Source organism: Nycticebus coucang, chromosome 10 (assembly GCF_027406575.1).
Source record: "Nycticebus coucang isolate mNycCou1 chromosome 10, mNycCou1.pri, whole genome shotgun sequence".
Lineage (NCBI taxonomy): Eukaryota > Metazoa > Chordata > Mammalia > Primates > Lorisidae > Nycticebus > Nycticebus coucang.
This window is the reverse complement of record NC_069789.1, coordinates 114,888,456-115,027,005: the sequence shown is the minus strand read 5'-3', so window position 1 is coordinate 115,027,005 and position 138,550 is coordinate 114,888,456. Positions and strand designations below refer to the sequence as shown.

Here is a 138,550-nt window from a genome sequence, read left to right as displayed (position 1 = left end):
CCCCAGGTTCGAGCCCTGCCTGGGGCTAAGCAACAATGACAATTGCAACAAAAAAATAGCCAGGTTTTGTGGTGGGTGCTTATAATCTCAGTTACTTGGGAGGCTGAGGCAGAGAATCGCTTAAAGCCCAAGAGTTGGAGGTTGCTGTGAGCTGTGACACCACTGCACTCTACCAAGGGGGACATAGTGACAATCTGTGTCAAAAAAAAAAAAACATTATCCAGGCATGCTGCTGCTGCTTTCTTGTAGTCCCAGCTACTTGGAGGACTGACGAGAGAGGATGCCTTGAGCCTAGGAGTTTGAGGCCACTGCACTCCAGCCTGGGTGACAGAGGAAGACCCCATCTCTAAAAATCACAACAATTAAAAAAAAAACATATTCCTCTTGTCTAACTGAAACTTTGTAGCATTTGACCAACCTCTCCATTTTTCCCACCATGGTCTGCCCTGTCCCAGCCTCTAGTAACCACCATTGTATTCACACACTTTTTTAAAAATGTTGAAACAAAATCAAGACAGGTTAAGAGAGTGTTTATGAAAGAAAGGAAAAGAGTTTTCCCATTTTTAATATAAGGCACAGTAGGTTTTTGTTTTGTACTGAGCCCTGAAAATTATTTTCCTGCCTCTGGTGAGAAGCTTCCAGTCTCAGGGAGGGTGAGACCTGCCCTGACTGGAGATTGTGAATAACACTGCCCAGAAGATGCAGGCACTGGGCTGAGGGAGGTCCCTTCGCCTACATGGCAGGACAACATAGGAGTGAGAGAGGGGGCTCGGCGCCTGTAGCTCAAGTGGCTAAGGTGCCAGCCACATACACCAGAGCTGGCAGGTTTGAATCCAGCCCAGGCCTGCCAAACAACAATGACAACTACAACCAAAAAAATAGCCAGGCACTGTGGCAGACACCTGTAGTCCCAGCTACTTGGGAGGCAAAGGCAGAAGAATCACTTAAGCCCAGGAGTTGGAGGTTGCTGTGAGCTGTGATGCCCTGGCACTCTACCCAGGGCGACAGCTTGAGGCTCTGTCTCAAAAAAAAAAAAAGGAGTGAGGGAGGGGACACATCTCAGGATGTTCTGCTGAGGTCCCCAACTCACTAGCTGCAAGTGGTATGAATCAGCTTCACCCAAACACAGGCCTGTCCTGTGCCTTTCTCCTGGGAGGTGACCCATAGGCCCTGGGAATGTCCTGATAAAAGTGGCTTTGTTTACCTGGGGCCTTGGGCCACTGGAAGAGTCTTTACTAATACTGTGATTTATTGGGGGGAGGGGCCTTGGATCGAGTGGTATCTGTTCTACCTCGAAGTGGGGTTAGGCACACAGGTGATCAGCCACAGGTAGGTGACCACCCCCAACAAAACTCCTGAGCACCAAGGCTCAGATAAGCTGGCCTGGTTGGCAATGGTTTGTGCATGTTGTCTTAGATGATTGCTGGCAGAAATAAGGGTTGCCACCAGAAGACAGCCGCTGAGAATTCCATGCTTGGAATTCCCCTGGATACTGCCTGTGGGCCCTGGGCTTGGCTGACGTTCATCTGTGGCCTTTCTCTGTAACCAGCTGTGACTGTGAGCACAACAGCTCTCAGTGGGTCTGCGTGTCCTTCCAGCGAATTATCCAACTTGAGAATGGTCTTGGGGACCCCTAACTGTGCACTGTGAAACTTCAGATAATTGAGTTACCATCTGTGTGCCTCAGTTTTTTCAACTGGAAAATGGGGGTAATGATGCTAGAACCAAGCTTAGAGGTTTCTTCAAAGATAAAAATATAATAATATAGGTAGCATGCTCAGCAAAGTGGCAGAGATTAGGACAAACTCCAGCCCTGACTGTAGGGCAGGCTCTTATGAGGGGAGAGATAGAGGGACGGAAGATCTGGAAGCAAGAGTGACTCCATTGGGTGGCGTCTGTGGCTCAGTGGGTAGGGCACTGACTCCATATACCAAGGGTGGCGGGTTCAAACCCAGCCCTGACCAAACTGCAACAAAAAATAGCCGGGCATTGTGGTGGGTGCCTGTAGTCCCAGCTACTCGGGAGGCTGAGGCAAGAGAATCACCTAAGCCCAGGAGTTGGAGGTTGCTGTGAGCTGTGACGCCACGGCACTCTACCGAGGATGATAAAGAGAGACTCTGTCTCTACAAAAAAAAAAAAAGAATGACTTCATCAGCCTCCAGGACTAACAGCTGCTTGGCAGTCACCTGGCCCTCTGACATTTGCCTGGCTGCTGGGGTCTCTGCAGGGAAAGTCCCCACCCAATTCTACATCAAGTCCTTTCCCCTATTGGGACTCAGCACAGGTTTCAGGGCCAATGAGCTAAACATCAAGGACCCGCCCCCTCCCAAGTCAGGTCAGACCAGGGGCAACAGCAGCAGAGGGAAGGGCAGGACTGAGGGAGCCCTGAAGCCGGAGTGAAGACCCCTCCCACAGGAACTGCTGGGGGAGACACGGAGACCCCAGAGAAGACCACAGAGCCACAGACAGGGTTTGTAAGTACCATCTCCAAGGCTGGAGGGCAAGAGAGAGGGGGAGAGAGAGAGAGAGGGGAGGAGAACAAAAGAGATGGAGAGACTGGGAGGGAGAGAGGCACAGACAGAGAATAAAAAGAGGAAAGAGAGGAAAAGAGAAGAATAGAGAAAGAAAAAGGAGGGAGAGACAGACAGATGAGATAGACAGATAGATGATAGAAATGGAGAAAGTAAAATGAGAGAATGTACCCGTGAAGAAAGAGCTGAGGTCCACAGTAAGTATGTCATGGAAGAGAGAAAATAAGAGAAGCAGAACTGGGGAAGAGAAAGGGAAGGGGAGAGAGGTAGAGGGACACACAGAGGAAGAGAGAGATATACAGAGAAGTATGTTTAGAGAGAGACAAAAGGTAAAGACACAGAAGCTCACGGGGAGGACAGGGGCCTGGTCCTGAACTGGGCACAGGGCTTCCCTGCCAGGGCTGTCCTGGCCGCTGACTGCTGCTCAGGCGTGGCCGATGCTGCCTGTGTGCCCACCATGCAGGATGCAGGATGCCACTAGCCCTGCTAGCTCCAGCTCGTCCCTTCCCCACCCCAACCCCTGGGTATTTGGTCTTCCAGGGGGCAAACCAACCCTAGAGACAACCATGGGCCGTTTCTTGCCACAAGCTGCTCCTCAGAGAATTTCCTGGAGACACCAAAAATGATTCCCAGAGAAAAGTGTCTAAGGCAGAGGTCCCTGAATTCCCCCAGGATCTCACCCACATAATACACAAGTTGCCCCCCCATAAATAGCATCCTGGCCTAGGTATTTCTTTGAGCCCCTTCTTTGGGAAGAAGGGAATATCCTGCACCTCAGTGGTCAGAGCCCCAACTTGCTTTGCCTCCCTCTGGTTTATCCTCTCACTCATCTGAGAGAGGTTGGGGCCTCACACCCTCCAGGTCTTGTTGGACATCACTTTCCACAGAGGCCCAAATTATAATCTTTCAGGGGAGAAGAGACAAACCTCCTACGGGACGATTTCCAAATAAGTTATGTAAGCAGCCTACCCCCAGGGACGTGGAGCCTGACTCCCCACCCTTACATGTGGACTGTGCACAGCAATGTCTTCCCAAGGAGCCCAGCATGCCACCAAGGAATCAGAGGTAGTCTGCGGTGGAGTAATCTGATGAAGGTCACCGTCAGCAATGGTTCAGTCGCTTATGCTGTGATAACCTCAAACTCTTGGGCTTGATCAATCCTCTTGTCTCAGCCTCCCAAGTAGCTGGAACTATAGGCACCCAGCACAATGCCAGATAATTTTTCTATTTTTAGTAGACATTTGGTCTTGCTCTTGCTCAGTTGGAGGCTGGTCTCCAACTCCTGAGCTCAAGCAATCAACCCACTCTGGCCTCCCAGAGTGCTAGGGTTATAGCTGTGAGCCACAGTGCCCATCCAGGTTTTTGAAAATTAAGTCACCTTAAGGAGGTGGTCAGCTATGGAGGATCTACTATATACAGATGACCCTTGTACAGTGCTGGGATCAAAAATATGACTGACTAGAAGAATCTGGCACTTGCCTCCTCCCCAAAGAAGAACCAAAATAGTAAGTGGATACTGAGACTCAGAATAGAGCCTCTGAGAGAGGACAGTGGAGTTCAACAGAGAAGTGACAAGAAACAACTGCGGCAGCTTGGCGCCTGTGGCTCAAGCAGCTAAGGCGCCAGCCACATACACCTAAGCTGGTGGGTTTGAATCCAGCCCGGGCCCGCCAAACAACAATGACAGCTGCAACAAAAAAAAAAAGCCGGGCGTTGTGGCAAGTACCTGTGGTCCCAGCTACTTGGGAAGTGGAGGCAGGAGAATTGTTTGAGTCCAGGACTTGGAGGTTGCTGTGAGCTGTGATGTCACGGTACTCTACCCAGGGTGACAGCTTGAGTCTCTGTCTCAAAAAAAAAAGAAAAACAGCTGAGGCTCAGAAGGAGAGCCCAGGATGGGCTGGGCCAGGATGGGCCGGGAGCCCAAAGAGGCACTCCAGTGCAGGGAAGAGGTAAGAGAGAGTCCCCAGTGGTGCATGTCCCCACCCCAGACTCCTGCAACCCTAGGCATGGGAGAGACCCTTAACCTTCACAAACTCTGGTGGAAAGGGAGCTCACACTGGGCCCTACATACCCTAGAGACCCAAGCAGCTGCAACATAGTGCCATTTTGAGAGCCCAGTCCCCAGCAGACTACCTCCTGCCCTGGGGCCCAACAGCCCCTGCATCCCCACACCCTTAGGCCTCATTGACATTTCCCCATGTCCATGCGAGGGCTGCAGTGGTGTGATGCCAGGTGAACACAGCACAAATGTCCCCAGCACTTTATAACACACAATGTCCTGCACCACAGGGACAAGGCAGTATAGTGGCTGAGGAAGGCTGTTCCCAGTCCAAAGGTAGTCAAAGCACATACTCCCCAGAGCCTGATACTTGCATGCAGAGGCCACGGTTGCTGACAGCAATCCCCCACTCACCGGCATCCGGGCCACAGCACTTTTGTACATGACAAGGATGGTCTTTTCTTGCCATTCACTGGCACCACTCCTGCCACAGCCAGGAGCTAAAGTCCACACCGCTGGCAATGACCCCACTCCTCCGGCATCATGGCTGCTGTGCGCTTGCACACGCCCTGAGGACTGGCTGCCCCCAACGTGGTCCTTGACACTGAGTATTGTAATACTCAACATCTACCAACAACGTTTGTTACCTCAGATGTTGTATCTTGTATCTTTTGTAATTACAGAAGTCAAACTTGACTTGAGTATTACAATTTTAATACAGCTTTTTCCTTTCTTAAAATATGTATACATTTTTTGACACAATGGAATACTATTCGGCCATAAAAAGAATGAAATCCTGTCATTTGCAGCAACACAGAAGAGACTGGAGGTCATTAAGTTAATTAAAACAAGCCACGCATGTCTTAATTAAGCCCGGCCAAGACAAAAAGTGCATATTCTTGTTCATATGTGGAATCTAGAGAAATTTGTGTTGGAGGTAGAGAGTAGAACATAGTTACCAGAGGCTGGGAAAGGTGTGGGGTGAGGACGAAGACTGCAGTTTGGTTAATGGGTGCAAACATACCTTTAGAAAGAAAGAGTAAGGGGCGGCGCCTGTGGCTCAGTCGGTAGGGCGCCGGCCCCATATACCGAGGGTGGCGGGTTCAAACCCGGCCCCGGCTGAACTGCAACCAAAAAATAGCCGGGCGTTGTGGCGGGCGCCTGTAGTCCCAGCTGCTCGGGAGGCTGAGGCAGGAGAATCGCTTAAGCCCAGGAGTTGGAGGTTGCTGTGAGCTGTGTGATGCCATGGCACTCTACCGAGGGCCATAAAGTAAGACTCTGTCTCTACAAAAAAAAAAAAAAAAAGAAAGAGTAAGAGGAATCGGTTCTTTTTTTTTTTTTTTTTTCTTAGTCAGAGAGTCTCATTCTGTCATCTGGGTAGAGTACTGCAGCATCATAGCTCCAGCAACCTCAAATTCTTGGACTCAAGTGATCTTCTTGCCTCAGCCTCCCAAGTAGCTGGGACTACAGATGCCCGATACAACATCTGGCTATTTTTTTTGTTGCAGTTGTCATTGCTCTTTAGCGGGCCCAGGTCGGGTTCGAACCCACCAGCCTAGGTGTATGTGGCTGGCTCCCTACCTCTGAGCTACGTGCGCCGCCCTGATTTTTCTAGTTTTAGTAAAGACAGGGTCTCACTCTTGCTCAGACTGGTCTCCAACCGCTGAGCTCAAGCAATCCACCTGCCTCAGCCTCCGAGTAGCTGGGAGTACAGGCTCCTGACACAATGCCTGCTGTTTTTTCTATTTTTAGTACAGATGGGGTCTTGCTCTTGCTCAGGCTGGTCTTGAACTCCTGAGCTCAAGCAATCCACCTACGTCAGCCTCCTAGAGTGCTTGGGATTACAGGCATGCGCCACCATACCCGGCCCAAGAAGGAGTAAGTTCTAATGTTTGATAGCAGAGTAGGATGACTATAGTTAACAACGATATATTGTTTATTTAAAAATAGCTAGAAGATAGGATATAAAATGTTCCTAACACATAGAGATGACAAATGCTTGACAGGACAGATATCCAAATACATGGACTTGATCAATCCACATGCTACACAAGTAACAAAATATCACATGGTCCCCATAAGTAAGTACAAACATTATATATCAATAAAAACAAATTTTAAAAATCAAAAAAAGAAAAAGGTGCCTAGGGCAGGGTCCAGGACATCACTATGTTGACCTTCCAGCTGTTGTCTCCTGGTGGAGTTGGGTAGACAACCCTTATTTCCGCCAGCGATGATCTGTGACAACATGCACGGAGCATTGCCAATCAGACAAGCTCACCTGAGCCTTCATGTTGAGGGGTTTGGTTGGGGGTAGTCACCTACCTGTGGTTGATCACCTCTGTGCCTGACCCCGCCTTGGAGGTAGAACCACATGACCCAAGCCCCCCCCCCCCCCCATATCACAGTATTAGCATAGGCTCTCCAGTGGCCCAAGGCCCCAGGTAAACAAAGACACTTTTATCAGGACACTCCCAGGGCCTATGGGTCACCTCCCGGGAGTTGAAGCCACAGGCCAGGCCTGTGTTTCAATGAAGCTGATTCATTACCACTCAACAGCTAGTGAGCTGGGACCTCAGCAGAATATCCCAAGATGTGCCCCCTTCCTCACACCTATGTTGTCCTGCCATGCAGGTGAAGGGACCTCCCTCAGCCCGGTGACTGTGTCCCCTGAGCAGTGTTGTCCACAATCTCCCATCAGGGTAGGTCTCACCCTCCCTGAGACTAGAGGCAGGAAAATAATTTTCGGGGTCAGAACAAAACAAAAACCTACTGCACTTTGTACTAAAAATAGAAAACTCTTTTCCTTTCTTCCATAACACTCTTAGCCTGTCTTGGTTTTGTTTTAACATTTTTAAAAAGTGTGTGAATACAATGGTGGTTACTAGAGGCTGGGACAGGGTAGACCATGGTGGAAAAAATGGAGAGATTTGTCAAATGCTACAAAGTTTCAGTTAGACAGGAGGAATATGGCTGTTGTTTTTGTTGTTGTTGTTATTGTTGTTTTTATCTGGGGTATTTCTCTGTCACCCAGGCTGGAGTACAGCCTCAAATTCCTGGGCTCCTCTCTCCTCAGTCCTCCATGTAGCTGGGACTATAAGCATGCCTGGCTAATCTTTTTTTTTGAGACAGATTGTCACTATGTCCCCCTTGGTAGAGTGCCGTGGTGTCACAGCTCACAGCAACCTCAAACTCTCGGGCTTTAAGCGATTCTCTGCCTCAGCCTCCCAAGTAGCTGGTACTACAGGCACCCACCACAAAGTCCACCTATTTTTTTGTTGCAGTTGTCATTGCTGTTTAGCTGGCCCAGGCAGGGCTTGAACCACCAGCCTTGATGTATGTGGCTGACACCCTAACCCGCTGAGCCATACCTAATCTTTTTTTAAGAGACAGGGTCTTGCTATGTTGTTCCACCTGGTCTCAAGTGATCCTCCTGCCTCAACCTATCTGGTTGCTGGAATTACAGGCCTATGCCACTGTGCCCAGCTAGTGTTTGGCCTCTGAGACACAGCATGGTGGCAGTTAATAATAATATGTATTTCAAAATTGCTGAAAGAATAAATTTAAAATATTCTCACCACAATAATATAATTACACATGTGCAGTGATAGATATGTTAATTAGCTTGATTAGATCATATTATAATGTATACCTATATCAAAATGTACTCCATAAATATCAATAATTTGTACTTATCAATTAAAATGAAATGAAAAAGTTGAGTAAAATATACATAAAATAAAATATACCATTTTAACTTTTTTTCCTTTTCTTTTTTTTTTTTCGACAGGGTCTCACTCTGTTGTGGGTAGAGTGCTATGGCATCACAGCTCACAGCAACCTCAAACGCTTGAGCTCCAGAGATTTTCTTGCCTCAAACTCCCGAGTAGCTGGGGAGAGATTGCCCAGATTTTTTTTTTTTTTTTTTTTTTAGAGACACAGTCTTACTTTATTGCCTTCGGTAGAATGCTGTGCTGTCACAGCTCACAGCAACCTCCAACTCCTGGGCTTAGGCGATTCTCTTGCCTCAGCCTCCCAAGTGGTTGGGACTACAGGCACCGGCCACAACGCCCGGCTATTTTTTTGCTGCAGTTTGGTGGGGCTGGGTTCGAACCTGCCACCCTCGGTATATGGGGCCGGCGCCCTACTCACTGAGCCATAGGCCCCGCCCCTGCCCTTTTAGAGACAGGGTCTCCTTGCTCAGGCTGGTCTGGAACTCCTGAGCTCAAGCAATCCACCCACCTGGGCCTCTCAGAATGCTAAGATTACAGGCTTGAGTCATCCCGCCCTGCCTGTTTTAACCATTTTATTTATTTTTTTATTTTATTTTTTTGTAGAGACAGAGTTTCACTTTATGGCCCTTGGTAGAGTGCCATGGCATCACACAGCTCACAGCAACCTCCAACTCCTGGGCTTAAGCAATTCTCTTGCCTCAGCCTCCCGAGTAGCTGGGACTACAGGCGCCCGCCACGACACCCGGCTATTTTTTTTGTTGCAGTTCGGCCAGGGCCAGGTTTGAACCTGCCACCATCTGTACATGGGGCCGGCGCCTTACGGACTGAGCCACAGGTGCCGCCCGTTTTAACCATTTTAAAGTGTAGGATTCATCAGCACCATGGACATTTACATCGTTGTGCAACCACACCCTCCCTCCAGCTCCAGAACTTTCATGGAAATCATTAAACAGTCACTTCCGCCCCCAGCTCTTCCTACCCTGGGAACCACTGATCTATGGGGTGTCCCAGAGGTCCCCCATAAGGTCGCCACATGTAGGGGAAAATGGGAAATTGTAGCTAAAGTCACCTTTATGTATAAAATATTCATTCCAAAATGTTACAAAATATTCTTCAGGTGTTGGCCACCTCTCTGTTAAATTTTATAATGAACATTTTGTAAATAAAGGTACACTTAGCTACAATTTCCCTTTTTTCCTATATATGACGAATTTATGGGCGACCTTTGGGACATTCTGTACTTCTCTATTTTTTTGTTTTTGGGGTTTTTTTGAGACAGAGTCTTACTATGTGGCCCTCGGTAGACTTCTATGGCATCACAGCTCACAGCAACCTCCAACTTTTGGGCTTAAGCTATTCTCTTGCTTCAGCCTCTCGAGCTGGGACTACAGGCGCCTGCCACAATGCCCGGCTATTTTTTGGTTGCAGTTGTCATTATTGTTTAGCAGGCCCAAGCCAGGCTTGAACCCGCCAGCCTTCATGTATGTGACCGACACCCTACCCAATGAGCTATGGGCGCTGCCCTGTACTTCTCTATTAATTAACCTCTTCTGGTCATCTCATGTGAAGGGATCCTACAATATTGTCTGGCTTTTGACATGTAGTAAGATGTTTCCAGGTCCACCATGCTGTAGCAGGTATCAGTGCTATGTTCCTTTCTGTATCTGAACACTATTCAATCATACGGACAGACCCCTTTGTCTCCATGGTGAGTTTCATTGGCTTGTTATTATCCAATCCCCAAGCCTTGGGGAACCTGGGGCTGGGCAGTGCAGACCCTCAAGTTTCCTGGGGCCCCTTCCCCTCAACTCAGCACGACCCCGACCCTCTCAGGGCCCAAGAAGGGGGAATGAGAGTGGGCTGGGAAGACACTGTCTGGGGGATGAAGTGGGTAGGGACAAGTCCAGATTGTGTGATACACACTGCCCCCCACCCAGTGCAGGTACCATGATCCCCTTAGACCTCACATACAAAACCCAATGCAAAGCCAACATTGTTGAGAAATTCAAGATGCCAAACTCGGCACCTTAAACCCGAAGGGTGAGGCTTTCTGAGTGCTGGGACCTCTGCTATGGCCCCACTTCCCGTGGAGCTGAGAGCCTGAGGGGGGCCTCAGAGGTGGCCCCAAGGTAGGCAGAACAGCTCAGCACCCTTGGGGAGCCTGGAGGGGTCCCTGGGTTGGGGGTCACTCAAAGGTCCAGTCCTCATGGAGTAGGTATTTGCTGGAGGATGAATGAATGCCCCTGCCCTGCTGCTTCCCTCTCAGAAGTCAGGAGAGGGGAACTTGCAGGACATGGGCACTCCCTGAGGTTCCTCTTCTGTGAGTGGGCACTGTCCCTCCCCCAGGCCTGCTGTAAAAGCTTCCTCCCCACATGGGGCCACCCAGGAGTCAGTTGCAGCCACTGGGAGTTGAGGATGCTGCTTCAGTTCCTGCTGCTGCCCATGCTGGGGGCAGGTGAGTGAGTCAGGGGCCGGGGCTCCCAGGATGGGGCTGGGGCAGCAACTGAGCCTCTGTGTCCCCACAGGGTCTCTGAAGAAGGCTCCTGATTACCACGTTCAAGTTAAGGAGGTGGTGAGGGTGCAGGAGGACCTGTGTGTCTTTATCCCCTGCACCTTCTCCTACCCCCAGGATCGCTGGATGGGGTCTACCCCAACTGACGGCTACTGGTTCAAAGAAGGGACCAACCATAACGCTGATGCTCTAGTGGCCACAAGCAAACCAAATCAAGAGGTGCAAAGGAGGGTGCGTGGCCGATTTGAGTTCCATGGGAGGCCCCAGAACAAGGACTGCTCCCTGGTGATCAGAAACATCCGGAAGGAAGACACAGGATCATACTTCTTTCGGGTGGAGAGAGGGAGCTACATATGTTATAACTTTAGGCACGCATTCTCTCTGGAAGTGACAGGTATGAGGGACCCTGAGGGACAGGGGTGGGGCTGAGCACTGGTCCCCTGGAGCACTAGGACACCTCTCTCAGCCCAGCCCTGACTCAGGAACCAGATATCTACAACCTGGAGACGCTGGAGCCCGGGTAGCCAATGATGGTCATCTGTGTGTTTAACTGGGCTTTCAAGGAATGTCCAACCCCTTCTTTCTCCTGGATAGGGGCTGCTGTCTCCTCCCGAGGAACCGGGCCCCACCCATTCCCTGTCTCCACGCTCAACCTCGTGCTGAGACCCCAGGACCGTGACACCGACCTCACCTGCCAGGTGTCCTTCTCCACAGGGGGTGTGAGCACACAGACCACTGGTCTCAGCGTGGCCTGTGAGTGTGGTGTGGGATCATGGGGGATGACAACAGGCCTGGTGGCCCAATGGTAACAGAAGCCCACTGGGGCAGAGAGCAGTGGCAAGCTCAGCAGGGTCCATGGAGAGGAGGCCAGGGGATCCTTGGGAGGGGGAGGGGGCCGGCCTCGTCTTTCTGCCCCAAACACATGTGCTCTGGCACTGGCCTGTCACTTGTCCATCTGAGATAGTCACACTTGCTTTTCTCTGGAGAAGTTATTAGCACTATGGGAGGAAGAAAAAGGCCCTCCTTAAAACCCACTTACCATCTCACTGCAGATGCCCCCAGAGACCTGGATGTCAGCATTTCTTGGGACAATGGGACAGGTACTGAGGGTCCTCTGGGCTGGGGCTTGCCCTGTCTTCTCTGGGGGTAACAAGGCTTCAGGGAGAGAGTGAAGCTGCTCCCTGCACACTCAAATCTCTCTGTCTCTGTCTCTCTCTATGTCTCTGTCTCTCTTTCTGTGTCTCCAGCCCTGAAGCCCCAGGACACCCTTCCACATCTGCAAGCCCAGAAAGGCCAGTTCCTGCAGCTCCTCTGTGCTGCTGACAGCCAGCCCCCCGCCACCCTGCGCTGGGTCCTGGGGGACAGAGTCCTGTCTTCGTCCCATCCCTGCGGCCCTAAAACCCTGAGGCTGGAGCTGCCCAGGGTGAAAGCTGGGGATTCAGGGCGCTACACCTGCCTGGCAGAGAACAGGCTGGGTTCCCAGCACCGCAGCCTGGAGCTCTCTGTGCAGTGTGAGTGGGACCTGCAGGGCCTGGTGTCCTGGGGGAGGGGAAAGGGGGGAGGGACAGGGTCAATTCAGGCCCAGGCCTTCTTACCTGGTGTTGAGACTCAGCGGCTGTCCGAGCCTCAGTGGATGACTCAGCTCCTGCCACCTCCCCCCTTAGCTCCCAGGACCTTCCCTTTGCCCAGAGGGAAGCCCCTGGCCTGTCCTGAGCTGGTGCCCTGTGTCCATGCAGATCCTCCAGAGAACCTGACAGTGATGGTTTCCCAAGCAAACAGGACAAGTAAGAAGTGGGGACATATGAGCCCAGGCCTCTCAGATCCAAATGGTGGGCCCAGTGTCTGAAGGGGGCCCAGACAGGAGTGTCCCTGTGCCCTCAGCTGGGCATCGATTCTGCCTCTTCCCTTCCCTAGTCCTGGAAATCCTCAAGAATGACACGTCCCTCCCGGTCCTGGAGGGCCAGAGCCTGCGCCTGGTCTGTGTCTCCCTCAGCAACCCCCCAGCCAGGCTGAACTGGGCCTGGGGGAGTCGGATCCTGAGCCCACCCCAGCTCTCAGACCCGGGGGTCCTGGAGCTGCCTCGGGTACAAATGGAGCACGAAGGAGAGTTCACCTGCCACGCTCAGCACCCTCTGGGCTCCCAGAGCATCTCTCTGAGCCTCTCTGTGTACTGTGAGTTTAGGGGCACCTGGGACCAGAACCCCAAGGTTTGAAGGAGGGGAGGATCCCCTGCTGAGCCCTGTCCTCCCTCCACAGACCCCCCACAGCTACTGGGCTCTTCCTGCTCCTGGGAGGCCCAGGGGCTGCGCTGCAGCTGCTGCTCCCACGCCAGCTGGCCCCCTCTCTGAGCTGGTGACTTGGGGAGGGGCTGCAGGAGGGACCTAACCTATGTCACTCTCAGCAATCCCCCAGCCAAGCTTTGCTAGGCCTGGGGAAGCCAGACACTGAGCCTGCCCCAGCCCTTGGACCCTGGGGTCCTGGAGCTGCCTATGGTACTAATGGAGCAGAAGGAGAATTTGCCTGCCACGTACAGCACCCTCTGGGCTCCCAGGGCATGTCTCTGGGCCTGTCTGTACACTGGAGGGGTATGCGGACACTTTGTTCTAGGAAGGGGGCCAAGCTAAGTCAAATCTCCCTCTTCAGTCTCTCACAGCTGCTGGGCTCCTTCTGTCCTGGGAGGTTGAGGGGCTGCGCAGCAGCTGCTGCTCCGAGCCTAGCCTGCCCCTTCTCTGTGCTGGCAGCTCAGGGAGGGACTGTGGGAGAGGACCAGCAGCCAGGGTCACCTGCAGCTCAGCCAGATCCTGGGGCAACAGTTCCCTGAGCCTCAGTGTGAGGCTGGGCTCCAGCTTCAGGCTCAGCTGTGTGGCCTGGAATGTCCAGGGGGCCGGAAGCCCTGTGTTTACTGCTGGACAGTCAGGGTGTGGGGTGGCGGAGGCCTGGACTCATGTGGTCACACGTCCAGGGACACAGAAAGGGTCTGGAGAACCCATATCTAAGTCCTATTGGACAGGTAGGACATAGGATTTTGGTTTCACAGGCAAATCAGCCTCATCCCACTTTTTCACGGGGAAATCGGAGCCTGTGACAGAGGTAGCTCTGGTGGCCATGGGGGAATCTGCTGTGAAGATCCTGCTTCTCTGCCTCTGTCTCATCCTCCTCAGGTCAGCATGACCCCTGGGACCAAGGGGAGGGGTGGGAGGGCAGGGGACATGACCCTGAATCCCACATCCCCATGCTGCAAGGACCAGAAAGGGGCAGATAGGAGGTGAGCTGGTGGGGAGAATCCCACATGGGCCATGGTTCTCTGTCCCCAACTCTGGCTGAGTATCCAGGGTGGGGAGGTTCCTGACCTCCTCAAGGAGGCCTTGGGGACTATTTGGGGGCTAGACCTGCTCCCTGCTTCTCAGTCCCCTGCTGCCCCTTCCAGGGCACAGGGAGTTGAGGCTGCTGCCCTCTGCACCACTACCTGGCCCCACTGATAAGCCCTGGTCTGTTCCCTCAGGGTGAGGTCCCACAGGAGGCAGGTGGCTCAGACAGCACTGGGTGTGGAGGACGCAGACACTGCCATACCCTAATCCCTCAGGTGAGTGATGTGGGTGTCTCACCCTCCAACATCCCACCTGATACCCCTCTGGTGATGGCCTCCAGGGTTGCTCCACTCAGTATGACCAAGGCTGAGCTGCCTGTCTCCTCCCTAAGTAGCCCCCTTGTCCTACTGGGAACCCCATCCCGCTGATACTCAGTGGCTAAGTTTTCATAGGTAGAAACAGGGTGAGGCTTTTTTCTTGATCGCCTCCCTCTGCCACAGCCCATGAATCACTCACTCTTGTCCTCCCCTCTCCTAAGCACGGCTCAACTCCATGCCCTTTTCTCCACCCTGACTCTGCTCATTCCTGTCACCTCACCTCTCCCCTGATCCCTGAATCCATCTCCCCTCCTGTGTCTCTTTTCCAGATGCTTCCTCCTCTGGTTCCTACATGGTGTGAAGGGCCACATTTCCCTCCATTGTTGGGGAAGGAGGTGCCAACCCCACAGCTGGACAGGAGGCCTGGCAGGGTCTCTCCCCTGCTGGACTCTGCTTGCAAGTTATACAGAAATGGCACAAACAAACAAACAAAAACCCCATAAAAAACAGTAGAAAAGATTCTCAACATCATTGTCATTAAGTCACTAAGAAAATACAAATCAAGACTGTGAGATACAACTTCACATTCATTTGGAGAGTTCTTTTTTTTAGGGACAGAGTCTCACTTTGTCACCCTCCATAGAGTGCTGTGGCACCACAGCTCAAAGCAACCTCCAGCTCTTGGGCTTAGCAGATTCTCTTGCCTCAGCCTCCCAGGTAGCTGGGACTACAGATGCCCGCCACAACGCCCAGCTATTTTTTTGTTGCAGTTTGGCCGGGGCTGGGTTTGAACCCACCACCCTCGGTATATGGGGCTGGCGCCCTACTCATTGAGCCACAGGTGCCACCCCATTTGGAGAGTTCTTAAAAGCAAATCAAAACTAAACAAGAACAAAACAGGAATGCTGGCTGGGCATGGTGGCTCATGTCTGTAATCCCAACACTCTGGATTGCTTGAGCTCAGGAGTTCGAGACCAGCCTGAGCAAGAGTGAGACCCCATCTCTAAAAAAATAGCCAGGTGTTGTGGTGGGCGCCTGTAGTCCCAGCTACTAAGGAGGCTATGGCAAGAGAATCACATGAGAATCACGTTAGCCCAAGAGTTTGAGGTTGCTGTGAGTTATAACTCCATGGCAGAGTGAGACTGTCTTAAAAACAAAACAAAACAAATAAGCAGCCCCCCTCTCCAAATGGGGGATGCTGATTGGTTCTGAGGATAAGCAGAAATCAGAGCCCTTTTGCACTACATATGAGATAGTGCAACCAGGTGAAAGCCTTCGGTGTTTCCTCCAATGTAGAATTACCATGTGACCCAGCTACTCTATGCCTAGATATTTCCCTAAGGAATGGGAAGGAAGGGCTTCCACAGGTCGGTGTGAAGCAGTGCTGGCAGCAGCATTACTTGCCATAGCCAAGAGGTGGGGACAGCCCAAGTGTCCCTTGACAGATGGATGGGGACATAAAAAGTGCTACATCCATAAACTGTGCTATTCTGAAGTCTTAAAAAGGAATGGATGGAATTCATTCGCAGCCCAGATGGGCCTTGCAACAATGTGCTAAGGGAAAGAAGCTGGACACAAAGAGACAAAGAGCCTTATCGTTCTGCTTACGTGTCCTACCTAGAGTGGGCAGATCCATAGAGACGGACAGCAGAGTAGTGGACCAGAGGCTGGGGACAGGGCAGGCATGGGCAGGGATTGGGCAACTGGCAGAGAGTTTCTGTTTGGAATGACAAGAAAGTTCTGGAAAGAGAGTAGCGATGATTGCACAACATCAGGAATGTGCTTAATGGCTCTGAATCGTACTTTATAAAATGTGAAAAATGTCAAATTATATGTTGTGTATTTTACCAAAATAAAAAAGAAAGCCAAAAAAATCTGTCATCAAGGTGCTGTCATTCTGAAGGCAAAAAGGGAAAAAATACGTAACAAATGATAAATAAAATGAGAGCCAGTAGGACAGTGACTTGTGTTTGCAGAAACATCAGGCAGGCAAAGGAGCTTGTGTCATTTTGGGGACACGTTCTGTATCTGCCAGTGTGAGGAGGTGATGTGTGGGCAAAGACATGAAGGTGGTAAGGACTCAGGCTCTGAGTCTGAGTGAGAGAACTGTGTTCCAGGAGGAGGGAAGGGGGACCAGTGAGTTCAGAGCTCAGAGGCAGCAGCAGGACAGGTGCTGTGGATGCTCCAAGAGCCTATACCTGAGAGCAGATGGTGGCAGGAGGAGGGAGAAGACACCTAGAGACCTGGAGCCTTTGGGGACAGGAGACACACAACTGCACTTGCTCTGTGATAGGCCCCTGGGCTGCCCTGGTCAGGGAGACTGAGAAGGCACCATTGGGAGAAGGATGGTGGCTGAATTAGGGAGGCAAGGGGGTTGAGGACATACTGGAGGGTGTGTTGAAAGTCAGGCTGACAGAGTTTTCTATTTATTTATTTGTTAAATCATAGCTGTGTACATTAATGCAGTCATGGGGCACCATGCACTGGTTTTATATACAATTTGAAATATTTTCATCAAACTGGTTAACATAGCCTTCATGGCTGACAGGGTTTTCTAATCAGTGTGGTCAGCAACATGATGGGATGACAAAGATGATGCCAGAATGTTCCCTGAGGACCCGGAAGGAAGAAGCTGCATCCACGGAAGACTGCAGAGGGGAGGGTTTGTGGGGTAGGTAAATCCTAAGAATCTCTCTGGCATCTGAATGGGGACATCAGGGAGACAGCTGGACCAGAATGTCTGGATCTCAGCAGACATTCTGTCTGTCCAAGCTGCAGACATTAGGCCATAACATGGGCATAGATGAGGCAAATAAAAAGGATAATGTGAGGACAGAAATTCCTCATAAAGTACACAGAGCATCAACATAATTCAGCAATTGCACTTCTGGGTATGATTGAAAGTAATTGAAAGCAGGGACCTTATCAGATACTGGCCAACCCATGTTCACAGCAGATTTCTTCACAAGGGCCAAGAGGTGGAAGTGACCCAAGCATCCAGTGACAGATGATGGATAACCAAAAAGAGATCTGTCTCTGTAGGAAATACTACTCTTCCTTTTACAAAAGGAATTTCTGACACGTGCTACCAAATGGAAGGACACTGTGCTAAGTGAAATACGCCAGTCCCCAAAATACCAGTGCTATATGATTCCTCTTATTTGAGGCATCTACAGTATTCAGTGTCCTCAAAACAGGAAGTAGAATGGTGGAGACCAGGAAGTAGGAGATGGGGAAGACAGAGGCAGCTGTAGTTGAGGGGTGTAGTTTTGGTTGTGCAAGATAGAAAGCTCTGGGACCTGCTGCACTGCATTCTGAATATACTTAACATTATAGAACTGTGTGCTTAAAATAGTTAGGGTGGAAATTTCATATTATATGTTCTTCCACAATTAAAATTTATAAAAAATCAAATTATGGGGCAGAGCCCCTAGGTCAGTGAATAGGGCACCGGCCACATACAATGGAGGTTGACGGGTTCGAGCCTGGCCTGGGCCTGCTAAACAATAATGACAAACAACTTCAACCAAAAAATAACTGGGCATTGTGGCAGGTGTCTGTAGTCCCAGCTACTTGGGAGGCTGAAGCAAGAGAATTGCTTGAGCCCAGGAGTTTGAGGTTGCTGTGAGCTGTGATGCCATGGCACTCTACCGAGGGCAACATAGTGAGACTCTGTCTCAAAAAAAAAAAAAATCAAATTATGTATTTTATTCTTTTAATAGGGCAAAGGAGGAAAACCACAAATAAAATCATTTGACAAAATTTAATAATAATTTGTGATTAAAATTACTGGTGATCTGGAAATACAAGGGCACATCTAGAATGTGATAGTAGTATCTGTAATAACCCCACTTTCATTCTTTTTTTTTTTGTAGAGACAGAGTCTCACTTTATGGCCCTCGGTAGAGTGCCGTGGCCTCACACAGCTCACAGCAACCTCCAACTCCTGGGCTTAAGCGATTCTCTTGCCTCAGCCTCCCGAGTAGCTGGGACTACAGGTGCCCGCCATAACGCCCGGCTATTTTTTGGTTGCAGTTTGGCCGGGGCCGGGTTTGAACCCGCCACCCTCGGTATATGGGGCCGGCGCCTTACCGACTGAGCCACAGGCGCTGCCCCCCCACTTTGATTCTTAAAGTCTGAGAACTTTCTCCCCCAGGACTGGCAACAAGGCAGGAATGGCTGCTGTTGCCATTTCTATGGAATGTGTTGTTCTCCTTCCCAGGACAGTAAAATCAGACAGAAATAAAAGCTACTCAGATGAGAGAGGAGGCAGTAACCCTGTTTTATTCACAGATGACATAACTGAGTACAGATAAAATCTAAAGTTATCCACAAAGAAGCTACTAAACCAGTAAGTGACTTCTTGTGGTAGAATATTGGTTCAAACGACAAAATTCTTCTGTATATCCATATGTTTGCCAAGGAAAATTAGAAATAAAAAATTTTGGCCAGGTGTGATGGTTCACACCTGTAATCCTAGCACTCTGGAAAGCTGAGGTGGGTGGATTGCTTGAGCTCAGAAGTTGGAGACCAGCCTGAGCAAGAGACTCTGTCTCAAAAACAAACAAACACACAAACAGACAAACAAACAAAAAAATATTTGTTTAAAGTGCAATTTACAGGCTCAGCACCTGTATGTAGCTCAGGGGCTAGGGTGCCAGCCACATACACCAGGGCTGGCAGGTTTGAACCCGGCCCTGGCCTGCCAAATAACAACAACAACAACAAATAACCAGGTGTTGTGGCGGGTGCCTGTAGTCCCAGCTACTTGGGAGGCTGAGGGAAGAGAATTGCTTAAGCCCAAAGAGTTTGAGGTTTCTGTGAGCTGTGACGCCACAGCACTCTACCGAGGGTGACATAGTAAGACTCCATCTCAAAAAAAAAAGTATAATTTACAGTAGCATCATAAATATGAAATAAATAACAAATGTATGCAAGACCGGCATTTGAAAAATACAAAATATTACTGAGACAAATAAGAGAAGACATAAATAAAATGAATAACTCCTGAACAGGCGCATGTATATAGATACACAAAAATCAAAAAAATTAAAATTCGTGTGGATGGCAATAAACAAAGCCCTCCCAGCAACACTGATAAGTTGAGCAAGTTGAAATTTGCATGGTTGAATCAGAAAGGACACTGATTCAACTGTGTTTCTTGGAAGTGAAATAATAGACCACAACACCATCTGTCTCAAAACTTCCATAGTGACCTACAAATGTATATATGTTATATATATAAAATGTTGATGGAGGTGAAGACAATATTCTTAAGGTACCAGTTTTCTCCAAATTGATGCATAAATTCAATGCAGATTCAAACAAATTTTCAGTAGAACTTTTGTAGAAATTGACAAGCTGATTCTAAAATTTATATGGAAAATCAAAGAACTAGAATGTGAAAATTGCCACTAAATCCATGTAAGGAGACTCCCTGCATTTCCAGTCCCATTTCCCAGGACTCCCACCACTTCCCCCACAGTCCCCACCCACAGAGCAGGCGCATGGTCTCCAAACTCAGGGGCAAGAGTTGTTTCCCAGCAAAGCCTGATGGTCCCAGGGGTGGGTGACTCCCAGCCTGGCAGTCCTCATTCCATGTCCCCTGAAGCACAGAACTCCCAGCATCCAGGAGAGAGATCTCCAAGAGCAAAGGGCAGAGGTGGGGCAGTAGCAAGTCTGGGTGGAGATGGGGAACCTCTAGGGAAGGGCTGTCACCTCAGGGCTTTTTCTTGAAGGAGCTGAGAGGTGCAGGATTAAGAGCAGGTGCCATAGGAAGACTGGGGTGAGGTCAGGTCTTCCTTCCCTTCCACAAGAAAATGAGGGGAAGAAGGGCTGGGATTGGGGCAACTGTTTGGAGATCAGTATGTGAATCCAGGGGCAGTTGTGGGCAAGGGGGCCCTGGTCCCCCCTCTCCTCCCACAGCCACAGTGCTCTGACTGTCTCAGCACCTCTGCTGAGCCCTCCCACTGCTCTGTGTGGTCTGTGCCATCTCACTCACTCCCCACCCCACCCCGACCCTGCGGGTCCTGACCATACCCTCTCCTATTGCTCCCCAAGAGCTCAAATTCAGCCCTGGGGAGAGCTCCCCACCCTCTGCCTGTGCAGGCCCCATCACAACGGGTCCCTCCTGGTGCCTTGTGTTGCCCCCTGCAGGACTTGGAGGGCAGCATCCAGGGTTGTCACATGCTTTCTCTCTTCTCCTTCTCTCTTCTGTCCAGAGACAGTGGAACTCATCCCCATGTGTCTGGAGGAATGAATGACAATTAAGTCAGCAGTTTTCAATCTGTGAGTTTGACCCCTTTGAGGTGGAATGACCCTTTCACAGGGTCGCCTAAGACCATCCTGCATATCAGATATTTAAGTTATGATTCATAACAGTAGCAAAATTAAATCACAGTTATGAAGTAGCAGCAAAGGAGGCTGAGGCAGGAGATTCGTGGAAGCCCAAGAGCTGGAGGTTGCTGTGAGTCCTGTGACATCACGGCACTCTACCAAGGGCGGTAAAGTGAGACTCTGTCTCTACAAAAAAAAAAAAAAAAAAGAAGCTAAAAAAATAATTTTATGGTTGGGAGTCTGTCCTCCCTCTGCCGGGCAGCCTGGGCAGGGCTAGGGAAGTGGCCTGTGCTCCCCAAGGCCTGAGGCCCAGACTCTCCGAGGACCCTCCTTAGATCTACTGTGGACACCCCTGGAATAGAGGGACATCAGCCCCTGTCCACATCCCCATCCTTCTCTCTCTGGACTCCTCTTTCTAAAGCCCTGAAGATCCTGCAAAACTTTCTGGTGGAGAGAGGGTAATGGGTGGGGCCACATCTATGGTGCATCTCAGAATGGGTACAGGCGATTGCACTAATGTACACAGCTATGATTTAACAATAAATTAAAAAAAATAAAAAAATAAAAAAGATCCTGCAAAACAACTTGTCCCTTCCTGTCCTGGAGGGCCAGCCTCTGCAGCTGTTCTATGTCACTGACAGCAAGCCCCCTGAACACCTTAGCTGGTTCCAGGGGTCCCCACCCTTGAACAATACCCCCATCTCCAATACCGGGGTCCTGGAACTTCCCCAAGGAGTGTCAGCGGGAGGAAGAGACTTCACCTGCCATGCTCAGTACCCCCTGGGCTCCCAGAACATCTCTCTGAGCCCTCTCTGTGCACTGTGAGTTTGGGGGAACCTGGAGCCAGAACTCCAAGATTTGAAGGAGGGAAGAGCCCCTGCTGAGCCCTATCCTCCCTCCACAGACCCCCCCACAGCTGCTGGGCCCCTTCATGCCCAGCTGGCCTTCTCTGTGCACTGGCAGCTCGGGGAGGGGCTGCAGGAGCAGACTGGCAGCCAGGGCTCCTTCACCACCACCAACAGCTCAGTGGGGCCCTGGGCCAACAGCTCCCTGATCCTCCATGGGGGGCTCAACTCCAGCCTCAGGCTCAGCTGCGAGGCCCGGAATGTCTATGGGGCCCAGAGTGGCACCGTCCTGCTGCTGCCAAGTCAGAGGACACAGTGGAGCTGAGACTCAGGGAGAGGAGCCCGGACCCTGGGCAGATGGGGCTCAAGGTTGGGCAGTGCCAGGTCTCTTGGGAAGAGAGGGAAGAGGCCCTGTTCTGGGCCTGCTGGGGGAGGAAGGACCCCAGAGCCCAGGCTCTGTGGGAAAAAAGGGCACAAGGGTCCTGGGGCTCGGAGAGGCAGCACCCTGAACCCCTGATCTGCAGGGAAGCCAGAGCCGGGGCAGGATTTGCTCTGGGGCCGTGGTGGGGGCCAGTGTCGCCGTCTTGCTCTCTCTCTGCTCCTGCTTTGCCTTCCTCAGGTGAGTGTGGACTGCAGTGGGTGGGAGTGCCTGTTGTGGGAGGTGTGCAGATCTTTGAGTTTCAGACAGTCCCAGAGGCAGGTACCTGGACAGGGAAGGTCCCCTCCCAGACTCTGAGCCAGCAGGTACTAAAAGGTCCTGGTCCCTCCCTCAGGGTGAAGACCTGCAGGAAGGATATGCCCTCCACCCTGGGTCCTGCTTCCCTGGTGAATGAGGAGCCCTCTGTCCACAAGAGTCCCATCTGGTCCTCTCCCCAGATGGCCAAAGCCACAGTCCTCGTGGTGATTTCGTGACTCATCATGTGCCAAATAGGCTGTCTTGCCTGGCTCCTTATCAAAGCAGCCCCTAGTTCTGTGACCCACGAGCCCCTGCCCCACTGTTCCCCATATCTCCCACAGAGCCAGGGCCACCTGGTTGTCAGCTGTGCTCAGCTCCAGTGGACCCTTCCTAACCCGTCCCTCATTTCTCTCTGGATCCCTGATCCCTTTGCCCTCCTTCCTGGCTCTCCTCAATGCAGGATGCAGGAGAGATCTCCCCAAAATAATTAATGTCTACTACAAAGCTAAGGAGTCCCCAATCAAGAGCATGGTGAGGTTTATAATCAGTAGGGGAACTACAGCACCCTCTGGAAGTTGCTGAATCCTGAGAACAATTTGTAGATTATAAAGTGACAGGAAGAGGAGCATGGGGAGGGGTCTAGGAGAGACTACACCTGTAGCTTCTGGTTTTCCTCTTCCAGTGGGGTCACATAACAGCAATGACTTCTGCCAGAAGAAATGTGTGACAACACTCATAAAGGGGAGTTGCCAGTCCCCCAACACTAACCGGGGAACTTGCCAGTTAAGACCACTCTCACTTATGATACCAACTACATGTTTGGGGGTCCCCATGAACACTCTTAGCCTTGATCATTCACTTGAGGGACTCAGAGGGAACTCACTAAAGACTTTTATCCTCATGGTGATAGTTTAATCTATTTTTTTTTTTTTTTGGCCAGGGTTGGGTTTGAACCCACCATCTCCGGTATATGGGGCTGGTGCCCTACTCACTGAGCCACAGGCACCACCAGTTTAATCTATTTTTAATCAACAGGGTCTTGCTTTGTTGCCCAGGCTGGGGTGAAGTGCTATGATCATAGCTCACTGCAACTATGAACTAGTGGCCTCAAGGGGTTCTCCTGCCTCAGCCTCTCAAGCAGTTTGGACTATAGGGATGGGCCACCATGCTCACATACTTTTTCTTATTTTTTTTTTTTAAGAGATTCAGTCTCACTATGTTTCCCAGGATGGTCTTGAACTCCTGGGCTCAAGCAATCCTTTTACCTCTGCCTCCCCAAATGCCAGGATTACAGGCGTGAGCCACCGTACCTGGTCTTGTAGTTTATATAGTGAATGGACACAGATGAACATAAGTGACAGGAGGAGGCTTATGGGACAGCGTCTAGGAGAGACCAGACCCAGAGTTTCCAGTTGTCCTTTCCTAGTGGAGTCACTCAGACAGCACTTATTTCTCTCAGCAATTTTGTGTGACAACACACATTCTAACCAGGGAAGCTCACCCAATGTCAGTGTCCAGGGTTTGGTTACATCAGCCACATAAGCATGGAGCCCTTGTGTGACTGACCTTAGTACCTCAGTCACCAGCACACCAGAGTCAAAGTGAGGTCACATGCCCCAAGGACCCCGCTGGAAATCATATTGTTGGTCTAGACTCTTTGGCATGGCCCGTGATTCTCAGGTGAATAGATACTTCTATCAGGCCTAAGGACACCGCAAGGGCTTTGGTCAGGGATTCACTCACAGGAGCTGGGCACGAAGGGTCAAACCTTTCTTTGGACAAGCAAATCCTTTACAACACTGTATCCTTTGTGTCTTGGGATCATAGTTCAGTTTAACAAGTGTATTTGAATAACTGACCCTCTGAGGTCCCTGAGGTCTGAGCAATCCCCTGTCCATCTCACACAACCCAACTCCTGTACATCGTATCACAATTTGCAGTTAGATGGTAACTTAATTGACTATTCCTTTATTGTCTGCTTCTCTCTCCACACTGCAAGCTGCATGAGGTCAGCGATGGGGTCTGCTTAGTTTCCCCTGAATATTCGGGGCTGGCACAGGGAGCTGCTCTGTAAGGCAGCAGGCACTGGAGTCAGACCTGGCCATGAATCTTGGCCTGACCACTAATAAGATGTGTGGTTTTGATGCAGGACAAGGCAGCACCATGACCTGCTGCCTTAGCCCTGGAGGTGTTGATGCTCCTGGGGACAGAGGAACAGGAACCAGCTTGCTGCACTGGCCGGACACCTGTTGGGGAGATGCTGCCACCATGCTGTCTCCTCCACTGTGCACTTCTGACTGGTAGATTTCCTGTTAGTTTCCAAGGCCTGAGAGTTCATTGGATAGCCGGCTGTAACTGACAGGACTCACACCCTAGAAGAACAACCTCCCTGCCACTATATAAACCCCTGAGCAGAGAGCCCAAAGGCAGACCTCCGGGAAGGAGCAGGAGAGCTTGTTCCCCTCCTGGGTTCTCTCTGCCAGGAGGTTTGGTTTTTGTAGTTGTTGTTTCTGTAAATAAATCCTGACTCAGCACTGATCCTGTGGTCCGTTGATTCATTCTTCCTATCCCTGAGACCAAGAACCTGAAATTCTGGTGTCAGTTTGAGGGTATTTACTCAGCCTCTGTTTCTCCATCTGATAAATGGGATAATGGTGTCTCCCCAGTGGGTTGTTGTGAAGATTGTATGAGACCAGCAGTCAACTACCAAGGGCTGGGTGTTACTAGTCTAAAAATGTTTGCTGAATGTACAAATAAATGAATGAATGAGGGCCCAGCCAGTTCTTACAGAATGAATAGATGAAAAGCTAGATGCTTGGTTTCCAGGTTCTCCTGTGGATCTTGCTTGCTCTCCCCTAATTAGGGTAGCATCATCCTAATTTGACCCCTTTGTCCCCTCCATTCAGGATGACCAGCATGAGTGCCCCAGACCTCCGCTGTTGCCACCCCCACCTCCGGGGAGGAGGAGGAGCTCCATTATACCTCCTTCAGCTTCCATAAGCTGAGGCACCGGGAGTGTCAGGACCAGGAGGCCACCAGCTCCACCGAGTACTCAGAGATCAAAATTCACAAGTGATGACCTTACTGCAGGGCCCAAGGCTTCTCTGGGGAGGGTGATGTCAGAGATAGTTGAACAGGATACCCAGCAATATGGGAGTCTCACTGGTGTGTAGAGGGCAGAACTGGGCTCATCTTTCAGCCACGCCCCGACATGAGAGCCTGTGTTTGAGTTTGCTTCATGCCTCTGTGTCTTCCCATGTACATTGGACAGGATAAGCCTAATTAAAGGACCTTGAAGGGCAGAAAAGGGATGATTAACATAAAGCACTCAGCACAGGCTTCTTTCTATGGATTTGTTTTTAAACATACCGCTTGGAGACGATCTATAGCTTGAGGGCCTTTTCTTCATCATTAAAGTATGATTTCAGTGCTTCAAATAAAGAAATTTAAGATTCTCTCAATTTCATTTGTTAAAGAGAGTCAGTGGGCTCGGCGCCTGTAGCTCAGTGGCTAGGGCACCAGCCATATACACCTGAGCTGGAGGGCTCGAATCCGGCCTGGGGCCTGCCAAGCAACAATGACAACTACAACCAAAAAAATAGCTGGGCATTGTGGCGGGTGCCTGTAGTCCCAGCTACTTGGGAGGCTGAGGCAAGAGTTGAAGCCCAAGAGTTTGAGGCTGCTGTGAGCTGTGACATCACTGCACTCTACAGAGGGTGACAAAGTGAGACTCTGTCCCCCCCCAAAAAAGAATCAGTGGGCTTGTGAACATAAGTGAATTGAAGAATACCAAAGGGCAGCAAACTATAGAAATTTTTTTTTTTTTTTTTTGAGAAACAGTGTCAGTATGTCACCCTTGGTAGAGTGCTGTGGCGTCACAGCTCACAGCAACCTCAAACTCTTGGGCTTAAGCCATTCTCTTGCCTCAGCCTCCTGAGTAGCTGGGGCTACCGGCACCTGCCACAACACCTGGCTATTTTTTGTTGCGGTTGTCATTGTTGTTTAGCTGGCCTGGACAAGGTTCGAACCCGCCAGCCTCAGTGTATGTAGCTGGTGCTGGAACTACGGTGTTATGGGAGTTGAGCCAAATTATAGAAACCTTTTAATCACTCTGTTCAAACCGTGTAAAGGCCACTGTGACAATCACTTCAATGTCAACAGAAAGAAACTCAGATGCCATTCCAATGGCATTTTGGAGAAGATGTGCAGAGCTGCCCACGCCTTCCCTAGAATCACTCCATGCTGTGCTTCCACTCTGAATACACATTGTGTAAGCCTTTCCCAAACTCCCACCCAGATCTGTATTTGTACTTCACTCGTGCATTGCTTAACTAAAGGATACCTTCTAAGAAATGTGTCTTTAGGTGATGTGTTGTTGTGCCCCCGTCTTAGAGGGTATTTAACACAACCTAGACCCAGAGCCCACCACACATCTTTATGGTGCTGCTATTGCTTCCAGGCACAAAAGTCAACAGCACATTAGTGTACCCAATACGTAGGTAATTGCAACACAATGATAAGTATTTGTATATCTTAATATAAAAAAGATATGGTACAAAACAAGCATAAAAGATAAATAATTGTACATCTGTATAGGGCACGTCCTTATGAAACTTGCAGGACTGGAAGTATCTCTGGATGAGTCAGTGAGTGAGTGGTGAGTGAATGTGAAGGCCCAGGACATTACTGTACATTACTGTGGACATTATAAACAGTGGACACATCCGTTACACTAAACTTATTATTCATTTTTTTTGAGACATTGTTTCGCTCTGTCACCCCAAGCTAGAGTGCTGTGGTGTTAGAATAGTTCACAGCAACCTCAAACTCCTGGGCTCAAGTGATCCTCCTGCCTCAGCCTCCTGAGTAGCTGGGACTACTCAGTCACTATGCTTGGATAATTTTTTCTATTCTTAGTAGAGATAGGGTCTTGTTCTTGCTCAGGTTGGTCTTGAACTCCCGAGCTCAAGTGATCCTCTCACCTTGGCCTCCCAGAGTGATGATATTAAGGCGTGAGCCACCACACCCAGCCCACTGAACTTATTTAAAAACTTTTCCTTTCTTCAATAATAAATTAACCTTAGCTTACTGTATGTAACTGATGAACTTTATAAATTTTCTATTTATTTTTACTTTATTTTATTTTTGAGACAGCGTCTCACTTTGTAACCCCTGGTAGAATGCGTTGGCGTCATAGCTCAAAGTAACCTCTAACTCTTGGGCTTAAGTAATTCTCTCGCCTCACCCTCCCGAGTAGCTGGGACTACAGGCGCCGGCCACAAAGCCTGGCTATTTTTAGAGATGGGGTCTAGCTCTAGCTCAGGCTGGTCTCAAACTTGTGAGCTTAGGAGATCTGCCCACCTTGGCTTCCCAAGTGCTGGGATTACAGGTGTGAGCTACTGTGCCCAGCCTCAACTTTTTATTTTTAAACTTTTTGATTCTTTTGTAGTAATACTTAGCTTAAAACCCAGATTGTGTAGTTGTGCAAAAATATCTTCTTTATATTCTTATTCTGTAAGCTTTTTTCTAAAAAACACTAATTAAAAAAAAAAAAACACTTGGGCAGTGCCTCTGTGGCTCAGTGGGTAGGGTGCTGGCCCCATATACTGAGGGTGGCGGGTTCAAACCTGGCCCCGGCCAAACTGCAGAAAAAAAATATGTATATAGTCAGGTGTTGTGGTGGGCGCCTGTAGTCCCAGCTACCTGGGAGGCTGAGGCAAAAGAATCGCCTAAGCCCAGGAGTTGGAGGTTGCTGTGAGCTGTGACGTCACGGCACTCTACCAAGGGTGATAAAAGAGACTCTGTCTCTAAAAAAAACAACAAACAAAAAAACCCCACTTTATTTTTTTTACTTCTTAAACTGTTTTGTTAAGAACTAAGAGACAGGCTTGGCACCCATAGCACAGTGGTTATGGTGCCAGCCACGTGCACCGAGGCTGGTAGGTTAGAACCCAGCTTGGGCCAGCTAAACAACAATGACAACTGCAACAACAAAAAAAATAGCTGGGTGTTGTGGCGGGCCCCTGTAGTCCCAGCTACTTGGAAGGCTGAGGCAAGAGAATCGCTTAAGCTCAAGAGTTAGAGGTTGCTGTGAGCCGTGTGACCCAACGGCACTCTACCCGAGGGCGGTACAGTGAGACTCTGTCTCTACAAAAAAAAAAAAAAAGAATTGTTTGTATGACTCTTTGCTGCTGCTTTGTCCTGCCATTCAACTCATAATAAGGAGGAAATAATTAAGTCCATTAGTGAACAAAATTCTTGTTATAATCATGTGGTTAGTTTCAAATATTAATTTTTTTTATTAAATCATAGCTGTATACATTAATGCGATCATGGGGCACCATACACTGGTTTTATAGACCATTTGACATATTTTCATCACACTGGTTAACATAGCCTTCCTGGCATTTTCTTAGTTATTGTGTTAAGACATTTATATTCTACATTTACTAAGTTTCACATGTACCCTTGTAAGATGCACTATAGGTGTAATCCCACCAAATATTAATTTTTTTTTTTGTAGAGACAGAGTCTCACTTTATGGCCCTGGGTAGAGTGCTGTGGCATCACACAGCTCACAGCAACCTCCAACTCCTGGGCTTAAGCAATTCTCTTGCCTCAGCCTCCCGAGCAGCTGGGACTACAGGCGCCCGCCACAACGCCTGGCTATTTTTTTGTTGCAGTTCGGCTGGGGCCGGGTTTGAACCCGCCACCCTCGGTATATGGGGCCGGCGCCTTACCAACTGAGCCACAGGTGCCGCCCTCAAATATTAATTTTTGAGGGAAAGGTTTGAGAGGTATTATGGCCAAGAAATTTTAAGACTGAGTTTCATATTGTGGTGAGTTAATGGAGTTGTCTTTTAACTTCTAACAAGACTCATAGTTTAACAAAACTTTATGCACCTACATAAGCTTTTAATTTATCGATCTCTCTCTTTTTTTTAATGACAGAGTTTCACTTTATCACCCTTGGTAGAGTACCGTGGCATCACAACTCACAGCAACCTCTAACTCCTGGGCTTAGGTGATTCTCTTGCCTCAGCCTCCCGAGTAGCTGGGACTACAGGCGCCTGCCACAACGCCCGGCTATTTTGTTGTTGTTGTTGCAGTTTGGCCCGGGTGCCACACTTGGCATATGGGGCCGAGCCACAGGCGTTGCCCCTAATTTATCAATCTCTTTAAGAGAATTCAGCTTTATTACTATCAACATGTGATCAGATGTCTATATTTGTTCTGGGAATAAGGGACAAAGGGAAAGACTGTTAATTCATGAATAGTGACTTTGTAGAAAATTAGATGGTGTTTAATTTTTGAAAACATCCTTCCATGCTCAGTTGATACCAGCTACTGATGGTTACATATCCTAGGGAAACTCTAAAAGTAGGAAATATTGGTATCTCTGTCACATTCCGAATTTCTAAATCTTAAGAAGAAAAGCTTAGAGAGCTTCTGAGTGTAGAGAAGTTGCATGTAAGGAGTAGATGCCCCTTGTAGGTGTATCAAAATATTATAAATTCTAAACTGAGACTTAATCCTCAAATGTGTTTTACTTGTTCTAAAATAATTTGTCCACAAACATAATACTATACTATTAGTAACAGATTGTTATTTTCCCACCGTGGAACCCCAACTTGAAAATGTATCCTATGAAAAGAAATTTTTAAAAATGTTGTATAATAAAAATATATTCTACTCTTTTATGCGAAAAAACAAAAAAGAACTAAGAGACAGGCCAGGTTTGGTGGCTCATGACTGTAATCCCATCACTCTGGGAGGCCAACATGGGTGGATTGCTTGAGCTCAGGAGTTCCACTTACTCTTAGAAGAGTAAGACCTGGGCGGCGCCTGTGGCTCAGTGAGCAGGGCGCCGACCCCATATGCCGAGGGTGGCAGGTTCAAACCCAGCCCCGGCCAAACTGCAACAAGAAAATAGCCGGGTGTTGTGGCGGGCGCCTGTAGTCCCTGCTGCTTGGGAGGCTGAGGCAAGAGAATCGCGTAGGCCCAAGAGTTGGAGGTTGCTGTGAGCCGTGTGACGCCATGGCACTCTACCGAAGGCCATAAAGTGAAACTCTGTCTCTACAAAAAAAAAAAAAAAAAAAAAAAGAAGAGTAAGACCCTGTCTCTACTAAATATAGAAAAATTAGCTGCAGGTGCCTGTAGTCCCAGCGACTCAGGAAACTAGGCAAGAAAATCACTTGAGCCCAAGAATTTGAGGTTGCTGTGAGCTAGGATGATACCATGGCACTCTACTCAGGGATAAAAACAAACAAACAAACAAACAATAAAAAAATTCTCAGGCTGGTGCTGTTCCAAAAAAAAAAAAAAAAGAGAGAGAGAGAGAAAGAACTAAGAGACAGACAACACACATTAGCCTAGGCCTTCACAGGGTCGGGATCATCAATATCACTGTCTTCCAACTCCACATCTTGTCCCGCTGGAAGGTCTTCAGAGGTCATAACATGCATGGTGCTGTCCCCTCCTATAACAATGCCATCTTCTGGATACCTCCTCAAGCACCTGCCTGATGCTGTTTTATAGTTAACTACTTTTTTTTTTTTTTGAGACAGTCTCACGATGCTGCCCTTGGTAGAGTGCCGTGGCATCACAGCTCACAGCAACCTCCAACTCTTGGGCTTAAGCGATTCTCTTGCTTCAGCCTCCCAAGCAGCTGGGACTACATGCGTCCACAACAATACAGTTAACTACTTTTTATAAGTAGAAGAAATATGCTCTAAATGAACAAAAAGTATAGCACAGTAAATACATAAGGCAATAACAAGTTATCATGATCATGTACCATGCAGGGCACATAATTGTACATGCTATACAGTAGTTCACTTACCCCAGCATCACCACAAACGTGTAAATAATGCATTACAATGGCTACGATGTCAATAGGTGATAGGAATCTTTCACTTCCATTATAATCTTACAGGACCACCATCACGTATGTGGACAGTCATTGACAAAAATGTCGTTATGTGGCACACGACTGTATCTTCACCAAAAGCAATAACAATTTTCTCATTTACCTCCAATTTCCGTGACAATTTCTGCAAACATTTGTTATCATTTCTGAAGTCTCATCTGGAAGGGATTTTACTTGCAGAACTGTTAGAAGCAAGTCTTTTTGCCAGAAAAATACTTCATAAGCAAAGAGAAATTATCTTCTGCATTATAATAACTTGCACCCGTGGCTATAACATAAAAAAGGTGAGAGGCACGTAGGCCTTTGATGACCTCTGTAATAGGAAACAGAGATATTATATTTTTATTACTTTAATAGATTTCGTCGGCTCAGCACCTGTAGCTCAGTGGCTAGGGCGCCAGCCACATACACGGGAGCTGGTGGGTTGGGATCCAGCCCGGGGCCTGCCAAACAACAATGACAACTACAACCAAAAAATAGCTGGGCATTGTGGTGGGTGCCCGTAGTCCCAGCTACTTAGGAGGCTGAGGCAAGAGAATCGCTAAAGCCCAAGAGTTTGAGGTTAAGCTGTGAGCTATGATGCCACGACACTCTATCTAGGGCGACATAGTGAGACTCTGTCTCAAAAAAAAAAAAAAAAAAAAAAAAAGATTTTGTCCTCAGCCTTGAATGTTTGCTCACAATCCTGGAGTCAGAAAATCCTTCTGACAGTCGTACATTTGGACAGTCATTTGAGCTGAAGGAATCCTGGTGATACACGGTGTGGATGGCCATTACAAGTTATTTTGTCATCATTTTATCTTCTTTATCTGAATTTCCATTAATCAAAAAATTATTTTATCAGCTGGCTGTGGTGGTGTGAGTCTGTAGTCCCAGCTATTCAGGTGGCTGAGGCAGGAGGTTCACTTGAGCCCAGGAGTTGGAGGCTGCAGTGTGCTATGGTTGTGCCTGTGAATAGCCATTGCACTCCAGCTTGGACCACATAGTGAGATCCTATCTCAAAAAAAAAATTATTTTATTATTACTTTTTGGGACAGAATCTTGCTCTGTCACCATAGGTAGAGTGCCATGGCATCATAGCTCACAACAACCTCAAACTCTTGGGCTCAAGTGATCCTCTTGCCTCAGGCTCCCAAGTAGCTTGGACTACAGGTGCCCGCCACAACGCCCAGCTAGTTTTTATATTTTTAGTAGAGATGTAGTTTTGCTCTTGCTCATGCTGGTCTCGAAATCCTGTGCTCAAGTGATCCACATGCCTTGGCCTCCCAGAGTGCTAGGATTATAGGTGTGAGCCACCATGTCCGGCCAGAAAAAAGATTATTTTTATTTGCTTTGATACTATTCGAGGAGATCATACACGTCTTATGCTAAATGGTGAGTGTTTGCTAGTTTCTATATAACTTTTTACAGTATCTGAAATTGAGCATGGTGCACAAAGAACTTCTAAAGGACGTTTTCTTCATTTAGTAAGTGTCCACTCTTCAGAAAATGCATTATGAAGTTTATACTTACATTTTGGCATTTGGGGGTTTAAATATACACAAATTAAAAAAACAGATAATAGCAACCACCACATGAATGGAAAAGACCGGATTTGATAACCTAACAGCCTTGTCAGGATGTCTGTCACCCACAATTCCAAACTCATAACTAAGCATAAACTGAGGCCCAATGAAAGGGCTGCACACTTAAAAAGCAACAATATATTCAACTTGATATCCGCTAGAAAAAAAACAAAGGATAACTTCCCATTGGCCTGCAAGGCTGTCCTAATAAGGCACAGACTTCCAGATCAAAGCCTGAGTTGATTTATGGGAAGTTTGGGAAAGCCGGCACTCAGGGCTGGGTGTCAGAGTCAGGGTCTTGAGGCCACTGGCTTTCAGCTGTGGTTGATAAGTGGGGTGAGACTGCTATCGGTCTGCTAACATCAAAAAGCAGTTGTTGACTGGCTGTTGTCTATAAACATGGGGCTTTCACTGACCCGGTGACTTGAGAAGTTTCCCTGGAGTGAGGCTGTTCCTCATCATGGGCAGGTGTGGGAGTGCCTGAGTACTGACACACGTTCTCTCTTATTAGCGGTGACTTCTTTACAATTTGGGACTCTGGCCAAAGCAGAGTCTTTTCCTTTCTTGAATCTGAGAAATAGGTACCTTCAAACTCTCAGACTCCCCTTGTAGGACCTGCAGGAGGGACCATAGAGAATGGTCCAGATCTTTATATGCAGGAGTGTAATTCTCACTTACATTTAAGGATCACTTATTGTGGTGGAAGAATAGCTCAACTGGAAAAATTTTGTAGTAAGAAAATGAGTACATTAAATCATTTGTGAGTGTCTTGACAAACTCAATATAGGATGCGGGACACGATCATTACCTATAGGACATGTTCTGTATAGAGACGACACCTGGTAGTTTCTGCTTTTGTCCTTTTGGAGCTCAGACCCACCACCTAAGTCTAACTATGCTACTGGAAAGAAAAGTCCAACCAACCTCTTCCTCAACCAATTTAACTGAATGTAGCCACATGAGCCCCACTACCTTGTAAAGCAGAACTACCCAGCTGAGCCCAGACCACCCACAGAATCATGAACAAGAATAAATTGTTGCTTCAAGGATTTTCACATTTCAGGATTTGCTATGCAACAAATTTGAACAACCCTAGATTAGCAATTCCAATTGTCACCTCCCTCAGCCTCTTCCATTCTGTGTCCAAAGGAGCCCTTCCACCCCTGTGCACCTTACTCCCATCACAGCACGTCTGTTCTTCAGAAATTTGTCTCATTTAAATACCATCTTCTGGCTTGGTGCCCATAGCTGTGGTTAGGGCACCTGCCACATACACCAAGGCAGGTGGGTTTGAACCTGACCCAGGCCTGCTAAACAACAACTGCAACAACAAAATAGCCTGTAGTCCCAGCTACTTGGGAGGCTGAGGCAAGAGACTTGCTTAAGCCCAAGAGTTTGAGGTTGCTGTCAGCTGTGATGGCATCGCACTCTACTGAGGGCGACATAGTGAGACTGTCTCAAAAAAAAAAAAAAATATATCTATATATATATCTATATATATATCGACTCCTTTTACTGGGCTGTACACACCACAGGACAAGGACCCGGGGTTGTCTTGTCCACCTAGGACGGTCTTTACAACACAGTGGCTGTCATGGAGCACCCGTGCACAAGACATATTTGCCAGGAGCTTGCTGAGAGAAAGGAAAGATAAGTGTATGGAGAGGTGGAGGGGAAGGAAGAATGAGCAGTGTGTGTGTGGATAGAACGAGGGGTTTGATGGATGGATGAGAGGTTGAAGGGAAGGGTGGGTGGGTGGACACATGGAATAGTGGTGAATGAGTGGGTTTATGAGTTTTTTTTTTTTTTTTTGGTAGAGACAGAGTTTCACTTTATCGCCCTCGGTAGAGTGCCATGGCGACACACAGCTCACAGCAACCTCCAACTCCTGGGCTTAGGCGATTCTCCTGCCTCAGCCTCCTGAGTAGCTGGGACTACAGGCGCTCGCCACAACGCCTGGCTACTTTTTTGTTGCAGTTTGGCCGGGGCTGGGTTTGAACCCGTCACCCTCGGTATATGGGGCCAGTGCCCTACTCACTGAGCCACAGGCGCCGCCCGGGTTTATGAGTTTCAATAGAGGAATGCAAGGATGAATGCTCACATGAAATGCTGAAGGAACAGATGAATAGGGGAAAAAAGAGCTAAACTTTTCCAAAAATAACTTTTGAAGACATTGGACTCTTCAAATTCCACAAAAACAATTTATTACCAAAGCACAGGGGTGACAATCATAGGAGGGGACCCCTGGGGAGCTGGTGCAACCCCACATGGGAGTTGGAGTCCTCTCTGCCCACACCCCAGCAGCCAGCTGGGGACGATGGCTGAGAGGCCTGGCTGGTCCAAAAGAGGAACTTCACATTAGCTGCAGGTAACTACCTGTTTTCCCTGACACTAATCAGGACTGATGAATATTGCCTGAACAAATGGCAGAAATGCACATTCCAGGGATTATTCCAGAAGGTTATCTGTGATTAAACAGCAGGCCTCGAGTCACATTGCTTCATTTTTTTCTTCTATTTCAAACCGCACATCCAACTATCTAGAAAATAGTAAAATGGCTGTTAGTGTCTCATTCATTCAAGAAATAACCTGTACATTGTTACTACACGCCAGGCACCAGGACATCACCATGAGCAAGGACAAAGAGGCTGTGTGGGGCTTACAGTGGGGAAAGGGGAGGAGACTGCACAAGTTAAATGTGTGCTTCTCTCCAGATGAGAACAGCAGTGAGGAGCCACCTTACAGGATGACCTGGGAAGGCCCAGGATCTTGAGAAGGAGCCAGGTGCGTAAAGATGGGGATTGGGCAGGAGGTGTCCCATATCTCGGCATGGCAGGTGCAATGGTCCCAGGGTGGGATGCAGTTTGGCTGGGTCTAGAGCTGAGCAAAGATGGTGTGGCTGGCACGGTGGGGACTGGAGGCAAGGAGGTCAGCTGTGCAGACCAAGTCAAGGAGCTGCCCCAAAGCAGAGGCAAGACAATCTTTAAGTCACTCAAAGATCATTGGGCTTCTTAAATGGCATCTCCTAAGCTCCTAAACAAGGGACAGATCTGCTGAGGGAGTGGCCTCCAGGGAGCAAGCAGACCTGAAACGGTGGTGACCCTGGGAGGGACTGCTAGGTTTTGAGGTTTCAAAGACCACTGCACTAGGTAGATTGGAAGGCACTTAAGACCAGTGGCACTAACCAGAAGCTGGGACACTAGGAAAACAGAAATGACAGACAGACACCCTCATGGAGCTCACTGCCCAATGGTGATAATGACAAGTGGTTGCAGTGCCTCATCTGGAATTGGAGCCCTTGGAGCAGGCCACTGAGGGAACCCCAAGATGTATGGCTGGGACAACTGGGTAGCCAGAGGAGGAGCCATCTACTGAGCTGGATCAGTGGGGAGAAGCAAGGTGTGTGGAGAAGGGCGTGATGTGGTTCAGGCAGATGCCTACTCCCCTCCTTCAGAGAGAAATGCCCAAACCCGGCATTTCTGGAGTGCTCGGTGTGCAGGCGCTGTGCAAAGAGCTGTGTGTATGTGCAACCTCAGATTTTCAGACTTGGATGTTAGGAAAAACTGAAGACGTACTTGTAATCCAAGTGCCCACACAGGAAGACAGGCCCCAACAAGGAGATGCTGCTCAAGACACACTCGGACCAGGGCTTCCCAACAGTGGCACTGCTAACCTGGGGGTGGGTCTTTGCTGAGGGCCAGAGGTGGGGGCCGTGCTGGGTATCATCGGATGTTGAGCAGTGCCCATCAGATGCCAGTAAGACCTTCTCCCCAGTCGTGATAACCCAAAATATCTCTAGATACTGTCAATGTCCCCTAGGGGTGGGGATTGAGTCAGACAAAGCACTCTGGGCTTTTGGCGGCACCCGTAGCTCAGTGGGTAGGGTGCTAGCCACATACACCGAGGCTGGTGGGTTCAAACCCGGCTTGGGCCAGCTAAATAACAATGACAACTGCAACCAAAAAACAGCCAGGCATTGTGTTGGGTCCCTGTAGTCCCAGCTACTTGGGAGGCTGAGACAAGAGAATAGCTTAAGTCTACAAGTTTGAGTTTGTTGTGAGCTGTGATGCTACAGCACTCTACTGAGGGCGACGTAGTGAGATTCTGTCTCAAAAAAAAAAAAAAAAAAAAGGACTGGGCTTTGATTCTAGCTAACCACCATGAGAGGAATGACAACTCCACGGAGAGAGGAGAGGCTTGGGGAAGCTACTCCTTTAGGACACATCTCTGTACCATTGCCAAAATTAACCGTGAAGTTACTTTATTGCCATCCTTCCAAAAATTCCTGCACACTCTTCCACAGTGCTCTTGGGAGTACAGACGGGCACAGCCCTGACAGCAGCCAGCAGCCTTCTCATGGCTACTGGGCTGATAACCCCACCCAGAGACACGCGCACGCGAGCTAGGCTGTGCACACTTATGCTCCAGGCAGCACTGTCAGTGAAACAGAAACCTGGGAACCCAAGGGAGTGCCCAGGTGCGGGCTGTAAGGAGCGTCCTCCATCCTCATGATGGAGAACTCGGTACTGCACTGCTACCAGTGAGACTGCAGAGGTTCTGTGCCAGCAGAGGAGAGCTGCGAGAAATTCTGTGACACGAAAGCAGCGAGGTGCAGCACAAGGCACACAACAGTTAACTCCATGCATGGGGCGGGGACAAGGAGGGCAGCCCAAAGGAGACAGCGACTATAGGTGGATGGGTGAAAAGGGACAGGGAAGAAAGTGAGAGAGAAAACATGCTGATGCTCACTTACCTTGAGTTCCTAAATTCAGTTGCGTCTGAAGCTTCCCCCTTAGAATTTTTTGGCTACAACAGCCAAGCTTTTTTTTTTTTGCAGTTTTTTTTTTTTTTTTTTTGGCCAGGGCTGGGTTTGAACCCACCACCTCTGGCATATGGGGCCAGTGCCCTACCTCTTTGAGCCACAGGCGCTGCCCAGCCAAGCTTTCTTAAAGCCAAGCTGAGTCGGGTTTCTGTTATTCACTATTATTGGTGGTTGGAAAGTTCAAGAACCCTGTGGAGAAATCCAGTGTCCACCTGGGAAGCTGGGCTCTGGTGCGAATATGGAAGGGGCTGTGAGACACATCTGCTGACACCCTGGGCAGGGGAGGGGTAAGGACAACAGGTAGGGTGGGGGTTAAGACTCACAAACTCTTCCCACCTGGATTCCACCTATGGCACCATCCGGAGGTCAAGGGGGTCATAGGGTGATACTCGCAGATCCTGCAGTAGGGATGCTAGATTGCTCCTGAGTGTGACATATGGTGGCTTCTCGTCATACTTGAGGGCCATCACCACCTTGAGGTACTCCTGGAGGGTCCCTATGGAACAAGAAGAAGCCTGAGAGGTGCCCCCCAAACCTGAGCCTGGGAGGCTATGACCAGAGGGGTTCAGGCAGGGGCATGAAGGGGCAGGAAGGTCTCAGCAACGGCGCTGATTGCTCGGTGCTTCCTCTCTGCCCTGCATTGCCAGAGGACTTCAACTTTTTTTCTCAGTTTTGGAAAATATCAAACACAGGCACTGGCATAATGGTGTGAATACCCAAGGACCCATCACCTCATAGCCAATCTCGTCTCACTGAAACCTCTGCTGCTTCTTCCATCCTGCATGGTTTTAAAGCAAATCCCAGCCAGCAATGTTACTTACCTGTGTGTAAGTATCTAGTGTGTGTTTCCAAAATGGGGCCCAGAAAACTTACATACTAAAGTGGCAGACAGTGAATTTTTTGGCTTGGTGGGCCTTGTGGTCAACTCGGCTGATGTCCCACAAAAGCAGCCACAGACAACACTGAAGTGAATGGGCATGGCCAAATGCCCACAGGCTTTACTCAGGGACGCTGCAGCTGGAATTTCAAGTCAGTCCCAGGCTATGAAATGGTGTTGTTCTTTTGAAAAATTTCCAGCGGTTAAAAAATGTAAAGCAATTTTTAGTTCTCTAGCACTACTACTAAAACAGGTGGGTTGGCCCATAGGACACAGTTTCCTGAGACGTACCTTAATAGGTAGAGAGGCTCACGTCTGTAAGCCCAGCACTCTGGGAAGCTGAGACAGAAGGATTGATTTCATGACTAATGAGCCAATCACCGTTTAAAAAATACTGACATTAGGTTCGGCGTCCATAACACAGTGATTATGGCTCCAGCCACATACACTGAGGTTGGTGGGTTCGAACCCAGCCCAAGCCAGCTAAAACAATGATAACTATAACAAAAAATAGCTGGGTGTTGTGGCGGGTGCCTGTAGTCCCAGCTATTTGGGAGGCTGAGGCAAGAGAATTGCTTAAGCCCAAGAGTTGGAGGTTGCTGTGAGCTGTGATGCCATGGCACTCAACCAAGGGCAACATAGTGAGACTCTTGTCTCCACAAAAAAAAAAAAAAATACTGACATTACATGTATTTCATGACAATTTTTATTTTTAATTTTTTTAAGTCATATACACATAGATCATGAATACATTTATGCATATGTGGGGTACAATGTGTTGATTTATACAATTTGATGTGCTTACATCAAACTAATATAGCTTTCGCCTCATTTACGTGATTATTGTGTTAAGACATTTATGTTCTACACTTGACACAAGATGTGACTTGTACCCTTGTCATATGCTCCATAGGTGTGGTCCCGCTGTTTATCCTCCCTCTATCAAACCTCCCCCTTCTCCTCCCTTCCCCCTGCATTTCTCTCCTTCATCCTGGGCTATAGTTGTGTTCTATCTTCCATAAGAAAGTGTGAGTAAATATAAGTTGGTTTCACAGAAGTACTGAGTACATGGGATACTTTTTCCTCTATTCTTAAGATACTTTACTCAAGCGAGTATGTTCCAGGTCCCTCCATGTAAACCTAAAAGTAAAGTCTCCATCTTTTTTTAAGGCTGCACAGTATTCCATGGTATACATATACCACAATTAATCATGACAATTTTTACAAAGTGACAAAATTCTAAATATACATAGAAAATCTCCAAGATTATTTTTTATTGTTTTTTTAGGTACAAACCAAGATTACTTCTTAAATGAAAAAAGTTGTATTCCAATATGCATAATGTAATTCCATTAAAATATTAAGTGTATGTGGGTTTTGTTTGGTTATTATTGTTACTGTTTAGAGCAGCGGTTCTCAACCTGTGCATGACCCACAGGAACTGTATTAAAGGGCCAGGGCATTAGGAATGTTGAGAACCACTGTTTTAGAGACACTTAAGGGTTTTTTTGTTTTAAAGACTTTTGTTTTTATGCAATGGGTACTTATTACAAATGCAATTGGGAAAACTGGAAGAAAATAAAGGGGTGTAAACAGAGGCAACCCCAAGATGGCCCCAAGCCACCTTATCCTGCCCAAACTCCTGCTGCTTCCCACTCCCTTCAGGACCTACCTGAGGGTCTAATCCAATGACCACACGGTCCCACCAGGGTCTCTGGGTTGTCAAGAAACCTAAAGGGATGAAGCACATGTAAAACGTCTTTTAGGGAAAGGAGAATAAAAGGGAACACTTAATATCAACACATCGGGGTAGCGCCTGTGGCTTAGTGGGTATGGCGCCGGCCCCATATACCAAGGTGGTGGGTTTGAACACAGCCCCAGCCAAACTGCAATAAAAAATAGGCAGGTATTCTGGTGGGTGCCTGTAGTCCCAGCTACTTGGGAGGTTGAGGGAAGAGAATTGTCTAAGCCCAGGAGCTGGAGCTTGCTGTGAGGTGTGATGCCATGGCACTCTACTGAGGGCGATAAAGTGAGACTCTGTCTCTAAAAAAAAAAAAATCAACACATCGATTCTTATTATTCATAGTCATCATGTTCTACAGAGTCTCTGTGAATGCTGGATTAGCCAATCCAGAACCAACACACCTAGGGAAAGCAGAGCATTAGGTTCCTGTGAGCCCCTGGTCAGACACTTTCATCAGCTGATTAATATATGACCTTGTCTTAGGTGTGTTTCTGGTGAAAGAAATCTTATTTATTAAATATTTTTAATTCATTAGCATAAAACTGTTTTAATTTAGGATCCTTAAGATGGATAGTGCCCCTTCAATGATTAGGAGAGATACAAGATGGAAATAAAGACGTTATTACTTACAGTCTAGGGAGTACACAGCATACTCAGAGGCCACACACACATACACACAGAAATTAGAGAGTGTGTTGGGCCAACACCTTTACTGAGGCCCAAGGTATTGTCCAAGCAGGTTTCCTGTTGGGAGTTTTACTTGGTGGGTTTAAGCAAGCTGGCTTCCAGGCTTGAGTTCCAGGAGGTTACGCTGTGCCCGAGAGATGGTCATTGAGGCAGGACTCTCTACACAGTCCACGTGGGATATGGGTGCCAGTAGGGCTGTCAAGGTGGCTGAAACTAGGTGTCCCATAGGGAAGTGGTCATCAAGAGGCAACAGTATAAGGCAGATATCTAGATCAATCATGTCGAGGAACTGGGAGGAGGTGTGGAACTTGAAACTGTCAATGATGACTAAGCCCTTCGTAGGTGTGAGGAAGTCCTACTTACATTCAAATAGATGCTGTATAAAATTTTAAGAATTCATGGCCACTAGCACAACTACTCATGGCTGAACAGAGCTAATCTAACATGCATATTATCAGTCTCTCTGTGCTCTGGAACCTCAGAAAGCACCCTGCACTATGCTTGCACTAGCCATTTTATCTTATTTTATTTTTTTTGAGACAGAGTCTCACTTTGTCACCCTTGGTGGAGTGCCATGGAATCACAGCTCATAGCACTCTTGGGCTTAAGCAATTCTCTTGCCTCAGCCTCCCAAGTAGCTGGGACTATAGGTGGCTGCCACAATGCCTGGCTATTTTTAGAGACGAGGTCATGCTCTGGCTCAGGCTGGTCTCAAACTCATGAGCTCAGGCAATCCACCTGCCTGGGCCTCCCAGAGGATTACAGGGTGAGCCACCATGCCCAGCCTCTGGGCAGCCATTTTAACCAGCAAAAACACTGACATAAAGCATAAAAATGGAAAAAGCATAGCGTTAAATAGACAGTGAAAAGGACACTGTTTATAGTATAACAGCTAACAAGGAGGCAGAACGCTGCCTGGTGCCACCGTTAGCTGGGAACTTGTCTCTTACTGTATGTGCCTGCAAATGACTACAAAAGCACAGCCAGACTTGATTTTGGGGTTGCAAATGCTTTTAGGGAGTAGAATTCACAAATATGGAATCTGTGAATAATAAGGATCAACTCAACACATAGATATACAAGCACATATAACACACACACACCTATCTTGGACCACTCAGGAGAAATGGGACTTTCCCCACTGCCTTTGCTGCTTCGTGAGTCCCAGGCACACCATTTCTTCTCTGGCCTGGCCACCAGGCTGGCTCCCACTACCCTTCCAGTCACTAGGCACCGTCCTTTTTTGCCTTTGCTGTCCCCCAGCGCTAACCTCCTGCTTCCCAACTCTCTAAACCCCATCTTCCCCCATCCTATGGTGCAGCCCAGGCCTCATTTTTCTCCCTGGACCACACCCCATATCCGGTATGGCTCCAGAGCTGATCCTGCCCCTCCCAGTTTCCAGTGCCTTCAGGGTAAAGGGGGCACACCTTGCACCCAGCCACCCTCTGGCTTTGTCTTCCCCACTGCCTCCTCGCATCTTGTGCTCCAGCCACAACAAACTACTCCTAGTCCCAGCAGGCCACACGTCTACTCATGTCCTCCTGCCTCTGCATATCCTGCTCCCACTGGCTGGGATGGCCTTCCATACCCTGACCTCTGTCCCCCAGCAGGTGGCTGTTCTCTGTTCAAGATACAGCTTGAGGGCTTGGTCTCCTAGAAGTCTTCCCCAACCCCTCCAGGCAGAGGAAATCCATTGCTCCAGGTATACAGGGTGCCTGTGTACCTGCACATAGGTCTGATGACACCTTATGGTAATACTCAGCCCATGTGTACAGGAATGAACAGGTCAGACCCTCTCCTCTTAGTAGCTGCAGGCTGTGTGTGACAAGTAAATGAGCGAGCAAGTGACAGTACACCCATTCACTGGGACATCAACAAGAAGTTGCATGAACAATTCTGTGGCTGCAGCTGTCGGTGGGATCTCCTTGACCAGCCAGGCTGCTGGAGCAGGGACCAAATCTCCTATCTGTGATGTGCCCAGCAAGCCTTGGGGAAGCAAACTACTTCACCTCTCTTTTATTCATGACTTCCTTCATGAACTAGAATGCACAAAAAATGAATAAATACCTGCTGACTAAATGGAAAAAGGCCAAGTGCACCAATAAAACACCCTAGTGGGGATGCATTATGGTGCCAAGAAAAGTACATGTAGCTATTACCACCTGCTCACGATCCTTTTGGTTACTGCCTCCAGTCACTAACAGAGGCTGGGCTGGGGGTGGGGCAGGGCATCTTGGGCACAGTATCAACACCACCAACTGTCTGTGGAGCGTTTCCATGTGTCCAGTCTTCTACAGTGTGGTCAGGAGCTGGGGCTCTGCAATTACTGTTATCCACACTGATATCAATGGTATTAAAATTATCACCATGACTTAATTTACCCAGTACCACACTGGCAGTGCTCTTTGTGAAGCATATCACATTCAACCAATCTCTTTTTTTGGGAGAAATGTGAAAAGGGAGATATGACTGTCCTACCAAGATGTGAGCTTCCCGAGGACAAGGATTTTTGCCTTTTCTACTCCTGTACTCCCAGGGCCTAGAACAGAGCTTGGCATATAGTGAAGGCAGGCTATGTCCAGGCACCACCAATCCACCTCATGACAAGGCTCCCATGCTGGGAAATGGTATCAGAGTGAGATGGGCTATCTTTTGAGGTGAGTGGCCTGAGTTTGAGCCAGAATGCCCTAATTACTAGATGTGTGATCTGGGTCGATGACCTAAGCCCTCTGTGCCTCAGATCACAAGAGCACTCAGCTCGGGCATTCTGAGCATGACATGGGGAAGTACTGGGTGCAGTGTGCAATGCAGATAAGGTCACTATAAGCAGGCCAACGTGGTGGGAACACATCCCTTCTTCAGAGCACATACGAGCAGGGGATCTGCTGTGGGAAGGTGAGGGAAGGGCTCCCTGAGGGAATGACAGCTAACTTGAAACCCAAAGGAGGATGAAATCCCAGGCATGGGACCCTTTGAGCCAATCAAACACATACCCAACATCATCACATAGATACATCACAGGACACAGACACATCTAAACCAATTCAGGAGCTTCGGAACAAGTGAACAGCAATGCTGCTAAAGTTTAAAAACACAGCACTGAATGAAAGAAAGCAAGAGACAGCATGGGATTTAGGCAATAGTGCCATTTATGCAAATTAAACATCCAGCACCACAGATATTATTCAAAGACGCCACATCTACACCAACTGATGTAGGAGTCAGAAACAGAAAACTCAGTGCATGTGTAAAGATGTGGTTAAAGTTGAAAAGAGCCAGTAACTGATAAGATTCAGAGCAGAGCATCATTTATGCATATCGCACCTAGTACCATCATATAATTTTAAGGATACAAATATATCTAAGTGAACATATCAGCGGAAGGTACATTAAGTGTGTCTGAGTGGTTGTCCATGACTGAGAGAAGGGACAGGAAATATAAAGCGGGTAGAACAAAACGAGTGGCTCAATATGAACAGTGACACGGCATTAACAGTGACACAGCATGCTAAAAACTGGGAAATATGACTCAACAGTGTTCACTGGGAAGTTTACCCTCTTCCCACTCCATACATTTTTCCGGATAATCTCATCCTCTCCTGGGGCTTCAGCTGGCAACTCCTAAGATATCCCGAGGTGCGGCGTCCACTTAGACCTCAATCCTCCGGTTCAGAAATGCACAACCAACTGCCTCATGGGTAGCCCCTCCTGGAGGACTCTTAGGCAGATCTTCCAAGTCCACGTTAGATGCTGAATCCCAACCTCTAGACCTGCAGGGCTTCCCTGTGTCCTGTCTTTGGTGCTGACCATACCCTGTGTACTTCTGGAGGACTCCTGGAGGACTCTTAGGCAGATCTTCCAAGTCCACGTTAGATGCTGAATCCCAACCTCTAGACCTGCAGGGATTCCCTGTGTCAGCTGTCTTTGGTGCTGACCATACCCTGTGTACTTCCCCTTGTGGCCAGCTACCTGCTGTCCTTGGTGCTGAATCCTACACACTAGTATTCCCCCGTTCAGCTGCCAAATATACTTGGTGCTGAATGGTTAAAATGCAACAGGCAGGCCCTGTGGTTTCATAGGCAGAGGTAAAGGCACTGATCCTGTGGCCTGGACACGGGTTGGTATGTGGTGCCAGGTGCTGAGGCAGGGTCTAACCTGCTCAGGTGGTCTCCATGTTGGTGAATAAATGAACACATCATGACGTCTGGCACATGATGAGAGTTTTCTATGGCCCTTTGCTGAGTATCTGACTCCCCCAAAGCCTCCCAGATCCCTGGGAGGTGGGTGCTAATGGGATACCATCTCACGGAGGAGGAACTAGGGGAGTTCCTCACCCTACACTCACAGTGGTGGGACCAGAATCCAGCTGCAGGCAGCATGGCTCCAGAGCCTGAGAATCTTAAGGCCCCCGGCTCTATTGGATGCTTCCCCTGCTTCCTTCCTGCTCCCTAGTGGGCCCTGGGGCAGTGCTGGGTTCTGCTGACCCCCAGACTCACTTCTGCTTCTGCTTCATGATATCCTCAGTGTTGGGAAGGCAGTTTGTCCATGGCAGGAACCCGTAGAACCACTTCAGCATACAGTATCCCAGGGTCTGGAGGTCACTGCGGCGGGAGGGCCCTGGGGGCGGGGCAGGAAGAAGGGGCAGCTCAGTCTAGATGCTGCACTCACTGACAGGCCTACCCCTTTCTTTTTTTTCTTTTACTGACTCAACCATGCACTCAGCCATCCAGCCACATGGGCTGCCTCATCTGTTCATTCCCTTTTCTTTTTTTTGTAGAGACAGAGTCTCACTTTACCACCCTCAGTAGAGTGCCATGACATCACAGGACTCACAGCATCCTCCAGCTCTTGGGCTTACGTGATTCTCCTGCCTCAGCCTCCCGAGCAGCTGGGACTACAGGCGCCCGCCACAACGCCCGGCTATTTTTTTGTTGCAGTTTGGCCGGGGCTGGGTTTGAACCCGCCACCCTCGGTATATGGGGCTGGCGTCCTACTCACTGAGCCACAGGCGCTGCCTGTTCATTCCCTTTTCATTCGCCTACTTTCATTCTCCATCTCTTGCTTACTCACACTTCCTCGACCATGCCCTTACCTGGTCTCTCACCAGCTCACTCCTGCACCCACTCAACTTTCATTCATGTACTTATTCAATGAATCCTCAGTGCCTGTGTGCCAGACTCTATCTCAGATTTTGAAAACCCAGACAAGAGTTTGGTTGGGTCCCAGCCCTTGACACTCTTGGGGTGGGGGAAGATGATTACAGTGCAGGATTATCTGAGCTGCAAAGGAGACAGGACAGGGCCAAACCCAGCCTCAGCGGGGCAGGGTGAAGGAGACTGGGAGGCTTTATTTACCTCACATCTCCTAATCACAGGATTTAGACAACTCTTCATAAGCATTCAGCAAACCCTGGAGTGTTGACTGCGCTGACTTTCCGCTACCTGAAGGCAAAGGTATCATTCTGGCCTGTGGGAGCTCTGCCTGGTAGGTGGATATGGGCAGGCACATGGATGGCCATAATATAAAGGGGTTTGAGAAAGAGGGGCTTAAGGGATCTGCCCTGGGACTTCTCCCCACTTTGCACACATTTCATAGATAATCTCATCCTTTCCTAGGACTCCAGCTGGTAACTCCAGAGATATTGCCACACATCCAGTGTCCATGGCACCATGCTCCAGATGACAGACAACCTCTCCTCAGCAGTCCTTCCCTGGATTACTCTAAGGCAACTTTCATCTTTCAACTTTATACCAGATCCTGAATCCCAGCCTCTGGAACCCAGGGCTCTCAGTGCCCTGCTTCCCTGCTGTACTTGGTGCTGAACTGTTGCCCCATTGCTCCCTCAGTGGACAGGATGCTGTTTGTATTCCTGATTCCTTATCATCCTTAGTACCTCTCCCGCCTGGCCACCTGCTGTTTGTGCTTGTGAACTCCTAGAGCTGCCCTTACATGACAAGCATATCTGTGTGGCACTGAATCCCCCCTCTGGCCTCATACCGCATCCCTTGTGCAGGTCCATGCTAATGAACTCAAGATCCCCCTCATGTGGGCTCCTGCTGCCCTCCAAGTAGGCCACGTGTCTGCCACTTGGGCAATAGCGGAAGGTGAAGCCATAGCCTGCCAGGGTCACCTGTGGGGAAAAAAGGGAAAAAGCCACAGAGATTGCAGGTTACAGGTGGAGACTCTGGAGTCAGAGATTTCAATTGTGGGTGCAATTTGAAATAACCCATCCATTACAGATATTTTTCACTTATAAAACTTGAACTGTGCCCATAGTAAAAATGCCAAACACTACGAAAAGGTATGAAAAGAACCCAAACCATCCATATTTCTTCCCAGTATCTCCAACCCAGAAGTAACTATCAGGAAATAACCACTAGTAAGTTTTTTTACACAACATCCCACATTGTTTTCTTTAAATAATCAGATGAACATGTGATGGGGAAGGACAGAGAGGTCACACTGAACCTCCTGGTGGACACTTGTGTTTTTGCACTTTAATAGGGATTCAGGGCATTAACTCTGGAGCATACAAGCTTGTGGCCATACAAGCTGGGGTAAGCCATGAAAGTTATCTGTACTTTGATTTCTCTGTTTGTAAAATGACAATCGTAATAGTTTCCACCTCAAAGGGTTGTCATGAAGCTTAACTGAATGCTTTTGTTTGGACAGCTGAATCCTGTAAACCTCATGTTGAAATCTGATTCCCATGGCTGAAAGTACTTTTGTAATGGGGGGAATCCCTCATGAATAGATGAATGCCCTCCCTTGGGGTGAGTTTTCCCTCTATGACAATGGTTGCCAGGAAAGCTGTTAAAAATAATCTCCTACTGCCCCCACTCTCTTTTGCTCCCTCTCACTATGTGACTTCTGTGCATGTCGGCTTCCCTTCACCCTCTGGTGAGTAGAAGAAGCCTGAGGCTCTTGCCAGATGGCCAGTCTTGAACTTTCTAGCCATCAGAATCAGGAGTCAAGTAAGTATTTTTTTCTTTAAAAATTACCTAGCCTCAGGTGTTCACTATAGCAACACAAAACAGACTGAAACATTGAGTGTAAAAAACAAGTAAAGTTGCTTGTGTGCCAGATACACGAAGTCAACCACATCTTTATAATGGCTGCATCTTATTCTACCACATGGCTCATGGACAACTCTTGGTTTTGTCTATGCAAGACCTATATCCCCTCTTCTTGTAATAGTTTGTAATGGTTGATTTTATGTGGCAACTTGAATAGGCCATGAGGTACCCAGACATTTGGCTACCTCCTTCTCTGGTATATCTATAAGGGGGTTCTGGATGAGAGTAACAACTGAACTGGGAGACTGAGTAAGGCCATTTGCTCTTCTTTATGCTGGTGGGCCTCCCCCCGCCAAATGAAGATGTGAGTGGGAGGAAAAGTTGAGCAAGAGGGAACTTCTCCTGCCTGACTGCTTGAGCTAGGCATTGGTCTTTTCCTGCCTTTAGGCTTGAATCAAAACATCAGCTTTTCTTGGGCCCCAAACCTGCTGTCCTTTGGACAGGAACTTACAAGGTCAGCTCTTTTGGTCTCCAGTTTGCAAACTGAAGATCTTACAACTATTCAGCCTCTGTAATTATTTCAGCCAATTCTCTATAATAAATCTCTGTGCGCGCGCGCGCGCGCACATACACACACACACCCTGTTGGTTTTGTTTCCCTGAAGAACTCTAACTAATACACAGTTCTAAAATTTTCCTCTGAGGTTGTCTCTCTCTAGCTCAAAGTCCATATAGTTCAGCAGGGTTCACCTGATCTGTTTCTGCTGGTGTTGTTGAGCTTTGGTGATTTAAGTCTCATTTTTTGGTGGCAATTTTGTCACCATGACTGAAGAGTCTGCCTGACAATGAGTAATGCAGAAGAAGAGCCCAGAGAGGGAAAAGCCAGTGTCCCAATAACAGGGTTGAGTTTCTTTTCTTTTTTTTTTTTTTGACACAGAGTTTCAAGCTGTCACCCTGGGTAGAACACCATGGTGTCACAGCTCACAGCAACCTCAAACTTTTGGGTTTAAGTGATTCTCTTGCCTCAGCCTCTCAAGTAGCTGGGACTACAGGCACCTGCCACAATGCCCGGCTATTTTGTTCTTGTTGTCATTGTTGTTTTAGCTGGCCTGTGCTGGGTTTGAACGTGCCAGCCTTGGTGTACGTGATATCCTACCCAATGAGGTACGGGAGCTGCCCCAGGGCTGAGTTTCTGAGCCAGCTCGGCCTGAAGACAGTGAAGTCTTAGATTTCTCTATTCTGTGAACTTATAAATTGCATACACCTCCTTTTGTATTTTTGCTTAAGCCACAGTAAGTTGGGTTTCTGTCATTTGCAACTGAAAGAGTAATTAAAAGTTACTCTTTAATTAAAATACTATTTAATCAGAATCCTACTAGAACTAAATGTTTAAGTTGCTTCCCATTTTACTATTATAATCAATGTTTTCAGGAGTATCTCATACATATACCTTTGCATAAGTCCATGAATATATGGACAGTTCCTCTCAACGAGGAACTGATAGATCAAAAATAGATGCATTTAAAATTGTGATTTTTATCACCAAATTACCTTCCCAAATGGTTGCTCAATTCATACTTCCAACAGTGTATGAAGAATTTCTACTTCCTTACATCTTTACTAGCAATAGATAGTATCATCCTTCTTGATTCTGCCCATCCAAGGGCAAAAAATTGTACCTTGTTTTAACTAATTTCTATGATTATTAAGGAGTGTATCTTTTCATATAATTCGCTAGCCTGTGGATCTCACCTTCTATGAGCTGTTTTTCTTATCCTTTACCCATTTTTCCAGTAAGTTCTGTACCTTTTCTTGTTTATTTGAAGGAACTTGGTTTTTTTCTTTTTTTTTTGAGACAGAGTCTCACTTTGTCGCCTCAGTAAAGTGCCATGGTGTCATAGCTTACAGCAATCTCTAACTCTTGGGCATAAGTGATCCTCTTGCCTCGGCCTCCCAAATAGCTGGGACTACAGGTGCCTGCAACAATGCCCAGCTGATTTAGAGATGGGGTTTTGCTCTAGCTCAGGCAATCCACTCTCCTAGGTCATCCAGAGTACTAAGATTATAGGTGTGAGTCAAGGCACCTGGCTTGAAGGAACTTTTTTTTTTCTTTGTAGAGACACAGTCTCACTTTATGGCCCTCGGTAGAGTGCCGTGGCCTCACACAGCTCACAGCAACCTCCAACTCCTGGGCCCAAGCGATTCTCTTGCCTCAGCCTCCCGAGTAGCTGGGACTACAGGCGCCCGCCACAACGCCCGGCTAAGGAACTCTTTATATATATGATACACAGCAATCCTTTGTCCGCAATAAGCGCTATGAAATAAACAGATATGACCTGGAGACCGTCCAGAGCAGACAGGACCTGGCTTGCTCTTACCTGACTCAGATCCTCTGGATTCACAAAGATATTCTCAGCTGTCACATTGCCATGAACATACTCATTCTCATGGAGGAACTCCAGGGCATCCAGCTAGGGGAAGAAAAAGCAAGCATCTTCACCATAGCATAACACAAAGAGGCTCTGATGCAGGGCTGGGTGAGGAACCCCCAGGGTTGTCAGCACACTCTGTGACTGGGAGATTAAGCCTGACTGACTCTGGGCGTGGCATTAAGAAGCTCTCTGTTATAGCACCTAAGCATACCTCTAATTAGGCTTGGAGAGAATTCAGCAGTCAAGTTGACATGTGGCTTTCCATCTACCTCTTAGCTGACTGCAAACTCAGGAGCGGAAGAATGCCCCTCTGCAAAAATTACCTAGAACCCACGTACATCAAAGAATTCTTCTCATTTCTACTAGAAAGTAGAAATAAATTTAGTTAAGCAATTTATATCTTTATTTCCAGCTCCAATTATTCTACTGAGTACTATACTCCTATACTAACTACAGGATGTGAACTACATCCTGGTTATATCCCCAAGACCTTCCCTAACCTCAGGCTTTACTGTTCACCAAGTTCCTTTTGTTCTGCTTCTGGAAACTCCATCCTCATGGTGTGGAACCCTCCTCAAGCCTCACCCACTCCCATGATAAACCTCAGCTTACAGTCTCCCCACCTCCAGTCCATCTCCACATGAGCCCTGAAGTCTTTCTGTCCCAGGGCTGACCCTGTCCTTGCTCTTCTATCTTTCTGTGGCTTCCTTGCACACTCAGGACAGAGGTGTATGAGGCCCTGTGTGACACGGGTGATGCTTACCTCTCCACACTAACTTCATCTCATACCCTCTCCACCCCATGCCACGCAGCAGATGCTCTGAACATAAAGACCTCCCAGACTAACCTAACATGTCATGCCCATGGTACATCTATCCCTCCAGCAATTTAAACCGAGTCCTCTTATTCTCCATCAGAGCAGGAGGACATTTCTATTATGAATCCCTGTCACAATCTATGCAACTGTTTTACTCTCTCACTAGGCTGTGAGGTCCAAGACACAAAAACCAACACCTGTGCTGCTCCTTGCTCTACCCCCAGCCCCTGGGAGAGTGTGCTAATCAGCAGGTACCTGATAATACTTAATGGCAGGGTGAATGACTGAACAAATGAACAAATACCTTATACTCTTTCCCCTTAAAAGCCTTTCCCTCAGCTGTATCCTTGGCTTGGAATAGTCTTTCCTCACATGTCCCCACTCCTACTCAATCTAGTATGTTGCTGTTTTCCACCTGTCTTGCAAGTGTCAGCTTACAAAAAACCTCCCCCAGGAAGCACAATCTAAGTCTGAAATTTGAGGCTGGGGCCCCTTCCTCCATGCCCATGGCCTCTGAGAGCCCTCCATGGCAATGCTCAGCATCCTGGTCCTAACTGTCTATGCCAGCCAGTGTCCAGCCCCCAGTGTTCAGCAGAGGGAGGTGGGGGCTGGATGCCAATGAACAAGCAGCTTGATAAACTAGGATCTCATGTGCCCTCCCACATGTGGTGGCTGACACTTTTTAGGTACATACCAACCGGCAAGCCACCTGGAGCACAGACCTCTCCGACATCACATGCTTCGGGTTGTCATCCAGGGCTGACTGAAGGCTCCTCCCCAGACTGGGGAACACCAAGAACCTGAAGACATGAATATCCCAGCAGGTTGGAATGAATGGGGAAGGGTAACAGTCCACCAAGAATGGAGGGTGGTCTGATGAAAACATTTCAAATTGTATATAAAACCAGCACATTGTACCCCATGATTGCATTAATGTACACAACTATGATTTAATTAAAAAAAAATGAATGGAGGGTGGTGGTAGAGTTGCAAGGTCCTGGTCTCAGATGAGTTAAGGGTTGCAAGGTCCTGGTCTCAGACTGGTTGGGTACCAGCTTGGTTCAAAACTGGAGGTAAGAAGCAACTCACTGGCCACTGGCCCCAGGATCCCAGCCATGCCTGGGCACATGCCTGGAAAAGAAAGGAGCCGCTGAAGGGGGCAGCAAGTAAGGCAGCTTACCTGTACTTGTCCTGGTGAACACCAAAGCCAATGCAGGTGGGGATGGCCAGTAGGGGGGTTGAGTGGAGCTTCTTCCACTTGCTTACTGTAGGAGGCAGAGGCTTGAGGTCAGAGACTGCCTGGCCCCAGGCCCACGGCAACGAGAGCTCATTCTCAGACCACGGGGCAAGAGTCCCCAGAGCAGACCCCGAGTCTCCTTATAGGAGACATCTTTGTGGGTAGGTGATAGCGGACAGGACTGGTGAGAGGGTAGATATAGGTGACCCAAGAATGTCTGTGATCCATGTGTGCAGGTGATGGGGTGAACACAGGTGACTTCTGCGGGAGCATATGTAAATCTGGAGTGAGCAGGAGGGCTAAGAGTGACAGAATAACTTCTAAATTCACACATAAAGCTAGTGAGATCTATCAATGTCTAAACTGGCTACCCTGTCACTAGAATGTGCCTCTGTCTGTCTCCCAGATCTCAGTGGATGGAAAGGGACCAATGCTACTCAGGGAAAAGTCCTGATTGGCAGCATTTGTAATCTGTGTGCTGTAAATACCTCCTACCATGGCCAACTTCAAACCACCAACGTGACATGACCATGTGAGAAGCTGGGAGAGACACACAACAGATGCCATTACATAGTATTTTCACCAGGCAGGGGCAATACATGCAAATAACCTCTAGAGTACTGATAATAGAAAATGTAGAGAAAATAATTAGGAAATGATGAGTTTCTGGTGTTTATTACCTTTCTTTTGAATATAGTTTGGTTGTAAGTTTATATAATTTAATTTTAAATACTGCCTGTATGTAACAATCAGTTTATATTATTCCTTAATTCCTGAAAATTTAACACTTGACTCTGCAGAGTTGGTTAGACCCAGCCCCAGCACATGTCATCTTTCCTCTGAGGCCCAAAGGGTGACTGGAGTGAGGCTGTGGGCACTGATGGGATGCAAATCAGGGCCTTTGTCCCCTACCATCCCTACACCTGCAGGGAGAAGCCAGCCATGACCAAGGTGGCTGACTACCCTGGCCCATGTCCCTGTGGGATACCTTGCAGAGGTTTGGCGGCCCGCTGGAAGAAGTTCTGCTCGTTGAACAAGCGTCCATCCTTGGCATCCTGGTGGGGACAGGAAGACAGGAAGCCTGCCACACTGAACTCAACCTAGACAAGGGCCCCCAATCCCCAGGGGCCATTTGTTACCCCAGGATAATGGCAGTGATGACCAGATTCCTGAAGTCTCCCATACCAGAGCCAAATTCTGAGGGTGCTGCCTGTGACCACATGAGGGATTATGCACTGCCTCTCAGCATCCAAGATCCTTTCATATGTGTTATGACAGGATCCACAGGTGTCCCTAGAATGTGGCCTTAAGCTAAAAACTACATTTGTGTGTGGGGTGGCGCCTGTGGCTCAGTCGGTAGGGTGCCGGCCCCATATACCTGGTGGGTTCAAACCCAGCCCCAGGCAAACTGCAACCAAAAAATAGCCGGGTGTTGTGGCGGGCGCCTGTAGTCCCAGCTACTCGGGAGGCTGAGGCAAGAGAATCGCTTAAGCCCAGGAGTTGGAGGTTGCTGTGAGCTGTGTGAGGCCACGGCACTCTACCGAGGGCCATAGGGTGAGACTCTGTCTCTACAAAAAAAAAAAAAACAAAAAACTACATTTGTGTGACTCTTATCTGTAATCCTAGCACTCTGGGAGGCCAAGGCAGGACCAGCCTGAGCCAGAGGGAGGCCTCATCTCTAAAAATAGCTGGGTGTAGGGGTGGGCGCCTATAGTGCCAGCTACTCAGGAGGCTGAGGCAAGAGGATTGCTTAAGTCCAAGAGTTTGAGGAAGCCACAGCACTCTACCAAGTGTTAGTTAGACTCTGTCTAAAAAAAAAAAAAAAAAAAATCAGACAAAAAACTACATTTCCTAGCCTCCTCTGCAGTAAGGAATGGTCACATGACCAAGTCCTGGCCAAGGAGGTGTGAACAGAAGAAATGTGGGCAACTTCCAAGCCGTGCCCTTAACAGGAGGGAATAGGCTCTTTCCTTTTCTCCTGCTCCAGAACCCTCAGGTGACAGTGGCAGCTGAGGCAGCATCTCAGCCCAAGAGATAGAGGTTATGAGTTGAAGATGTAGCAATGAGAAAAGAAACTGGGCTCCTTGTTTATGAAACCACTTTATCAGTTCTGGACCACAGCCCCAGACTTTTAAGTGAAAAAGCAATAAAATATTATCTTGCTTAAGCTATTACTGATATTGGGTCTTTTTAAAAATGGCAGTCAAACCAAATATTTTAATTAAACACAACTTGTGCAGCAAGGTTCTTTTTTTTTTTTGAGACAGAGCCTCACTTTGTTGCCCTCAGTAGAGTGCCAGGGCATCATTAACTCACAGCAACCTCAAACTCTTGGGCTCAACCAATTCTCTTGCCTTAGCCTCCCAAGCAGCTGGGACTACAGGTGCCTGCCAAAATGCCCAGCTATTTTTAAAGACCAGGTCTCACTGTGGCTCAGGCTGCTCTCAAACTCATGAACTCAGGCAATCCACCCCTCGCCTTGGTCTCCCAGAGTGTTAGGATTACAGGCATCAGCCACCGTGCCTGGCCATTGCAGAAAGGTTCTTAAGAGCACAGGCCAAACAGAGGGAGAGACAAATCCCAGCTCTGTCACTTATTCATTCTTTCTACAAGGCCCTCCGTTAGGTACTGAGTATCGTCTGAACCTTATGGATATTAGTGTGAACTAAACAACTTGTATGTTGGTGCCCCTGAGCAAGTAAGTTTCCATTTTCTCAACTGTTAAATGGGAACACAATAGCCACCCTGCAGGCTTCATAGGCTTGTGAAACTCTCAGCCCAGGGTGTGTCACACAAGAGTCTCAACCAGCAGGTGCTACTAGTCATTAGTGAGCCTGTCCCCAGCCCCTGCCCATCCTCCTCCTGCCCCAGAGTCCTCTCTGTGATACAGGTGAAGCCACAGTGAGCTCTGGGTAAATTTTTAGCCGATGTGGGCATAGCTGCTCAGGCCCTGCTCAATCCATGTGGTACCTTCCTGCTTGTGCCCCACTCTCCTAGTGGGGCAGATCCTTAAAGTACTGCCGTCTCTGCAGAAGTTCCTAGCACTCAGTTCACAGGAAGTCACAGAAAAGGTTTGGTGAACAAATGAATAATGAATGGATGAACAACAACGGGCACATGCTCTTTTGTGGGAGATAGGTAGGCTGATCTCTCCATGGGCCCTCCAATTCAGGGTAAAGCATGCAGGCAGGTCATCCCTGTGGCTTCTCCCAGATCACAGAAGAATCTCACCAGACCACCTAAGAAGAGAGGGAGCCTGAAGGCAGCCCAGTCAGGGGAACGACCATCCCTGTGTGGGGGATCAGAAGAACAGGTGGGTTAAGACCTTTGGATTCCTTATCAGCAGTTTAGATTAGGGAAATTAAGATATTTGCATTGCAGGGACAAAAACTGCTTTCCCCTGTCCTTTTTTCTTGTTGCGGTTTCGCCGGGGCTGGGTTTGAACCCACCACCCTTGGTATATGGGGCCGGAAACATATTCACTAAGCCACAGGCACCGCCCCCACTTTCCCTTTTTCAAATATACATTATCAGACTGCTCCAGACATTCTTTTATCCTAAGTTTCAGATTACCCCACCTTCCTGGGAGCCAAGCTTTCTCTCTAGTCCTATTTTTTTGTCTTTCTTTTTTTGAGACAGAGTCTCATGTCACCCTCAGTAGAGTGCCATGGCGTTACAGCTCTACAGTAATCTCCACCTCTTGGGCTTAAGCAATTCTCTTGCCTCAGCCTCCCAAATAGCTGGGATTACAGGCACCCACCACAATGCCCAGCTTTTTTTTTTGTTGTTGTAGTTGTCGTTGTTTAGCTGGCCCGGGCCAGGTTCGAACCCGCCACCCTTGTGTATGTGGCCAGTGCCCTAATCACTGGCTAAGGGCGCTAAGCCTCTAATCCTATTTTTTGAGCACAATAAAAGACCCCTGAGAGATCGGATCAGTACTGCATTGCCTCAATTTGCCACTCAGTGCAAGAGACAATTTATGCCTTTCCAGACTTCTCAGACTTTAAGCATTAAGTTGGTGTTAAGTCTCCTTCCTTCAGTACCATCTCCCTTGTCAGCCTCCAGCTTGAGTTAGGGTACCCCAGGAACCCTGACACCTTTTAAAATACATCAGAATAGAATGGCCTTCTCCAGGGCATGGGGAGGCTCTGAATGTCCTCTGGTTGGCCTGTGCTCTAGGCTTCTTCTCTGGCATCATGGGACTGACTGACATGGTATCTGCCCCCAAGATTGGAAGCTCTTCCAGGCCTAGGCCTGAAGCTGGCTCATAGCTCAAAATCACCCACGGCCTTAGAACACGTTGATTAGATGGATGAACAGAGAGCAAGACTTTACTTGCTTGGTGAGGATGGTAGTAAAAATAACAATATATGGGGTGCTACTGTGCGAGGCCCCCCCTGAACCCTTCTGAAAGAGTTAAACAGGGGCATGGTAGCTACATTATTGAGAGGATTCAACAAAGCAATGCTTGTCAATGGCTTAGCCTGAGCCGGGAATGTGATGGGCTCTTAAAATAGCAGGTGTTGGATATAAAAAAAAATAGCAGGTGCTACCTGTTATCAGGGGGTCCGGCCTAGAGCCCACACTCTGACTTAGTCATGTGGCCTCTGTCTAGGACTGAGAAAGGGCACCCAACCTGGTTTTACTGGGGTGTGAGACAATTTGGATAAATGAAAAGAAAATAAGTCACCCATTATCTCAACACTCAGGGATGATGACGAGGCTATCAATAATACACAGAGGCAGGCAGTGACCCAATGTGGGTATTAACAGCTCTATTCCACAGATGAGGAAGCTAAGCTCTGAGAGGGGATGAGCTTGCCTAGATCACACGGTCAGGAAGCACCAGGGCTGGACTCAGGGCCAGATCTGAATATAGGCTTCAAACAGCCTTCTGTGATGAAGAACTGTGGCCTGCCCCAAGGTCTTACTGTTCCTCATAGGCCAGGGGGACCCTGACCCCCAGGCAGTGCTCTCCCAGCTTACAGAGGGGCACAGAGGTCAAAGCGTTGGGCCCTTCCCTTGGAGCTGCCACCCACCCTTCAGCTCACTTACCAATTTGAGTGAGAACTTTTGTTTCTGGGGACCTGACTCACAGGTGAGGACAGAGGCAGGCTCAGCTGTGGAGGGACAGAACAAGTAAGCAGGGTTATAACCTGCAAGGAAAGTCAGAACCTTTAAACTTCCCAGCAATGAGGTTCTTCTCACTCTTTTTCTGCCAGTCTCTGGCTGTGCAGGAAAGGGTTAATACAGCAGGCCTAACACTGCTCCCCTGGCAGGGTCTAGGAACTTCGATTTCAGGAGGGGTCCCCACATTCCCTGACTCATGAGAGGGGCTCACTGGGCCTAAATTATTTGTGCAAATGCTGTGGCTTATGCCAAATACCTGCTGTTCTTCTAGGAACTGGGATGTGGATACCTGCCAAGCAGAAGGGGCTACGTGACTAGCCTCAATAACAACCCTGGGCACCAAGCTTCTTCTTTTTTTTTTTTTGTAGAGACAGAGTCTCACTGTACCACCCTCGGGTAGAGTGCCGTGGCGTCACACAGCTCACAGCAACCTCTAACTCTTGGGCTTACGCGATTCTCTTGCCTCAGCCTCCTGAGCAGCTGGGACTACAGGCGCTCGCCACAACGCCAGGGTATTTTTCTGTTGCAGTTTGGCCGGGGCTGGGTTTGAACCCGCCACCCTCGGTATATGGGGCCGGCGCCCTGCTCACTGAGCCACAGGTGCCGCCCGGCACCAAGCTTCTGATGAGCTCCCCTGGTAGACAATTCCCATGAATTGTCACAACTTCTAGAAGAGGAATTAAGTGCATGCTGGGCACACAATATGATCCACTGAAGGAATGAGCGACTCAGGCAGGCTGGGTGCTTGGAAGGGGGTTGCTATTTTTATCAAACAACCTAAATCACAAAAGGTGAAGCCACCTGGCCCAGCCTTCCCTCTGTGGTCTCCTCCTTTTCAGGTGCCTCTGGTCCTGTGTGTGTCTTTTTTTCTCCCTCTTCATCTCTTCCCACCCCAGCTCCCTTGCCTCAACCTCTTTCTTGCGTTGGTTTTCATCCCTCTCCCTCCACGCTCTTCTCTGCCTCTCATTCTTTTTCATTCCGATTCCTTTTTCCCTTTCTCAGAAAAACCCAGACTGCGTGAATTCAGATCCCATCTCTGCTACTTGCAGGCTGTGTGCCCTTCAGCAAGTGGCTTTCCCTCTCTGTACCCCAGTTGTGAGATGGGTCATAAGGGGTGCCTATCTATAGGCAGAAAGCCTATAAATAAGCCTTTAAATGGTTCCATTTTGTGAAGGCAAGTTCGAAGTCTTTTGTGAGTTAGCAAGGAAAAAAACCTGGGTAGAACTGGCTTTGTGGGGGCAGGCCTGCAGGCAGGTATATGTATATCTCAGGAATTTCTAGATTACTCCCTAAAGATGAATGACTGCCTCCAGATGGTCTGTTAAAGGTTAGGCATTCAAACAGCTTATTCCCCCAGAACCTTGTTTTGTGGTTTTGTTTTTCATTACTTAGTATAACAATAACTTTAATAATGCTAGTGAAGTGATGATCATAGGCACCAGGCACTGAGAAGCCTGGGGCTAAGGTTTAAGTCATATGTTTATTGATTATTTGTATGTAGTATTGCCTATATAAGGCTTGGTGGAAGAAATAAAGTTGCTGCATGCCATGAGAGAGCTCCAGCCTTCCTTATTTGCCGTACTATTTCATGGCAGGTCTTACTCTCTGTGGCACCGCACCACACAACTTTCACACAACACTATTTCACAACATGGCTGGGACCATTCCAGAGAGTTCTGGGCGGCGCTGGGCATGGACTGAGTTCTTCCTAAGTGTTCTTCTCTCCCTTGTCACACTCCCCCATGTTCTCTCCCAACTTTTCCTGCCTCCTCTTTCTGTCCCTCCATGATTAACACTGCCTATCTCTTCCTGGGAAGAACCCTTTACAGTTTACCAAGCTCTGCCTCCAACCTGTCATCATTTGGAGTCAACAGCCTCAGGAGACAAGCAGATAAGGTAATCACCTTACTTTTCCAGTGGGGGACATTGAGGCCCACAGTGCTCGAGCTGTTTGCCTGGGCTCACTCCTCATGTTGGAGCCAAGCTAGCACTCAGCTCAGGCTCCGCAACAAGCTGCCTTGCCCTCCTACCCAGGCTCAAAGGCAGAGATACCCAATAGGAGGCTCAAAATTGTCCCGTACACTTGCCTGGCCAACCAGCACATCCCAATCAAAGGTATCCTATCAAAATCTAGGTTTCTGGCCGGACATGGTGGCTCATGCCTGTAATCTTAGCACTTTGGGAGGCCAAGGAGGGTGAATCACCTGAGCCCAGCAGTTCGAGACCAGCCTGGGCAAGAGCAAGACCCCGTCTCTACTAAGAATAGAAAAATTAACTGAGCGTGGTGGCGGGTGCCTGTAGTCCTAGCTACTGGGAAGGCTGAGGCAAAAGGATCATGTAAGCACAAGAGTTTAAGATTGCCGTGAGCTGTGATGTCATAGCACTCTACCCAAGGCAATGGAGTGAGCCTCTGTCTCAAAAAAAAAAAAAAAAAAAAATCTAGGTTTTTGGCTTTTCCCCCGGCTAGTTATTAATTATCTCTGGAATTCATTTTCCCCGTCTATAAAATGGGGATAATGGTAGTAATGATGTCCTAAGACTGCTATGAGAACTCAGAGAGTTAGGAAGAATAAAACAGATATATACCACTCTAAAAGCTTGTACATAGGCCAGGTGCAGTGGCTCGGGCCTGTAATCCTAGCACTCTGAGAAGCCAAGGGAAGAGGATTGTTTGATTTCATGAGTTTGAGATCAGCCTAAGCAAAAGTGAGATCCTGTCTCTACTAAAAAATAGAAAAACTAGCCAGGCATTGGGCAGGTGCCTATAGTCCCAGCAACTCAGGAGGCTGAGGCACAAGGATTGCCTAAGCCCAAGAATTTGAGGTTGTTGTAAGCTAGGCTGATGCCACAGCCCTCTACTCAGGGCAATAGAGTGAGCCTCTATCTCAAAAAAAACAAAAACAAACAAACAAACAAAAAAAAAAAACAAACTTGTACACACATATTCACAGCAGCTTTATTGATAACAGCCCAAAATGGAAATAATCAAGTGAGAGTCTGCTTTTTAAAAAAAAGAAATTTTATATAAAATGTTTAAAATAGGGCCTGGCCTTATGTAAACACTCAATAAATATTAGGTATTATTAACATCAATACTAATAGTACCACCAGTTGTTATTTTCCTCATTGTAAATAAAAAATCTGACTTTGTTGTTTTAACGTTTGACTGCTCACAACTTTCTTTTTTTTGCAGTTTTTGGTGGGGGCTGGGTTTGAATCCACCACATGGCGGGTGCCCTACTCCTTTGAGCCACAGGCACCACGCAACTGCTCACAACTTTTAAGCCTCGGCCCTCTCCTCCAGTCCATCCTATTTTGGCAAGCTGATAAGAGCCTGGGTGCTCCCAGCTTTGGTGCTGGTGGAAGACTCAAATCATGTGAGGCGTTAGCCCAGGCCCCCTCACCGAACCACACCTCCAACCACAATGAAGACCCCAGGCTAGTCTCCTCTCCTAGCTCTCTCAAGGCACTTTAGATCTACGCAGATGGCCCACCTGGCTCTCTGTAGAGACTCCAGTGATATAAGGAAGAAACCTCTCATATCCTCCTGGTATATGTATAACATCATCAGTTTCAACATTTGAACCAAAGTTAGGGTGAAGGTCCACTTATCTCTGCAGGCTGATCAGTCGTCCTGATCACATGACAGTGGGTGGAGGTGAGGAGGCACACTCTGCACAAGGCACTCGCTTTCCAGCTGCTGCACTCTTCCCTCCCCATTGCTGCACTCCAGCTACCTGAGCTTAGTTATACCACTTGCCTGGCCCCTGTAGGTGGATAGTTTACAGTCCTGAGTCTAAGAGAAAGGAGCCTAGAGGTCTGCAGCTATGGCTTCTATTCCCATTCTCAGGAAGGGGTGCTCTTTCCCGTTCTAGTGCTGAAATAGCCCATTCATGGCCAGAGTGTACCTTCATAGAGAATGCCCTGATCATCCCTGGTCTGGAGGGATCCCAGCTTCCATTGCTGCCCACTCTTGTCTGTCAGCACCATTCCTGTGGGCAAAGCCTCAAGCGAGGTGGTCACTCGGCTCCGCCTCAGTGTCTGAGGGCTTCGCCTAGTCGTTTGTGGGCTGCTTTTGGAAGTTGGGGGCTTGCTCCAGGACCCTGTAGGAAGATGTTCAGAATAAAGAAAAAGCAGAATCCAGTTAAGAAAAGTTGGATGGAGAATGGAATAATACCCATAATTATCCTCCCTTCAGCAAACACTTCCTGGGACCTTCATGGGTCAGGTCCTCTGTGTGATGATGCTGGAGAGCCATATGTAAGTCAGTCCTGCACTGGTACCTTGGGAGCCCTCAGTTTGGTGGGAAGTCTGACCTAGACACCATCAGTCAGAACTGAGTCTGAGACAGGGCAGTACAGAGGGATAAAGGGCGAGAAGAGAAGGAGATTGACTGGACCTGGAGAAGTCAGGGAGGCCTCCTGGAGAAGGGCACATTGGCATTGGATCTTGTTAAAAGTTTGCCAGGGGAAAAAGGATATTCCAGGCATTTACCCCCAAATAGGACTTGACCCTGTGCTGAGACTGAAGAGAGTGCATAAAATTTTAAGCCTGAAGCCCTGTTCTTAAAGGGATCCCAGATGGATAAAGAGTAGAGCGGGTAGATAGGAGACAGATTTGGATACAGGAACAGATAACATCCCCAACCTTGTTCCTGCCACCTTCTATCCTCCCAAGACACATACTGGCAAGAGGCCTCTGGGGCCGGAGGATAACAAGTGGCAAAGGGGAGGCCTCATACACTGATAAGCACACAGTGCTTTCAGGCCTCCCACATCCTGGGCACTGGTTTGGACTAAGCTGACAAAGAACTCTCAGTCCAGAGAGTGAGATCAAAAGGAACATGGAGTCTATTTGACCTATTTGCTCAAATGAGGGCAGAGCAATGGGCCAGATAAACAGGTTGAAGAGAGGCAATGGCAGCAATGAGAAGGCCTTGATGTGAGTCTACAGCATTTAGGATATACTTCTTAGAGATCAAACCCTCTGAGTGTTGGGAAAGAGGCAACATGCAAGGCCAAGGAGGAAGGTGGGAGTACCTTGACCCAAGCGAATAACTTAGCAAAGACCAGGGCCTTAAACATCTCCAAAAACGAGTTTTCTGTGAATAGAGCTGTGGTGAAAGCTAAGGCGGGAATCAGACCATGCAGATGTTGGGCTGAAGAGCTCAGATTGTGGGTGACAGTAGCAACAGGGGGCTATGAGCAGGGAGGGATCAGGGCAGCTGTAAGGTATAGAAAGACCTCTCTGGGGCCATTTAGAAATGGCCAGGAGGGAGAGACTAGAGGCTGCGTAAGATGCTGAAATGAGGGTCCAGGAGGGGTACATGAAGTTTGAGCTGGGGCTGCAGCAGCTTTCTTCCAAACTTTGTCAGATGACCTGCCTTTGCCCTATCTAGAGTCAGGCCAGACTGACACTAACTCTTTACCTCTGGATCGCTCGGAAGGAGTTGAGGCATCTTCAGACCCAGAACTATCACCATCTGAGAAGGATAATCGGGGAGAAGTGACAGTGCTGGACCATTTCACTTTCTTGGGAGAAGTTTCAGAACTGGAATTCAGCTCTCTCCTGGAGCCTGGGAAAAGGTAGATCAAATGCAGACTGGAATTACCATGGCCCTCTCCATACATCACAAAACCAGAAACGCTGAGGTCATATTCAGCTACACTCTTCCCTTTGGCCTTTGCAGCAAATTCTTGCTTCTGTCACCTGTGTATCTAAGCCAGGCGTCCTCAAACATTTTAAACGGGGGGCCAATTCACTGCCCCTCAGACCGTTGGAGGGCCAGACTATAGTTAAAAAAAAAACAAAAAAAACTATGATCAAATTCTTATGCACACTGCACATATCTTATTTTGAAGTAAAAAAACAAAACAGGAACAAATATAATCACACCGCCTCATGTGGCCCACGGGCCGCAGTTTGAGGACCCCTGATCTAAGCAAACTGCTCCTTTCTTTTAGTTATTCTCTCTTCCATAGATCTTGGCCTCTTTTAAATATTCCATTACTCTGTGTACATACAATGTATGTGTATACACTCATACACACACTGTATGTGTGTGTGTGTTTTTCTAGAGACAGGGTCTTACTCCGTCATCGAGACTGGAGTACTGGAGTACAGTGGCCTGGTAACAGTTCACTACAGCCTTTAATTCTTCTGGGTTCAAGTGATCCTTTAGCCTCAGCCTACTGAGTAGATGGGACTGAAGGTATAAGCCCACCACAGCTGGCTAATTTGTCTTACTTTTTTGTTGAGACAGGGTAGGGTCTCACAATATTGCCCAGGTTGGTCTCAAACTCCTAGACTCTAGAAATCCTTCTGGCTTGGCCTCCAAGTGCTGATATTAAAACCATGAGTGCACCCAGCCCATCCATTGACTTTCCAATTGCAAAGATGATGTGTTTATATCACTAGATGTGTTTTATTTGGTTCTTCCTAAAATCTGCCAGGTTAATTCTAACTAATTTCTGTTCCTTCATTATACTTTCAATTTATTCTTTTATTTCTTTAAATATATTAAACATACATTATAAATATTCTTTTTTTTTTCAGACAGAGTCTCACTTTGTTGCCCTTGGTAGAGTGTGTGGTGTCATAGCTCACAGCAACCTCAAACTCTTGGGCTCAAGTGATCTTCTTGCCTCAGCCTCCCGAATAGCTGGGACTATAAGCACCTGCCATGATGTCTGGCTAATTTTAGAGATGGGGTCTCACTCTTGCTCAGGCTGATCTTGAACTTCTGAGCTCAGACAATCCATCCACCGTGGCCTCCCTGAGTGCTAGGATTATAGGCATAAGCCACTCACTACGCCTGCCTCATTATAAATATTTTCATCTGTTAATTCTAAGATCTGTGCTCTTTGCTGGTCTGATTCTGTAGTTTGTTGTTTCTGTGGACTCTCATGATGGCTTATTTCCTGGTGTCTTCTTAAGACAACAAAGACTGGGACTCATGTGCCTTGGATATTTACCTACGGGAATTCTCTGAGGTCTGTTTTTAAAGAGTGTTTTTGAAAATAAAATAAAATTTATTTACATTAGATGGTGGGGGAAGGTGATACCATATCTCAATCATTTTTTAAAATTAAATGTTCAGCTTATATTTGGGGAGGCAACACAGATCAGTTTAAATTCTGGCCCCAACCTGGTGAGAATGTGAGTTCTTAGTTAGAATACTCGGAGAAGACATCCCTTCTTTTTTTACTCAAAACTAAGGCTGAGACAGACAAATGTCTCCCCCCAAGTTTCTCTGTTGAGCAACTGTTTTATTCTAGTTTACCATCTGCGGTATCCCAGATTCAAGAGGTGGGTTTCCAATCTCACCTGCACTGCTCAGTTTTGCCTTTTGTACCCCAGTGAAACCCAGGCTTGAGGCAACCATCAAATAGTCCCAGGACAAATAATATTACAACACTTAGTCCTATGGATCTGTGTTTTCTTACTGTTTCTCACTTCCATGGAACTCCCTTACTTTCCTACCACACAGCCCTATATTTTAAAAAGACATTTTTTGTATTTTATCTAACATATTTGGGTACACTGAACCAAGAGCAAGGGCTCAGAGGCCCATGTGTATCTGAGGTATTGAGGAACAGAGGTGAGGCCTGCATAACTAGACAGCATAAGGAACAGCAGGAGGGTTTGGAAGGTGAGGTCCAAGAGGAAACATGGACCCAATCACATGGGGGTTCATGTAAAAAGGTATGAGCAAAGGAATGACAGGTTCTGACTTCATATTAACAGTATCCCCTTTGGCTGCCACATGAAGAAGACTGTAACTACCCTATTTCCCCGAAAATAAGACATCCTCCGAAAATAAGATCTACTTACAGGAAAGATAAGATGTCCCCTGAAAATAAGACCTAGCGCATCTTTGGGAAGCACACCTTAAAATAAGACACTGTCTTATTTTCAGGGAAACAGGGTATATAGGTCAGAGGTGAGGGTAGGATGACCAGGGAGGTGGGATGGGAGCTGGAAGGAAATGGTGATACTGCATTGACTTTACAGGGAGAGCCAACAAGATTTGCTGAAAAGTTGGATGTATGTGAAGTAGAAGAGAAAGAGGACTCAAGGGTTGTGACCCCAAGGTTCTGGCCTGATAAACTAGATAAATGGACATGCTGTTTACTTTGATGGAGAAGCCTACAGAAGGGGGCAGATGGGGACAGCAGTAATAATACCAACAGCTCATTTCTAGGCATATTCAGATTGAGATGTATACTGGACATCCAATCAGGTTCAACATCTCAAATCTCAGACTCCAAAATGCTCCAAAATCTGAAATGTTTTCAGTGCCAACATGACACTCAGAGGAAATGCTTACTGGAGCATTTCAGATTTTTAATTTTCAGATTTGGAATGCTCAACCAGTAAGTATAATGCAAAATATTCCAAAATAATTAACAATCTAGAATCTGAATACTTCTGGTCCCAAACATTTAGGATAAGGGATAGTCAACCTGCAGACGTTAAGCAGGCAGCCTACTATTTATAAATTTCTTCCAAGCAGGGGAGGAGTCTAGGTTGGAGATAAAAATGTGTGAGTTGTCAATATGGAGACAGTATTTAAAGCTATGAACCAGTAAGATGCCCAAGGCTGAATGTAGATAAGAGTAGTTCCGGCCTGAGCCCTGGGCTTTTCCAGTGTAGGACAGTGTCAGACAAGCCATAAAGGTGTTCTCCCTTCCTCTATCCTACCCCTACATCCAAGAGTGTATCTCACCCCCACTGTAGGGTAAGTTCAAAACCTTGTTCTTAGGCTGGGTGTGGTGGCTCACATCTGTAATCCTAGCACTCTGAGAGACCGAGGCAAGTGGATCACTTAAGCTCAGAAGTTCGAGACTCTCTCTCTAAAAAATAGCCAGGTGTTATAGTAGGCACCTATAGTTCCAGCTACTAAGGAAGCTGAGGCAGGAGGATCACTTGAGTCCAAGAGTTTGAAGTTGCTGTGAGTTATGAGGCCACAGCACTCTACTGAGGGTGAGAAAGTGAGACTCTCTCAAACCAACAAAACAAAACAATACCTTGTTCTTACCTCGGAAGGATGACACACGTGGTTTGACAAAGGTCTGGGACCCTGTGCCCTCCTCTGTAGGCAAAAGTTTTCCACAGTAGGGGCAGAATTTGAATGCTGCTTCTATACTTCTGCCACAGTCTGGACAGAAGGAGATCATGCTACAAAACAGAATTGGGGATAGGAAGGACAGGAAGCTGAAGGAAAAACCTAATCCAGTACCCATGAGTACTCATCTGAGTTCTCTACAGTGATGCGGTTATAAAGGGAAGAAATATTATCACAACATGAATGTACTCCCTAAAGTAGCCACTATTAATGGGTACTCCAGAGTTCTTGCCCATTGAGTTGGGCCTCTATCCATCTGTCCCACTGTAATGGCCCAGAGGCTCAGAGCAAAACAAATACAAAGTGAAACTGCATGACTTGAGCAATCAGAGAACTGCTCCAATCACAGAAAAGGTGCTGAGGAGGCACCATCAGGGTCTTCAACAGTTGTTTGTGATGCTCGCTTAAAACTTATGATTGGAATGAGAGAGATGGTGAATGCCCCTCAAATATCCATACACTTCCCTGTACTTCCCAGCCTTCCTTGCACCCAAGTTGGGACCACATGACTAGATCTGGCCAATGGGGTATAAGTAGAAGTCATCTCTTGGATGAGGCAGTTAAAGGTCACAGCACATCCTCTGTGTACCCCTTCATCTGCAGGGATGTCCTGTGGACCGTATCTCCCAGGTAACAGAGCAACAAGATGAAGGAGGGCTGCCTGGTCCACACTGGAACCTCACGCCCAACATACATTTCTGTCGTATTAGTCCACCAAGATTTCAGGGCTTGTCATTGCAGCATAGCCTATCCTATCCTGACTTAGTGGGACAATGAGTGCCCACTACATTATCCTCTACATTTTGTGTATCTCAGAAATATTTCCTAATACTTAAAAAAAAAAAAAAAATCCAAGTCACAGAGCCTGTGACAAATTACTGGCAGTATTAGGACAGTTAAGTGAAGAAAATATCAACAAGGATACAATAAACACTCCATCTTCCAATAAACATCTTCTAAACAACAGCAACAAAAACAGATTTTGTCCTTATATTCTAAGACTTCCTGCAGAGTATCCCTTAAAAGCAGGAATATATATTTAAAAAAAGTCAAAATAAACATATGCTCATGACTTTAGTTCACCTTGGAGAGAAAGTGCTCATTACACCCTTTCCCGTCATTCACTGTGAAGGTCAGCCTCCCTTGCAACTTCAAATAGTGGAGTCCTTAATAACATCGGCTTAGTCCTAAGCTGCTGGATTTGAATTCTAGGTCTACTATGTTTTGGGCAAGTTACTTGACCTTTTGCCTCAGTCTTACCAATGGTAAAATGGGCCTTCACGTAGTACTTGTCTGATGGAATGGCTGTTGAAGACTAAACGAATACATTTATGTCAAGTGCTAAGAAAAGGACCTGGCCTACAGAGAGCCTTTCATGTTAATGGTTGCTATGTCATGCCCTGTATTCCAGCCATTCTATTCCAGTTATTAATATATTTATTCTTCCCTTTCTTCTTTCCACATCATAAGTTCTGAACTTCTTGGGCCTGTTTTCTCTTAGTGCTTACTTATGAACTCCAGCACTTGCCCTTGAAAATCACAGGCCATCCAAGCAGCTAGAAGAACTTTCAGCCAGAGGAGGAGAAAGGTGTTCTCTTTTCCCTTAGGCTGAAGAAGGGCAGAAACCACACTGTGCTATAAAGCTGCCATCTCTGTTCTTTCAAACAAAGGAGTTGTGCAAGATAGCTGAGCTGAGGCCAGGCGTGGTGGCTCACACCTGTAATCCTAGCACTCTGGGAGGCCAAGGCAGGTAGATAGCTTGAGTTCACTGGTTTCAGACCAGCCTGAGCAAAAAGCAAGACCCCATCTCTACAAAAAAAAATAGAAAAACTGAGGCAAAAGGCTCACTTGAGCCCAAGAGTTGGAGGTTGCTGTGAGCTATGATGCCATAGCACTCTACCCCAGGGCGACGGCTTGAGACTCTGCCAAAAAAAAAAAAAGATAGCTGGGCTGAAAAGTATCCTGTTGGCAAGTATCCTTTACGCTGTGGGAGGTCTGGAGGTCTGTCACTCTATCTTAGCGACCTGCTGTCTTAGTAATAACATATATGGGATGGGCACCTTTGTCTTCTCAAAGGTATAAATCCTGGTGAGCATTTTTGTTAAGCCAAAGGACTTACTGTCTCTTCTCCTTTCAGGCAGTGACAAACCTGAAGCCAGGTGTTGACACTGTAGCCATATGATCAAAACTGAGGATGGCTGCCCTGGAGAGTTACTTTGTATTAGTGAGAAAGAACAAGTGTTTGTGTTAAATCACTGAGATTTGGGGGTTGTTACTGTGGTCTAATCTAAAACACGGTATACTTAGACTCTGCTAAATTTCTTATGTAGACAAAAGGTCTGTTTGGAAATGCATGGAGGTTTTAAGTGGCTTCAAGTTAAGCAGAATTTCCCCAGGTGCCCATCACCTTTAGTTAAAGATGGTCTCCTGGATGGAACAAGTACCTAATCAGGTAAACTCTGCCAAGCTCACAATAAAATTCCTCCTGAGAGAGAAGTCTGCAGTCTCTATGAGCAGGAGCCAGATGTTGGAGGGGAATAGGCCTCACATGACATGTGCACGAGGGAATAATACCTTTTTATGGGGACACAGTCTGGTCTTTGGATTCACTGGGCTGTAAATTCCATCTTGACAGCAACCTGTAAGTGAACAAAGGTAGCCAAGCTAACTCATGCCTCTTTTTTTTCTTTTTTTGGTAGAGACAGAGTCCTCGGGTAGAGTGCCGTGGTGTCACACGGCTCACAGCAACCTCTATCTCTTGGGCTTACTCGATTCTCTTGCCTCAGCCTCCCGAGCAGCTGGGACTACAGGCGCCCGCCACAACGCCCAGCTATTTTTTTGTTGCAGTTTGGCAGGGGCTGGGTTTGAACCCGCCACCCTCGACATATGGGGCTGGCGCCCTACTCACTGAGCCACAGGCGCCGCCCTAACTCATGCCTCTTTCACATTTAAATGAAAGACAATAGCTAATGTTTGCTGAACATTGGCCACATGGCCAGCATGTGCTAAATCCATTCTTTACTCATTCATTCATTCATTGAGCTCCTAGTTTGTGCCAGCCACTGGGAAGATAGCAGCAAACAGCCCCTGATCCCAGGAAGATTACCTTCTGGTGGGGGAAGAATCTAATAAATAAATAACTGCTGAATGGGTCAGATGGAGATGGTGCTATAGAGAACAACAAAGTACCATAGAGAATGGAATGCCGAGGAAGTTGGCAGGTCACTATTTACAAAGGGTGGCCAAAGATGTCAAATGTCTCACCCAGGGGGAGACATTTGAGCAGAAATCCAAAGAGAACAAGGGAGTGTCATGATATCTGATATCTGGGGAGGAGTCCCCCAGGCAGAGAGCTTATTTTTACTTTTTTAGACAGAGTCTCATTTGTTGCCCTCGGTAGTGTGCCGTGGTGTCATACCTCGCAGCAGCCTCAAACTCTTGGGCTTAAGCAATTCTCTTGCCTCAGTCTCCAGAGTATCAGGACTACAGGTACCTGCCACAATGCCCGGCTATTTTTAGAGATGGGGTCTTGCTCCAAGGCTGGTCTCGAACTTGTGAGCTCAGGCAATCCGCCCACCTCAGTCTCCCAGAGTGCTGGAATTACAGGTGTGAGCCACCATGCCTGGCCAGAGATCTTTTTGTTGTTTTATGTATTATTACTTAATGTATTATTTTACTTAATCTACATGACAGGCCAAGATGTAGGTTCCAGAATTATCATCATTTAATAGGACAGTGTGGCATTTGCATTTACAAAGAGGGCCACAGCAATATTCCCAGTGTGCTCATGGAAACTTTGTAACTCCTTGTTGTTTTATGTATTATTACTTAATGTATTATTTTACTTAATCTACATGACAGGCCAAGATGTAGGTTCCAGAATTATCATCATTTAATAGGACAGTGTGGCATTTGCATTTACAAAGAGGGCCACAGCAATATTCCCAGTGTGCTCATGGAAACTTTGTAACTCCTTCTACTAAGAGCAGGGTCTCTGGTCCCTCCCTTTTGGACCTGAGTGAAGCTTGTGTTATTCCTACAAATAGAGAGGGCTGACAGAAGTGATGCCACGAGACTTCCAAGGCTAGATCATAAAAAGGTTACAATTTGCATGTTGCTGGCTCACTAAGGGTGCTCACCAGTGGAACCCACTTTCCATGTTGTGAGGCAGCCTAAAATAGCCCAGGCAGAGACCCCATGGGGAGTCCCAAGTGGAGAGGAAGTGAGGCCCTCTCTACCCCCAGCCAGCATCTGCTGCTATGTGAGTAAGCAAGTCTTCGGGTGACTCAAACACCAATCTTTGGATCTTCTTCCTGAGGCCCTAGCATCATGAAGCAGAAACTACCCATCCCTGCTCTACTCTCTCTGAATTCCTGACCCAATGAATCCATGAGCACTGACACATGGCTATTTTACAGCACTGAATTCTGGGATAATTTGTTCTGTAGATGTAGTAATGGAATGGGTAGTCCCCTGCAGCATGAAGAGGTTAAGTCACTTAACCACAGCTCCCATTTCAAGAGGGTTCAATACATGCAGATTGTGCTAAGTTCTTGGTAGGTATACTCTCTGGCAGCGATTTTCAAGTGGCGTGCTGTGAAAAAAAATTTTTTTTTTTTTTTTTGAGACACAGTCTATGTTGTCCTCAGTAGAGTGCCCTAGTGTCACAGCTCACAGCAACCTCAAACTCTTGGGCTTAAATGATTCTCTTGCCTCAGCCTCCCGAGTAGCTGGGACTATAGGTGCCTGCCACAATGCCCAGCTGTATTTTTGTTGCAGTTGTCATTGTTGTTTACCTGGCCTGGGCTGGGTTCGAACCTGCCAGCCTCAGTGTATGTGGCCAGTGCCATAACCATTGTGCTGTGGGCGCCGAGCCAGCTGTGAAAAATTTTAAAGGTTGTTAATTATTTTCAAAAGAAGTTCAAAGCACTAAACATATATTTTTTTACTCTTTTTTTTTTTGATCAACATAATTTAAGTATGCCACAGAAGTTTAACCACAAGTTCTAAGTGTGCCATGAAATAAAAAAGGTTGAAAAACACTCTGATCTATGGAATCTTCACAATGCCTTCAAGGTAAGAATGACTCTTCCATGTGGGGAGATGTGGAAGCAGATGCTCAGAAATGGAGATGACTTGCCCAAGGCCAAACAGCTCTCAGGTGGCAGCCCTTTGAGAGTTATTTAATCTTTACCCCAACCCTTATGAGGTAGCTTGAAATCTACAAACTGATGCTCAAATCTACAAACTGATGCTTATTCCCTACCCCAGACTAGACTCCACTTGTCTAGAATGTGGTAGGGAAAGAACTGCTACCAATTTATAAAATAAAAATGAAAACTACACTGGTTTCCTGGGGCCGCAGGTCAGAAGATTCTTGCAGATTTTAATCTGCAAGTTGATGTTGAGTGTGGAATCAGCCAAGAGACACCAATTGGTTTTAGCCGTGTATCCCCCAGCTCTGACACGCTGGCACAGACTGGTCCAGGCTATCAATGTTTCCCTTGTGCTACTGCAGCAGCATCCTAATTAGACTTCCTGCTTCTACCCTGGCCCCTATAGTCTATTCCCCTCTGTGTCAAGAGGGATCTATTTAAAATCTTGAAGTCAGCCCCTGTCCCTGGTCCACTCAAAACCATAGAGTGGATACCACTTCAGACAGAGTAAAAGCCAAATCTCTTACTGTGGCCCACAAGGCCCTCCATGATCTGCCAGTTCCCTGTTCTCCTCTGACCTCTCCCACCAACCCCCCTTCCTCACTCTGAGCCAGCCTTGCTTTTCCCCAAATGTGACAAGAATATTTCTGCCCAGGACCTTTTTGCTTGTTCTTTTTTTTTTATTTTGTATTTAGAGACAGAGTCTCACTTTATCAGCCTTGGTAGAGTGCCGTAGCATCACAGCTCACAGGAACCTCCAATTCCTGGGCTTAGGCGATGCTCTTGCCTCAGCCTCCCAAGTAGTTGGGACTACAGATGTCCGCCACAACACCCAGCTATTCTTTTTCATTGCAGTTTGAACACGGCCACCCTCAGTATATGGGGCTAGTACCCTACCCACTGAGCCACAGGCGCCGCCCCTTTGTGCTTGTTCTGCTCATGTCTGCCTGGAATGGTCTCCTCCCAGAGTGCTCACAGATCACTCATCACCTCCCTTATGTCTGTTCAAATGTCACCTTCTCAGAGAGACCTACTTGAAAACCATTTTATTAATAGTATACTCTATCTTCCTTACCCTGCTTTATTTTTCTTCATAGTGAGACAGTCTCACTATGTCACCCTCAGTAGACTACAGTGGCATCACAGCTCACAGCAAACTCCAACTTTTGGGCTTAAGCGATTCTCTTACCTCAGCCTCCCAAGTAGCTGGGACTGCAGGCGCCTGCCACAACACCTGCTTATTTTTTGGTTGCACTGTCATTGTTGTTTAGCAGGCCCAGGCAGAGCTCAAACCCACCAGCCCCAGTATATGTGGCTGGCGCCCTACTTACTGAGCTACAGGCGCCGAGCCAACCATCTGACATATTTTAACTTACTTGTTTACCACCGACTCCCTTGACTAGAATGTAATCTTCACGATGGCAGGGACTTTTGTCTACCTTGTTCACTACATTATGCACAGAGCCTTGAATAGGCTGGACACAGAGCAAATGCTTGATCTGTGTCTGTTGCAGGAATCAATGATTGTCTCCTCTGCAGAAAGAAACTTACCAAGAAGGCAGGAGAGTCCCCTAGCTGTGTTACCACATACTCATCCTACATGCAAACAGTGAGCCAGAGTGTCAAAGCTCAGGACAAGAATTATTTAGCTGGCTGATGTTTAGAAAAGGTCTGCCATTTAGAAGCAGAGCAGGCTGGGCGCAGTGGTTCATGCCTGTAATCCTAGCACTATGGGAGGTGGAGGCAGATGGAATGCCTGATCTCATGGGTTTGAAACCAGCCTGAGCAAGAACAAGTCTTGTCTCTAAAAATAGCTGGGCACTGTGTCAGGTGCCTATAGTCCCAGCTACTCAGGAGGCTGAGGCAAGAGAATCCCTTGAACCCAAGAGTTTGAGGTTGCTGTGAGCTATGATGCCAGGGCACTCTACCAAGGACAACAAAGAGAGACTGTCTCAAAAAAAGGCAGCAGAGCTGAATAGGGGTTAATAGACTTGGAATGTTATCTGCCTGGATTTGGATCCTGCTTCTGCCACTTACGTTTGAATGATGCTGAGCAAAATCCTTTTACCATGTCTGTAGTTGTTCCTCCATTTTTGAACTAAGAACAACAGAAGGTACCTGACACATATTGTATATTTGATATATTAGCTCTTCTATTAATTGTGTTTCACTAATTTCTAGCCACATAATCTTGAGGCCAATTCACTCCTACTGCAGAACCTTTCCATATACAGTTCCCTTTGCCAGTAATGCTCTTCTCACCATTTCCTGTGGTTGGTTCCTTTTTCATTCTTCAGGTCTCAGCCTAAGTTCTTTCCTGACCACCTTTTATAAATTGCATCCTGTGTCCTTCCCCCTTTCCTCTTTGATTCTTCTCCTTAGCACTTAATGCCTTTTAATATAGATTCACAATTTCTTATTCTAATCACCTGATGCCAAGTGTTTCAAAATCCAGAATTTTGAAAATTTTTAGATTTTAGAACATAGTACATATTGTACCACCAGCAGGATCTAGGAGTACCCCCCTATAATCAAGTATATGATTTCATCAGTAAAATCTTTGAAGATTATAAATAGCCACATATCAGTTCAGACTGGTTGTTCCCAGAAAACAAGTTCAAAGCCAAATCAGGTTGGGTGACCAAGTAAGTTGCAAAACAGAAGAAAAACTTTTCAGTTTTCACAACTTTTTGGCCTTTAAAAAATTGTTTTTATTTAGTTTGAGACAGTGTTACTTTCTTGCCCCTGTTAGAGTGCCATGGCATCACTGCTCATAGCAACCTCAAACTCTTGGGCTCAAGCAATTCTCTTGCATCAGTCTCCCAAGTAGCTGGGACTAGGCACTCCCCTCCCCACAACACTTAGGCTATTTTTTTAGAGACAAGGGGTCTCACTCTTGCTCAGGATGGTCTCGAACTCGTTAGCTCGAGAGATCCATCCACCTCAGCCTCCCAGAGGGTTGGGATCACAGGCATGAGCCATGCGACCAGCCTTTTTGGACTTTAGATCAGAGGCTGTGGACCTGTAAATATTGTACAATTCATTTTACTTGGTTAGTCACTGGCATCCCCAACCACCATTAAAATGTAAACTAATTGGGCAGGACTTTGTTTTAGATATCATTAGAACCTAAGCTTAGAATTCTGCCTATCAGAGTAGGCACTTCGACGTAGAATTAATAGCTGTGGCTGTTGCACAAAGCCTTACATGTAGTAAATACTCTAATAAACATGGATGGAAGCAAGAAGAGCATTTCAGAATGCTTAGGTCACCTATCTAAGGTCAGGTGGCTCGTTCAGGACTTCAAACCGAAGGCTCCAACCCTCAAGCTAGTCTTTGTTGTTTGTTCATCCATTTATTTTACTTATTCAGCAAATATTTACTGAACATCTGCCGTATGCCAACTTCTGTATTGAGCTTCTCCTAAAAGCTTCTGGAGATAACATCTCAGAGGCACTAGACCTCACCTTAGCGCAAGAGCGGCGGTTGCCTGGGCTACCGACTCTTTGACCCCTCCCCCTACAGAAACCAGGAACCACATAGCTGCCAAGGCGTAAACGCCCCCAAAGCTCTACATGCAGCGCCCAGCACACCTAGAGCCAAAAGTGTCTGGAGACACGCAAGGGTTGGCCGGTGATCCCACCAACCAGGAGACGCTCTCATCCAGACCCCAGCCCGTCTGGCCTCTGCCTCACACACAGAGTCGAACAGACGTCACAAGCTCCACGGACGAGCTGTGGCTAGGGAATTGGCAGACTTCCTACTGCTTCGCCTCGCCTTCCACTCACCTCTGTAATTGAGGAGGGGGAGGATTCTGGGTTTCTGGGGTGGAGAGCTGGGTTCCTGCGGTTAGACCCCTGAGTCTTCCGCAGTTAACAAGACTTACCTTCTCGGCAACCCCACGGAAACTTCCGCTGGGTGGAAAGCGCTGCGCGCGCATCCTGGCCTTGCGGCCGGACTCGCCCGCGCAGGCGCCGCTGACTTCCCGACGGTCCCTGTGCTGTGCCTACCTGAGAACTCCATTTCCCAGACGCCTTTGCGGCAGGCCTATTCTGTGGTTGGGATTATTTCCTCATTAAATCCTCCCATTACACCATAGTTAGAACGCTTCCTGGTTCTACCGGGACCAATTGGAATGAATGGCAGGGCATTTCTCCACCAATCAGAAGTTACATTATCACTTCTTCCTCAACTCCGCCCCTTCCGCTCGTCTTCTCAGGAATCCCAATGTCTTTCTAATCCCATTTCAATGGAAATTTGCGCCTTGGCTCCTCCGGAAATGGAAAAGCCTCCCAGTCTTCTAGAACGCAGGAGAAAGTTGATTAGATGGTCTTTTCATAGGTCCTTTCAAAGTTGGACTACAAAACACTGAAGTCACCTGGTCTTGGTTCTATTTCTACTCTATTTACCCCCTAGAGCGCTGCACTGGGGTCTCTAGGGATGAGGCGAGTGGAGATGAAAAGACAAGTCAACCGCACAGCCCTCTGGGAAATATAGCCTGGCGCTGGCGCGGAGGATCCTGGGTGGAGTAGCGCTGAGTAGAATCACATGACCCTGTAAGTTGCTGGGAAGAGGCGCGTGGGAGGGGAGTTGGATCTCCCGCTCCTTGGGGTGGGGAGGGGTCGCGTTTGTTAACACAATCTACGACAATCTCGAGGTAAGGAGTCCCTGGAGCTGGGGTGGCCGAGGACCCTGGAGGCTTTCGGGCTCGGCCCTACCTAGGGGATAACAGAAATGCGGTGATTTTGGCAAACGGCACGTCGCCTTGGGTGGTGGTGTGTTCAGTGAAGGCTTGAACCCTTGTTCACAACCACGTATGGAAACCAATAAAGTGGTTTCCAGTCCTCACAAGCAGTTTACTGAGAGCGGCGATTCAGCTTTATTTTTGGTTGAGGAAACTGAGGCTGGGGGGAGGGTAAGTTGCCCGAAGAGGGCCGATCTGGGATGATGAGTGGAAATGCTTCGTTCCCAGCATTTAGGCTATTTGAACGAGTCTGTGTGGCGGCACCCGGCTGTACGCACTTAGTGACTGTCCTCGATCTCTTTGATGTCCTTGGCGCCATCATTGTGTAGGGAATAGACATTTTTCAGATTTCAGAACGTTAATAGGATGCACATTGCGCAATTGGCAGCACCTAGCAGTAATCTGGGCCAACGCTTGATTATCAAATGTTTTTGCGGGGGAAGGTGTGTATAGCACACGGGGAATAAAAAGTACGCATAGCCTGAGGCGATTCAAGTTGTTTTGTTGTCAGTTTAAGAACAGAGTTCCAGGCGGCGCCTGTGGCTCAAAGGAGTAGGGCGCTGCTCCGATATACCAGAGGTGGCAGGTTCAAACCCAGCCCCGGCCAAAAAAAATAACAACTGCAAATAAAAAACAAAACAGTTCCGGTTTTCCAAGCCTTTTGGTTTGGGAGATTGTAGATAACGGACTGTGGACCTGCTCTGTTGTTTTTTGTTTTTTGTTTTGAGACAGTCTCAAGCTGTCGCTGTGGGTAGAGTACTGTGGCATCACAGCTCACAGCAACCTCAAACTCCTGGGCTTAAGCGGTTCTCTTGCCTCAGCCTCCCAAGTAGCTGGGACTACAGGCACCTGCCACAATACCCAGCTATTATGTGGTTGTAGTTGTCATTGTTGTTTGGCAAGCCTGGGCTGGATTCCAATGCGCCAGCTTTGGTGTATGTGACTGGTGCCTTAGCTGCTTGAGGTACAAGCGCCTAGCCATATTTGCCCTGTTTTGTATGTGTGGAAACTGAGGCTCGGAGAAGGTAAACGATCTGGCCTTGGTTCCAACAAACAAGCAGCAAGACTCCGATGCCCAAGGATTTCCAGCTCTATAATTGTTTGGTTTAAGTCACCCTCACAGGCTGGATGGCTTTGGGCTTCCCCAAATAGGGCCCCTGTTTCTTCCCTCCCAGGTCTGAGGGGAGTTGGAAACTTTAGACGGAGGCCTCAAATTGAGGCGTGAGGGCCAGGTGGATATAATAAAGGAGAGAACCTGCCAGGGTGAGGCTGCAGGGTGTTAGGGAGCCCTTTCCCTATCTAGAGGGGGGAGCTTTAAAAGGGCTGCAGTGAAATTAACTTTGTGGAAATGCTGACCCAGTGTCGTCAAATCCGGGGGGTTTTCAGAAGCTGGAAATCTAGTTTTTAGGTGAAATTTCCCAATTTTCAAGTTTAGGACTACTTAAAGAATTTTCTTGGAAAACATTATCTCACCAATGTGGGCCACATCAAACATCTGTCAACTGTGTCAGACTCACAAGTCAAGGCTTCACTAACTCTGTCACGTGGAGAAACTCATTGTTCAGGAAATGTTAGCGGTTGTTGTAGGTTTACCATATTTTCTTACCTGCAGCCACAAAATCTAGGAAGCTCCAAAAGGCTGTTTTGTTTTGTTTTTTTGAGATAGAGTCTCACTTTGTTGCTCTGGGTAGAGTGCTATGGCATCATAGCTCAGAGCAACCTCAAACTCTTGAGCTCATGCGAATCTCTTTCCTCAGCCTCCCGAGTAGCTGGAACTATAGGCACCTGCCATGATGCCTGGCTATGAAGAACAAATTTTTTTTTCATAAATTTGGTTGCTATCTGTAGCTGACCTGAACTGCTACAAAGCACTTAATTACCCTTACTTACTTAAACCTACAATGAATATTTATTTATTTATTTGAGACGAGGTCTCATTCTGTTGCCTGGGCTAGAGTGCAGTGGCATCATTATGGAGCACAGCAACCTCAAACCATCGCCTTGCCTTCGCCTCCCAGGAAGCTGAAACAATAGACATGTGTCATCATGCCTGGCTAATTTTTTAGTTGTGTAGAGACAGAATCTTGCTTTGTGGCCCAGACTGGTCTCAAACTCCTGGCCTCAAGCATTCCTCCTGCCTTAGACTCCCAAAATGTTGGGATTATAGGCATGAGCCCAGAATGAATATATCTTTCTCTATAAAATGTTAAAGTGTTTGATTAGGCAATGCTGCCTATACTATACCACACTGGAATTTTAATGAAATATGCTGAATATATTCTCCACCATCTTTTTAATATCTGAAAATTTCTTTTTTTTTTTTGTAGAGACAGAGTCTCGCTGTATCGCTCTCGGGTAGAGTGCCATGGTGTCACACTGCTCACAGCAACCTCTAACTCTTGGGCTTACGCGATTCTCTTGCCTCAGCCTCCCGAGCAGCTGGGACTACAGGCGCCCGCCACAACACCCGGCTATTTTTTTGTTGCAGTTTGGCTGGGGCTGGGTTTGAACCCGCCACCCTCGGCACATGGGGCCGGCGCCCCACTCACTGAGCCACAGGCACCGCCCAATATCTGAAAATTTCTAAATTTTAAAGTACATCTAGCCTAAGTTTTAAGGACTTGTGGGCCTGTGCCATTGTTAAGTCATTGTGCTGCTTTGTGACATGGAGTAAAAGCACTCCATCAGTTTATATATTATTTGGAAATACACGATGGATAATGTGTAAAAAACCCTATGTAATAATGTTTTGTGTATTATTGGTCATGAAAATAACTGAGTGGGCAGTGACCATAATTTTTTTTTTAATGAAATAGAATATGTGTGGCTTGGTGCCTATACTCAGTGGTTAGGGCGCCAGCCACATGCATTGGGGCTTGTGGGTTCGAACCCAGCCGGGCCTGCTAAACAACAGCAACAACAACAAAAAAAAAATAGCTGGGCATTGTGGTGGGCGCTGTTGTCCCAGCTACTTAGGAGGCTGAGGCAAAAGAATTGCTTAAGCTCAAGAGTTTGAGGGTGCTGTGTTGCCACAGCCCTCTACCGGAAGTGACATAGTGACACGCTGTCTCAAAAAAAAAATAATAATTAATTAAATAAAAATATAAAATAAAATGAAGTAGAATAAAAGAGACTAGAATAGAAAATATCCCAGTAATCCTGTTTAGTAGTATTGCTCATGAAGCTTTTGTTTAGTTACTATGTGTATGCATAGTCATGATATGTATTGTCTTCCTTACTGTGGATCGAGGTTAAAAGATTAAGAAATATTGTTATAGAAGTAACCACAGTTTTAGAGGCTGACTACCTGGCTTCAGATCCTAGAGATGATAATCAGAAATCTCAGAAGCACTGTCCCTTTTGTTAAGTTAGAGAGACAAATTCGTTCTGTCAACAAATATTTAAGAAGCATCCACCATATACTGCTAAGATAGCAGTGAGCAAGATGGAAGTTCCTGCTGAGGTGATAGCAAGTCATGACCAAGTCTCCCAAACATGCATTTATTGACTTGTGTTGAGTGAGAAGAATGGTATCAGAGTTACTTTGTAGATACTGAAGCACAGTGGAAATGTGTTGCTATGATTCTTGCAGGGAGAAGAAGAGGAGCTTAAAAGAGAGCCATTGGGACCCAGTCGCTATGGCTGAGGTGAGTTGAGGGTCCCTCCATCTTAATGGATTGCCCATAAAGGCAGGAAAACTGGCCTTTGTTTGGGTTTGCTGTCCCTTGGGTAGTCTTTGTAAAGTAAAGCTGTTATTCATGCAGTTGTTCTTTTTCTTGGTGCTTTTCCAGGAATCCCTGTTGTTTATGTGATAAATTCCAGGTTTCTCAGCTTGTTCCTATATACCAGGGGTCCTCAAACTACGGCCCACGGGCCACATGAGGCGGTGTGATTGTATTTGTTCCCGTTTTGTTTTTTTACTTCAAAATAAGATATGTGCAGTGTGCATAGGAATTTGTTCATGGTATTTTTTTTTTTTTAAGCTATGGTCTAGCCCTCCCTATGGTCTGAGGGACAGTGAACTGACCCCCTGTTTAAAAAGTTTGAGGACCCCTGCTGTATACCTCTACTGCATCTTCTACCATTTCCTCAGACAAGCAATAACTTCCTTTTGGCTTGGTGGTAAAATACTACACAGTAGTTTCTAGTTTCCTGGCCTTTGCTCATTCTGTGCCTTCTGTTAGAATACCCTTCACTTCTTTTCTGTCTGGTAATGTCTTACACGGTCTTCGAGACCCAGCTCAGTATCTCCCAAACCTGCCTTCATAGGCAGAGTCAGCTTTTCCCTGCTCTGGCACTTTGCTGTCCCATAGTGCCCCGGCTGCCTCTGCTGTAGCACAAATCCACCTAGATGTGGGTGTCTCTGCTTGTTTCTGTCAGACCCACCAGAGAAGCTCCTCAAGGACGGAAGTGATGGGGATTCATCTGTGGGTTCCAGAGCCCAGCATACAGGGCCCTACATACAGGAAGCTTCTTGAGGTGTTTGGTAAATGAATGAATGCATGAAACCATTTCTCTACCTAGTAAATATCTGCTCATCTTAATGGTCCAACTTGAAAGTTCTTTAGGCAGCTTCCCTTATCCTCAGGACAACATCCTCCTTCCCTCCCAGGCCCACAGAGCCTCTGATACCTCCATCACATCCCCATTGCCTCGTGGTCACTGACAGCATCCCTTAGGTCTCCATCAGAGTGGGTATTCCTTAGCATCAGAGACCAAGTCTGATACATGTCTTGTGTTCCCAGCACCCACACTGATCTGACATACAGGAGAAATGATCGTTGAGTACATGCTCTAACCTTGTCACTCTCCTGTATAAAACTCTTCTATGGTGGCTTGGTGCCTGTTCTCAGTGGTTAGGCAGATTCAAACCCAGTCCAGGCCTGCTAAACAACAATGACAACTACAACAAAAAAATACCCAGGCATTGTGGTAGGCGCCTGTAGTCCCAGCTACTTGGAAGGCTGAGGCAAGAGAATTGCTTAAACCCAAGAGTTTGAGGTGGCTGTAAGCTATGATGCCACGGCACTCTACCAAGGGTGACATAGTGAGAATCTGTCTCAAAAAAAAAAAAAAAAAAAAAAACCAAAACAACTCTTCTGTGGCACCACAGTGCCTGAGGGATCACGTCTGTGCTCCTGTCTTTCCACTCCATCACTGTGACCAGGGGCCATGTCCAGCACAGTCTGGGAGTCTGAGAGAAGGGAGCCAGCAAGACCCACTGTGATCTGGTTCCTGCTGAAAAAATGTCTTTGGCTCATCCTTCTAGACAGGGAGGACAGCAATAATTTCAGTTATAAATAACAGAAACCCTGACTCAAATCAACATAGACAGTCAGAAAACTATATATCACATCACCAAAAGTCCATAGGTTAGGCTGACTTATCTGCCAGTATGATTGGGACTCAGTTCATTGTCCCCATCTCCCAGTCCCAACTACTATTGATTCCATCCTTGATGAACTTCCCTTATCTCAAAACAACTCAGGACCACAGGCTTCCTTGCCTCATTCAGCAAGTATTATGTAACTACACTATATTAGTTTTGTTCTGGGTGCTGGACTAGGGAACTAACTTATGTGATCTCTGCCCTCATGAAGCACACATTACTAGGGCTACTGTAACAACATACCATGATATGGGTGGCTTGAACAACAAAAATTTATTGTTTTCACAGTTCTGGAGACCAGAAGCCTGATCAAGGTGTCAGCAAGGCTAGTGCCTTCTGAGTGCTGTGAAGGAGAATTTGTTACCTGCCTTCTGGTGGTTTGTTGGTGATTCCTAGTGTTCCTTGGCTTGTGGAAGCATCACCTTGATCTCTGCCTTTGCCTTAACATGGCATTCTTCCTGTATCTTTACATTGTCTTCCCTTCACATGTGTCTGTCTCTGTGTCAAATTTCCCCTTTTATAAGAGCATCAGTCATATGGGGTCCACACTAATGAGCTCATCCTAATTTATCACCTCTGTAAAGACTGTATTTCCAAATAAGGGCACTTTCTGGGATACAGGAGGTTAAGACTTCATATCTTTTTTTTTTTTTTGTAGAGATAGTCTCACTGTACCGCCCTCGGGTAGAGTGCCATGATGTCACACGGCTCACAGCAACCTCTAACTCTTGGGCTTACGCGATTCTCTTGCCTCAGCCTCCCGAGCAGCTGGGACTACAGGTGCCCGCCACAACGCCCAGCTATTTTATATTTTGTTGCAGTTTGGTCGGGGCTGGGTTTGAACCCGCCACCCTCGGCATATGGGGCCGGCGCCCTACTCACTGAGCCACAGACGCCGCCAAGACTTCATATCTTTTTTTTTTTTTTTTGTGGTTTTGGGCCGGGGCTGGGTTTGAACCCGCCACCTCCGGCATATGGGACCAGCGCCCTACTCCTTGAGCCACAGGCGCCACCCCAAGACTTCATATCTTTTTAAAGGGTTACAGTTCAACCCATGTTAGACAGTAAAATACGTAAGTGAATCACATAGAATGCAGGCAGTATTAAGAACTATGGAAAAATAAAGCAGGAAAGGAGATAAGAGACCTGGGGTAGGTTCAAGACAGGCAGTATAATCTGTCTGGAAGATTGGAACAAGCAGTATAATCTGGAATAGAATTGGTGTGTTCTCCAGCCCTTCCTGTATGCTAGGTACTGTTTGGTCACCTCCCAGCAGTGTCTCAGTTGCTTCTCAGGGGAACCTTGATGAGAAAGGGCTCATGAAGGGGTACGCAACTTACTTACCACTAGTCACCCACCTAGGAAGGTAGAGGGGTGAAGCCTCAAATCCAGACAAGAAAGTTGATTTCCATTCTTCCCTAAAACGTGTCTGTGTGTGTGCACACCAGTGTGTACTTATGTATACATTGCAGGGGGAGGGGAAGGCTAGAAGGGACATGCCTAGAAGCCAAAGTTTCACCTATAGATGGGGTGTATGTTTTATGTCATTATTTCATGAGTATTTGAATTTTTATTTTAAACACTTATTAGCTAGGAAGTTTTAAAATGAAAAAGATGGCATCAGTGAAAGTTGGGTAGGTGGATATGAGCTTTAGGTAGTTGTGTGGGCTGACGTGAACATCATATCACCTGTGAGGGGGTCTTGCCCCCCCAAACTGTACTAACTCAAATTAGGCCTCAGCATTAGAACTGCTAAGTAGTTAATGGAAAATGCAGGGGCCAGAGGAGCAGCCAGGTGACACCTTGAAGAAGCAATTTGTCACATTCAGAATCAGGAGCATGTAAGTGTATAGCGGCTACAAGAGTACAGCTGCAGATTAAAAATGTTCAGAGCCATATTAGCTGAATGCAGAATATAGGTCTCCTTGGGTTCTTTTTTTTTTCTTTTTTTTTTTTTTCTCCTTGGGTTCTGATTCAAATAAGCTAATTATTAAAAAGCAACATTGAGTTGTCATGAGATGTCAGACAAATCTGTATATAGACTTTGTGGTCTAGGTATTCAGTGATTGTAAGGAGTTACTCTTTATAATGAACTAGGTCACCAGTGAAATCAGATGACCCCTGGGTGATATGTTCATGGGAGTTAATTGCATGCATTTCTATATTTATATATATGTTTGAAAATTTCCATGATAAATAAAACTTAAAATCTTGAGTGAACACTAAAAAAACAAAAGCAAGAAACACATGGATTTTAGGATCAGGCATTTGTATGACTTTGAGTGTATGTCTTATTCCTTCTGTCCAAGACTTTGTTTCCTTGCCTACAAAGTATAGAAGTTTCTGTTCTCTTGCATCTCAGGGTTCTTGTGAGGCTGAGATTTTTGCCAAAAGCCTGGAAAATTGAGGGCTTGGGTTATCCTGAGTAAGTCCTCTGAGTTACCAACATGTGTTGTGTTTCAGGAATTTGTGACCCTCAAGGATGTGGCCATGGACTTCACTTTGGATGATTGGAAGGAGCTGGGCCTAGACCAAGGGGACCTGTTTTGGGACACAGCACTGGACAACTACCAGAATCTCTTCCTGCTGGGTGAGTGTCACCTATCCCAGGGCCCCAATCACTGCCCTGCTGGATGATCAATTATGCTTCCCATCACCCATAGGATGAAATCTCAGTTCCTGAGCTTCTCAGAATCAGTGTGACCTGGCCCAACAGCTCTAGCTGGCTGAGGGGATATTGGCAGTGTCTGGAGACATTATTGATTGTCACTGCCTGGGAAGAAAGTACATGGAATAAAGTTCAGGGAAGCCAGACAAGCTTCCAGATTTCTCTCTGTGGAGCCATGTGAACAAACATAATTTCTCTGGCAATGAGGTGTGACAACATGTATGAAATGCTGTCTACCAGGGAAGCTTGTTAAAGAGTTGGTGCCAGGGTTTTTACTGAAGGCTGGTCACATGGCCACCTTAGCCTGGCATGTACGTGTACCAAAATTCTGGACTCCCAGAAGGGAAGCAGGTACTCAGTGTAAACCACAGTGTTTGTACAGTTTAGGCCCAGTGAGCCCCTCTTACCAGTTCTGGTGATTCTAGGAACCTTCCTGAAATCAAGCCTTGCCAATAGGCCTGATTGGATAACAGTGCTGTTCTCTCCCTGCAGACCCCCTAAGACCCAACTTGACCACCCACTTGGATGGCAATGGAGAGCTGGAGGCCCTGGTGAGAAAAAGCCCAGAAGCGACAGGCCCTGGTGAGTAAGTGGGAAGGGGCTCACCAGCACTTGTTGTGGGACTAGGGACTGCTGTGTTTATCATTTGTCCTTAGGACCTCCATCCAGAGGCTGTGGCCAGTCCTTCAGGAGATCTACCCAGATGTTTCAATGCCTGGTTTTTGGGCTTCACTACCATTTGCCAAATTCCATTCCCTTGTCCCCATGGACTCAGTGTAGGTTGGGACATTTGGATGGTCCCTCACTCTGTCATGGCCTCTGCATCTCCATCTACTGGGGCATTCAACACAGGGCTGTCCTGTGTCTCCTTCCTTCTCAACTCAGCAAGGAGAGGCCTTCCACTCCCTAAGTTGGTCTGTCTACCTTCTTGCCTTGTGCTCCCTGAGCATATGAACACCCTGGTCTACTCCTTTTATGACCTTTTGTATAGGTCAGGGCATAGCATATAGCTATATCTGGTAGTAACTCAAGTCTGGGCCTGAATGTCACCAAGAGTTTCCACTCTGCCATCTCCTAGGCAAAGATTCCTTCAGGTGTATCAGATTTGGCAGTGAGTTTTCCCTGGGTATTCCCCAAATGGGAGAAAGGAGTGGCAGCTGCCTTGCCCAGGCATTGGAGGCTTCTCTCATTATTACTTTACGTGAGAAGGAGTGCCCTGAACCAGATACCACAGAAGTCTTAGGTTCCCCCTTACTCAGCTAGTCTGTAGTTCCCTTCTTGACTTAGCACCCATGAGCTTTTGAATGTCGGCCCTCTGTAGCCTCCTTTTTAGCACATCAGTATTCCATGTAGGTGACAAATCTAGGCATAAACTCCTGCAACTTCTGATTCCTGTTTTTGCTACCTCAGTGTATTGGCTATTTCCAAACACAGGCAGCTGTGTCTTTACTGACCTTCCATAGTAACACTTGTGTTGCATTGTTTTCATTTTTGTCTCTTTCCTTCTTTAACAGTGCCCCTCTCTAAGGAATAGAGCTTAGCTGATTCACTCTGCATTCCTACTACTAACACCATGTTGTGCATAAGAGGTGCCTATTACGTGTCTGTTAGTGCATTGTAGGTGGGGGGAACAGCATGAACAAAGGTATGATCAGGAGAATGGGTCAAATATTGTAGGACCTAAGAGTAGAGGCAAGGATGACATGGTTTTGTGAGGCAAGTTTCGATTCCAAGCTGGGAGACATTAAGCAGTCTCACAGATACACAGTGAGCCAAGAAATCTCAAGGAAAGGAACAGGCTTGGAAAGGTATGATGCTGGTGGGAGAGGGAGGGAAGGAAGGAGAGAAGGGAAGACAAGGCATGGAGCAGAGCAATAAAATTTATGCTTTGTGAAAGATCCCAGAGAACACATAGCTTGGTAATTAAGAGTATGTTGTCAGATGGGTTCAAATCCTTGTTCCATTGCTTACTTAGCTGTAAAAAAGAGGAAGCATGCTCACCTTACAGTGGGCTGTGGGATATAATTGAAGCACTCCTGCCCATGAACAAATGCGCCATAAATGGTAATTGCACTGTCCTGTGAACCATTCCTGTGTGGCAAGCCTGGTCTGCTGGCACTGAAGACAGATAGGCAGTGATGTGTCCTGATCAGAGAGCTTGCCTTCTGGTCAGGGGTCAGACCTACTCATAATTAGTTACAGTAAAGGATAGTAAGTGCTTAGGTGTTGTTCAGAGAATACAGGGCAGGCAGGAATACCCTCACCAGGGCAGGGTACCTAAAACAGAACAGGGTATAGGGTTGATTGATTTCCAAGCAGAATGATACTCAAGCTGGGTATTAAAGGACACAGAAGAGTTAACTTAGAAGGCATAGACAAGAAAGTCTGGTAGATTCAGGGAATCACAAGAGTTCTATGGGGCTAGCACACATAGTGCTGGGCTAATCCATTTGCATTTCTCTTCCCCAAGCAAGAAGCCATGGGAGAGTTATATCAGGGAAGTGATATAGCCAGATCCATTTATTATAAAGCCCTTCAGAAGTAGTGTGGAAGACTGGAAAGAGGATGGAGAGGCCACTGAGGAACTTGAGGTCATATGGAGGCAATAGAGGAGAGGAAGGTAGTTTAGGCATTTTGAAGGAGACCAGACAGGAAATACTGCCTGAGTAGAGGAAGCGGGAGATTTACTCCTAAGATTCTGGCATGGAGGACTGGATAGCTAGTGGTGGGCTTTTCCAGGATGAGGATGCAGAGCATGAGGAGCAGGATTTTGGTGACAGTGTAGGATAGAGGGGAGGGCAGAAAGAGGTGATTCCAGGAGACCTTTTAGGAAATTTAGTCATGTAGGTGTCAGAGTAATGGTAGAGATTTTCATTCCCTGTTGAACTCCTGTGGTTTCCCAGCTCCTTTCTTGGGAGTGGGTTTTCTATTTTCCGCAGTGCCAGTTCCAGACAAGTCACTACTGAGGGCCTGTTGATGGGCAGTCTGGACTTAAGACCAGTCACCCCACTCCCTGTTGTCCATGTTCTCACTCTGTAGCTCCTATCTTTCCCCTTTTGGGAATGGGAGACATTTGTACTTTCTTGCTCTTTCAGACACGGTTGAGACCAAGAACTCTTCTTTGAAGCAGGATTTCTTGGAAGAAGGACTCTCCCAAGAGATTTTGGAGACGTTTTCCAAGGATGGATTTTGGAACTCCAATTTTGTAGAAGATTGTATAGATGAGAGCTGGTTAGATAGTTTGCTGGGAGATCCAGAAAGTCTTCTGAGGTCTGATGTTACCACCAACAAAGAAAGTTCCAAAGAATGTAAGAGTCACGAGTTCAAGAGAGGCCTTAGTCCTATATCCCTCCTTTCCACAGGAGAGGACTCTGTGGTACACGATCTTCCTGAAAAGACCTTCACGCCAGCTAAGTCTAATGAAGATAGGAGTAACTTTGGCTACTACTCAGACCAGAGCCAGCAGAATTCTGTCCAGGGAGGGGAGAAACCATATAAATGTAGTGAATGTGGGAAAAGCTTTAGTGGGAGTTACCATCTTATCCAGCACTGGATTATTCATACTAGGGAGAAACCTACTGTGCATCAAGAGTGTGAGAGAAGTTCTTGTCTTTTTGTTCATCCGATGACTCAAACAGGCTACAAATCTTATGTCTGCAAGGAATGTGGGGAAACTTTTAGTCAGAATACGCACCTTGAATGGCATCGGAAAACTCACACTGGAGAAAAACCATGTAAGAGTCAAGACAGAGACCAGCAGTCCCTTTGTGGCAAACGGTCTTTTAAATTTCACAGAACTCATATAATTAGTAAATCCTATAAATGTAATGATTGTGACAAGACTTTCAGCCAGACTTTTCATCTTATTCGGCACCAGAAGATCCATACTCCAAAACGCTATGAATGTGCCAAATGCCAGGCGACCTTCAACTTGAGCAAACGCTTCATCCAACACCAGAAAACTCATGCTGCCAAAGCTACCTCTGAGTGTCAGGAGTGTGGGAAGGTCTTCAGGCACAGTTCCCTGCTCATTGAACACCAGGCTGTTCATACTGGAGAGAAACCTTATAAGTGTAATGAATGTGGGAAACTCTTCAGCTATAACTCTACCTTAAAGATACATCAGAGGGTTCACAGTGGAGAGAAGCCTTACAAATGCAGTGAGTGTGGGAAAGCCTTCTGTCGGTACACTCACCTTAATGAACATCAGCAAATTCATTCAGGCTACAGACCACACAAATGTCAGGAGTGTGTCAAGAGTTTTAACCGGCCCTCAAAACTGATTCGACATCAGTCCATTCATACCACAGAAAAGCCCTACAGCTGTTCTGAATGCAAGGAGACCTTTAGTCATAATGAACACCTTGTGCAACACCAGAAAATCCACACTGTTGAAACCCCCTATGAATGTCAGGAGTGTGGAGAACGCTTCACTTGCATCTCAACTCTGAATTGCCACCAGAGCGTTCACACTAGAGAAAAACAAGTATTTGATGTGAATAGGAAGACCTTGGATCAGAGCACAGAACAGAGAGAGCATCTAAGGTTTGATGAAAAGCACTTTAAGTGTAACAAATGTGAGAAAACCTTTAGCGACAGCAGATACCTAATTCAGCACAAGAGAATTCACACCATCATGAAGCCATTTGAGTGTGACCAGTGTGGGCAAGGCTTTGGCCAAAGTGCTCAGCTCATTCACCATCAAAGAATCCACTCCCTAGCAGGGCCACATGAACATGGTGAGCATAGGAAAGCATTCAGCAGCAGCACCTCCCTCATTGAACTTCAGTCTTTTCATACAAGCAAGCACCCCTTTAAATGTAACAAATGTGAAAAGACCTTCAGCCAGCGTGCATCCCTCTCAGAACATCGGTTAATTCACATTGGAGAGAAACCCTTTAAATGTAACAAGTGTGACAGAGTCTTTACCCAGAATAATTACCTTATTCAGCATCAGAGAATTCATGCTGAAAAGAAACCTCTTGAGTGTAAAGAATGTGGGAAAACATTCAGTCAGAGCTCATGCCTATCTAAACATCATAGAATTCACACAGGAGAGAAACCCTATGAATGTGGTGACTGTGGGAAAGCCTTTAGCCTTAGTGCTGAACTTAACCGCCACCAGAGAGTTCACACTGGAGAAAAGCCTTACATTTGTCAGGAATGTGGAAAAGGCTTCAGCCAGGGATCATGCCTTACTATTCACCAGAGAGTTCATACTGGGGAGAAGCCCTACATATGTAGCGAATGTGGGAAAGCCTTTGCCCAGAAAGCAAATCTAACACAGCACAAGCGAATTCACACTGGGGAGAAGCCTTATACCTGTGATGTGTGTGGCAGAGCCTTTGGCTTCAGTGCCCATCTCAGTCAGCACCAGAGAATTCACACCCAGGAGAAACCTTATCAGTGTCAACATTGTCAAAAAACCTTTCGGTCCTGCTCAGCTCTTAGCCGCCATCAGAGGGTACACAAGTAACAATACTTCCTGCAGCTACTGGGTGGCAGCAGAGCCCCAGACATCAGAAACCATGTTCATATGAGATTAAAACTTGAAACTATCAAAAAAAAAAAAAAAAAAAAAAAAAACAACAAAAGTTGAAACCATCACATTGCAAGCTTCCCTCCAAATAAATACATCTCTTTATTAGTAAAGATTGATGAAAATGTTTGCACACATGAGTTGCATTAAAACAATGAAAACAAAAATTGAGAAGCCATACAACAATGGGATTCAGAGGGAGACTCTGGAGCCAGTCTGCCTAATTTAAATGCCACCTTTACTGTCTACCACATAAGTGACCTTGGTAAAATCATAAAATCTCTCAGGGCCTCCGTGTCCTCATCTGTAAAGCAGACACAACAATATTTACCTCAGATCGTGTTGCATTAAATAAATAAATGTGAAGCACTTAGAACTAATATCCAGCATTTAAGTACTCACCTAGTGTGGGCTACAAATACATGTCAGCTATAATACAAATATACCCTTTTACATTAAAAGAAGAAAAGAATTGGTAGCCTGCCTCTTTTTACTGCAGTTAATGTTCTCATAATGGTACTGCTTTTAGTTTAAATTTTCCTTTTTAAAAAGTTTTTGTATACCATCTTAACTCTTTTAAAATGTCTTGCCTTTTCTGGCTTCTGTCTCTGTTCTGTGTAGTTTTTTCTTAACCTCCAGAAGGCCAAAAGAGTCTATAAACTCCTAACCTGAGGCTAAAATTTTCCACTCCTAACTGCTCAAGCTTCTCACTCAATGGACATTCCCTCTCATGTTACACATTTCCTCTTATTGTAATCTTCCTTCATTAAAAGCTGTTGATTATACCATATGAGACCTAGTTTATCATGGGAGTTAATGATAACTGAAAACACAGCTGGATTCACTTAGGAAAGCTGCATTGATCAAGATGTCACCATACAAAACACAGCATATATGGAAGACGTGCCTGGGGAGTTGAAAATTGTGTGCAGAAGTGGTAGGAGTGGTTACTGTTCATTGTGCACCATTTATCCAGGATGACTACTCATCAGGCAGTCTGCTAGGGTCGGAGTGGTTAACACCAATACAATAAACCCTGCCCCTGCTTGGAAACTTAGGAAGGGAAATGAATGACTCCATTTTTATAGAAGATTGCTGTTAACAAGTGACATCCTAAGTGTCACATTCCGTCCTATCAGGAAGTTCTGGGACCACCAAGGATTGCTGGAGAGCCCAAAGAGATGGAACCATACAACCATCTCCCTCTTGACAATGCCTCATCAGTTCTGGGCTTTTGTGCCTGACCCACTAAGTGATCCAGTCACATGTTTGCTGAAGCATGACAGTATCTTATGAAAACATTAGATCCTGATACTTTCAATGCCTTTTATGTTTTCAGTGCTTAAAATAGTTTAGGGGTAAGTGCTCTACCCTTGGGCTATTTAAACCTTGCACCTTAAGTTCTTTTGGTTTTATGGTTGAAATTCGGAGCCTTTTGGCTGATCTTTGGGCCCATGCAACAGTGGGGAGTGTATTGTTTTTCAAATGGCCAAAACCTTTAACTCTGTGCATATAGTTCCTTCCCTCTGGAACTCTGTCTAGGAGACGAGCATGTTATTAATACATACAAAAAGGGTATACAAAGTTTCAGGGCAGGAAAACAATTGGGAAGTGTGTTCAATGTGAATTTTGACACCAATGATAGTAATAGGAGGCTTCCTAGAAAATTAGCAGCCATTGGTTTTGGCAGGGGTAAATCTCTGTGATTATCTGTTGCTGTGGGCCGGGGTAGAAATGTCTTCCATATGTGCATGTTAGTTGGTTCTTCTGATTAAAGTTTTGAGTCTAAAAGTGTTGGTTTCTTCTCTCAGCCTGGTACCACACAGCCAGATGCCAGGCATCAAGAGTCCCTGCTTAGGTTCTCATGGTGGGGGTGCTTATGATGGTGAATGTTGCCTGGTAAGAGGCAACAGCTGAGTCTTTTTCCACCGACTAGGCAGGGTACAAACCTTTGGGGAAGTATACAATTTCAGTTGGTCCTCAGATATATCATCAAACAATGCTTTTCAGTTCTGTACAATTCTGAGTAACCAAGGAGAAAGCACAGGCAGCATGTAGTCCACTCCTGTAATTACAAACAATACACCTCAGACAAACTTAACATGGACATTCTGAAAATTGTAAGTATTCAATAATTCATCTACTTCCATCTTAAAAATGTATTTGTTAATAAATACTACTCTATGAAATCATGTCCAAATTATGATTTTTCCCCTACAACAGGCCAATGTATCTGAGTCTGGGCTTAAGTGATTCTCTTGCCTCAGCCTCTCAAGTAGCTGTGACTACAGGCACATGCCACAATACCTGGTTACTTTTTGGTTGTAGTTGTCATTGTTTGGCAGGCCTGGGCTGGGTTCGAACCTGCCAGCTCCCGTGTATGTGGCTGGCACCCTAGCCGCTGAAGTAGAGGTGCCGAGCCATCAGTATTTTTAATTAGTAATCAAAAATATGCATATTTTGCTTAGTATTTAATTCCCTTCCCCCCTCCTTCCCTTTAGTGACAAGTATACTAGTGTCCTGCTCAAAGTAGTGGGAGAAAGTCCTCTGACTTAAGTTTTTTTTTTTTTGTTTGTTTTTTAAGGTGAGCTGATTTAAAGGCAAATACTGGTAGTATACAGCTATGGCAAAAAGTTGACAGAATATGAATGAAGTTTGGGGGAGACTTAGTTAACTTAGGACTGGCACCCCTTTCAATGACATATCCTATCAGGATGAATGAGATACTGTGGCAACAGATTTCAGTATCAGATCTCAGTAGGTGAATAGAATTTTATTTCTTTCATATCATATGTCCACTGTGGTTTGGCAGAGGGTTGGGGGGAATCTGCCTTGTCTCCTCAAGAGACCAGAGTGGCAAAGGCCCCATTTGGAACATCTGCAATGCTGCCTGTCACTTCCATTCATGTTGCCTGGGCCAGAACTATTCACACCAGCCCAAATGCAAAAAGGCTGAAAGTATCTCCTCCGTGCCTTAAGAGAGAGGAACTGAAAGTTGGTAAGCCCAGTAATTATTAGCACTGTACCCACTCGTGAGGATTTTCTGATTATTTGGGGAAGGGCTCATGATATAATAGTAAGTGATAAGGCAGGACATCAGCCATTATATTTAGAGGATTTACAAATAACAATAGTACAATGATTACAGAAAAAAGGATGAAGGAAATTCACTAAAATTTCAAGTGTTTTTAAGTTAAAGAAGTTTAGTTTCTTCCTCATACTTCTAAGTATTTCCCACAATGAATAGGTGCCATTTTCTATTACAGAAGTAATGCACTCTTTATTTTTTTTTTTCAAGACAGAGTTTTACTTTGTCGCCCCCGGTAGAGTACCATGGTGTTACAGCTCACAGCAACCTCCAGCTCTTGGGCTTCGGCAAGTCTCTTGCCTCAGCCTCCTGAGTACCTGGGACTACGGGCGCCCGTGACAACGCCCAGCTATTTTTTTTGTTGCAGTTTGGCCGGGGTCAGGTTTGAACTCACCACCCTGGGAATATGGGGCCAGGGCCCTACTCACTGAGCCACAGGCGCTGCGCAGTAACGCACTCTTTAAAAATATTCCAGCAATACAGAAGTGTACAGAGCAAAATGGAAAAGTCCCTCTGCCCCACCCTATTAGTTCCCTATAGAGAACAGTACATATTAGCTTTCTTTTTGATGTGTGTAGATTCTGGCATTTTAAGTGTCAGGTTGAAGTAGAAGAGGTGTCTCTAATGAATAGAAATCTTTTGGAAAGTTCCAGTCCCAGGGATTCCTGTAACCTAGAGAAATGGTTTTCAAATATTCTGTTCTTTAGCAGCAGAGCTCCTTTTAACATAGCATTTCCTAAAGTGTGGCAGACATATCACTACATTGGAAGATGATGTTATATTAAGTATCACTAACACTGAGGGAAGTCCCTTTTCTATTCTTTTACTCCTTTTGGACACCTCAGTGAAAAGGTATTGCTTTAATACCTCCCAGCTTCCTGTCTCTTCTTTGTTTTTGTTTGTTTGTTTTGTTTGGGGTTTTTTGAGACAGAGCCTCAAGCTGTCTCCCCAGGTAGAGTGCTGTGGCATCACAACTCACAGCAACCTCCAATCTCCCAACTCCTGGGCTTATGTGATTCTCTTGCCTCAGCCTCCCAAGTAACTGGGACTACAGGCGCCCGCCATAGCATCTGGCTATTTTTTGGTTGTAGTTGTCGTTTGGCAGGCCCCAGGCTGAGATTTGAACCTGCCAGCTCTGGTGTATGTGGCTGGTGCCTTAACCGTTTGAGCTACAGGCACCGAGCCCCTGTTTCTTCTTTGATAAACGAAGACTAAGACTCAAGCTCCAAGCTCAGCACTTTGGGTAGACAGTGGTATCTGTTAGCCATTTTCAAACAGTACTTTTTGTTGCATTTACTCTTAGGGCAAACTTTCCTTCATGGCAAGTGATGCTGGTTGTCCATTCACAATTGTCAAAAGTTTTAAGGGACATTGATTGAAATAAACGTTAGGAGAGTCTTGGTACAGGAGTCTTGGTGTCTCAGAAAGATGAAGCATCAAAAGAGGTGGCATATGGATGCCTAACATTAAGTACTGTTTTAAGAAAACTATACCTTGGGGTGGCACCTGTGGCTCAGTGAGTAGGGTGCTGGCCGCATATACCGAGGGTGGTGGGTTCGAATCCAGTCCCGGCCAAACTGCAACAAAAAATAGCCAGGAGTTGTGGCGGGCACCTGTAGTCCCAGCTACTCGAGAGGCTGAGGCAAGAGAATGGCCTAAGCCCAAGAGCTGGAGGTTGCTGTGAGCTGTGATGCTACAGCACTCTACCAAGAGCGACAAAGTGAAACTCTGTCTCTAACAAAAAAAAGAAGAAGAAGAAATAAAACTATACCTAGGAGCCCAATCTATGATATAAAACAGATAAAAGCGGAGTCCTCTAATTAAACGAAAATAGGGGTCACCCCCTCTCTCTGTCTGGCCTAGCTGCAGCTCTAGAACTCTGCAAAACTATAACTCCTAGTGCTGGAGAACTTAATGATTCACTGTCTTTCATGATTCATGAAACATGAATCCCTTTGACAGTATCTCAGTCTATGCTAATGTATCAGTATCAATATCCACTGAGAAGGAGATTTGAGCAATCAAGGCAGACAGCTTGTCCCACCATGACCTAAATGACCAATGTCCCGCACACTTCTCAGGCACTGGAGTATAAGACACTGCTGTTGCTGGTTATAATGAATGTCTGTCACTTCTCTAAGATCCATTCTTTGTCTCCCCAGCTGCCCTGGCTTCTCTTGGAGACACATGTCTTCAAAATTCCATCCCCATTTGTAGGCAAATAATATATAATCTAGTTAAGACAATCAGCATTCCCTTCTCTAGCCAAAGTGATTGGTTCACAGTTGGGCATCTGACCCAAGCTGGGCCAATGAGAGGAAATTTCAGGGTCTCTGCTGAGAACACTGGGATAAACGTACTCTCTCTCCTGCTGGGCATGGATTGTAAAAAGTAAAGAAGATGCTGCAGCCATCTTAATGTTAGGAGTCTGTAGTGGGTTGAATAAATGTCCCCCCCCCTGCCCAATTCATGCCTAGTTGGAACCTTGGAATGTAACCTTATAGAAAGAGATGGGGTGTTTGGAGATGTAATTAGATGAGATGAGACGAGATCATTACTGAGTTAGGGTGAACCCTAAATCCAGTGGTGTCATAAAAAGAGTTGAGGACACAGAGACATATAGAGAAAGCCATGTGAAAACAGGCAGAAATTAGAGTGATGTGGCCACGAGCTAAGCAATACCAGGAACCACCAGAAGCCGGAAGAGGCAAGGAAGGATCCTTTCCTAGAAACTTTGAAGGGAGCTTGGCTCTGTTGACACCTTGGTTGTCTGACTTCTGGCCTCCAGAGCTGTAAGAAAATAAATTCTTGTTATTTAAGCCATTGAACTTGTGGTAACTTATTACAGCAACCCTAACAATCTAGTAACAGGGATTCAGACTTAGATGAGGCAACACTTCAGGAAGCTAAGTGATCAGACAAGACAAAACTAGGTCCTTGCAGTCATGGTTGAGTTCCTGAGTTAGACCTCATGTTAACAAACCAAAGGGGCAAAACAACAACAACAAACCCCACAAGGGGCGTTATGCTGCTCAAGGAACAGAAAAACAATGACTGAGACAATGAGGACTGTCAAGGAAGAAAGGATTTATTGCAGGAGATGCGTCTGGTGGGAGGGGAAGGCACAGACTGTCTCAAATCCATGTCCCCAATCAACAGGGTTCCAGGGTTTTTTCTGCAGTTGGAAATGAATAGTGCATAAGGGAAATGTTAATGCCTTATGTGTTTGGGGTGGAGTACAGGGCATGCAAATGAAGTGAGAAATCATGCTAGTACACACATCCTATGAACAAAAAATGGTAGACAATTCCCTCCCAGTGTGGAGATTTTAGTATTTTAATGAACTAGAGATTAATACTGGTCATTCTTTCAGCCTTGTGCATAGGCTTGGTTGGTCCTTGAACACAATCTGTGGTGGCATATCACTTATCTTTTCTGAACAAACAGGTGGTGTAAGCCTCTGCAGTTTCCTCATGTCTGCAAGGAGATTCCGCATTCCTGGGAAAGAAACACAAAGTGGAATTCATCATGGCAGCAAAAAGTTACAAAGTTCTGGTCAGCAAATCTTACTGGCCTGAGGACTTGAAACATAAGAGAACTATAAAAAAAATTATTAAAAAATGTTCTCTTGCTTATGGATCCAGTTACACTTTTAGCTACCAAACCAGCAGAAGTATCTTTCTTGTTTGAGCTATTTTGAGTTAAGTTTTCTGCTAATTGACACCCCAAACGTCCTTATTAAGACATCCCCCCCCCAAAAAAAAGACATTCCCATTTAAAAGATAAGGAAACTGCATCAGACAGCAAAATGACTTAGGTAAGATTCAAAATTAGGTTCCTCATCAGATTTCTTTCACAGCTCATGAACTGAGTCATGGTCCCAAACCTGCACCAACCATTGGCAGAACAAAATGATAGAATCCTAACAGGCCTGAGGACCTAGAAGCTAGGCTGAATGGAGCCCACTTTCCACAACAAATAGCAGCCCTCATGAGACTAAAACAGGGTTTTGTTTACAAAGAAGGAAAGAGGACTTGGTATTAGAACTCAACCACAGTGTCTGTGGAAGTAAACAAAATATCGTAGTGTATATGCTGAGATAATGAGACATAGAAACAAAGCACCAGCCATGGGATATCCCTGCAAAGGGAGAGCTCAAATCCAGGTTATACTTATAGCATGTAATGAAAACTTAAAGCCCAATGAAATAGTTAGGGGAAAGATTCAAAATTATATAGTGCTCCTCTGGAAGTTCAACATAATAAATTGAAAATTAGGAATTTAAGAGGAGAGTATGATAGTTGGAATAATGCCTCTCAAAGATGTCCATGTCCTGTATGACCTTACAAAGCAAAGGGGGAGATTATCCTGGCTGATCCTGGTAGGCCCACTGTAATCACAAGGGTCCTTGTAAGAGGAAGGAGGCAGGGTGCTCAGAGTCAGAGACAGATTCAAAGATTCTAACTTGTGCGCTGTGAAGATAGAGGAAGGGGCCACAAAGAATGTAGGTGGCTTCTACAAACTGAAAATACAAGGAAACAGTTTCTACCCCAGAGCCTTCAGAAGGAATGTACCCCTGGTGACACCTTAACTTTAAACCTGTGAAACTCATTTTTGGACTTCTGACCTCTAAGATCATAAGAAAATAAATTTGTATTGGTTTATGCCACCAAATTTATAGTAATTTGTTATAGCAGCAATAGGAAACTAATTCAGGAATTATTAAGATGGATGATTTTGAGGGATTTCTTTTTTTTGTGATAAACATATGGCTGATTTATGTTTTAATCAAACCCTACATGTAGTTAAATTATATACAAAGTTTCAAATTCTTATTCAAAATAATAATACCCAGATAAACATAAAATAAAAACAATAAATGGATTCAAGGAATCTGTTCTTAAAAAGGAATACAATAATATGAAGTTTCAAGACTAGATGACTTCAATATTTGTCAGTGCGCACACATGGAGAGCAAGCATTTTGAATAAATGGTACATGGCATAGTCCACAAGTTTTATAGAAAATGCATTAAATCATGAATAAAAGACTAATTAGAAAATTTTAGTACATATTTTAAATCACTAAATATTATGTTATTAACATACAGATGCTATTAGTACACAAAAAGGCCATACTCCAGCATTTAGAGGAATAAAATTTCATTTGAAAATAAAGATAAAACTTTTATACTAGATATAATTTTTCTACTAGATAGTGAGAGTGTTGCGTGACCAGAGACACGAACGAACAGCAGCTTTGCCGTGGGTGTAAACTCGCTCCTGTAATTATTAAGTCAAGAAACAGACTACATGGGATGGGATGGCATGTAGTGAAGTTTTTATTTAGGGGTTTGATTTTATACCTTTCTAGCCATGTACACACTTAATCTATTATCTGTTAGTTTCACCATTACCTCATTTTACCTATCTGAAATCAACTTGAAAGGAAATATCCTGTTACCACATCAACACAATCACTTTTGCAGTAAACGTCTTCTTCTAGACATTGACTAATCTCTGGGCAGGTGTCTAAACAAAATCATAAAGAAGAAAGTAGCCACAGGGGAACAGAGTTAATGGAAGAATATCTTAAAGCATTCACTCAGTTTACTCAGTATGAAGTAAGGACTGTGTCTTTTCCTCAGGGCAGAGCACCTATAGACCTCTGACAATATGTTGTTAACATACGTCAACCCTCTGGCCTGTATCTCTGAGGAAAGGCGGCCTGCCCTTTGATCTCAGGCTTCACAGGGTGCACAGCTTCAGAGAATGGGCTTGTGGAATTTTTAACTCCAGGCAAGCCAAATCTGTGTTTGTCCCAGGGGGGCCCAGGTCCCTTAAGCCTCTGGAAGAATAGCAAGTCATTTTAAACTCACACCAAGCTCACTTTATGTGCTTGATGTAGGACATGTTTATTTCTAAATATTATCCTACAGAGAGTAACTGATATATGAAATAAATATGTAGAAGCACTGGGTAAGAGAAATGAACACAACCTTCTCCCAAGAAGACAGAGGAATGGCCAAGAAACACATGAAAAAATGCTCATTGTTCCTAATCATCAGAGAAAAGCAAATCAAAACTGTTGAGATATCACCTAACCCAGTGAGAACAGTCCACATCACAAAATTCCAGTGCTTCAGAAATTGGCAATACTGCAGAGAGGAAAAAAGTTTTTACGCTGTTGGTGGAATTTCAAACTAACACAGCATTTTTGGAAAGAAGTATGGAGAATGCTCAAAGAGCTAAAAGTAAACCTTCCATTTGGTCCCACAATCCCATAACTAGATATCTACTGAGAAGGAAAGGAAAAAGAAAAAACATTTTACCATAAGGGCATTTGCACTTGAATGGTTTCTAGCAGCTCAGTACATAATCACAAAGATGTGTGGAAACAGCCCAAGTGTCCATCAACCCATGAATGCATTCATACACTGTGGTATATGTACACCATGAAATACTATTCAGCCATAAAAAGTTGGAGACTTTACATCTTTTATGTTTACCTGTATGGAGCTGAAGAACATTCTCCTTAGTAAAGTATCTCAAGAATGAAAATCTCATGTACTCGATAATAATTGGAAACTAGCAGATGAACAAGTACAGGTTCACACAATAGGAAAACCACAATTTAAGAAGAGGGAAGGGGGAAGGTTAAGGGGCAGAGTAAGCCTCACCTGATAGATACAACGTAGAAGTATACCTCCTGGCTGAAGAAATCAAATACAATTTTGACTTTTCCTAAATGCAAAAAGGTAGTGCAATTATATGTACTTTTCTATTGAACGGAAATAAAAAAGATAGGCTTGGTGTCTGTAGCTCAAGCTGCTAAGACGCCAGCCACATACACCAGAGCTCACGGGTTCGAATCTATCCTGGGCCTACCAAACAACAATGAACTACAACCAAAAAAGAGCTGGACGTTGTGGCGGTTGCCTGTAGTCCCAGCTACTCGGGAGGCTGAGGCAAGAGAATCACTTACGCCCAGGAGTTGGAGGTTGCTGTGAGCTGTGAGCTGTGATGCCATGGCACTCTACCCAGGGCCACAGCTTGAGGCTCTGTCTCAAAAAAAAAAAAAAAAAGAAAGAAAGAAAGAAAGAAAAAGAAAGGAAAAAAAAGATAAGATGAAATATTTAGGAATAGATTATATTATCAATTAAATATAGATGAAGGAAAGTAGATGAAAATTCTACTGATTCTTCTCTTCCCTGAAGTAAATGTAAATATTCACATTAGATAAAATTAATATTTTATTAAATCAGAGGTTCTATTATCTAATTCACTTCAAAAAATGTGAAAATTATAGTATATTATTCTTAATCTTTGAAAACAATTATAGAAAGTTTTGAAATGCTGGGGACAAGACATGATTGCAAGAGGGACTTTACCTAACAATTGCAATCAGTGTAACCTGGTTTATTGTACCCTCAATGAATCCCCAACAATTAAAAAAAAAAAAAGAAAGTTTTGAAATGAAACAAATCAGAAATTAAAAACATAGTGAAAGGAAATTTGCCAAGTTAGTGTATTGGGAGGATTCACTCATATTTCTACACAACAAAAATAATTTGGCATCCATCCATGGAACAAATACATTTATGTAAATTTTGGGAGGTAAAGATAAGATTTTAAAACCCAGTGGCACTCCAGACCTAGGAGGGCCCTGAGAAAGCAGGGTCTCATACAGGTGGCAAAGTTAAAGACCCATTGCCCTGATTACAGATTAGAAAATGTCTTCGTCTAATTTGGTTCCACTGAGTCTCTAAGTCTTTTCAGCCAAAATCTGGGAGTGGTCTTGCTCATTCAGAGATGTGGGGGGAGACACACCTATCTGCACTCATGGAGGCAGATTGAAAATTTATGATGGTAAATTTATATTATATGTTTTCACCACAAATAATATTTAAATCACTAGAAGAGGCACAGCGCCCGTAGCATAGTGGTTAAGGCACCAGCCACATACACTGAAGTTGGTAGGTTCAAACCCGGCCCGGGCAAGCTAAAGAACTGTAACAAAAAAAATAGCCAGGTGTTGTAGCGGGTGCCTGTAGTCCCAGCTACTTAAGAGGCTAAGGCAAGAGAATCCCTTAAGCCCAAGAGTGTGAGGTTGCTGTGACCTGTGATGCCACAGCACTCCACTGAGGGAGAAATAGTAAGACTCCATCTCAAAAAAAAAAAAAAGTCACTAGAAGAGATACAGAGGTATAAATCTTTCTAAGAATTACCTTCAAATGACAGTTGTTATTCTCATACCATGATAACACCGATCCATGCCTAAACACAAGGGGAAATTAAGATTTTTCTTGCTATGTTCCTGAAAGCACTCCTGTGATTCAGTTGCAGCTCTTTTAGCTACAGTCCACCTCCAGTCCTTCCTGCGCACAGAGCCACACAGTAACCTGAAGGGAAACTTCTCAGGCACTCAATGGGAACCACGCCCATCCACACCTCTGGTATCAGACCCATCATGTGCAGACCCAACCTCAGAAGCCTACCCTAGTGCCTACCCTATAGATCAAAATTCTGAAGGCAGTCCACTTTTCCTAGAAACCAGAGAAGATTTAAAATCACACAAACCTTTCATGACAGCTCAAAGGCAGACTCCTCTGCAGAGCTAGGGGCAGCCTTGTGACCTTGCTACAACAATTATTCACTGAAAACCCAAAGCATATTCCTTTATACCAAATACCTAACAAGAAAATATATTTCCATGAAAAAAAAAAACAATTTATAAAAACTGGAAGAAATGTTTGAGCCTTTAAATGCACAGAGACCAATGCAGATTATAGTGTTTCTACTCTTAATCCTTCTATTCTAACTGTACTACAAGTCCTAAGCTGTACAATTAGGCAAGAACATGATGAAAACATTCAAATTCAAAAGAAAAAAGTAAAATTTTCACTGTTTTGCTAGGCTGAGCAAGAGTGAGACTCTATTTCTACTAAAAATACAAAAAATAAGTTGGGCATTGTAGCTGGCTATGTGTAGTCCCAGCTATTCTGAAGGCTGAGGCAGGAGGATCACTTGAACTCAGACGTTTGAAGGTTGCTGTGAGCTAGGTCAAGACCATGGCACTCTAGCCTGGGCAACACAGTAAGATTCTTTCTGGGTGTTTAGCTGTTGTCTCCTTTCTCTTCACATTCCAGGGCTCTTTCCTTTGTTCCAGACATGTGATCAGGTCTGGCTTAGAGGCAGCAAGTCCCAGGGAGACCAGGTTTCTATAGTTCTCTATCACCACATACCTGTACAAATTCTGCTGAGCAGTGTCCCCGCAGGCCCAATTTTCTGGAGAGAATTCTATAGACACATCCCTGAATGTGACTAGCTCCTTGGGCAATTAATGCCATTCACTGTCTGCATTTTCTTTTTCTTTTTTCTTTTTTTTTTTGAGACAGAGCCTCAAGCTGTCGCCCTGGGTAGAGTGCCATGGCATCACAGCTCACAGCAACCTCCAACACCTGGGCTCAAGCGATTCTCGTGCCTCCACCTCCCAAGTAGCTGGCACTTGCGGCACCCACCACAATGCCTAGCTACTTTTGGGCTGCAGCCGTTGTTGTTGTTTGGCAGGCCCGGGCTGGATTTGAACCCACCAGCTTAGGTGTATGTGGCTGGCACCTTAGCCGCTTGAGCCACAGGCGCCGAGCCACTGTCTGCATTTTCATAATCCTGTTCTGCGTAGATTCTAATGGAGTGTCCAGGTGGAACCTTTGATATATTTATCTGAGAACCAGCCATTTCTTTTTCTCCTTTTCCTAGTCTGGAATTTCTTTTCAGGTGAGATTTTCTCAAAGTCCGGCCTTATCTCCTGAATTCCAGGTGGAGGCCAGGTCATGTGAACAGATTCTAGATGAGATCCAGCTTGCTCTGTATTCCTGGGTTATTCTTTCTTTTTACATTTCTCTGGCTCCTTTCTTGTTTACAATTAGTTCCTGTACATCTCAATGGTCCAGGTGGAACAAGGCAGCATGAACAATCGGGTCAGAGGATTGGAAACACCATTTCTCTGTTTCCAAGGTGTCCTACAGATCTCCCAGGACCTGCAGGTCACAAGGTGAGAGAAGCTGCAGCAAAGACACCTGTGTCCTCACGGAGATGCTACAGCGAAGAGGAGACCACAGCTTGGTGCCTAGAGCAAGAGAAAAATCCTGTACCAGATCCTGGATCCAGCTCTACTTTTCGATTTTGAGGAATTTCATTCCTTCATTCAACAAATGTTCACCATATGCCAGGCCCTGTCCAGGGTGCTGGAGACGCCATTGGGAACAACACATGAAAGTCTTACCCCTGTGGAGTTCATGTTCCAGTTGGAAAGACAAACAATAAATAAATAAGTGAACTACATAGGACCCCAGATACACATTAAGGGGAAAAAAACAGGCAATGGGCTATGGACTATAAGGGTGTCTTAAGTCCATTCAGGCTGCTATAACAAACTTCCATATACTGGGTATCTTATAAACCCCAGAACATTTTTTTTTTTGAGATAGAGTCTTACTATATTGCCGTCAGAAGAGTGTCATGGCATCATAGCTCACAACAACCTCAAATGCTTGGGCTTAAGCGATTTTCTTGCCTCAGCCTCCCAAGTAGCTGGGACTACAGGTGCTCGCCACAACGCTGGGCTATTTTCTGGTTGCGGTTGTCATTGTTGATTTTAGCTGGCCCGGGCCAGGTTCAAACCTGCCAGCCTCAATGTATGTGGCTGGCGCCCTACTCACTGAGCTATGGGCACTGAGCCAACACCAGAAATTTATTTCTCATAATTTTGGGGGCTGAAAAGTCCAAGATCCACCAGCAGATTCTATGTTTGGTAAGGGCCCACTTTCAAGTTCATAGCACCTTCCTGTTGTGTCCTCACAGGGTGGAAGGGACAAAGGATTTCTCTGTGGCACTAATCTCTCTTTTATAAGGGCACTAATCTCTTTTATAAGGGCACTAAGGGTTCTACCCTCATGATCTAATTATCTCTAAAGGCCTTACCTCCAAATAATCACATTTGGGGTTAGGTTTCAACATATGAATTTTGGGGGGTAGCATTCAGGTCACAGCAGAGGGTAAGGCGGACTACTATTTGAAATGGGTGCTAAGGAAAAGCCTCTCTGAGAGGTGACTTTGAGCAGAGACTGAAGAGCAAGAATGAAGCAATGTTGATATCCACAAGAATTCCAGGCAGAGGGAACAGTTAACATGAAATGTACGGATATGGGAGTGCCTGGTGTACTTGGTAATGAGCAGGGAGGCCCAAAAGGCCAGGGAAGAATGAGCAAGGGGTGATGCCACCAGAGAGAGGACTGGGGGACAGAAGTGGAGAGCAGAGCCTGGACAGCATTTGAATGAACTTGACATGTATGGGGAGGGATGGGGGGACCTACTTTGGGCAGAAGTGTGATGTGATAGGTCTTATATTTCGGCAGGACTACTCAACAGCTGTGTTGAAACTAGACTGAGTTGGGGAAGAGATGGAGATAGGGAGACCAATAGGAGGCAACTGCAACCAGTCCAAGCAAAAGAGGATGGATGGCAAGAATATTGGAGGGGTAGGGCCTGGCTGAGGCACGTGGATTGCCTGAGCCAGAGCCAGACCTCATCTCTAAAAATAGCTAGGCATTGTGGTAGGTGCCTATAGTCCCAGCTACCTGGAGGCTGAGGCAAGAGAATCGCTTAAGCCCAAAAGTTTGAGGTTGCTGTGAGCTATGATGCCATGGCACTCTGCCAAGGGTGACAAAGTGAGGCTCTGCCTCTAAAAAAAGAAAAAAGTATTGGAGGGCTGAGAAGGGTCAAGTTCAACATTTGAATGGAGGGAAAGGAATAGACAAAACAGCTGCTTTCTTTCTGTTTGGTTTGCCAAGGTGTTAGGAGATGAGCCTTGAGCTGCCGATGGCCATTTTGCCACCATTTGGGGAGAACCTACAAGAAAACAAACCTGACCAAAAAGGAAGCAGAGCTGAGAGAACAGATAGTTGACAGGTCAGTTAAGCACCTGGATACATCTATTGCCGAAGGTGAAACTTTTCAATTACATGGGCCAATAAATTCCCTTTCTTCCATAAGCAAGCAAAATACTCTTGGCTGATAATAATTCTCCAGGGGTCCTCAAACTACGGCCTGCAGGCCACATGAGGCGGTGTGATTGTATTTGTTCCCATTTTGTTTTTTTTACTTCAAAATAAGGTATGTTCAGTGTGCATAGGAATTTGTTCATATGTTTGTTTTTTTTTAAACTATAGTCCGGCCCTCCAATGGTCTGAGAGACAGTGAACTGGCCCCCTGTTTAAAAAGTTTGAGGACGCCTGCATAAACCATGAAAAATCCAGATGGAATAAAATTTTAATTGTTAAAAAATTTAAAGTACTAGAATCAAATATAATTCTGATGCATAAAGAGATCTCTAAAAAAAAGAATAATAGAATCAAATATAAGAGAGATTTTTTTTTAAATAATCTTGGGAGTAAGGAAGGCCCTTCTATACTATAAGAGAAAATACAAATACATTTGAATATCTACGAAATTTAAAATTCTGTATAGCAAAATACACCATAAAAAATTGAAAGAATAGGCTCAGCACTTGTAGCTCAGCGGCTAGGGCACCAGCCACATACACTGGAGTTGGCGGATTCAAATCCACCCAGGCCTGCCAAAACAACAATGACAATTACAACCTAAAAATAGTTGGGCATTGTGGTGGGTGCCTGTAGTCCCAGCTACTTGGGAGGCTGAGGCAAGAGAATCACTTATGCCCAGGAGTTTGAGGTTGCTGTGATCTATGATGCCACAGGACTCTACCCAGGGTGACAGCTTGAGACTGTCTCAAAAAAAAAAAAAAATTGAAAGAATAATAGCAAATTGAGGGGACATGTTAGTAATGTATATACTAAAGAAAGGGTTAATGTGCATAATATATAAAGACTTGCTTTTTTTTTTTTTGTTTTTTAGAGACGAAATCTCATTTTGTCACCCTCGGCAGAGTGCCATGGCATCACAGCTCACAGCAACCTTCAGCTCTTGGGCTTAGGCAATTCTCTCGCCTCAGCCTCCTGAGTAACTGGGGCTACAGGTGCCTGCCACAACACCCGGCTATTTTTTGTTGCCGTTTGGCTGGGGTCGAGTTCGAACCCACCACCCTCGGTGTATGGGGCCAGCACCCTACTCACTGAGCCACAGGCACTGCTCAAGACTTGCTATTTTAAATCAATACAAAATATTGCTTAATTAAAAATGGGCAAAATGAGCTCGGTGCCTGTAGCTCAGCGGCTAGGGTGCCAGCTGCATATACCAGAGCTGGCAGGTTTGAATCCAGCCGAGGCCTGCTAAACAACAATGACAACTACAACAAAAAAATACCCGGGCAAGGGTGGCACCTGTGGCTCAAAGGAGTAAGGCGCCGGCCCCATGTGCCGGAGGTGGTGGGTTCAAACCCAGCCCCAGCCAAAAAAAAAAAAATACCTGGGCTTTGTAGTGGGCGCATGTAGTCCCAGCTACTTGGGAGGTTGAGGCAAGAGAATGACTTAAGCCGGGCGGTGCCTGTGACTCAGTGGGTAGGGCGCCAGCCCCATATACCGAGAGTGGCAGGTTCAAACCCGGCCCCAGTTAAACTGCAACAAAAAATAGCTGGGTGCTGTGGCGGGCACCTATGGTCCCAGCTACGTGGGAGGCTGAGACAAGAAAATTGCCTAGGAGTTGGAGGTTGCTGTGAGCTGTGTGACACCATGGCACTCTTCCAAGGGTGACATAGTGAGACTGTCTCAAAAATAAATAAATAAATAAATAAAATAAAATAAAAATAAAAATGGACAAAATATATTAATAGGCAATTTTCAGAATACATCATCAATAAACCCATAAAAGATCATTAATATCACTATCATTAGTACATTTTTACCTATCAGATTAAATCTGTTTAAAAAGGACTAATACCAAGTATTTGAGAAGGAAGTAGGAAAACAGAAAGGCACCCATATACACCTCCAGGAGTCATGTAAATTAGTTCATTCTTTCTTGAAGGACTATTTAGCAATAACTATGAAAATTTTAAATGTGGGCATTCTGTGATCCCAAATATTCTTGTAGGAATTCATCTTATGGACATAACACGTGCCAAGTAATGAATGTCTAATGATTGAAAAGAAAATGGAAACAATTTAAACGTCCATTAATAGGGATTGGTTAAATAAATTAAAGAAATCTTAACATGAACTATTTTGTAGCTGTTAAAAATAAAGATGCATATACATGTGCTTACATATGTATTTTGCATAATATATACAACATGTATTTTGCATTGTTGTGGGAAATTATCCACATTATATCAAGTGAGAAAAGTAAGTTGTAAAAGTATGTTTGTGTATGGTTATGCTATATAAATATATCTATGTGAATATGCAGAGGGTGCCAAGAAAAGTATACACATTAAACTGTATCAAAATTATAATACTCAATATATACAGATAACAAAAGATGAATACAAGTCACTTTTGTAATTGCAGAAGTCAAATGTAACTTGAGTATTACAAATTTAATACAGTTCTTTCCTTGCTTAAAATTTGTATAGATTTTTGGCACCCTGTGTGTGATCAGTTTCATAAAAACAAAAGAGGGGATTGGATTCACATTTACAGAAAAAAGTCTAGGATCTTTGGAATGAAGATTTATAAGGCACTACAGCTTCATTTTTGTTTTGTCTGAATCATTCACAAAGAATGAGTATTTTTTTTTTTTTGAGACAGATCCTTACTATGTTGCCCTCAGTAGAGTGCCATAGTGTCATAACTCATAACAACCTCAAACTCCTGGCTTCTTGCCTCAGCCTCCCCAGTAGCTTTGACTACATGCGCCTGTCACCACACCTGGCTAGTTTGTCTACGTTTAGTAGAGACAGGGTCTTGCTCTTGCTCAGGCTGGTATTGAACTCCTGACCTCCAGCAATCCACCCGTCTTGGCCTCCCAGAGTGCTAGGATTACAGGTGTAAGCCACTGCACCCGGCCTCATTATAACCTTATTCATAATTGGCAGAATTAGCCAACAAGTGTTAGTCAGGAGTTTAGAACAAAAACCCAAATGGGGAAATTTATTAGTAAATTATTCTTCACCTGTTCAATGACATAGTGTTAGCCCTAATGATACATATGATATATATGTGACAAAGACAGTGCCTGTGGCATAATCAGGGCAATTGGTCTGATTGAATAAATGAAATAAAGTTATATTTGTTTAAAATATTTAGAATATAAAAATTTTTAAAAATATGACTTCTAAGGGTGGCCAAATTGTGAGTAAATGGCTTCTATTTTTTTTAATCGAAAATTTCTGACAACATAGCCGGGCGTTGTGGCGGGCGCCTGTAGTCGCAGCTGCTCAGGAGGCTGAGGCAAGAGAATGGCGTAAGCCCAAGAGTCAGAGGTTGCTGTAAGCCTTGTGACGCCACGGCACCCTACCTGAGGGCGGTACAGTGAGACTCTGTCTCTACAAAAAAAAAAAAAAAAAAAAGTGAAAATTTCTGACAACATAGGATATAGAATACAGACTAAAACAAACAAACAAACATAAAGAAACACAACCAAGAATGACTAATGAGTCTCTCTAGCTGTGGAATCACAGGGAATTGGCATTTTATTTCATTCTTCTCTACACTTTCCAAATTACCCTCATGCTGAATATGTTATTTTATCCCCCAAATTTCCTGCTATAAAAGTATAAATAGGCCAAGCACAGTGGCTCAAGCCTGTAATCCCAACACTCTGAGAGGCCGAGGTGGGTGGATTGCTTCAGCTCACAGGTTCGAGACCATCCTGAGCCAGAGCGAGATTCCATCTCTACTAAAAATACAAAAAACTGAGGCAAAGGATTGCTTGAGCCCAAGAGTTGGAGGTTGCTGTGAGCTATGATTTTGCCATGGCACTCGACCTAGGGCAACAGCTTGAGACCCTCTCAAAAAAAAAGTATAAATATTATGTTTAAAATAAAAATAATATTATGTTTAAAAAATATGGTGAAAAATCTCCCTCTGGGCATGAGTAAAAATGAAGCTCATGCTCTTAAGGATCATTTTTTTTTTTTTTTTGAGACAGAGCCTCAAGCTGTCACCCTGGGTAGAGTGCCATGGTGTCACAGCTCACAGCAACCTCCAACTTTTGGACTTAAGTGATTCTCTTGCCTCAGCCTCCCAAGTAGCTGGGACTACAGGCGCCCACCACAATGCCCGGCTATTTTTTGGTTGTAGTTGTCATTGTTGTTTGGCAGGCCCAGGCTGGATTCGAACCTGCCAGCTCTGGTGTATATGGCTGGCACCTTAGCCACTTGAGCTACAGGTGCTGAACCTTAAACATCATTTTTATTCATGCCCAAAGGGAGATTTTTCATCATATTTTTAAACATAATATTATTTTTATTTTAAACATAATATTTATACTTTTTTTTTTTTTGAGACAGAGTCTCAAGCTGTCACCCTAGGTAGAGTGCCATGGCTTAGGAGCATGAGCTTGGCAGCGCCCGAAGCTCAGTGGGTAGGGTACTGGCCACATAATTCCAGGCTGGCAGGTTCAAACCTGGCCCAGACCAGCTAAACAATAAAGACAACTGCAACCAAAAAATAGCCAGGTGTTGTGGCAGGCACCTGTAGTCCCACCTACTTGGGAGGCTGAAGCAAGAGAATTGCTTAAGCCCAAAAGAGTTGGAGGTTGCTGTGAGCTGTCACTGATGCCATGGCTCTCTACTCAGGGCAACGTAGTGAGACTCCATCTCAAAAAAAAAAGCATAAGTTTAAGGCCAGGCGTGGTGGCTCATGCCTGTAATCCCAGCACTTGGGAGGCCGAGGCAGGTGGATTGCCTGAGCTCACAGGTTTGAGACCATCCTAAGCAAGAGTGAGACCTTGGGTGGCACCTGTGGCTCAAAGGGGTAGGGTGCCAGATCCATATGCTGGAGGTGGTGGGTTCAAAGCCAGCCCCGGCCAAAAACTGAAAAGAAAAAAAAAAAAAAGAGAGACCTTGTCTCTAAAAAAAACAAATTAACTGGGCATTGTGGTGAGCATCTGCACTCCCAGCTACTTGGGAGGCTGAGGCAAGAGGATCACTTGAACCCAAGAACTTGAGGTTGCTATAAGCTAAGATGCCACAGTACTCTACCGAGGGTGACCAAATGAGACTCTGTCTCAAAAAAAGAAAGAAAGAAAAACATGAGCTTACAAGGGTAATAGCTTTATAAAGCCTAAATCCTGGAAATGTAATAAACAGAAACAACAGGACATCTTAAATGGCTGTAAATATGTGGAACACATTTATTGTTTAAGCCAACTACAGGTTGTGAAATTTGTAGCTTAAAAGTTTTAAAGGGAACTAAAATAATTAATTTAGAAGGTTAATCTTTACAACTTTTCCTCCCTGACTATTCAGGCTCCAATTTAAGGAAAGTTTAACAAGCTCGGAAAGAGGAGTTCTTATAAAAGATCTCAGATGATGGCATCTCTTTTAGACATTTCCTAACTATACCACCAGCTGGGGACCTTGTAGGGCTGAGGAAATATGTATAATAAGCTCCCAAAACAATATAAGCTATCCAAGTTGGTGATAAGCTATACCATCCTCACTCTAGGGAACAAAGTAACAAACTATCTCAATATGTGTGGTAGGTGGGTTCCTAAACAGATTTCTGAAAGGTCATTGAAGGACCTGGATCCACCTGTTCCTGAAGGTGAAATTTTTCCTAGGGTTCCTAGTGTTGGTGAAGGCTGAACAGAACCTAACAGAAGAACTGCTAGTTCATTACACATTCAGGTTGTGTAGTCAGTGTAAGTTCTCTGATGATTAGCAAGCTGTGTGCCCCAAGCAAAGGCTTTCTCAAAATCATCACCCATATAGGCATTCTGCCCAGTGTGAAGTCTCTGATACTCAGTGAGGTGTGAACTCCAGCTGAAACCCTGCCTACGTTCTTTACAGGCATAGTGTTTACCACCAGTGTGGACTTTCTGATGTTGGAGAAGGTGTGAGATCTGGGTATAGGTTTTCCCGCAGTCATTACATTTGTAGGGCTTCTCTCCAGTATGAATTCTTTCGTGCTGAATTAAGTGGATACTCTGATTGAAGGCCTTCCCACATTCCTTACAGGCATAGGGTTTCTCACCAGTGTGAATTCTCTGATGTTGAGTGAGGGATGAATTATGACTAAAGGTTTTCCCACACTCTTTACACTTATAGGGTTTCTCACCAGTATGGATCTTCTGGTGCTCAATGAGATGGGTGCTCCGACTGAAGGCTTTCCCACACTCACTGCATTCATAGGGTTTCTCTCCAGTGTGAATCCTTTGGTGTTGAATAAGGTGGGAGATCTGGGTATAGGCTTTCCTACAAACTTGACACTCATAAGGTTTCTCTCCTGTGTGAATCCTCTGGTGGCGTGTGAGGGAAGAGTTCTGGCTGAAGGTTTTCCCACACTCGTTACATTTGTAGGGCTTCTCACCAGTGTGAATTGTCTGGTGTTGAATAAAGGATGAGGTGTGGCTGAAAGCCTTTCCACACTCACTGCATAGGTAGGGCTTTTCTTCCATGTGAATACTCTGGTGCCTCATGAGGTGGGAAATCTGTGTGTAAGCCTTCCCACACTCATGACACTCATAAGGTTTCTCACCAGTGTGGATTCTCTGGTGCTGAGTCAGGGAGGAACTGTGACTGAAGGCTTTGTGACACTCAGTGCATTCGTAGGGTTTCTCTCCAGTGTGGACTCGCTGATGCTGAGTTAGGGAGGAGCTGTGGCTGAAGGTCTTCCCACATTCATTGCATTTGTATGGTTTCTCCCCAGTGTGGATGGTTTGGTGTTGGGTGAGGGAAGAAGTGTGACAGAAGGCCTTGCCACACTCGCCACATTTGTAAGGCTTCTCCCCCGTGTGGATTTTCTGATGGCGGGTGAGGTGGGAGACCTGTGAGTAGAACTTCCCACACTCATCACATTTATAGGGTTTCTCCCCAGTGTGGCATCGCTGGTGTTTAATGAGGGATGAGCTCTGTGTGAAGGCCTTCCCACAGTCCTTGCATTTGTAGGGCTTCTCTCCAGTGTGAATCCTCTGATGCTCAGTAAGTGATGAGCTCTGAGTAAAGGTCTTGTCACATTCGTGGCAGGCATAGGGCTTCTCTCCTGTGTGAATGATATGATGCTGAATGAAATATGAGCTGTTGCTGAATGCCTTCCCACATTCATTGCACTTGTAGGGTTTCTCTCTAGTATGAATTCGCTGATGTAGAATATAGTCTGAATGGTAAACAAAGCCTTTCTCACATTCTGTGCAGTTAAATGGTTTCTTCTCTATGAAGGTCCTTTGGTGTTTCAAGGTCTTCTGTGGCCTGCTCCACTTCTGGGCCCTCTCTCCACCAGGTACTCTTTGCTTCCTGATGAGGACAGAGGCCCACCTCAGGTTTCTCTCAAACTCATTACTCCTGAGGCCTTTCTCCCCTGAGGTGTCTCCCTTGGTAGTAGCAAATAAGCACCTCAAATGCCTCTCCTGATTTCCCAGGTCCTCCAATGGATGGCAACATGCCTGGGGTTCCCTCAACTTGGCATCACCAAGTACAGCCCTTAAAATTCCCTCCACTGGTGAAGCTGACTGTCCACAAATACTCTTTTTTGGAGGTATCTCCTGAGTAGTCACAGAGCTCAAATCCAAGTCTGAAAGAAATGGAAAATATCAATACTATCTATCTCAGGACAAAGTAAATTGATTATTTGGCAGTGGCAGCATAAACTTGAAGAGAGAGTTTTCAAAATTTATGTTGCTGGCCAGGTGTGGTGGGTAACCACTATAATCCTAGCACTCCGGGAGGCTGAGGCAGGTGGATTGCCTGAGTCAGGAGTTTGAAACAAGACTTAAAAAGAGTGAGACCCCTGCTCTCTGCTAGCCAGCTGTCATAGAGGGCACCTGTAGTCCCAGCTACTAGGATGGCTGAGGCAAGAGGATTGCTTCAGTCCAAGAGTTTGAGATTGCTGTGAGCTCTGACACCATGGCACTCTACCCAGGATGACAGAGTGAGACTGTGTCTCAAAACAAACACACACACACACACACACACACACACACACACACGCACAAAAAAAAAAAAAAATCCATGGTAGGCCAAGTCCTATTTCTAGGTCTTTCCAAAGGCTATTCTCAATACATAATTACAATGATGACAACCATCAAAGTCACTACGGATTAGGGTGAAGGCATTGCTATGTGCCAGGCTCTGGGCACAAAGCAATTCTTGTTAACTCATTTATTCCTCCCAAGCCTAGATTCTAATATCATCTCCTTTTTAGAGATGAGAAAAATCAAGGCACAGAGAGGCTGAGGCCACACACACAGGAAGTGGTCAGCTGGAATTTGAACCCAGGTAGCCCAACTCCAGAGCCCACAATGACTGCCTGTGTGTTCTGCTGCCCCATTCCTGAATATGGCTCACTGACCATGATAGAGAGATAGGAAGAGGGTGCACCTGCTGGGCATCCTCACCCACCTGGACAGGTAATTTGCTGGGCTTCTCTTTCCTCCATCTGTGGTTCTTCCCCTCGCTCCAGACGGGAGATTATATCAGGTTTGGACCCAAGAAACCCTGCCCCTGGGAAAAGACAGGACAGTTGGCTGTGGGTGTCAAGATTCCAAGGTGGCCTGGGCACTGGGCCTGCAGGGGAGATATATATACACTGAGGGCCTAAGGATCCAAAACATGAATGGCCACCGTAGGACTCACATGTATGCCTAGAACACTGCAATGAGAGATTGAACTATGACATGGCCGTTTAAGGCTCTGGGTCCATGCTGTTCATGACAAGTGTGATGTTAAAGTGTAAAAAATCCAGTGTCATGTGTTTCAAAGACTTACTATGGAAAAGTTGTAAAGTCTCTCAATAATTTGTATATTGGTCATGATTTCAACGTGTTAAAATGATACTACCTTAGATAGCTTGAGGTAAATAAAATGCATTATTAAAATTAATTATATTTGTTACTTTTTATTTTATTTATTTTTTTTTTTTGTAGTTTTGAGGCACAGGCGCCACCCAACGTTTTATGTTTTAACATGGTCCCTAGACAATTTAAAATTACTTAAGTGGGTCATATCCTATTTCTGATGGACAACTCTACTCTAGATTCATCTACACTCAAAGCCTTCTGCTCTAAGACTTCTAGAAACATAAGTCACAATACTCTCATTTTAAAATGGGAAACTTGAGGAGCAGGTTTAAGGCGACATGATAAGCTCAAAGGGGATGAGGGTATGGGGATCTCGGCCCTTCTGAGGGAGGAGTTCTAGAGACCATCATCTATACAAGGTTGAAACTCAGGGGACAGACTGCAGGGACATCATTCTGAATGTGCAGAAAAGGCAGAACACTGCAGACCTGAGATGGTCCCCTTTGGAAATGCCTCCTGGCAAGGTGGACCTTGGGTGGCTTCTGGGAACCTGATTTTGAGGGCTCCCAGCATTTCCTGACTGATGGGAGGGGCTCATTGGCCCAAATCTATTTGTGTGAACAGTTCATAGTCAATGACCGCCTTCTTCTTGGGAATCTGACATTTGGGTACATGTTGGAGGAGGCCACAAAACTAGTCCCATAACAACTCCAGGACTGAGCCTCTGGGGAGTCTCCCTAGAAATAGCATTTCACAAATGCTGCCACCCATCCCTGCTGGGGGAATTATGCACATCTTGTGTTACCCACACAGGGAGAGGATTCTGGAAGCTTGTGCCTGTTTTTTTCTGGATGTCACCCATGCTCCATTTCTCTTTGCTGACTGTGCCTTGCACCTTTTCACTATAATAAACAGTCATGTTGTTGAGTCTGACTACGGGCTGAGAAATGTGAGTCCTGACAAATCACTGAGCCTGGGGGTGGTCTTGGGGACCCCAACACGAAGTTTGAGCCAAATTTTTTTTTTTTTTGAGACAGAGTCTCACTATGTAGCCCTTGGTAGAGTGCCGTGGCGTCACAGCTCACAACAACCTCAAACTCTTGGGCTTAAGCTATTCTCTTGCTGCCTCATCCTCCCAAGTAGCTGGGACTACAGGAGCCTGCCACAACGCCCGGCCATTTTTTTGTTGCAGTTGTCATTGTTGTTTAGCTGGCCCAGGCTGGGTTTGAACCTGCCAGCCTGGGTGTATGTGGCCAGCACCCTACTCACTGAGATACCGGTATTGCCATTGAGCCAAGTTTTTGATGACTGTCCAGAGAAAGTGTGTAAGAGGAGGGCTGAGGATGGAGTCTCCATATTGACACTGCTACTTAAGGGAAAAGCAGAGAGAAGAGTTAGAAAAAGAGATTGAGGAGGGAGATATCCGAGAGTGTGCTGGTGTGAGAGAGAGAAGAAGGCCAGAGCAGGGCTGGAGCTGGGAAGGTGAAGAGGGGGCAGGAAGGTAGGGGCAAGGGTAGCCAGGGATCTATGGCCTGAATGCTTGTGTCTCTCCAAATCCATATGTTGAGGCCTAACTCTGATGTGATGGTACTAGGAGGTGAGCCTTGGGAGGTGATTAGGTCATGGAGCTCTTGTTTTGTTTTGAGACTGAGTCTCACTATGTTGCCCTCATTAGAGTCCTATAGTGTCATAGCTCACAGCAACCTCAAACCCTTGGGCTCAAGTGATCCACTTGCCTCAGCCTCCCAAGTAGCTGAGACTACAGGCGCCCGCCTCAACACTCATCTATTTTTAGAGAGGTGGGGTCTCACATTTGCTCAGGTTGGTCTGGAACTCCTGAGCTCAAGCAATCCACCTGCCTTGGCCTCCCAGAGTGCTAGGATTACAGGTGTGAGCCACTGCACCCGGCCCATGGAGCTCTAGTGATTGGGATTGTGTCCTTATAAAACAGGCCCCAGAGAGCTCTCTTGTTCCTGTCATCATGTGGGGTTGGAGTGAGAAGGTACCATCTAGGAACTAGGAAGTGGGTCCTCACCACACACTGAATCTGCCATTGCCTCCCTCTCCCACTTCTCTCCAGAACTGGAAGATAGAAATTTCTGCTGTTCTAGGCCACCTGGTTGATAGTATTTTGTTATGGCAGGTCAAACTACGACATGGGGAAAGGATGGTGCCTGGGGATTGGAGATGGGGTGCTGACCAGAGACGGAGCCCTGGAGAGAGAGAGGCAGGACAGTGGGTGTTCCGAGCTCCACATGAGGTGAATGTGAGGGGTGGCTGGGGGAGCCACACCAGGAGCAGGTGGGTGGGCATGTGACATCTGGGAGACACGTCTAGGGAACAGCATTTATGTGCTCTGAGGAGAAGATGTTGAAGTTGCCTCAGGACCTGCCAATGGAGAGCACTTCCAGGAGGCCCCTGCAGTCTGAGATTCAGGACAGTTGTTCTAGCTTCGAGCCTGAAGCCCCAGAACGGATAGGTCACCATTGTGGAGAAGGAATCATGAGAACAGGGCAGGGACACTGGCTGAAGATCTTACAGGACCCAGGTTTTTATGGGACAGGCCAAGGCCTCGGTCCTCCCTGTCAACTGGGACTGTAGGACCAGCTGGCAGAAAGAGGAAGACGAGGCAGGCACGAGGCACAGTAAGAGTCTGGAGGGCCCCAAACAGCCCCAGCAGAAGCCTGCACAAATGACAAGAGTGTGCAGAGGGGCATAGACCTCTTCTTGGAGAAGGCTGGGTGTAGGCCTCACCCAGTGAGAGAAGGTTCTTGTAGTTCTCCAGCATCACATCACGGTACAGCTCTCTCTGGCCAGGCCCCAGCCGGCCCCACTCCTCCAGGGTGAAGTCCACAACCACATCATTGAAGGTCACTGATTCCTGTGAGGACCAATTTTACACTGTGGAAGGCACATCCTTCTGGAACTCTGAGGCAGGAGATGTCATGGGTCAAGGCCCACTACTGCTCCTGGAGTGGTGGAACACTCTGACTCTGCAGAGTTGTGATGACTGAATCAAACTGGCCCATGGGGAGGTAAACAGTCTAAGGCACTCACCAGCCCATGGGAACCATGGCACAGAGCAGAACAAGGCAAGGAGCCCTTCCATGTGACTCTTCACTGCCATCTGTTGGACAGTCACTGTAACATACCAATTATTTTAGTATCTGCCTGAAAATTGCCACAATAAATTTATCTTTTTTTTTTTTGCAGTTTTTGACAGGGGCTGGGTTTGAACCTGCCACCTCCAGCACATGGGGCTGGTGCCCTACTCCTTTGAGCCACAGGTGCTGCCCCATACACAATAAATTTATCAATGTATGAGGTGTAAGAGGTGAGCCCTCCCTCTGAGATGAGGCACCTTTGTTCAGGGCATAGTCCACACACTTGTACATGACAGCCCTAAGAAACAGTTTTATAAAAACTGTCAAGCCATTATGTCCTTCTCTATTCCAGGCCCCATCCCTGATTCTGACCCCTATTCCTGACTCCAGGGATAAGGCTCAGGGGTGAAGCAAAACTTTCCACTGCCCATTTGGTCTGGTAACCAAAAGGCTGCTGAGTGTCTAATAATTCATTTTTAGACTGTGTCATGAGGTCCCAGCTGACAGAAGTCTGCATCTGCCCCTGCCTTCCCAGCACCTCCCAGCCTCAGAGCTCCCCACTCTTCATAGCCTTTCTCCCAGTTCCGGGAGAGGAAGAAGGCCTTCGGATCATTCACAGAAATGGAGAGGGCCCTCTGAAGTCCACAAAGTCATCTCGGGGAAGAGAAAGCCCAAACTCACCTGGCTCTCTGCCATCAGGGTCCCAGTGGCCATTGCTGGGTCCTGGGCATGCACCTCCAAGAGAAGGATCTAGACCAGAGCAGAGAAGGTGTTGTGGCTTAGACAGATTCTTACACAAGAAACCTGATGACAGAGGGGTCCCTGGTGTCCTAAGGATGAAGGCAAAGGCTGAGACAGGCCACCTAAGGCTGCCAGGATGGATGACTGTAATGACAACAGGTTCAGCTCATCTCGCCCACACCACAGCTCTCGGACATAGGAACTACAATTATCCCCAGAAAAAGAAATTGTGGTCACAAGAGGTCAAAGCCCTTGCTTAAGGTCATAGAGATAAGTGTCAGAGCAGGATCTGAATCCAGAAGTCTGGCTGCAGAGTTATATCCCCCCTCAGGGTCCTGCTATGTTACCCAGGCTGGTTTTGAACTACTGGGTTTCAGTGATCCTCCCACTCCCACCTCCCAAAATGCTGATATTACTGTGCACAACCCCCTCTTTTTTCCTTATAATTTTTTTATTATGGTAAAATATACATAATACTTACCATCTTAATTATTTAAAGTCTACAATCCAGTAGCATTCAGTACATTCAATGTTGTGTAACAACAACCTCTACATATATTTAGTTCTAGAATATCTACATCACCCCAAAAAGCAATCCTGTACCCATTAAGCAACCCCCTCCAAAGTTCCCTCTCTATCCCTTGGCAACCACCGATTGGAGAAATAAGGACAGAGACCTGGGTGGGGACAAGGATGGGGAAGGGTGTAGGGACCCAGAGAGAAGGACAGAGACCCAAAGAGAAAGAGGGACAGAGACTGAGAGAAAGGGACAGAGACTTGGGAGGGCGGACAGAGACCCACAGAGGAGGAGAAAACACCTAGAGAGCCAGGGACACACAGGGGAAGCAGGGGGCAGACAGACACAGACAGGGCAGAGACCAGAGTGTGTGGGGGAAAGAGTCCGAGGACTGATGGAGCTGAGGGGACGATGAGACAGACAGAGAAGAGAGAGAGAGAAAAAGAAATGAGAGACTCAGAAAAGATGCTCAGGATTAAGGGTGCTGAGACCAAGGGTGTGACATCAGTGTTGCTCTCAGGCTTTGAAGTCAGAATCCACGGGTTCGGGGTCTACCAACTAATAGCTCCGTGACCTGAGAGAAGTCACGGAGTCTCCCCGAGGCTCAGTTTTTTCACCCGCATAAGCGAGGACAGGCAGATTTCCCTTCCTAGTAGATCGCTCTGCCTCGCGCTCGGCCGGGCTCCTGGCAAACAGCAGGTGCCCAATTCCTGTACACCGAGTAGTTCAGGCCGCTCAGATGCTGTGGAAGTGGGATATCCGAGGCCGGATCGCGAATGACACGAGGCGGCGGGGCGTCACCCACAGCGCCCTTCCCCCTCCCACCTACGCCTGACTCGGGCCCGCCCCCTCAGCCAACCGACATAGCTCAGCTCTCTGCTCCAGTCGGGTCCTGAGGGTCGGAACTCACCTGTGCGTAGGTGCGGGATCCGCAGGGCAGTCAAGGCTCCCCTGTCTCCGTGGACTGCGCCTGCGCGGTCACTGTCTGGGAACTATCAGTCCCAGTACTTTAAATTCGGCTTCGCGACTGGACTGTATTTCCCAGAAACACTTGAGGCTCACGCTCCTCCTGCTTTAAGGTCTCTGAGTGCGGTGGACGCTGGGGAATGAAGTCTAGGAGTGGAATGTTGGGCGGGAGAAAGACTGTATTTGCATAGACAACTGTTTTGCAACTGCAGGAAACCTGGTATTTGAGACATGTCTGGCTGTACTGGCACTACGAATATTCTCATTTTAGATAGAGGAGTCTTTTTCCCTTTAGAGGAGGTGATGCCATAGTCCATTTAATCCATATTTCGGCTACCATAGCCAAAGTCTTTTGGACAGATAAAAGTTGGTCACATCTAAACTAATGGTGAATGAATAGAAACTCTGTCACTTAATTTTCCTGGGCATCTGACTTTCTGTTTGGCTCAGTTTCACCCGTCACCTCTTACAGGCAGTGTGGTAAAGGAAATACAGTCCTATGCTGGCAGCTAGGAAATGTATCTCCAGGAATGCAAGGATGGCTTAATACATATTAGAACGCAAAAATTACCTACCTATGTATCAAGATAATGCAATCACATCCAAAAATACAGAAAAATCTTTTAATAATGTTTGGCAATCAGTCATTTGTAATATTTTTTTTTTTTTTTGAGACAGAGTCTCACTCTGTCACCCAGGCTAGAGTGCAGTGTACAGCTCACAGCAACCTCAAATTCCTGGACTGAAGCAATACTCTTGCCTCAACTTCCCGAATATCTGAGCCTGTAGGCATAGCCCACCACGCTGGGCTAATTTTTCTATTTTTAGTAGAGATGGAGACTCACTGTTGCTCAGGTTGGTCTCAAACTGCTGAGCTGAAGAGATCCACCCACCTTGGCCTCTCAGAGTGGTAGGATTTCAGGAGTAAGCCACCATGCCCAACCAGGTAACTAGTCATTTCTAGATAAGTTTAATAAATGAAGACTAGTCCAATATTGAACAATAATAACAATAATGCTAAAGAGTTACTGGCCTCTTCTTGTGTTAAATTATACACATTAAATAAAAACAATATCAGGCTTAATGGTGAAACACTAAAAGAATTTCTGTTAAAGTCAAAACCAAAATTCCACTCACTACTTTTGGAAGAACTAAAAATTTAATTAGACATGAGAAAGAAACAAAAGACATCATTGATATAGAAAAATCTGGATTCTCATTCTTCTTTGTGTGTGATATGATTGAAATCATGAAAATCAGAGCATCAACAGAACAGTAAAATAAACAAGATAATTCTGTAAAATGACTGGGTACAAAATAAAAATGGTTTTATCCCTTCAAAGAAAAGCCACAGGCATGTAATAAAAAGAAATGAGTTACTTGGATTTTAGTATCTTATTTGCCTGACATATTTTAACCTCTCTGTGATCTTGGGCAGTTCCCTTTCATCTCTGCATCCAGGTTTCTTTTTCTATACAGTGTTAATCCTTTATTGAGATAATATGTGGTAGAAACTAGATAGCTGTTCTCCAAATTCCTTTCCTCTACTTCATTTTGACACAGCTAGACTACATTTCCCAGCCTCCATTGTGGTTTACAGGGGCCGTGTGACTAGGTTCTGACCAATAAAATGTGGCAGGAGATTCTGGGAAGTGTAGTTAATTACGGAGTTCAGCTGACCTTATCAACACTTAAAACTTTCTTTGCTAATCTTTCATTAATGTAAAATCTACAAACGACACCCAGCCCCACCTGTTTGAACAATTGGCAGGTTTGAACCCTGCCCCAGCCAAACTGCAACAAAAAAATAGCCGGGCATTGTGGTGGGCACCTGTAGTCCCAGCTGAGTACTGGAGGCTGAGGCACAAGAATCTCACCTAAGCCCAGGAGCTGGAGGTTGCTATGAGCTGTGATGCCACAGCACTTTACTGAGGACGACAAAGTGAGATTCTGTCTCTAAAAAAAAAAAAAAAAAAAGGAAATTTTCCTGTCATCTCACAGGGGTGGTAGCAAGACGTGTTTTGGTTGACTTTTGTATTTGAAACAAATTCGTTGCCAACAATGTTTATGGAGAAATACCACATAAAGATCTGAAGATCTGAAAAGACAGCAGCTGTTATTTAGCCATGGCAATAATAGAGTAAAGCTGAGTATTTTCTTTCTTTTTTTTCTTGTAGAGACAGAGTCTCACTTTATCACCCTCAGTAGAGTGCCTCAGTGTCACAGGTCACAGCAATCTCCAAGTCTTGGGCTTAGGCGATTCTCTTGCTTCAGCCTCCCAAGTAGCTGGGACTACAGGTGCCCAGCTATATTTTTGTTGCAGTTTGGCCCGGGCCGGGTTTGAACCCACCACCCATAATGACTAGCGCCCTACCCACTGAACCACAGGCACCACCCATAATGCTGAGTATTTTCTTTTCTTTTTTTTTTTAGTTTTTGGCTGGGGCCAGATCTGAACCCACCACCTCCAGTATAGGGGGCTGGCGCTCTACTCACTGAGCCACAGGCCCCACCCAATGCTGAGTATTTTCTATCCCTGGGGACTCGTAGTTGTTTACCCATCTAGATTAATGTATTTAAGATTTCAATCTCAGATCTTAGTAAAAACCACAAAGTCCCTTTCCCTGTTATTTAATGCCCTTCAGTGTATGGATCAAAATGTCTCCGTAAGCTGTTCCCCACAACATTCCTAACACTGATTTATTCAACAAATATTTATTGAGTGCCTGGTCTGAGCTATGCTTGCTCTAGCCCATGGGTCCTCAAACTGCGGCCCACGGGCCACATGAGGTGGTGTGATTGTGTTTGTTCCCGTTTTTTTTTTACTTCGAAATAAGATATGTGCAGTGTGCATAGGAATTTGTTCACAGTTTTTTCTTTTAAACTATAGTCCGGCCCTCCAATGGTCTGACAGACAGTGAATTGGCCCCCTGTTTAAAAAGTTTGAAGACTCCTGTTCTAGCCACTGAATCTTCAGTTAAATTCAGTTTTCTCGTCAACCCCCGCCCATTTCTTCATACATCCCTCATTACCCAAATCCTCAACAGCGATTGTTCTGCTGGCGCGTTCAGAAATAGGAGCCCATGTTTTCCAAATCACTTGGTCTCTTCCCTACTGTTAGTGAGTGGTGAGAGTTCTGATAGCAGAAATTTGCGTGAATAAATCTGCATCTAGTATTTAAGTACACATCTTACCTGAAGAAGAGGGTCTGGATCATCTATTAAATTTTGTCAGAAGGCCAGTGATTTCGGAGAATAGTGACAGTAGTCTAAGACTGTTCTTTTTTTTATTTTTAAAATTATAGTTTAAATATAATGGTTTATGGTAAAGATGATAATAACCCTTATTTTAAATAATAGCACAGTGCTCACTTTGGCAACACATATACAGAGAAGATTGGCATGGCCTCTGTGCAAGGATGACACACAAATTCGTGAAGTGTTCCGTTTTGTTTATTGTAGCTTAATTTACAATCACCAAAATGTGGAAACAACCTAAATGGCCACCAACCCAAGAATGTTTTAACAAGCTGTGGTTCATGTATACCATGGAATACTGGTGGGCCATTGAAAAACATGGAGGCTTTGCATCTTTTGTATTGACCTGGATTGACCTGAAACACATTCTTCTCGGTAAAGCATCCCAAGAATGGAGAAGCTGGAATCCAATGTATTCAATTCTAATATGAGGGCAGCAGATGATCTAATACAAAGTGGGGGGGTGGGAAAAAGGGGTAAGGGTATATGGGTGGTGAGAGGGGAATGGGGGGGTCAAGGTGTATGGAGCACCACTTGGGGGAGGGACACAATTATAAGAGGGACTTTACCTAACAAGTGCAATCAGTGTAGCCTAATTCTTTGTACCCTCAATGAATCCCAAACAATTTTAAAAAAGAATAATCAGCACAACTCAGTGACAATTTATTACAACATTTCCAATTTAAAAGTTAATTCCTAAACTATTTGACATTGGCATCTTTAGCATGGGAGTTCAATTTATAAAACAGTAAGAATGGGAGACCGGAGGTGACCAGACCAGCTGTGTCCTGTCTGCCCAGCCTGACAGACTCCATCTTATTTTCACTACATGTACTTTCACCCAGAGGGTGAAAAATTATAGTTCAGATAGAGAGGAAAACCATTGCCCTCCACACTGACCTTGGGGGGTCCCACTACATCGTCTCCTTTCGGATGCATTTCTTTCTTTTTTTTTTTGTAGAGACAGAGTCTCACTGTACCGCCCTCGGGTAGAGTGCCGTGGCGTCACACGGCTCACAGCAAACTCTAACTCTTGGGCTTATGCGATTCTCTTGCCTCAGCCTCCCAAGCAGCTGGGACTACAGGCGCCCGCCACAACGCCTGGCTATTTCGGGTGCATTTCTTCACCCAAGGAGGGATGGCTGTCCCTTTAGACCCTCACAATGGGTTTTCCCTTCCTTTTGAAGGCCCAGGTCACTTCTACATTGAATTAGGATAATTGGTGTCTACGAAAGAGGAGAACCCAGTCCAGCAGAGCACCAACTAGTGGGAGGTCCCAGGAAACTGACAAACACATTAAGAAATTTGTCACAGATTTTATTAAACTTCTTTTCCTTTTTCCTTACAAACCTCCAAACCACTGCCCTATTGCAGTAGAAGTTTTCGGTTTTGCCTGTACGTGCAAGCCCTAGCAAAAGAGAGAAAAATCCCAGAGGTTAGAATTTCAGGTTCTTCCTGCTCAGCTAACCCTTACCCCCCAACCTCTCTTGGGTCTTTGGGCTGATGTGGCTCATCCTTGACGTCATGAATCTCTGGGCTGATTTCTGGCCAATTGAAGTTGGTGAGTGAGGAAAGGGGGCGGGGGTTGAGTAAGATCAGAAGTGGAGAGATAAAGGAAGAGAGAAGGTGTAGTGGAAGCAGAGCATAGTGGGTGATACATCCAAGTCCTAACTCCCTGTCCTGTAAACATGACTTTAATTGGAAATAGGGTCTATGCAGATGTAATTAAGATGAGATGAGATCATCCCGGATTTAGGCTTGGGCAGTACATCAAAAGATAGATGTCCTTATAAGAGAAAGGAGAGGGAGATTTGAGACAGATATAGAGGAAGAAGCCACCTGAAGATGGAAGCAGAGATTGGAGGGAAGCCCACCTGAAGAATGCCAAGGGTTGCCAGCAGCTCCCAGCAGCTAAGGGACAGGCATGGAATGATTCATCCTCAGAAGAATCAACCCTGACAACCCTTGGATTTTGGACTTCTGGCCTCTAGAACCCAGAGAATTCATTTTTGTTTTTTTAAGCTACCCAGTTTGTGGGGATGTATTACAGTAAGCCATAGGAAACTAATAGCACAGGCCTGGCGTGGTGGGTCACGCCTGAAATCCCAGCACTCTGAGAGGCCTAGGTAGGTGGATTGCCCTGAGTTCACAGGTTCGAGACCAGCCTGAGCAAGAGCAAGATCCTGTCTCTGAAAATAGCTGGGCGTTGTGGTGGGCATCTGTAGTTCCAGCTACTTGGGAGGCTGAGGCAAGAGAATCCCTTGAGCTGGGGAGTTTGAGGTTGCTGTAAGCTATCACGCCACAGCACTCTATTGAGAGCAGCAGTGTGAGACTTTGTCTCAAAAAAAAAAAAAAAAGGAAAGAAAGAAAATTAATAACACAGAAGAGTAAGAGATGGAAGAGAGACTGATAGGGTAGAGAAGCTCATAGCGAGAGCCGACAACCCTGGAGCACTCCCCCTGTGAAATTGACTCAGTGCTCACCACTACCCCTGAGCAAGAGGCAGTAGGATTACCCCCATTTTGAATAAAAAGAATCTGAGGTGTTAGGGAAAGGAGGCTAATGGGGCACCTGGAGGAGGCAGAGACAGAGACTGACAGAAATTGAGGCAGAGAGAAGGGGGAGGGGCCAGAGAAACAGTTGCAGGTGGAGGTAGGGAAAAGCCTTCACAGGTGGAAAGAGGAGTGTGAGGACCCCCTTTACCTGAGTTCAGGGCCTGTGGCCCAGGGAAGTGCTTCCATTGTCATATCTTTGAAAGAAGATAATAAATAAATACAGCAATGATGATGATGAATGATAATGAAGGCAACTTGGATGATATTTGTCTTTATACAATGCATTTGCAACATACAATTTTTAGTACTTTTTTAAGGAGGAAGGAGTCCACAAAGACAAAAATGCTGAAGACCCAGGAAAGTCATAATGTGACCCAGGAGTGGAGGAAAGGAGAGAGAGAAAGAGAGATACCATTGAAAAAGGAGGAGAGAGAGGAAAGAGGAGGAGAGAGAAAAAGACATCAAATGATTGAGGAGGAGACTCCCAAGGTACACAGTGGCCCATCCAGGGAGGTGCCATTTTTGAGGTATCCAAAAGGGGCAGTTGGGGGACTGGGGAGGAGGTAAGGATGACTCACGCGACCACGATGACCACGAAGACAAAGATAGCCAGAAACATGGAAATAAGGATGCCCATCAGAGGCTGGTTCCCTGGGTACTCTCCATCCGTCTTGTACTGCAGGTCTATGCGGGGCTGCCCATCAACTGGGGCGGGTGGGGGAGACAGCCCAGACCGCCAAGTCACCACTCTTCCTTATCCTTGTGCCCACCCCCTACCTATTCTCTCAGCAACCTGGGGCAGGGGTGGGCTTCTGCTCTCTTCCTACTTGGTCCCTGCCCTCTCCTGGGGTCTGACTCCACATTTGTCCATTCCCCACATGCTGTGTCTCAGGCGCCATCGAAAGTACTTGGGATACAGCTGGGAACCAAACTGGCACAATGCTCTCACAGAGCTGACGGTCTGTACAGTCTATCACAGTCACTGCAAGGAGCCAGTGCTAAATGCACCTCATTGATGGTCGGGGTGAGAAAGACTCAAAAACCAAGAAGAGAAGAAAAAAGAAGAGAGAGACAACATGCATTTGGGAGGAGGGGTGCAAAGTGCTGACAATCTCACAAGCCTGTATCTTAGCTGGCGACTCTAAAGGTGTCTTTGGGAGTCCCATTCTGCATCTTCTACCTCCCTCTTACCTGCCACTCTTTCCCCCTCAGCAAAGGCTCTTGATTAGACCTTCAAATGATATCCAGAATCGAATCCACCTCCATAGTTACCAGTTTGGTCCAGACCCCACCAGTGCTTCTCTGAGGGGGCTCCCTGGAGCCCTCCCATGCACTCCCTCACATGGCCTCTGAAAGGTGCTGTTTACAACGATGCCAGTTCTCTCCTCTGCTCAATGGCTCCCATCTCACTCAGGATAAAAGTCCAAGTCCTCCAGATGCTCCAGCAGGCCCTGCACGATCTGGTCTTCATGTGACCTCGCCCTTGTCCTAGCTCCCCTAGAGTGTCCTTCTCTCACTTAGCCCTGACCGCACTGGCCTCCTCTTCCTTGTGGCTTAATCATGTTGGATCTTTGTCTGTGCTATTGTATCATCCACATTGTTCTCGTTACTCCCTTATTTTCTTTAGTTCTCACAGTTCACCTCTTCATAGAGGCCCCTGCACCTGTAATTCTCTAAAGTAGCACAAGCTAGATACTGTCTATCAAATTGTTTTGTTTTCAATGGAGCACTTAATGCACTCTGAAATCAGTCTGATTATATGTTCATGTAGTTATCTTCTAAGCCAGGGGTTCTTAACCAGGGACAATTTTTATCACCCAGGGGACAATTTTTTGGAAGTGTCTGGAGACATTTTTGATTGGGTCTGCTACTGGCATCTGGTGGATTGAGGCTAGGGATGTTGCTAAACATCCTACCCATTAGGGGAGAGCCCTTGTAACAAAGAAGTACCCAGCTCCAAATGCCAATGGTGCTGAGGTCAAGAAACCTTAGTCTAAAACCTTGCCCCACTAATATGTGAGGGCAGGAACTACATCTGTCATCTGTCTCCCAGGTTGCTGACTCCAGTTTGAGGCATTAAATACCATCCAAAGGAAGCAAACAGACAAATCTGAAAGTGGGATATTCTACAGAACACAAACTCCTCCTTTTTAAACCAGCCAATGCCATGGAAGAAAAAGGAACTGATAAGAGAAACTCCTTAGTTAAAAAAAAAAAAGAAGTGGAAAATTAAAAAATTTAATGATATGAGAAGTCCTTTCATTGAATCCTGATTTGAACAAATCAGATGTCAAAAATACTCTGGGGACAATTAGAGAAGTTGATTAGAAGGTCTTGGAATTATGAATCATTGTTAAGTTTGTCGGGTGTGGGGAAGGCATTGTGGTTATGTAAGAAAATGTTATTATTTTCAGAGGTATATGCTATGAATAGGTGAAATTCCATTATGTCTGTTGTTTGTTTTAAAATACTATGGCAAAGAGACTTGGCGCCTGTAGCTCAGAGCTGTTCCTCAGAGCTGGTGAGTTCGAATCCAGCATGGGTCTGCCAAACAATGACAACTATAACCAAAAAATAGCCGGACATTGTGGTGGGCGCCTGTCGTCCCAGCTACTTGGGCTGAGGCAAGAGAATCGTTCAAGCCAAAGAGTTGGAGGTTGCTGTGAGCTGTAATGCCACGGCACTCTGCCCAGGGCAACAGCTTGAGACTCTGTCTCAAAAAAAAAAAAAGAAAAGAAAAAAAAAAAAACTACAGCAAAGATAGGTAAATTTGATAGTGCTACCTTACAGAGTGTGTTCAGAGAGGTCTCTCTGAGAAAGTTTTCTTTGACACTCAAATGAAGTATGGGAGTGACGGGAACAGTGTGACAGAGCGAATAGCATGTGAATTGGCATGACTATTTAATCTGGATGGATATGTGGATTATTGTACTGCTCTTTCTGCTATAAAGATATATATATTTTTAGATTAATGAATGAATGAATGAGTGAATGAGTGAGTGACCCTCCTTCCAGACTCCTGAGGTATGGCAATGGCTAAGAATAAAATGTTTCTCTACCATGTGCTATTGGGGGCATTTTAAGGTTCCAGATGAATCTCCCATTTAACAGAAGGGGGAAGGCGAATTTCAGAATGTGGAAGCAACTTCTGGGCCACACTGTGAGCTAATTAACAGTAAAGGCAGGGCGGCCCTGTGGCTCAAAGGAGTAAGGCACCAGCCCCATATGCCGGAGGTGGAGGGTTCAAACCCAGCCCCGGCCAAAAACTGCAAAAAACAAACAAACAAAACCAAAAAACAAACAAAAAACCCCAGTAAAGGCAGACTTCAAGGCTGCATGTGGGAAGTCCCATAACCCATATCCAGTGGGTCATGAATGTCTTCATCTCTCAGTCTCAGCAGCTTACCAAAGCAGAACTTTCTTGGGACACATTTGGGGCTGGTCTTTTGGCAATGTAAACAGTCCAAGACCTCTTCTTTCAGTAAGCCTGGACAAAGGGAAAGGGAGAAGTAGGAGGAAGCCAGAAATCAGAGGACTGGCAAGGGGTGGTAAGGAAGAAGGGGAAAGAAGAGATTGGTCCCTTGGCCCTCATGATTTTTGGAGGTTCCACTGCACAGCAGAGCAAGTTGAGCAAAATGCACAGATAATTCACATGAAAAATAATTTTTATATTATCATTGAAGCGTTGAGTTGCAATAATCCATTTTTTGTTTGTTTTTGTTTTTAGCCTAATCAAATGAAGCAGTGGGAGTGGAGAAGGAACAAAGGAATATGTAACTGATTATGATCAATTAGCTATGAACACTACTGCACTTGGACCAGCCATAGTAGTCCAGTTGAATGAAACATTTAATTAAACACTTGCTAATTTTGAGTTGACACTTTTCTTTCTCTAATTTGGAGCCCCCTAGAGCAGACTGGTGAGATGCCTCCCCTTCTAGAGCACTACCTTCTCCTCTTCCTGCCCACAGAGGAAGACTACATTCCCTAGCTCCCTTGCAGTAGGCTGTAACCATGTGACCTAGTGCTGGCCAATGGAAAGTCCGCAGTGATGTGTGTCACTACCAGGCCTTGCCCACTGTGACTCCCTCTTCTTTTTCCCTTAGAAGCAGTCCAGAAAACTGCATTATCTGTGCAGCCTGGATCCCTGAGTCACTACTTGGAAGACGTGCTCAAAACTCAATGGAATGTAGGTGAGCAAGAAATAAACCTTTGTTTTGTTAAACCACTGAGATGTGGGGGGTTATTTGTTTAATGTAACATAGCTGATCCTATCCTATCCTATCCAGACTTACTCCAAAATTTTTTTTTGCAGATAACTATTATTTTCATAACCTCTTAAAAAGCAAATTTCCCTAGGTACTATGACTTTGGGGGTGAGAGAACTGCCAAATGGAGGTATAGTAGCAGGACTTGATCTGGGGAGACAGGGTAAAGGGTAAGAGGGTGTAGAACAGAAGGGTAGACAATAAATCCAGGACTCACGGCAAATTTTGGGATCACAGGCTGCAAGAGAAAAGAGCTGAGGTTAGTTAAATTGAGGTGGCAATTTAAGAATTAAATTGAGAAGGGATAGGAAGGGAGGGAGGGATGAATCTGGGAAAGCAGAGATGAAGAAGGCTGAGTTATAGGGGAGGTGAAGAAACAGTTTGGGAGAAAAAATGAAAGAAGTGGATTAAGAGATAAATGGGAAAATAGAGAAAGGGGCTTGGTGGAGAGACACGCTGCACCTTTTAATTCATAGGATCTTAAAACTTTCTTGAGTTCCTTGATCACTTTTTCCCTAAAAATCACCAGCTCTTCCAGCAGATGCTCATCTGTGGAGAAAAAGAGATTCTTGTGGGGTGGAGGCACCCAGAAAGCCCACCCCCATCTATAGCTTCTAGGAGAAGGGATGAGGAAGCTCCTTTTCATTTATCAGGAATAACAAAGACCAGGTATTACTGAGTGTCCCCTGGGCAAATCTATGGCCTAGGAGATCTTACATCTAGCTTCTGGTTCACTGTGGGACCCCCAGACTATACCACACTCCATCAGTTTCCTCATGGGGTAGATGGATTTGGACTTGATAACCTCTCTTTTCCTCTTCTTTTATCTGTCTACACTCACTCCTTCATGACTCCAATTGAGCCTCATGGCTCCATATACTATCTGTCTAATGTGGTAGCCACTAGCCACACATGGAACACTTGAAATGGGCTAGTCTGAATTGAGATGTGATGTAGGTATAAAATATATACTGGATTCGAAAGATACAGTACAAGAAAACTGTAAAATATCTTAATAATTTTTATGTCAATTACACATTAAATTGGTAATATTTTAGATATTGGGTTAAATAAGATACATTATTACATTGTTTACTTTTTTTTTTTGAGACAGAGTCTCACTTGGTCACCCTGGGTAGAGTGCTGTGACATCTTAGCTCACAGCAACCTCAAACTCTTGGGCTCACGTGATCCTCTTGCCTCAGCCTCCCAAGTAGCTGGGACTACAGGTGCCTGCCACAACACCTGGCTATTTTATAGACACGGGGTCTCGCTCTGGCTCAGGCTGGTCTCCAACCTGTGAGCTCAGGCAATCCACCCACCTCAGCCTCCCAAGTGCTGGGATTACAGGCATGAGCCACCATGCCCGGTGATGTTTACCTTTTGTTAAAAAGCATGTCTACTACAAAATTTAAAACGACATGTGTGGCTCGGCTCCTGTAGCTCAGCAACTAGGGCACCAGCCATATACACCTGAGCTGGCAGGTTCAAATCCAGCCCGGGCCTGCCGAACAACAATGACAACTACAACCAAAAAACAGCCGGGCATTGTGGCGGGCGCCTGTGGTCCCAGCTGCTTGGGAGGCTGAGGCAGGAGAATGGCTTAAGCCCAGGAGTTAGAGGTTACTGTGAGCTGTGACGCCACAGCACTCTACCCAGGGCGACATAGTGAGACTCTGTCTCAAAGAAAAAAAAAAAAAAGAAAGAAAGAAAGACGGGTGGTGCCTGTGGTTCAGTGGGCAGGGCGCCGGCCCCATATACTGAGGGTGGCGGGTTCAAACACAGCCTCAGCCAAACTGCAACCAAAAAATAGCCAGGCATTGTGGTGGGCACCTGTAGTCCCAGCTAACTTGGGAGGCTGAGGCAAGGGAATTGCCTAAGCCCAGGAGTTGGAGGTTGCTGTGAGCTGTGTGACACCATGGCACTCTAATGGGGCGATAAAGTGAAACTCTGTGGCTCCTCGCTGTGGCTCACACCTTATTTGTATTGGATAGTGCTGGTTTATACTCAGATGCCTTCCACATTTATATCTCTACCCCAAATCATTCACTGAAGTCTAGATTCCTGCATCCAACTATCGTATTGACTCAAGATCTCCACTTAAGGCGGCACCTGTGGCTCAAGGAGTAGGGCGCCGGTCCCATATGCCGGAGGTGGCGGGTTCAAACCCAGCCCCGGCCAAAACACACACACACACACACACACACACACACACACACACACACACACACACACACAAAGATCTCCACTTAGATAGATGTCATGTAGGCATCACAGACTCACTAAGTCCAAAGCTAAGCCCTTGGTATTCTCCTCCAAACCAAGTTCCAGCCCCACGGTCTAGTCCATCTTAGGAAATCCCACGATCATTGGTGCTGTCTTTGACTCCTTTTTCTTACATCCCACATGCAATTTGTCAACATGCCTGGCAGCAAATCCTGTTCGATCAATGTTTCTTTGAAGTGTTCATTCCCTCCCTCTTAATGCTAGGACTTCATCTTTCACAGAAGCAATCTTTCCCTTTCATTCCACTCTAGCCTTCCTGGTCTTGATGTTCTGTGAATATGGCAAACATAGTCCCATTTTTCTGCCTTCCACCTTCCTCTCTTAGACTTCCCTCATGGCTTCCCCCCTCTCTCCTTTTTGTCTTTGCTCACATGCTGCCTTTTCAGTGACATCTTTCTTGACTACCCTGCTTTAAGCCATAACTCACGCCCTTTTTCTTCATAGCACTTCTCCCTATTTGACATATTAAATTGTACAGCAAAGGATTAACTGAGTGGATCTGGGTTGTCCAAACCCTGCACATTCCAAAAAAGGTTCAGCTCTTGCCTGGTTCCTAGAAGGTGCCCTTTAGGTCCTTGGAACATCCTGTGTCTTAAGAATGTCATGGTTTACCTGGAAGCCTCATGCCATACCAGATAGTCTATGCTAACACTGTGATTTAAGATGGGAGCCTTAGGGGAGGCTCCTGTAGCTCTGTGGTTAGGTTGCTGGCTGGTGGGTTTGAACCCAGCTTGGGCCTGCTGAACAACAACAAAATAGGCAGGCATTGTGGCGAGCACCTGTAGTCCCAGCTACTAGGGAGGCTGAGGCAAGAGAATCTCTTGAGCCCAAGAGTTTGAGGTTGCTGTGAGCTATGAGGCTATAGCGCTGTACAGTGGGCAACAAAGTGAGACTCTGTCTCAAAAAAAAAAAAAAAAAAAGGGGGGGGGGGAGCCTTGGGCCATGCAGTGGGAGCTTGACCTCTGGAGGGATTTGATACTGAGTAATTAAAGACAGCCATGCCTATGTGAATGACCCCCGATAAAAATCTTGGACACTAAGGCTCAGGTGAGCTTCCCTGGTTGGTGATATTCTGTGCATATCATCACACTTCATTGCTGGGAGAATCAATCATTGTCCCTATGACTCCATTGGGAAGAGGACAACTGGAAGCTCATACCTAATCTCTCCTGGACTTCTCCCTACACATCTTTTTCATTTGCTGATTTTAATCTGTGTCCTTTCATGGTAATAAACTATAAGTGAGTATAACAACTTTACAGAGTTCTGTGTTTTTCTAGGAAATCTTTGAACCTAAAAGTGTTCTTGGGGACCCCTAAACACACATCTATGTTATATTGCTTTATCTTATTTCTTGTCTGTCTCTCCCTCTAGCATATAAGCTCCACAGAAGTAGGAACTGTAGTCTTTTATTCACTGCGGTATCTCCAGCTACGAGGATGGTGCCTAGCATAGAGTGACTAGCATGTGTAAGAGCTCAATGAGTATTTGTAGAATGAATAATTAAATTTTTAAGTGCTATGCCAGCCCAAATTCTCTAGCCATCTAAGTGCCATTGTAACAGTGCCAGTTATGTTCTGAGCAACTTTTCAGGTCACTGAACCAAAGGATTTCAGTCGGTGGGGTGGTGGGGGCCTGAGCCTCCTCTGCTGGCTCCATTCAGTTATTTCCCCTCAGAGAACTTCATTGTCCTTCCCACAAAAATAGGGGTGAAAATTTTTAGCTTAAATAAATATAAAGCCCACAGTCTACATAGTCTATGTAAAAAATGCCACTACAATAAGGCATTTGTTTGGGACCTTAATGCCATCAAATCAGTATGGCCTATGAGGGTTCTCGGAAAGGGGAAGTATGAAGAGGCCACAGATACGTGGCCAGAAAGAAGGATGAAGGAAGAGGCTGGTATTTTATATCTAGATGCAAAATTCACAACTCAGCCACATACTAGAATTATGTGGGTAAACTCAGGCAAGGGTCATTAATGGAGACCAAAACTTTGAGAGGAAAGACTTGGGAACGTGGCACTCACACACTCCCCAGTCTCACAGCACAGACCGTCTATGTAAAAGAGGGAACGGTGTCTTTACAGGGGATAAAACTGACAAAGTCCACCTTAACCAGACAAGTAAACTTCAGTGGCATCAGATGCCCTAAGAGGCACAAGAGATCCCATCTGTGATAGTTTTGGAAACTAGGAATAACTTGAATCTAATACTAAGGAAACAATCAGATACATCTGAATTAGGGATTGTTGGCAGACTGATTGGCCTGGGATCTTTGAAAATGTCAAGGTCAGGCTTGGCACTGTAGCACAGTGGTTACGGCACTGGCCACATACACAGAGGCTGGCAGGTTCGAAGCCAGCCCAGACCAGCTAAGCAACAATGACAACTGCAACAGAATAAAAAAAAAAAAAATAGCCAGGTGTTGTGGCGGGCATCTGTAGTCTCAGCTGCTCGGGAGGCTAAGGCCAGAGAATCACTTAAGCCCAGAGTTTGAGACTCTGTCTCAAAAAAAGAATAAAAAATAAAAATGTCAAGGTCATAAAAGACAACTAAATGCAATGCAAGGTTGCCAGAACACATCACAGATCAAAGGAAAACTAACGATGAAAGGCATTATCAGACAGTTGGGGAAATTCAAATGAGGACTAGACAGTATGGAATTGATGTTAAATTTCTTAGTTACTCTCATGTAAGAGAATGTCCTTACTTGTTCTTAGGAGATGCCTGCTGATGCATGTAGGGTTGAAGTGTTGTGCTATCTGCCACTAACTCGTAAATGGCTCACACACACATGGGGGGAGTGAGAAAGCAAAGGTGGTATTATGTTAACATGTGGCAAAATGTTAACAAACGTGTACAGGTGTTCACTGTACTCTTTTTGGAACTTTCCTATGCTTTTGAATTTTTTCAAAATAAAAATCACCTATAGAACTTTAAAAATTACTGATGTCCGGCTGCACCTGTAGCTCAACAGAGTAGGGCGCTAGCCCCATATGCCAGAGGTGGCGGGTTCAAATCCAGCCCTGGCCAAAAACTGCCCCCCAAAATAAATAAATAAATAAATTACTGATGTCCAGATTCAACCCCTGATAATCTGATTTAATTGGCCTGAGCTGCTGCCACCTAGGCTTCTGGATTGTTTCAAAAGCTCCCCAGTGGGGCTGGGTGAAGTGGCTCCCACCTGTAATCCTAGCACTCTAGAAGGCTGAGGCAGGTGGATTGCATGAGCTCAGGAGTTTGAGACCAGCCTGAGCAAGAGAGAGACTCTGAGATTCCATCTCTAAAAATAGTGGGACATCGTGTCAGGAGGCTGTAGTCCCAGCTGCTTGAGAGGCTGAGGCAAGAGTTTGAGGTTGCTGTGAGTCATAACACCACAGAACTCAGCCCCAGAGCAAGTGAGTGAGACTCTGTGTCACAAACAAAACAAAAACTCCTCAGTGAGTTGCAGTGTACAGCTTGGGTTGAAACATGCTGCTCTATATCAGGGCTCAACAAAGTTTTTCAACTAAGGTACAGATAGTAAATATTTTCAGCTTTGAGCGCCAGACCTCCCCATTGCAACTGCTTAGATCTATCTTGGACAGCCAATGCCAGCCACAATATGTGAGTGAATGGGAGTAGCTGTGTTCTAATAAAACTTTATTTATAAAAACAGGGGGCTGGTAGATTTGTTCCAGTGACTGCAGTTTGCCAAGCCCTGCTCTAGGCAAATGACACTCAGCATGATAATCTCAATTGCTAACATTTATTGAGCACTATGTGCCAGACTTTGTTCTAAATGTACATGCACAAACTCATTGACAAGTGACTATGAGGTGCTGTTATGTTCCCATTTTATAGATAGGGAAATTGAGGCACAAAGAAGTTAAACAGCTTGCTTAAAGTTAGACAGGCTTTGAACCCAGAGCAGTCTGCTCTCAGGGCCTCCATTCTCTACCACCTCTCTCAAATGTCTGGAATGAGAATCCACTCTCCCTGCCTGCTCCTCAGCTGAGGATGGTATGGTGGTGGTTGATTCCCTAGGAAGGGGCTGAGCCTGGTCAAAGAGAACTACATATGTCTGCATTTTGAAAAACAGGTCTATTGAGATATAATTCATATACAAATCCCTCATGTAAAGGGTACAATTGAAGGGTGTTTAGTATATTCACCTATTTTCGTATTTTGCAATCATCATGATCAATTTTGGAATATGTGTTACCCCAGAAAGAACCTTGTGCCTATTAGCATGTATTTTAAAAATATTTTTAGTAAATTTTTTTTTTTAGAGACAGAGTTTCACTTTGCCGTCCTCGGTACAGTGCCTTGGCATCACAGCTCACAGCAACCTCCAGCTTTTGGGCTTAGGCGATTCTCTTGCCTCTACCTCCCAAGTAGCTGGGACTACAAGCGCCCACCACAACGCCCGGCTATTTTTTGTTGCAGTTTGGCCGGGGCCGGGTTTAACCTGACACTCTCTGTATATGGGGTGGGCGCCCTACTCACTGAGCCACAAGCACTGCCCAAATATTTTTCATATTTACTAAATGTTAGGGTTATTCCTCAAAAGAGATAAAATTTAATTTTGTTACATAATTAGCATGATTATTATTTTCTTTTGATTCTATGACTATTTCTCATTATTTAAAAAGGGGGAAAAAGAAGAAATTGAAAACTACAGTTTGACAAGCATAGGGAAGAAATCAAACATCTCAGTCCCTTTAACCTGTTAGACAGGTAGAATAAATATTTTGATTATTCACTTTATACAAACTAATATACACATTTGCATCTAAAAAATACTAGCGGGCTCCCCATGACGTCATCTATTCCTCAAGGTGGGGCGGAGCTTCTGAGCGGGGTGGGACCACGTGCCCGGAGTCCACAGGATCCTCTACTGCCCTCTGCTGGGAAATGTCATAACAACCATACTAATCTTCGACAACTGAGTAACCTTGCGAATGGCGCCCTACGAGTCGCTGAATATAAAACCAGAAGAGGCATCTGAGGGATGATGGTTAAGAATACAAATCTTCAGTGCTGTAACTTCCTAGCAGTGTGACTTTGGGCCGGTCACCTAACCTCCTGAGCCTCAGTTTCCCCCTCTGTGAAGTGCACATCACAATGATGTCCAGCTCCGTGAACTGCCATGGATTTCTCTAAGCATGTAGGACGCGGCCAGGCACAGAGTAAAGGCCTCACGCGTGTTTGCTTTTATTTTTATAACGGGGGGGTGGGGAGGGGAGCGTTGCCGCCCTGTGGAAAGGACGGCGGGGGAAGGGTGCTGGGGAGTGGGACTCCCTCCTTGCTCCTACCTCTCAGAGAATTAACCATTAAGCGCTGCGTTAGGTTCTTGGTAAAGGACGCCACATGGTCCAGCTTATCTATCCCTGGGGACGAGAAGGGAGGAAATTGGAGCGGATCCTCCAGAGAGCCGAATGCTCCCTTACCTCCTCCAGATCCGGCCCTACCCTCCTGTCTCGGGGGCACAGTCTGCAGAGCCTCTCTCCCACCCGCGCCACCCGCTCCCAGACTTCTGCAGCACGCACCCACTTTCCCCACAAACGCGTTCAGCGCGTAGTCCCGGAAGAAAGGCCCCTCCATGCCTAGTAGCAGGGCCTGGGCGCGGGCCTTCAGCTGCTCATGGTGAAAGCGATGGGGGATGAGGGCATGGCGCAGTCTAATCAGGGCCTCCTGCACCGAGGAGTCGCACTGCAGGCAGCCCCGGCCTCCGGGGGCGCTCAGGCCCAAGAGCAACAGAAGGGCCAAGGCCAAAGGCATGGCGGGGTCTTTGTGACGTCACAGAGGGGACCCCTGTAGGCCTCACCCCCTCGGCGAGATCAGGGAGGGCCAGGCAGGATCTGAGTGAGTTCAAGATCTAATTTGCTGAGCACCTATTATGTGCCAGGCGTGGTTCTAAATCCTAAGGAGAGAGTCAAGAAAAAAAATAGAGGCTTGGTGCCCGTAGCCCAGTGGTTATGGCGCCAGCCACATACACCAAAGCTGGAGGGTTCAAACTCCACCCAGGCCAGTTAAACAAAAATGGCAAATGCAATAAAAAATAGCTGGGCTTGGGGTGGCGCCTGTGGCTCAAGGAGTAGGGCGCCGGTCCCATATGCCGGAGGTGGCAGGTTCAAACCCAGCCCCGGCCAAAACCACACACACACACAAAAAAAAAATAGCTGGGCGTTATGGCGGGTGCCTGTAGTCCCATCTACTTGGGAGGCTGAGGCAAGAGCATCTCTTAAGCCCAAGAGTTTGAGGCTGCTGTGAGCTGTGATGCCACAGAACTCTACCCATCTACCCAGGACAACATTAGTGAGACTCTGTTTCAAAACAAAAAGTTTTAAAAAGATTTTATTGGTGGCGCCCGTAGCACAGTGGGTAGGGTGCTGGCCACTACACCCAGCCTAGGCAGTTTGAACCCGGCCTGGGCCAGCTAAACAACAATGACAACTGCAACAAAAAATATAGCCGGGCATTTTGGCAGGCGCCTGTAGTCTCAGCTACTTGGGAGGCTGAGGCAAGAGAATTGCTTAAACCCGGAAGAGTTTGAGGTTGTTGTGAGCTGTGATGGCCACGTTACTCCACCGAGGTGACATAGTGAGACTGTCTCAAAAAAAAAAAAAAAAGAGAATTGCTTCAGCCCAAGAGTTTGAGGTTGCTGTGAGCTGTGACGCCTAGTATGGCTCTGGATTGTGGCTCACGCCTGTAATTTCAGCACTCTGGGAGGCCCAGGGGAGTGGACTGCTTGAGCTCAAGAGTTTGAGA

General features: G+C 46.1%; 5 protein-coding genes and 1 non-coding gene across 30 annotated transcripts; 3 read left to right on the top strand and 3 right to left on the bottom strand.

Annotated features, from left to right (window-relative positions):
• The first annotated feature begins 10,631 nt into the window (after nucleotides 1–10,631).
• On the top strand, nucleotides 10,632–16,264 carry SIGLEC16 (sialic acid binding Ig like lectin 16). 4 transcript variants are annotated; one of them, XM_053607214.1, is made up of 10 exons: nucleotides 10,632–10,719; nucleotides 10,894–11,170; nucleotides 11,371–11,529; nucleotides 11,829–11,876; nucleotides 12,024–12,287; nucleotides 12,513–12,605; nucleotides 12,691–12,948; nucleotides 13,814–13,937; nucleotides 14,279–14,359; nucleotides 14,731–16,264. In XM_053607214.1, the coding sequence occupies exons 2-9, from the start codon at nucleotides 10,903–10,905 to the stop codon at nucleotides 14,349–14,351; spliced, it is 1,287 nt and encodes a 428-aa protein (XP_053463189.1). In that variant the 5' UTR covers nucleotides 10,632–10,719; nucleotides 10,894–10,902; the 3' UTR covers nucleotides 14,352–14,359; nucleotides 14,731–16,264. The 4 variants fall into 4 exon arrangements, 3 of the variants coding, with proteins under 3 accessions (XP_053463189.1, XP_053463188.1, XP_053463187.1); XM_053607213.1 differs by having other exon boundaries at nucleotides 10,659–10,719; nucleotides 10,790–11,170; nucleotides 12,513–12,560; XM_053607212.1 differs by having other exon boundaries at nucleotides 10,659–10,719; nucleotides 10,790–11,170.
• An 18,670-nt stretch (nucleotides 16,265–34,934) lies between these two features.
• Nucleotides 34,935–75,792, bottom strand: VRK3 (VRK serine/threonine kinase 3). Of its 8 annotated transcripts, none has more exons than XM_053607204.1 (16): nucleotides 75,684–75,773; nucleotides 71,438–71,519; nucleotides 69,216–69,280; nucleotides 66,555–66,694; nucleotides 62,943–63,089; nucleotides 61,423–61,617; nucleotides 57,440–57,504; nucleotides 53,373–53,439; nucleotides 52,328–52,412; nucleotides 51,842–51,947; nucleotides 50,277–50,369; nucleotides 46,880–47,012; nucleotides 45,379–45,499; nucleotides 40,124–40,182; nucleotides 37,911–38,070; nucleotides 34,935–35,291 (listed from the first exon to the last, which is right to left on the bottom strand). In XM_053607204.1, exons 4-15 carry the CDS (start codon nucleotides 66,691–66,693, stop codon nucleotides 37,922–37,924), a joined length of 1,359 nt encoding a protein of 452 aa, XP_053463179.1. In that variant the 5' UTR covers nucleotide 66,694; nucleotides 69,216–69,280; nucleotides 71,438–71,519; nucleotides 75,684–75,773; the 3' UTR covers nucleotides 34,935–35,291; nucleotides 37,911–37,921. The 8 variants fall into 8 exon arrangements, with proteins under 8 accessions (XP_053463179.1, XP_053463181.1, XP_053463180.1 ...); XM_053607206.1 differs by lacking the exon at nucleotides 75,684–75,773 and adding an exon at nucleotides 75,586–75,678; XM_053607205.1 differs by lacking the exon at nucleotides 71,438–71,519 and having other exon boundaries at nucleotides 75,684–75,787.
• Nucleotides 75,793–75,819: 27 nt separating this feature from the next.
• Nucleotides 75,820–92,378, top strand: ZNF473 (zinc finger protein 473). 6 transcript variants are annotated; one of them, XM_053607184.1, is made up of 7 exons: nucleotides 75,820–76,353; nucleotides 80,134–80,188; nucleotides 80,922–81,027; nucleotides 82,219–82,307; nucleotides 84,394–84,520; nucleotides 85,091–85,180; nucleotides 87,694–92,378. In XM_053607184.1, exons 1-7 carry the CDS (start codon nucleotides 76,346–76,348, stop codon nucleotides 90,072–90,074), a joined length of 2,856 nt encoding a protein of 951 aa, XP_053463159.1. In that variant the 5' UTR covers nucleotides 75,820–76,345; the 3' UTR covers nucleotides 90,075–92,378. The 6 variants fall into 6 exon arrangements, with proteins under 6 accessions (XP_053463159.1, XP_053463161.1, XP_053463164.1 ...); XM_053607185.1 differs by lacking the exon at nucleotides 75,820–76,353 and adding an exon at nucleotides 76,370–76,454 and having other exon boundaries at nucleotides 87,694–92,311; XM_053607186.1 differs by lacking the exons at nucleotides 80,922–81,027; nucleotides 82,219–82,307 and having other exon boundaries at nucleotides 87,694–92,302.
• LOC128597117 (zinc finger protein 883-like) lies at nucleotides 92,089–119,466 on the bottom strand. Of its 10 annotated transcripts, XR_008383209.1 has the most exons (8): nucleotides 119,374–119,466; nucleotides 117,887–118,035; nucleotides 116,856–116,982; nucleotides 113,704–113,805; nucleotides 111,425–112,876; nucleotides 95,908–96,723; nucleotides 94,719–94,802; nucleotides 92,091–92,202 (listed from the first exon to the last, which is right to left on the bottom strand). XR_008383209.1 is itself a non-coding variant. In XM_053607200.1 (6 exons), exons 2-6 carry the CDS (start codon nucleotides 117,917–117,919, stop codon nucleotides 96,587–96,589), a joined length of 1,851 nt encoding a protein of 616 aa, XP_053463175.1. In that variant the 5' UTR covers nucleotides 117,920–118,035; nucleotides 119,374–119,466; the 3' UTR covers nucleotides 92,568–96,586. The 10 variants fall into 10 exon arrangements, 5 of the variants coding, with proteins under 5 accessions (XP_053463175.1, XP_053463172.1, XP_053463176.1 ...); XR_008383208.1 differs by lacking the exon at nucleotides 94,719–94,802 and having other exon boundaries at nucleotides 92,089–92,202; XR_008383206.1 differs by having other exon boundaries at nucleotides 94,719–96,723.
• Nucleotides 119,467–122,775: 3,309 nt separating this feature from the next.
• On the top strand, nucleotides 122,776–122,882 carry LOC128597916 (U6 spliceosomal RNA). The gene has a single exon (XR_008383464.1). It is a non-coding gene; the product is annotated as a U6 spliceosomal RNA (small nuclear RNA).
• Nucleotides 122,883–124,051: 1,169 nt separating this feature from the next.
• IZUMO2 (IZUMO family member 2) lies at nucleotides 124,052–137,560 on the bottom strand. Its single transcript, XM_053607211.1, has 7 exons — nucleotides 137,329–137,560; nucleotides 137,095–137,169; nucleotides 129,972–130,058; nucleotides 129,727–129,747; nucleotides 128,648–128,728; nucleotides 125,820–125,946; nucleotides 124,052–124,094 (listed from the first exon to the last, which is right to left on the bottom strand). Exons 1-7 carry the CDS (start codon nucleotides 137,558–137,560, stop codon nucleotides 124,052–124,054), a joined length of 666 nt encoding a protein of 221 aa, XP_053463186.1.
• Nucleotides 137,561–138,550: the final 990 nt, after the last annotated feature.

Excerpts from the sequence above, each read along its gene's own strand:
- IZUMO2 (XM_053607211.1), bottom strand. The coding sequence starts at position 137,560 with ATGCCTTTGGCCTTGGCCCTTCTGTTGCTCTTGGGCCTGAGCGCCCCC. Across the intron at positions 137,170-137,328 it reads CGCGTTTGTGGGGAAAGTGG|GGATAGATAAGCTGGACCAT; the intron begins GTGCGTGCTGCA and ends TCTCGTCCCCAG. Across the intron at positions 130,059-137,094 it reads AATGGTTAATTCTCTGAGAG|ATGAGCATCTGCTGGAAGAG; the intron begins GTAGGAGCAAGG and ends TTTTCTCCACAG.
- SIGLEC16 (XM_053607212.1), top strand. The coding sequence starts at position 10,680 with ATGCTGCTTCAGTTCCTGCTGCTGCCCATGCTGGGGGCAG. Across the intron at positions 11,877-12,023 it reads TTCTTGGGACAATGGGACAG|CCCTGAAGCCCCAGGACACC; the intron begins GTACTGAGGGTC and ends CTGTGTCTCCAG. Across the intron at positions 13,938-14,278 it reads CTCTGTCTCATCCTCCTCAG|GGTGAGGTCCCACAGGAGGC; the intron begins GTCAGCATGACC and ends CTGTTCCCTCAG.
- LOC128597117 (XM_053607197.1), bottom strand. The coding sequence starts at position 117,919 with ATGGCCACTGGGACCCTGATGGCAGAGAGCCAG. Across the intron at positions 116,983-117,886 it reads CCCTGATGGCAGAGAGCCAG|GAATCAGTGACCTTCAATGA; the intron begins GTGAGTTTGGGC and ends TGGTCCTCACAG. Across the intron at positions 113,806-116,855 it reads CAAGAACCTTCTCTCACTGG|GGGCAGGGTTTCTTGGGTCC; the intron begins GTGAGGCCTACA and ends GTCTTTTCCCAG.
- VRK3 (XM_053607203.1), bottom strand. The coding sequence starts at position 66,693 with ATGATCTCCTTCTGTCCAGACTGTGGCAGAAGTATAGAAGCAGCATTC. Across the intron at positions 51,948-52,327 it reads GTTCACCAGGACAAGTACAG|GTTCTTGGTGTTCCCCAGTC; the intron begins GTAAGCTGCCTT and ends TCATGTCTTCAG. Across the intron at positions 38,071-40,123 it reads TCATTGGATTAGACCCTCAG|GGACCCTCCAGGAGTACCTC; the intron begins GTAGGTCCTGAA and ends CTTGTTCCATAG.
- ZNF473 (XM_053607184.1), top strand. Across the intron at positions 81,028-82,218 it reads GAAGCTTCTTGAGGTGTTTG|TTCTGGAGACCAGAAGCCTG; the intron begins GTAAATGAATGA and ends TTGTTTTCACAG. Across the intron at positions 82,308-84,393 it reads TTGTTACCTGCCTTCTGGTG|GAATTTGTGACCCTCAAGGA; the intron begins GTTTGTTGGTGA and ends GTTGTGTTTCAG.